The 144,179-nt window shown below is 39.0% G+C and overlaps 2 protein-coding genes and 2 long non-coding RNA genes across 15 annotated transcripts; all 4 read right to left on the minus strand.

The window, feature by feature from the left end:
* Window positions 1-19,382: 19,382 nt before the first annotated feature.
* Window positions 19,383-73,701, minus strand: CCDC14 (coiled-coil domain containing 14). Of its 4 annotated transcripts, none has more exons than XR_005793320.1 (14): window positions 73,403-73,599; window positions 63,351-63,406; window positions 62,960-63,032; window positions 62,418-62,487; window positions 62,205-62,324; window positions 54,422-54,658; window positions 54,217-54,311; window positions 52,574-53,072; window positions 50,026-50,167; window positions 37,772-37,854; window positions 27,908-28,126; window positions 27,700-27,832; window positions 19,878-21,028; window positions 19,383-19,701 (listed from the first exon to the last, which is right to left on the minus strand). XR_005793320.1 is itself a non-coding variant. In XM_040484725.1 (14 exons), exons 1-14 carry the CDS (start codon window positions 73,430-73,432, stop codon window positions 20,095-20,097), a joined length of 2,433 nt encoding a protein of 810 aa, XP_040340659.1. In that variant the 5' UTR covers window positions 73,433-73,575; the 3' UTR covers window positions 19,383-20,094. The 4 variants fall into 4 exon arrangements, 3 of the variants coding, with proteins under 3 accessions (XP_040340659.1, XP_040340662.1, XP_040340660.1); XM_040484725.1 differs by having other exon boundaries at window positions 19,383-21,028; window positions 52,574-52,774; window positions 53,033-53,072; window positions 73,403-73,575; XM_040484728.1 differs by having other exon boundaries at window positions 19,383-21,028; window positions 73,403-73,701.
* On the minus strand, window positions 70,387-71,260 carry LOC121036348 (uncharacterized). Its single transcript, XR_005793321.1, has 2 exons — window positions 70,962-71,260; window positions 70,387-70,727 (listed from the first exon to the last, which is right to left on the minus strand). It is a non-coding gene; the product is annotated as an uncharacterized LOC121036348 (long non-coding RNA).
* An 8,837-nt stretch (window positions 73,702-82,538) lies between the features above and the next one.
* Window positions 82,539-110,067, minus strand: ROPN1 (rhophilin associated tail protein 1). Of its 9 annotated transcripts, none has more exons than XM_040484732.1 (7): window positions 109,896-110,064; window positions 103,766-103,886; window positions 94,516-94,643; window positions 90,726-90,843; window positions 89,262-89,423; window positions 83,236-83,411; window positions 82,539-82,745 (listed from the first exon to the last, which is right to left on the minus strand). In XM_040484732.1, exons 3-7 carry the CDS (start codon window positions 94,629-94,631, stop codon window positions 82,679-82,681), a joined length of 639 nt encoding a protein of 212 aa, XP_040340666.1. In that variant the 5' UTR covers window positions 94,632-94,643; window positions 103,766-103,886; window positions 109,896-110,064; the 3' UTR covers window positions 82,539-82,678. The 9 variants fall into 9 exon arrangements, with proteins under 9 accessions (XP_040340666.1, XP_040340664.1, XP_040340663.1 ...); XM_040484730.1 differs by having other exon boundaries at window positions 109,889-110,064; XM_040484729.1 differs by having other exon boundaries at window positions 109,846-110,064.
* Window positions 110,068-130,419: 20,352 nt separating this feature from the next.
* On the minus strand, window positions 130,420-139,201 carry LOC121036350 (uncharacterized). Its single transcript, XR_005793322.1, has 3 exons — window positions 139,081-139,201; window positions 136,620-136,755; window positions 130,420-131,009 (listed from the first exon to the last, which is right to left on the minus strand). It is a non-coding gene; the product is annotated as an uncharacterized LOC121036350 (long non-coding RNA).
* Window positions 139,202-144,179: the final 4,978 nt, after the last annotated feature.

The following is a 144,179-nucleotide window of genomic DNA, read 5'->3' on the forward strand; positions in this document are numbered from 1 at the left end:
TTTACTTAACCTTTTCTATATTTTCTATATTATACCCTTTCTTTCCTTTCGCACACGTGAAGAATTCTGGTTCTCAAGGATAATGGAATTAAAATATTTACTAATTTGAAATGTACTATTTACAGTGTTGTATAACCATTGCCACTATTTCCAGACCTTTTTCATCATCTCAGATAGAAACTCTGTACATATTAAGCAACAACTCCCCCATACCCCACCCCCTCCAGTCCCTGGTAACCTCCATTCTACTTTCTGTCTCTCAATTTGCCTATTCTAGATACCCCATATAGTTGGACTCATACAATATTTGTCCTTCTATGTGTGTTCATTTCATTTAAAATAATGCTTTCAAAAGCCATCCATGTTGTACTGTGCACCAAAGAGCTTCATTCCTTTTTATGGCTGAATAACACTCCATTGCACTTTACCTATTCACTCATCTATTGACAGACACTTAGGTTGATTCTACCTTTTGGCTATTGTGAACAATGCCATTATGAATATTGGCATACAAGTATCTGTTTGAGTCCTGTTTTCAACTCTGTTGAATATATATCTAGAAGTGGAATTGCTGGCTCACATGGTAAGTCTATTTATTTGAGGAACCACTAAAAGTTTTAGAGGAAACACCAAACTTTTTCCATAATGTTTGCACCTTTTATATTCTCACCAGCAATGCAGAAGGGTTCCAACTTCTCCTCATCCTCACCAATGTTAAGATTTCTTCTTTGATCCATGTGTTATATAGAAGTGTGTTATTTAATCCCCAAGTATTTTACGATTTTTCAGTTATCTTTCTGTTATTGGTTCCTATTCAATTCCACTGTGGTGTAAGAGCAGACATGTGATTTCTATTCTATTTGTTAAATGTGTTTTATGGTCCAGAATATGGTCTTTCAGTGAATGTTCCACGTGAGCTTGAGAAGATTGTTTATTCTGCTGTTACTAGATAAAGTAGTCAATAGATGTCAATGATATCCCGTTGATTGATGGTGTTGTTGAATTCAACTATGTCCTTACTGATTTTCTGACTGCTGATTTGTCCATTTCTGATAGACAGTGATGATGGCTCCTACTATTAGTAGTGGATTCATCTATTTCTCCTTGCAGTTCTGTCATTCTTTGCTTCATGTATTTTGTTGCTCTGTTGTTAGGCACATACATACATGTTAAGGATTATTATGTCTTCTTGGAGAATTGAATCCTTCATCATTACATGATGCCCTCTTTATCTCCAATGACTTTCTTTGCTCTGAAGTCTGCTCTTTCTGAAATTAATATAACTACAACTGCGTTTGTAAATTGGTGTTAGCATAGGGTATCTTTCTCCAACCACATATTTTGTATTTATAAGTGTTTTTATATTTAAAGTGTGCTTGTTGCAGACAACATATAGTTGGGTCTTGTTTTTTATCTACTGTGGAAATTTCTGTGTTTTAATTTGGCACATTTAGACCATTAATATTCAAAGTGATTGTTGATATAGCTGGATTAATAGCTACCATATTTGCTACTGTTTTCTACTTGTTCCCTGTGTCCTTTTCTCTCATATTCACTGTGAAAGCCACGTTGAGCTACGGGAGGTAAAACTTACAAAAGTGTGGTTCCTTCTTCCCTCCATATCTGGGATCCTCTGAAGGATTTTGATAGGGATTACATGGATTACTTTGGTAGTGTCATCTTAATACGAAGTCTTGCAACCATGAACATAGGATGTCTTCCTATTTATTTACATCTTCTTTAATTTCTTTCAGCAATGTCTTATAGTTTACAATGTACAAGTCTCACCTTCTTGGTTAAATTTATTCCCAAGTACTTTATGCTTTTTGATGCTATCAAAAATGGAATTATTAATTTCTTTTTCAGATTGTTCATTGCTAGTGTATAGAAATACAATTGATTTTTTTGCTTGTTGATTTAGTATCTTGCCCTATTATGTCAATTTTATTCCACCTCTAAAAATTTCTTCTTAGAAAGAGTCCTGTCTTAAAAGGGAGACTTAGCTGGTCATTTTTAAGAGTTAATGAGAGCTAAACTGCACCAGTCCCTCCAAATTCTGGCTACTGACTGGAGATGAAGAGGTTTTGCCCAAAGTTCTAGGAAATATCTCACTTAGTCTGAAAAAAATTCCATGGTCCAAACACACAAACCCAGCACATACTTCTGGTTTGTCAAGATGAAATAAATCTGCCTCGGAGAGAAACTTGTTTTTTGTTCCTTAAATATCCTGAAATGATGCACGTTAGCTCCTTTGCCCAAAAGCAAGAAACTAGTTGTAGAATACATTCCTTTCCTTGGTGGAGAAGGGGTGTCTTTTTATCTATACTGCCTTCCCAGGAAGTTTAATCTGCAAACCCTGGCCTCCATCTGTCTGTGCATATCCTCTACACTTCCTTCCTATCTCTGGATCCCTTCATTGGCCTGACCCCCTTTGCTACTGGGCCCTTGTTAGGAAAGCCAAAGGAGAAGGAAAGGGAAAGAAGAGAACATAAAATGTCACCATTTATTAATCTTTCATAAGTATAAAATAATAAATGACTCACCTTAGTTTCTGAATTTATTAAATCCACCTAGATCAGCATTCGTGGATTAAGGCTAAAGACTTGCTGGCTCTCAATTCTGTCTGCATGTTGTATTCACCTGTGGAGATTTTTAAAACTACTTATGTCTGGGTTCCTCCTCCAGAAATTGATTCAGTTGGTGTGAGGTGTGGCCTGGAATTTTTTTTTTTTTTAATTCCCTGTAATTCTGATATGAGACCAGAGTTGAGAACTACTTATAGCTTAGGTAAAATCCAAAACAGAAAGAATCGTTTAGAAATCAACCAACTGTGCTTCTGTTTGCTCTTCAGTTCTTAAGGCTAATTATTTGTTTGAAGATCAGTGCTTTGACCAGAGGAATGAACATATGAAAATATTGACATACTGAACTCCATAATGTGCTTGTGGATTTGTTCCTGTAAATATTTTTTTTTAATTTTTTTTTCAACGTTTATTTATTTTTGGGACAGAGAGAGACAGAGCATGAACGGGGGAGGGGCAGAGAGAGAGGGAGACACAGAATTGGAAACAGGCTCCAGGCTCTGAGCCATCAGCCCAGAGCCCGACGCGGGGCTCGAACTCACGGACCGCGAGATCGTGACCTGGCTGAAGTCGGACGCTTAACCGACTGCGCCACCCAGGTGCCCCTGTTCCTGTAAATATTTACTGTAAATTGATTTTCCATTACAGTTGACCCTTGAACAACAAGAGTTTGAACTGCGTGGGTACACGTACATGTAGATTTTTTTTTATATAGTACAATACTGTAAATGCATTTTCTCTTCTTTGTTAAAGACATTTTCCCCCCTCTGGCTTACTTTATTGTAACAATACAGTATACAATACATATAACATACAAAATATGTGTTAATAAATTGTTTATGTTATTGGTAAGGCTTCCAGTCAACAGTAGGCTATTAGTAGTTAAGTTTTGGGGGAGTCAAAAGTTATACATGGATTTTTGACTGCATATGGGGCTGGTTCCTCTAACCCCTCAGATTTTTCAAGGGTCAACGGCCTTTAAATCTTATTATTTCATGCATTATCATTATATAATTGAAAAGGTTAGTCTTTGGGGGAAAATATTTGACTACAAAACCAGAAATTAAAATATAATTCCTAAGTCCAGAAAAATGTTTAAATTAATTTTTTAACCATAAAAGTCACAATTCTATTTGGTAGGAAAAGAAATAAAGGAGAGAACAGTTTAGTAGGTAGAAAGTAAAAGGTAGAAAGTAAAAGGGGACTGCACACTGCAATCCCCACAAGTATCCTGTAGTGAGTATTTCTTGGGTATCTTTCAGGAAAGGGCTATTTTATTAGGTCACTTCTTACAATAACAACTCTAAAATTTAGTCTGTGATGTTGTGGCTAGTATGTTAGAAACAAATTTAATCCAAGTCAATGATATCAAACTGCAGAACCCCAGAATTCCAAAGGTGACTGGAGTGGATGGATTGGAGACTCAGGCAAGGTTCTCAAGTACTCATCCACTCCTTGTCCAGAGCAACTCTGCTTTTCTTCACTTTACATATTATGTTTTCATGTGTGACTTTGCAGAACACTTAAATCTTCTGTTTTATATAGTCAGAAAGAATAACAACAGTTTAAATAAACAGACAAATATGAACTCAAGTGATCACGTCCTATTATTTCACATTCTACCTATCGTTCTCCCTCATATTTTACTGCTAAACCTATAGGTTCTCTGTTTGCTCCCCTTCCCAACCAAACACACTGTAGAGGTTTATCTTAGAAACCACAGAAGGAAGTGCTATAAAAATACAGCACAGCAAAGACCACATTTAAGGACCAAATGAGCACATGAAAATCATGGCTGAGAAATCCATCTATTATGTAAAGCAAATTTGGGGCATCTCTATGTAATGCCCTTGATTTACAAATTTGGTAAACTCAGTTTTCTGCATCATGAGAATCTACAACCAGATGATATTATCTACTAAAATTCCTGTGTTTTACAGAAAGGGAAATGGAGGTTAGAGGTAAGTTGTACGTGTCTGTCTCAAATTCTTTGTGTGGAGGGAATATAGTATAGTAGTAAGATGTGAGTCAGCCACTTGGTTTGCATTGAAGCTTTGCCATTAACTAGTTGTGTGATCTTTGACAAGTAACTTAAATTCTTCTGAGTCTTAATTTTCTAACTGTTAAAAATGAGAGAAGTGAAATAAACCATGACTGCTTTATAAGGTTGTTTTGAAGGCTGAATGAGAAGATACACTGCAAAGCATACCAGCAAAGTCCTTGATACCTAATAATTGTTCCACAGATGGTAACTATTATTCTGCAGAGTATCAATTAGTTATTCAATCCTGCCATGCCAAATTCAATACTCTGGCCTCTGATGGGCAGAAATTTTCCATTATTTGTGAATATACAAAGTGAATAAATGGGTATATTTATTGTATTACTTACCTGTGGAAAATTTTTAAAAGGTAGTCATTGCAAAACAAAACAACAAAACTGTATCATAACAACAAAATGGAATTTCTAAGAGGAAAAGAAAATAACAGAAGAAATCCTGCTTTAGGAAATTTTTGCTCTGGATTTACCCCTGCATATTTTATAATGGCTTCCTATAAGTCCATGTACCCACTGGAAAAACTGGTCAATTAAGTCAAGAACCCTCACATAAACAGAAGCCTGACATTAAGAGGTTGGCTAAAACAATAATGTTCCAGATTCCTCTTCTTTGTAGGTCTTCCAGGACTCATCTGGTCATTCTTCCTACCACCAGCAAGACCATACCTAAATGGTCTTAGGTGCATATAGTCCTTTCCTTTCTGATAATATGAGAAGCAGACTTCAGTTATGAGTTCCAGTGACTGGACATTCTGTCTGGAAAGTTTTTTCTTATGTCTATGTAATCATTAATGCTGCTAATAAAATCCACTCAAATCATGATAGTGACAGCAATTCTAAATACTTATAGATTTAACAAGATAGACTCAGGATCTATACTGAAAAAAACTGGAAAAAGAACGTAACTATTAAAACAAAAAACCAGGATTTGAATACATTGAAAGTTATATTATGTTCCTAGAAGGAGAGAAAATATAAAACTGTTAATACTAATAAATTTATTTTTTAAGTTTATTTTGAGAGAGGGAGCACGTGAGCAGGGGAGGGGCAGAGTGAGAGAGAGGCAGAGAGAGAGAATCCCAAGCAGCCTCCATGCTGCCAGCGCAGAGCCTGATGCGGGGCTTTATCTCACAAATTGTGAGATCATGACCTGAGCTGAAGTCAAGAGTCAGATGTTTAACCGATTGAGCCACCCGGGCACCCCTCTAGTAAATTTAATATATACATTTTATGTAGTTCCGATTATAATTCTAACAGTGTTTTTCTTGGAATTTGGTAAAATGATTCTAAAATTCACATGGGAAATGAATGCCAAAGAAGAGCTAATACAACTAAAAAATGTAAGAAAAGAGAGTGTGTATGGGGAAGGGCTTACTAAGATATCAGTTGTATGATAAACTTTACATATTCAAATCAATATGGCATTTGTGGAACAGAATAAATAATTGCTAATTACATGACAGTGGTTATTAGAAATGTGCCAAAGTGGTAGTTCAATGGGGAAAAGATGAAGTATTAAAAAAAAAGTATAGGCACAACTGGCTACCCATCTGAAAGAAAATAAAAATGGACTATATTCAAAAGTAAATTACAATGGATTAAAGATTTAAATATAAAGGAAAAATAATTTTAAAACTTGAAAAAAAATCTAAGAGATTACATGAACAATCTATGGTTTGGGGACACTTTCCTTACTAAGAACCAAGAAACTATAAAATAAAAGGCATATTTGACCACATACAAATAACTTTTTTCTTTCTGGTATAGCAAAAGGTACTAAAACAAAGTTAATAGCAATCAAGATATTAGGGAAAATGTTTGTGCAACTGTATTCTTGCAAAGGATTCCTTTCTATACAAAGCACCCTTAAAACCTGATAAGATAAAACCAACAACTAAATAAAAAATTGTGCAAAAGACACAAACAATTCACTAGTGAGTAAAGTCAAAAGCCCAATAAACATGAATATGCCCAAATTCACTAGAAATTAAAGAAATAAAAATGAAAGCAACATAAAACGATTGTTACCCATCAAACTGGCACACATAAAAATAGCCATAGCAAAGCTTCCACTGATCAATTTAAGTATCAGTAAGAATCATAATTGCAATGAATTGAAACACATGAAATAAGTTTAATCCATGAATTTATAATGATACTAAAAAACATGTCGCCAATTGAAGAATGCCTGGAAACCAATTCATTATTTTGAAAACTGGTAAAAACCTGGAAAGAACCTAGCATTTTTCTTGTCTAATGCATATAAACTGTCTCATTGGGCAACCAAAAAGCAGAGTTGAGAAAGTTTTTGCATCCTAAATGAAAAAGGACAGAGTTGGACTATCATTTTGCAACCCTAATGTATCTTGACACAGAGCATCAATGGTTGCTAACATCAAAAAGGGAGAGATAATCAGATATCATGTGACTTTGATGGAGGAACAGACACCATCTATGAATTATTCTTGCCATAAAGGTCAAACCTGAATCTGACCAAACCTTTACATTCCACTAACAATTCACAGGAAATAACTAGGACAAGGAATACACTCCATTAGAACATAGGGGTGCAATCTGCAAAATTCAGACTGTGGGAAACTTTACAGCACTGATACCCTGGTTCTTCCAACAAATAAATTGTAAGGAACAAATGATGGAGGAGGGAACTATAAATTAAAAAGGACATAAAGACTTTAATTAATTGCAATTTGTGGGTCTTATTTGAATTTCTGCCCAAACAAAATGTAAACACCATTTGAATATTTTAAAAATCATTAATTTTTAAAGGTATGATAATATTATACTTATTTTATGTTTTAGAAATACATTTTTACTTATACTTATGGCTGGAATAATATGGTATCTAGGCTTTGCTTTAGCATATATGAAACAGGATAAATGGATGAGACAGGATTGGCCATGGATAGATGGTGGTTGAGACTGACTGATGGGAACATGAGAATTTATTATACTATTTGCCTACTCTATGCATATTTGAAATTCTCCATGATAAAGAGTAAACACACACACACATACACATACACAAAGCCATAGTGCCTATTGCTGTTTGCTGGTAGTGTGATGAAGGCAATTCTCACATGTTGCTGGCAGGAATGTAAAGTGGTACAGCCTTTTTAGAAGGCAATTTGGCAAGATCTATTTTGAAAGACACGTATCTCTGGTGACCCAGAGATTCTACTTCTGGGATGCTATTCCTTAGAAATAGAAATAGAGAATAGAAACACATGAGGCTGCATGACAAGTATGTTTGCTGTGAGAATGTTCCTGGGGGACCTCAAACTGGAAACAAAGTGAATCACAGAAGATTTGGGGACTGGCCCACTCTCCCTCCAATTAACACTTTTCTTTTTCTTTTTTCTTCTTCTTCTTTTTTTTAATGTTTATTTATTTTTGAAAGAGAGAGAGAGAAAGAAAGAGAGAGAGAGAGACAGAGAAAGAGAGAGAGTCTGAAACAGGCTCCAGGCTCTAAGTTGTCAGCACAGAGCCCAACACAGGGCTCAAACTTAGGAACGGTGAGATCATGACCTGAGATGAAATCAGATGCTTAACCAACTGAGCCACCCAGTTGCCCCCAGTTAACACTTTTCTCGTGTGTCTATTTTGCAGAGACTGGAAAGCTAAAGACATATTTCCCAGACTCTTTTGAAGCTAGGGGTTTAGATTGGGATTTAATTTTGCCAATCATTAGTGCCAGTGCAGATCTGACTGACACAGTCTAGGTCTGGAGTCAAAAGTTCTGGTGGCAGCTACCTGATCCCCAGGTTACAGCTAAAGTGGAATGATTCTGGAACCAGCAACTGGGACAGCATCTTCCTGACTTTGATGGATACAGATGTCCCCTTGGGCGATAGGTTCTGTGGGACTGCTATGGGAGCCGTTCCTGAAAGCCCAGCCTAGAGTTTGCCTCTTGGGTCCCTCTAATAATTTTTTTTAAGTCCTGAGTCACCCACATTAAATCTTTTCTATTTAAGATAACTAATTTCTTTATTTTACAATGAGTCAAACTGTTGAATAAATTATAGTATTATATTTCCATATCATGGAATATTAAGCAGCCATTGAAAAGAATAAAGCTTTTTCTTATAAGAAAAAGAAATTCTTATAAGAAAAAGAATAAAGTATGGATGCATACTGAATGACTTTCTGGTCATCTAGAGGGATTTTCATAGGTACTTCTAAGTGTGAGAAAATAAAAATAGAGAAAAATGAGTATAACATGACCCATTTTTGTAAAATAATGATCAAGTCCCTGAAATCCCCATGAATCCATGTAAGATTTTATGAGCATGGAGAAAATACTGGGTTATGAATGTAGGTTACAGGTATATAGCTAGAGAATAGAAAAGGTGCTAATATGGGAAGAGGAAGTGGAGAGGGAAGGTACTGATGAAAAAAATAGCAAGCACAATATGATCATATATATATGTGTGTGTGTGTGTGTGTGTGTGTGTGTGTGTGTGTGTATACATTTATTTGTCTATGTATATTGCATGCATAAAGAATGCTTGAATGGAAAACCAACATGTCTCAGGATGTCAGGATGATGAAATTTTAGGTGGGATTTACTTTCTTCATATATTTATATAAAGATCAAATTTTTACAATGACCATTTGGTTTTTGGTTTTTTGGGGTTTCTTGGTATGATCAGAAAAAATAAAAGTATTTTCACTGTGGAAAAAAAAAGTCCAAAAAAAGTGATTTACAATAGTAGTAAAAGCTATAAGGTACCTACAAATAAATCCCACAAAATTTTAACAAGATCTTTATGGGGCAAATAAATGGAGCATTATACAATATTAATGGATTAAAGTTCTCGATATAATAAAGATGGCAATTCTCCAAATTAACCTATAAATTCAGAGCAATTCCAATAAAATCTCAAGAGGATTTTTCATAGAACTTGACAAACTGATCCCTGAATTCACACAGAAGAGTAAAGGGCCCAGAATAGCCAAGACAATTTGCAAGATGAATGAGAAAGGATCACCCTATCAGATTTCAAGACACTATAAATCTGCAATAATTAGAAATGTCCTATTGCACAGAGGCAGATAATGCCTCAGTGAAACAGACTTGAGGGAGTAGCAAGGGACCCACAGATATTGCAGAACATGGTGAGTGACAGAGGTGATATTACACATTATTGGGAAGGACAAGATGACAAACAAACATAGGTTGCTGGCCTCCTTTCACAATTCACCCTAGAAATGCTACGGAAGTGATGGGTGGGTTAATGAACAAGAGAATATCATATTAAAACATTGAGAAACATTCAGGAAGAGAGGAAGTGGCTTTGTTCCAGCATATATTTGGACAATGGGACCTTAGAATAGAAGAAGGCAAGGCAGAGGACAGGTTGTAGAAGAACAATTTTATTGTATTTTCTTCCCTCCCCCACACTGTTCTGGCTGTGTCACTGCTCACCTTGTCACTTCTGTGGAACAGAAAGAAGAGTAATGCTAGCACAGCACTACTGGATTAAAGAATAATACTATGGCACAGCTGCAGTCTTGCCGGTGGACAGTGGCTAACACCAGGTGTGGATCAATGTTTTGACCCTGGAACAATCCTTACTCCTATCCCAATAGTAAGGAAGGAAATCTTGAAAAAGAGCAGAGCTGAGGGAGAAGATACAGGAAAAGCCAGGTCACGAGGGTAGGTGAATAGGGAGTGATCAAATCCAGACTGAAATAACAGAAGTCATCAGTCTAAGGAATATTTCCTGCCACACATTGTATAAACTCATCACGAGAGGTCTTAGAGTATGGACTTCAGTCTCTTCTCCCAGGTATGAACTGCCTGTCTAGATAGCTAGTATTCCCAAAGTAATATGAAATTATAGGGGGAAAGAATGATACAAATGAGGTGCACATGCTTAATGGTCCATGCTAAAGGGAACAGAATCAATAGATCAAAGATTTACAATATACATAATAAATGTATTGAACAAGATAAGAGTATTAGAAATATGAAGCATGAACAACATAACAAGTGAAATTAAGAATTCAATAAATGAATTTATCAGCAAAATATAGATGAAGAAAAAATTACTAAGATGAAAGACCAGATCAGGAAACTTTCCACATAAAAGTTAAGAATAGACAAAAAGATGGCAAAAATAAGAGAAAAGTTAAGAGACATGAAGGTTTGAAGTAAAAACTTAATACAGATCACAGCAGGAGACAGGAAAACAAATTATAAGGAAATACCAGAAGAAGTACTGAGAATTTTCCAGAATTAGAAAAAGGTGTAAAATTATTGATTTAAAGAGTTCATAGAGCACTAATAGGAGACACTTAAAAACACACAGACACAGGGGCACCTGGGTAGCTGGGTTAAGCTTCCGACTTCAGCTCAGGTCATGATCTCATAGTTCGTAGATTTAAGCCCCGAGTCAGGCTCTGTGCTGACAGCTCAGAGCCTGGAGCCTGCTTCAGATTCTGTCTCTCTCTCTCTCTCCCCACACCCACCCCCTTCTCTCTGCCCCTCCCCCGCTCACGCAAGTGTGCTTGCTCTCTCAAAAATAAATAAACATTTTTAAAAAATTAAAAAACCCACACAGACACAAACACAATACTGTCATATTCATTAGAGTGAAACTGAAGATCAAATCCAGAGAAAATTCTAAAGGCTTCCAGAGAGACAAATTATATCACCTTCAAAGCAATAAGGATCTATGACAGGCTTCTTGCTAGCCACACTGGGAGCCAGAAGACAACGGTGTAGTGTAATATGCAAAGTGCTGAAGGAAAACAAATTTGAACCTAGGATTTTATAACAAAACTATCATGTTTTAATTTTATTGATTTTCCCTTCATTTCTGAGATGGCTTAATTTTTGTCTTTCATTTCTTTCCTAAGCTCTGCTAGCATCTCCTTCATCAGCTATTGTCTCATCTTGTCCTTAAACTCTTGCTTCTCTGCTCAATGCTCTTGATTTGAGTAGTTATTTACTATATAATATAATAGCTTATATAATACTATATAATACTATATAATATAATAAGTTAATAGCTATTAAGTCAGTTTTAAAAATTCATGGTCAAATATTTAGTCACAAATTGTATCTATTCTATGGCAACATTTTTCTAGTGGTTTTTAGTTTATAATTTGATTTTCCTATTTCTTTCATTTTCTTCTCTCAAAATATTTTAGTATAGATTCTCTGCTGGTCCTTTTTGATGACTCATTTTTTGAAGCATATAAGGAAGTTTTCCCTGGATCAGCTATCTGCAGAATGCTTGTGTGTAAGAAGGGTTAGAATTTTCCTTAATGTTCAGAGTTGTGTGCAGTAATTTGTTAAGTGTTTCTATTCTACATCGTTAATAGGCATCTGTGTGTTTTCCCCTAACATAAAGCCTATGAATCTTCTTCTTGTGTCATAAACTAAGGATTTAAAATTTCTCTCTTTTGGGTGAGTTGTTCATCGCTGAGAAGTGTGCTTTACTAGCTCTTTCTTCTTCTATTTGGAGTCATAGCATCTTCCCTCTATTCCCTCTCATATGAACCCTGCTTGAAGACTATTACTTTTGGCAACCCTTCTAATCTGTGGCCTGGTTTTAGATCTGTCTCCTGTTTTCCTCCACAAATGGTATTTGTACTCCTCTTGTTCATTTTGATTTCTACAAAAGAAGGGAAAAGGACAACTTTACACTACCATCTTCACATTGAAATCCAATGAAAACTATTGTTTAAATGTGAGGGTGAAATTAAGATATTCAGTCATTAGAAAGTCACCACACAAAGATACTCTTTGAAAGTGACATCATCCAGAAGAAAAATAAATATAGGACAGCATGCAAAGCTAAACTTCTATATGACACCAACATGGTTTGAGTGTCTATCAGAGCTACATGCCTACTTGCTTGGAAATTCCTTTGGTATTGGGAGCCCTCTCCTTGGAAAATACAGCATTTTGAGCTGGAGAGTCTTCAAGATCCCATCTCCTCATTTGGCAGTTTCTGGGGCCCAAGGTTCCTCAGAGGCACACTTTGTGTGCACTTTGTGCTCAGTGTGTAGAACACAGTAGAGATATAATAAGTTATAAATAAATGAAGGTCACATAGAATATGAAGAGTCACTTGATCATCTGACTCATGATGCAGAATTCTTGCTCTTCTAATGCATTGTTATTAAAATGACCTTATCCACTGAAATATCCATGTTATCCAGTGAAATATCACTGCTAAGTGTCTTATATTCATCAATGATCTCTCCTGACCTTTCCTCAATCTTTGGCCAAAGATACAAAACTACAATTTAAATTCTCATATGCTTTCTGGGTAAGTTAGGGGTTGAAGGAGTTGCTTTATGCATTAGTCATCCATTATTACAGATATCTGATCAGATGGATTTTAATACAGTTGGGATGGAGAGAGGGAAGAGATGATGACAGAGGGCTCAGTTCTCTGTTGAAAAAATGATCATTAGCATTGTGGTGTGGGAAGAATGGAGAGGTGGCATATAGGTCACTGTAGTGAAGACCTACTTACTCACATATTTATGTATTAACTTGTTCTAGTAGTGTCTCATCTTCCACCAATCTCCCTACCCTAAGACAGCAAGTCTGATGATACTGACCTAAAAAAAAAAAAGATTAATTTTCTCTCCATCCAGTTAGTCTCTGGATTTGAAACTTTATTTTCCCTTTACTTCTTTCTTATCATCAAACCACAAACAAACGACTACCCTCTGAGAAGGTCTGTTCTGCTTGTTTTGGAGCTGCTTAGTTTGAAATATTTGATTCTCCTAGCCTACCCCATTCTAGGCCTAGAGCTCACAGCCAAGTACAGAATAATCTGGAAAGGATGGTGGGGTAAATATGTACCTTGGCTGTGTGTTCCCTACTGAGCAGTGGACATTTCTTGCTGTAGATCTTAACAAATGTGTACTCCTACAGCTCCAAAGGGCACCAAAATTTCCTCCTGGATAGTTTGTGATGCCTCTGCATGTCTTTTTGAAGTGTTCAGGGAGAAATGAACACTTTAATCCTTTAGGCTGAGTAGATGGTAGTACTGGGGTCCTGGAACTGTCAGAATTCACTGTGAATGCCAGTGTTGATAGGAGAAAAACTCATGTAACTTTCTCCACCTACTTTAAAAACAAGTTTAAATAGTGACTTCTGATGAAATTAGCCAAGTGATTGGTTGGAGGATTGTCTTACTAGTATTATGCCAAATGCAAAACAGAGATTTTAAAAACACTGTGTGCCTTTCAGAAAGCAAAAGTAAAACCTTAAGTATCTAGTACAGTATATACACAGGTACATAGATCAACTATATATAGTGATCATTATCATCTATTTAGTGTTCATAATTCACAAAGTGGTTTTTACTTAATCCTTATGATAAATTCCAGGAGGAATTTTTATTTATTTATTTATTTATTTATTTATTCATTCATTCATTCATTCATTCATTCATTCCATATTAGACCATACTAGTAGAGAAAGAATGCCATATAGCTAGATTCTGGTGACAGATTTGGGGCCCTGGGACTCAAATGGTCATGACAGTTAGCTGATACCAGGGAAATTTTGACAAAAGTAGACTGAAAATCACAATATCTGTTCAAGGATTTAGTTGTGTGGCTTTGAGCAAGGGTCTTTAAAATATTTTTTTGGTTTCAGTTTCCATATTTCTAAAAATGAGATTGGAATAGAGAATCATAAGGTCCCTTTTATCTATAAAAGTCACTGTAAAAAATAAAGCAAAAATTATCCACAATCTTTTTTATACCAGGAGTATTTCAAACTTCTAAGTATAGAATGCTAATATAAATGGTGATGTTCAAAAATTAGTCCTGTGATAGAATTATTAATAGAGAGAACAGTAATATCAGAATTTTTGAATCATAGGTGACAAATAATGACCTCCTTTCTATAAATCTTCTCTAGAGTTGACAGGGCCATCCCATTGATAGGGAAATGGCCTTTTCACTTCATCTGAAGTTCTACATACCCTGAGCATAACCTCCACAGCTGACTAATTGAAAGATGTCTAGTCAAAATGCTAGAATACAATATTAAAAAGAACGTCAAATCATGGAATGACCAAAGAACTTTTAGTCAAATCCTCACATTTTATAACTGGAGAACAAAGTTCATACAGAGAAACAGTAACAGAACCTGAATCTAGGTCTCCTGATGCCCAGTCTGCCTCTTTTCATGGTCCTTTACGGCCTCTATGAACAGTCCTGGCTTCAAGGACAGGTGAGTTTGTGGTAAATGTGAACTGTGGGGCAGCTGAGACCACTTGGTTGGTCAGAACCTCAGCTTTGAAGAACTGCTCACCAGCTGGACAGGAGCTGGGTCCCCCTGACCTGTCCTAATACGATGCTACTCAACACCAAGAACGACCATGTGAATACTATTTGGAAATGAACTATAGCCCTAATATGATCTGTAGTAGAATATAATGGCTAAAACAACTTTAACAAGATTTTAGGAAGTGATAATCTAATTGCATTCTGCTTGATAACATCACATCTGGAGTTCATCTGCTCATTGCTGGATTTAAGTTTTAAGACATTGACAAACTAGAGGACATCAAGACAAGGCAAGCAGGATGGTGAGGGCTCTCTAAATGTTGTTGTAAATCAGGTTATACAGTGCCCTCCAGCTTTCAAAGTGCTTTGCCTACATTTATCCCTCCCACAAGGTGGTAAAGTAGGCTGGTAGGATAAATTATCCCTGCAATGGTGACAGAGTTAAATAAACATTTCACCCTATCTCCCCCTCTAAATATTAAAAAAATCTGTGGCTTCTCCACAGCACAGGTAGTGTGCAGATGTTTGCTAAACAAATGAATTTTGCTTCAGAAGTGAATAAAGGGAATAAAGAATAAAAAATACAGGGAGGTTAATGCCAGGGGCTTAGATGTGTGTAATAAAGTTATCAACTGTTACATGAACTTGCCGATATCAAGAGAAAATCAAGTGAAGCCGAGATGACCATTTGTCAGGGATTTAGTTAAGTCCAACAATTGTTATGAACTGCCTACTATATGACAGGCACCAAGTGCCATGAGGGGTGTCAAAAATGAATAAATCCTGGTCCCTACCCTTGAGAAGCATGCAGGGTAGGAAAGGTTGATATGTAAACTGATACATGCATCATTGGAGGCATATACAAGGTACAGTCGTAGTACCAGGGGTTTGAAGAATGAGGAAGAATTTGTCAGGAGGAGCCTGGACAAAAGGGTGGTCCAGGCAAAAGGAATATATGTGGTGTGCTTGGGATCTTACCAGTAGCAGGTATCCCTGTAGAAAAGATTCCTTCTTTGGGTGTAAGTGTGATATAGAGGACTTTTAAAGTTCTTTCAAAAACCCATCTTTAAGCCCCTCAGAAGTCCTTAACATCTTGCTCTCTCTGATTATAATTCTCAGGGAGGTCCTACTCAGGCCAACTGCTTTATTTATTTATTTATTTTTTTAATTTAAAAAAAAAAAAAAAATTTTTTTTTTCAACGTTTATCCACTCCTGGGACAGAGAGAGACAGAGCATGAACGGGCGAGGGGCAGAGAGAGAGGGAGACACAGAATCGGAAACAGGCTCCAGGCTCTGAGCCATCAGCCCAGAGCCCGACGCGGGGCTCGAACCCATGGACCGCGAGATCGTGACCTGGCTGAAGTCGGACGCTCAACCGACTGCGCCACCCAGGCGCCCCAGGCCAACTGCTTTAAATAAGAGTGCCAAATTCTCTACAAATGTTGTACTAAAACGTCAAAATATGAGGCACATTCAAGCAATTGTGAGCAGGAGGAAACCAAAAATTAACAGATCTAAAAAATGATTAAGGGAGTGTTAGCTCACAAATCAAATCCAGCTTTATCTGGTGGTATGCTTAAATTCTAGATTCCTAAACAGAAGTCTTGAGAAGGGGTTTCTTACCCTAATAATGGAAAATTAAACCAATTCTATAATCTTTGTCCCCTTCCCATTTTTCTTCCAGCACTTATAACTTCTGTTCCTTTGCTTGTGCCCCACTGTAATGTAACCTCCTTGAGGGCAGAGAATATGTCTCATTTGTTGTATTCTCAGAGCCCAGAATAGTCACTGGCAAATATTAGAGCTTTCATTTCATGTATTCATTTAATGAAGGAATCCTTAGCTGAAGAGATCACACCCCACGATGTGAGCAGTAAATACTAAGTTGTGATTTGGCTGATGCCCTTTCTCTCTAATTACACTTTGCAATTCTGCCCTCCTCTCCATGTGGTTGAAGCAGGCCTTTATAACTTTTAAGGCACTTGACATAAATGCCACCATTAGTGAAAAGAAAAGATTTTTGCAAGACTTGCTAAACTCCAAGAGCGGCAGGAATAAAGGAAGAATGTGTACAAAGTACTTCTTTGGCTTCTTTGGCCCTTAGGATCTCTACACTTGGTCAGACAGAATCAGATGCTCTTCAGTGGTATTCACAAATACTAAATCCATGTTGACATTTGCACATTATCTCCACAGATCCAAGACAGGACAGAACAGTGACAAAATGTTGGAGGATGGTTCTTTCCCATTCTACACTGAGTTCATCTTCTCAGAGGCTGGGAGAAACCTCACTAATCTGCTTTTCATATTCTGGGACATATGAAAAGGCTGTGTGAGGGGGTACTGGGATTTGGGGCCAGACTGACCCTTCTGAGACTTACACTGACTTCTCATGTGAAGATTTCTAAAGAGGACTACTGAGAACAGGCATGCTGTCTCTCCCTTTTATCCCACTCTCCATTATCAGTATTGTTATCAAGACTTAATTTAGAACTTGACCAAGAATTTTATTTTTCACTTGAGACATTGCTCAGTGGACTCAAACTGATCAAACCGGAAAATTTGGGAGTCATCTTTGATTTCTCTTTCATTTTCTATCAAATCACCAAGCCAACTGAAAATTTTTCAATTTCTCTCTCCTTTTTCACTTTTATTGCCACTTTTATTTCTGTTTGTTGATTTGTCTGGACTACTGCCACAGCTTTCTAGGTGGATTCCAGCCTCCCCTTCCTCTAATCTTTGTGTATGACCACTCAATGCAATTTTGAGAACACCCAGTTTTATCTGGTGATCCTCAATTAACAACAACATAAAAACCACCACCACCAAATATTCCCAAATACCCAATGACTTCATGGTTAGTGATCATTCCTCAGCCTGGAGCTCAAGACATTCTAGTCTGACCCTAACTATTCTAATTGTGCTATCATCATCTACTGTTACCATTATCATATACATTTGACCCTTGAACACAGGTTTGAACTATGCAGGTCACCTTATACGTGGATTTTTTTTTCCGATAAATATAGCACTGTGAATGTATTTTCTCTTTCTTGTGATTTTAACATTTTTTCTAGCTTATTCTAAAGATGCAGTATATTAATACATGATAACATACAAAAAATATGTTAATCGATTGCTTATGTTATCAGTAAGGCTTCTGGCTAACAGCAGGCTATAAGTAGTAGAGTTTTTGAGGAGTCTAAGTTATACATGGATTTTTGACTGCAGAGGGGGGTTGGTGCCCCTAACCCTTGTGTTGTTCAAGAGTTAACTGTAGTAATCTTAGTCCCTCTATTTTATAGTCAGGTTGGTATACCTATCATGTTTTTAATATACTACTCAACTCCATGTTTTGATGGTACTTTATGGGTAAACATTTTGAGGATACCCACATGATTATTCAGATCCTGTATGTTCTTAAACATCCAAGTGAAGTTTCTTTTCTTCTAGGCCTTCCTCGACCATTTGTTGGCTTCCTTGTATTCTCAACTTCTATGAAGCTCACTGTCTATCTCATCCTTTTTGCTAGAATCTTATTCCACCTTGAAATTTAACCCAATTTTTCATGTTTCTGTGCCATATATGTGTCTTATATTAAGTAAAGAGTAAGCTTCTGGTAAGGCTTCTAGAGGATTTTCCAGTCTCTTCTTTTTCAATCACATTGCTAACCCTAATTAAGTGAAACTTATGGAAGCATTTAATAATTTTCTTTGCACATAAGAATGCCCATCCTGTTTTAAGGGGAAAATTCGATGCTCTTCTTGTATTATCATATAATAATCTTAAGAATTTACTTCTGCATATGAATAACAATTGAATATTTGGGCGTGGGCAGATGACACAATTTTCCTCCTTCCTGTATTTTATGTTTCTGAACTGTACTTCTGAACTTATATGTTAAAGAGTTGTGGCCTATTGCCTCCAAATACATCAATTGATTAATTTATGAATACTGGAAGAAAAGTTAAAAATAGTCATGGACAATCCTATGAAAATAACTGAAGATTCATTTAATATTTTTAGACTTAAATCTCTATAAAATCTGGACATGCCAAAGAGATTATATCTGGGTCCACCAGAAGATGCAGCACCAACACTTAAAAACTAATAGGGAGAGATCCTGCAGTCAGCAGAACACTTTAATGCTAAAGCCTGCCCAAGCACTCTGCAGAAAGGTACCAGGCAGTGGACCTGTAGGAAGTATTAGTGATAGGACAACCCTCAGCCTTCTAATTGCTCAAATGTGCTGCTCACACAGATGGTGGTGATACTGAATAGTTAAGAACTGCTAGTAGAGAGAAGCAGAAACTAACTTAATTCATATTATTTACAAATAGAGAATGTTCTCAGCTAATGGGCTGAAAAAGAGTTATTAGTGCAGAAACGCAGAATTATAACCAGTAAAAGATTTAAAAACTCCTTTATGTTCAAATATAATAAGGACAAAAAAACCCAAATAAACATTTCTCATTTATTTAAAAACACAAATTTCCCAAGCTATGACTTATCTATTAGCATTTATCAGTCTGACTTTATTTTTAAAAGGTCTTAAACACCTAGTAAGAATCAAACAAATAAAAGTGCCAAAGTTTTAAGAAACCATACGCTAACTGAGGATGTTATCTATATTTTCTTGGCCCAATCAATGTTTTTTAAGAGGTGGCGATATTGGCATTTTTCTCTTAAAAGAAATGTTTATACGTAACACTAGCCTGTAGCACAGAGCATCCCACAGAAAAACACGATGCCATTAAAAAACAAACAGGAATCCTGAAAGAGAAAAGAAAGCCTAGTTTGAATACAATAAATTGTACCCAGAGACTCCCTTCCCATTATTCTTTAGGACAACCAGAGAATCCTGACCTGGACCCTTAGCCCAGCTGGGTAAGAAAAGACCTCAAACTGCTAAGTACTAAAAATATTACTTGTGATACTTTCCCAATTACCTGTAATTGTCTTCTCTTAACAAATGTCAATTTCTTAAGATGACTTGTTTGTATAAGCTCCAGACTGTCAATATATTCTAACAATAAATTTATTATTCATACAATTAATTATAATACATAATTAATATCCATTTCGCTAGAGAAATTTAAAATATACATTCAATTGTAGCCAAGTTCTAGTCTTAAAAAGAGGTACTCAATCCCTTTTCTTCTGAGTTCATTTCTCCAGAAGACCAGTCCTTAAGGACTTCTGGAGTCGAGCGATATTGGCATCCAGCGCTGCAAGGCCATTTCGGAAGTCTTGTTCATCTCGAGAAGTGAACGTTGAAAAAGAGGAGATGCTCCAGTCAGACGTCAAGTCAGAATTAAAAAAGCTACCATCGGAGACAGCACTACTTTTCACTTGAATGCTGCCGCTCTGACAAGTAGAGGGGCCATGACACGCCGCCAGTTCTGGTGGCTCCTGAGGGGCGGCAGGTATCTTACAGATGGCTTCCTTTATTTTCTTGAGGAGCTGCTTGTCTTCCATATCAGGTGTTCTGGAAAGTTTCTCAGGGGTATCTTCTGCTTCCTTTTTGGAAGAGGAACCAACTCCGGGTGCACACGATTTATTTTCTTTTTCAGAGACAAGTCCACTGTTGCTGACCAGCTGCGGTGAAGCCACAGTGATCTGTGGCTGGGGGGATAATCTCTTAGATAATGGTGATTTCTTTTTAGAAGTGCTTCTAGCAAATGGAATGTAAATTGTATTATCCAAATTACACTCATCGTCTATTAAAGTTGTGATTTCACTCTCATCAGAATCCTGTTTTGAAAGGGTAGGAATGTTCCCAGGGGCTGATACTTCCTCCTTGTTCCTTGTGTTACCATGCTGAGGGCTTTTGGAGGGCAGAACATTTTCGTAAGGTCTACCTGGTTCTATGTTCTCCTCATTGTTAACTGTAGAAAGTGGCTGTGAATGTATGAAAGCGTGATCTGTTTCTAACTTACTTAGGTAGCTCATTATGGAAGTGTGAGCTGGGATTGGGTCACACTTGGGTTGTTTTTCATAAATGTTCAAAAGTGATTTGGTAAGATTATTTCCAGACTTGCAGCGAGCACTGTCCATACTAAGATCTGAGAGAAGCTTTGCCATACTGCTCTGTAAAGTTCTGTTAAGAAGAATTCAGTACACTAATTATTCTTTTTACTGGTTTCTTTCATTTATTTGTTTATACAGCTTCTTTAAAAGAAAGGATCTGAGGCAAGCACCTGGTTCATAACATTGAAAAAAAGTAACTAAAAGCAAAATTCAAGGAATGAACTCTGGAATGAGTACATTACAATAAAATCAATCAAAGATCTCAGTCTGTATCAAATCTAATATTATGATATTTAGAAATAGAGGCTCAGTATTTTTTTCTCTTAGGGTATAAAATGCTTTATTTTTGAGCAACATTGTAAAATGGTGTGAATTCTGTTAGTAATTAAGCTATTTCTCTCCATTCAAAAGATATATGCAAAGGACACTGGAACAATACTGGGAAAAAAGGATAGTTAGAGATAAATTCTGGTATAATTAGGTATGACCAGCAGCTAGGTACCAGAAGTGTGGCATACGAAAAACCACTCAGGGTCACATACTATCATCGCTAGCTGTGATCTTGGGTAAGTCACTCAACCTTTCTGAATCTCAAGTTCCTCAATTGCAAAGTGAAGGTATCTACTTCAGAATTACAACGAACATCAAATAAGATAAAATATGAGGGTAATGTGCTTATTATCATTAGCACAGCTTCAGGCTATATGGGTGTTCATTTGATGGCAGCTTTTATTAGCAGACCTATTAAAGCCATTTTCTATCAACCTTTTGGACTTTTTGAATTGAACCATATATATTTTCTTACGTATCGATAAGAAAAGAAATACATCAATTTTTTAAAAGATACAAAGGACATTAACAGGAAATTTTCAAAGATTAAAAGTAGCCAGTAAGCATATCTTAAAAGTTCAACTTTTAAGTAGAGAAATTCAAATTTTGAAAATGTGATTATTTTGGAGGAGGCCTATCAAATTAACATAGTAAAATAAGAATAATACCCACTGTCAGAGAAGCTTGAAGAAGCAGGTACTATCAGTGGGACACGTACACTGGTATAACCCTTCCCGAGAGCAAACTGGCAATCCATCAGAAGACTTAAATATTTGTATATCTCACATTTTTGGATCCACTAATTTGCACTTCTAGGAACTCATCCTATATATATATACCAAGAGGCTGTACCCAAGATATACTTGCAAAGATATAATTTATAATAGAAAATAGGTGGATTTAGTATCTTTATCTTCAAATAGAGTAGAATGATTTAGGTAAATTATGCTCTAATTGTACCATAGCTATTTATAGTTGTGTTGTAAGGAATATTTGTTGGGTCCATTATATAAGGTTAAATTTAAAAGAGCAGTCCATAAATAACATAGATACAATACTATTTTTTTTGTAAAAACAGTCACACACGGCCAAATAAAATACTAAGAGGAAATCTATATTAAACAGCAGTGATTATATCTCTGGATATAGAATGAGTGGGTTTTTTCCTACAGAAGGAAAAATAAATTTTTTTCTAACCTGGCTTACTTACTACACTGTCATCTTAAACATACTTTGAGTTCTGACTGCTCTTCAAATGGTTATGGTTCTTACCACTTTTCCTCATGCCTTTTCAAAAAGCCAATGAGCTATTACTAAAAGAAAAAAATATGTTGTATGAACATATCTTTAAAAAAATTCTGAAATGATCCACTAATTAATTTGATCAGACTATATACTGGAACTTTCATTTTTATTTGTTTTTAGAAAAGGAATACTTATGTTGAGGTTTCTTTCCAGACTTAAATAAAAGTGTTATCTTCACTGTGAACAAAATCAGTGATGAAGAAAGGGAGAAAGGGACAATGACATTAATAAGAGTTTAATCTCTGGAAATTAATAGCAATCATTAAGCATCCGATTTATAAACAAAATGTGACTCACCATTATCTCTGAAACTAAAAGAAAAATCTCTGTAAGTAAAGAAATGACAGTATGTCAAAAATTTAAAGGAAGCAATACGAGCACCTGAATCGCTACAAAGTAGATATATTTCTGTTTCTATTATATGGGAGACACTATTTAAATACACTGATTTTTAATGCTTAGAAAATGGACACATTTTTACAAGAAATGCAAGGTTCTCAGCTACTTATAAAAATATACTAATTTAAATAACTATCAGCACTAAGAGTGCTCTTAGAAGCTATTAGAATATTTACTACTTATTTACTGAAAATCTATTAATTTCCTCACATTTTAATGGTTTTGTAACATGTGTTGTAGTGAATTTTTGAAAAAGTGATAAGGGTATATTTCAAAATTATTCAAGGTTTCAGAAAGGAGAGAGAGCGACGGTTTAGGGTGTTTGTTTAAAACTCCTATGCGTACCTTCTAGTCCCACTATCCTTCCACAACATTCTGAAAAAGGCATTTAGAAATTTTTTGCAATCTTTAAGAGGTTACTTAAAACATGTGCAAAAAAGCATCCATCCTTCTTACTGCAGTGTACGACTACAGGGAAGATGGAAGGGAGCTGAACGTGAAGATTTAGCTGTGCTGTCAGATGGTGCCGCTTTACCCTCTGGCAAAAGTAAAACTAAAGTGGTCACAGTAGCCCAGCTATAGTATTGGAGATGTTCCTAATTAACTGAATTGCACAGGGTATCACCAAACACAGTGTAAATCACCAACGTGGGTGAATTTTGATATAATTAAGCTCAACTACCAACTTTTTGTTTTGTTTTGACAAAACAAAAACTACCATCCATGGGTATACTTGGCATTTTGAAGTTCTTACTGAATCTTCAGAAAATGTAGGGGTAGTACTAAACTCTGTAAGACATTGTGCTAATTTAAGCTTGCCCACCATGTTTCTATAATCATTTAAAGAGACCCGCTAATCTAACAGGTGAGCTAGTAGTCAAGACACAGGATTTATGCCCAGCGTGAGAAGAAAACGTCCTTGACAACAATGGAAAAAACTGACAGAAAAATTCTTGGAGTCTTAAGAGTGTAAAACATTTACACCTAATATTTCAGACACAGTCTTCTAAAAGCAGATAATATACAAGAAGTAATAACCTTTTTCATTTCCTATGCTTCTATGTTAGGGTGAGTGTTAAGAAAAGGCTCTACTAGCAAACAAATCCTTTTTCATTCCTAGTGAAAAGGCAGACTGTGTTATTTTGAAAGAATGAGCAGGTACAAAGTTAGAAGAATCTCTCAAAAACACATCATCTTCTCAGAGAGAAGCTGTCCTTTCCAAAAGAGAAAGCAAGGCTCAAGAGGGAAACTAACATCTTGGCTCAAGTCCCAGCTTGGGCCCCAACTAGCTGTGAAAGGCAGGCAAGTCCTTTCATTTCTTTGCGCTTCCATTTATGCTAATTTCTCTAATAATTAAACTATTACTTACTCTGAAAATTGCCCTTACATCTTTTTTATCAATTTTCTCCACAAATGGACCACTATGTTAAATAGTATTCAGTCAGGGCGCCTGGGTAGCTCAGTCAGTTAAGCGTCCGACTTCGGCTCAGGTCATGATCTCACAGTTCTCGTGGGTTCAAGCCCCATATCGGCTCTGTGCTGACAGCTTGGAGCCTGGAGCCTGCTTCTGATTCTGTGTCTCCCTCTCTCTCTGCCCCTTCCCCACTTGTGCCCTTCCCCACTTGTGCTCTGTCTCTCGAAAATAAATAAATGTAAAAATTAAAAAAAATTAAATAGTAGTCAAGTTAAAAAAAATTTTTTTAATGTTTATTTTTGAGAGAGAGAGAGAGAGAGAGAGGCAGGCAGAGAGAGAGGGAGACACAGAATCCAAAGCAGGCTCCAGGCTCCAAGCTGTCAGCACACAGCCCGACGCGGGGCTCGAACTCCTGAACTGAGAGATCATGACCTGAGCTGAGGTGGGATGCTTTACCGACTGAGCCACCCAGGGGCCTCTTCAGTCAAGTTTATTCTTAAAAAAGGCTGTATATGGGGCGCCTGGGTGGCTCAGTCGGTTGAGTGTCCGACTTCGGCTCAGGTCATGATCTTGAGGTCTGTGAGTTCGAGCCCCGCATCAGGCTCTGTGCTGTCAGCTCAAAGCCTGGAGCCTGCTTCGGATTCTGTGTCTCCCTCTCTCTCTGCCCCTCCCCCGCTCATGCTCTGTCTCTCTCTCAGTCAAAAATAAATAAAACATTAAAAAAATTTTTTTTAATTAAAAAAAAAGGCTGTATCTTCCTATATACATCATCAAAGCACTAGAATAAGCTTTTAGCTTGATGACATGGATATTTAGCAACTAAAATAGTTACATATTTTTGTATTTACACATATATATTTGGAATATAATATACAATAAGTGTTTGATGAATAAATGAATAAGTAAATGAATCCATCCATTCATCCCTACATCTCTCAGGTAAAACAAAACAAAACAAAACAAAACAAAACAAAACAAAACAAAACAAAACAAAACAAACATCTGGTTGTTGAACAAAGGTTCACTCAGACTAGCAGTTACGAGGAAGTGTTACCAGGAATAAACTATTTTAGCTAAGGACATACCATGTGCAAGAGAGAAAACCTGGCTAGGGATTAAGAGATGTGAGTTCTAGTCCTTGCTTATTAACTTTCTATTAATATTTAACTTGTATGGTCCCAGTTTCCCCATCTATGAAAATGCATTTATTAAAATCTTTCCATCATAGATGAGGAGACAAAATGATAGATATGAGAGAGAGAAGACTTTGGGGAAAAAAAATCAAAGTATACTATTAATAAAAGATAAACCAGTTTCTGATTTCATGCTCATAAAGGAGCTAGATTTAGTAGTATGAAAAAAAAACATTTTGAGAAGAAAAACAATTTCTCAGGCAACTAAATCCTCTGCTGCACTTTCTGCGAGAGGCTGAACACCACACCCCTTAATGAGGAGATGCTCCCAGGGACACCTAAGCAACTGCTCATGGAACCTGACCATGCTGAGTGGCTATCCTATTTTTCTCTTCCAAATGGATTATATGCCATAGGTATGTTTTAAAAAACATTTATTGAGGGGCATCTGGGTGGTTCAGTCAGTTAAGCGTCCGACTCTTGGTTTTGGCTCAGGTCATGATCTCACAGTTCCTGAGTTTGAGCCCTGAGTCGGGCCTTGTGCTGACAGCGCGGAGCCTACTTGGGATTTCTCTCTCTCTCCCTCCCCAGCTTGATCTCTCTCTCTCTCTCTCTCTCTCAAAAAAATAAATAAATAAATAAAAATAAACATTACAAAAATTAAAAATAAATTTTGTTATATAATTTACTATAAAATTCACCCCTTTAAAGTGTGCAACTGAGTTTTTAATATATTCATACAGTTATATAATCATTACCTCTTTCCAATTTCAGAACATTTTCATTACCCTAAAAAGAAACTCTGTATCCATCAGCACTCACTCCTCCTTCTTCCCCTTTTCTCTCAGCCCTTGGCAACCATCAATCTATTTTTTGTCTCCATGGGTTTGCCTATTCTGAACACTTCATATTAAGTGGAATAATACAATATGTGGTCTTTTGTGACTGGCTTCTTTTACCATAAATACTTGGTAATAACAGAGTTTTCATCCCAAAAGTAGTCCTCAAAAAAGAGGAGATGCTTTTCTTTGGAGACTTTATAAAGGCTTTCATAAGGGGGACATTCTCTCACTTTTACTTTGAATAAGAGTGGTATAAGCCAACATTTTAGAAACTCTGACTAGAGCCTAATTAATTATAACACTACATGGATACACAAGTGTCTTGTTTTTCCCTATTGTTCAATAAATATTTGAATGAAATATGAATGTGGAAAAAAAACAGTATTTCTATGTTCATATAGCTTATATAGAATCATTTCAAATATATTTATAAAATTAAATAGATTAAGTATTATAGATACATTACTATTTTCATCTATTTTCCTAAGTGTGTCATTCAAAATGGATCTTCTCATTTGAAATATGAAGATTATTTTATATTCAAAATTATTTTATATCTGAACTATGAACTTCCAGTATCATTCAAGTGTATGGTCAGATCTAATGATATTCAGGCCTAAAATAACAGACTTCTCTAGGATTTAAGTAAGTAGTTGGAAATCCAATTCTTAACAAATGTCTCAAGAGAAAATTGTACTTTTAAAGTACATATCAGGTAAAAATTGAGTGCAGTGGTATTATTGATTTGAGAAAAGACATATTTGGGAACAAAGGGCTCTTAGGGGTTGCTGCTGACTCCCTCACTTCACTGATGAAATAACTGAGGCTCACAGAGGCTACATGACTTTCCCAAGATCATCTGGCATGAGGGCTTACTGTGCTCAGTGCTTCATGTGAGTTATTTCTTAGTGTTCCCATCAACCCTAATCATGCTCCACGTTAAAGCTGAGGTTTATAGAGGTTAAATAACTTGGTTAAAGCCATACAGCTAGCATAGGGTAGAAATGGGATTCCATTCAGGTCTCTCTGGCGTCAGAACCAGAGGGCTCTTAACAATTTGCTAAGTGAGTCTTCAGCTTATGTACATATAATAAGCTGAAGCTCTTTACAAGAGCCCTTTTCTTGGAATCACATGGTTTAGAAAAGCATTGAGCCAGGTTTGGCATTTCTAAACCTAATTGGAGCAGAAGAAAACATCATTAGAAATTAGCAAAAACATCGACAAGAGAGAAAGGGGAAAGAGAGCAGACCTAAAATCATTTTTGAAGTCATAAGTAATCTGACAAGAGGCATGTTATTCAAATGAAATCAATATTACCTTGTTAATTCTCTCAGTCGGGTCACCTCAGCGTCACGCTGACGTAATGTTATTCCCAATATTTGATTTTCCTTTTCAGCAGCTTCTAACTTAAACCGGGAGCTTTTCACATTGACTAAGGCTTCCTCCAACTCTGAAACCACAATAAAATTTCAGTTTCCTTTTCCTTTTTAAAAAATGTGACCACAACTATAGTTCAAATACATACCAATTTTTATTCTTGTTGTCTCAATGTCAAATTGCTGTTTATTTTCAAGTAAAGTTTGCTCTTTCTCTTTAAATATACCAGCAAATTTTTTGTTTTCATCTTTCTGATTTTCAATTACTTTTAAAAGTTCTTCATTTTTATTCTGTAGTAATTCCTGGCTCTTCAGTGACTCCTGTAATTGGTTTTGCAGGGACTTGTTCAATGACTGAAGAGAAAACACTGCAAGACAAAACAGATCAAATCAACGTTTCCCTAATTTTAAAAGCACAAACCTGAAAAAGATCTGTGTATAAAAAGGAAAAGATCTGGAACTTATTGATTTGTTTAACCATTGTATGTTTGAGCAGTTCCACGTAAATATTAAATATATTTCTAAAATTTGATGCAGAGATCATACCTTTCTTCTCCAACTGATATTTTGGGCATTAAGATTTTTTTTTTTTTACCTTTGTTAATGAAAGAATAATACATGCACAAAGTAAAAAGAATTCAAACACGACGAAATACCAATTACCAAATTATTCTCAGTGAAGAATCTCCCTTCCCACCCCACCTCCACTCTCCTCCCAAAGGCAACCACAATTAACTTTGGTATCTTTCTGGAAAAACACTTGTGCATATAACATATATATTTAAACAGAGATGAATAACACTTTTTCTCCCATAAGATTAATATGTAATTAGCATATAGATCTATCACATTCTTTTTAATGTCTGTAAAAGTATATGGCACCATTCATTTAATAAATACAGTCTTGAGTGAAGACTTACTATGTGTGAGGCACGGAATTAGAACTTGGACATACAGTAATGAATAGCAGAGACATAGCTGGTGCTCTCAAAGAGCTGATAACAAACAAGTAATCATAAATAGCGATAAATGCTTTCAAGAAAACAATAAGGCAAATGGTCAGAGACTAAAAAGATATAAGCTATTTAGAATGGCAACTACCAATCTCCTCATTTCCCTGTTTGCCCCTCTCTCCCACATATCTCCACCCCCACTGTTTATTCATAGTGGAATCAGAGTGACTTTTTCCAAGATTACTCTGGTAAAGATGAACACTTTTATGAAGTGTGTGTTCTGTTGGGTACTCGTATTTTTCTTATTGCTTTGTAAGAGCTATTTATATATTAAGAAAATTAAGCCTTTGTTATATCATGTATTATGAAAAAATTGTCTCCATTTTATTAATGCACTTTGAATGTGTTTACAATTTTGCCATGCAGAAAATGACAAAAAATTCTGAGAACAAATCTTTTCAGTCTTTTCCTTTGTGTCATCTGAGTTTTGTCAAGTTTAGGAAAAGATCCCAAGAATAAAAAAAACAAACAAATTGTTCTAATCTTTTCCTTGTTAATAGTAGTTTTTTTCTTTTTCCTAATATTTTAAGCTTTAGGATCCATAAGCACAATTTGGCAATATCTGTCAAAATTCGACTGACTCATTAATTCTACAGCTATTATCTACAAAATGCTCACACATGTGCACAAAGACACACGTACAAGATTTTCACTGTACCACTGTTTGCACTGGGAAAATACCTAGATAGCTACCATCAGAGGACTTCAAATGCATAATGCTAGAAGCAACATAAGCAGAATATTCAAATAGTTCTTAAACAGAATCTATGTATTTTGATACAGAAAAATGCGCACTACAGGTTTTACTGGAAGGGGGAGCTAAGATGGCAGCATAGCAGGAGGACCCTAGGCCTGCCTTATCCCTCGAACATAGCTGAGTAACTATCAAATCATTCTGAATACACAAGAAATTGACCTGAGGACTGACAGAACAAACTGTACAACTGGAGGGAGAAAAGAGGCCACATGGAGGAAGGTAAGAAGTGCAGAGACATGGTTTGGGGGAGAAACAGATCACGGGTGCTATGGAAGCAAAGGAGCCCTTACATACAAGGAGAACACTTTCACAAAGCCATTGGCTGGGAAAACGAGACGGGCTGATTTTCAGGAGTTTTTGCAATCAGTGGGGCACAAAGACTGGAGTTTTAGAGGTCTACCAGCTTGGCTGGGAAGAGAGACCTGAGGGGGCTGCCCTACTCCTGGAAAGAAGGCAGGCAAGCAACCCCGGGGCAAATGGCATGATCTGGGGATCGCCTAAGGCGCATTGGGAGAGACCGTTCCTACTTCTTGGAGCACATCTGTGAGAGGTGACGTTGCTTCTCCCGGGACAAAAGAGCTGGTGGGTGCCATTTCTCTCCCTTGCCCTCAGCATAGGTACAGACACCTGCTGAGGGAAGCTAACCTGGATACCGGCTGTTTAGCCTGCTCCAAATCCCATGCCCCTGAGCTCCAGCACAACTGCCCTTCTCAGTCAAATCTGCATCACCCCCAGCAAGGCAAGACTCTCACCCTGAAGACCAGTGCAGGCCCCCCTCCACAGCACTTCCTTGAAGTTTGGAATTTTAAAAGTCAGCAGGTTTGGCTGGGATAGAGACCAAAGTGCACTGTGCTGCCCCAGACAGGCAAGCAAACTACAGACAAGCAGTGTGAAAACAGTGATCTGAAAAACACCTGAGAGGTACAAGGGGAAATCACTCACTCTTCTGGGAGTGCTTCTCTGAGAGCACCAAGCACCGAGTACCCTCTCCAGGACAAAGGAGCTGGCTGGAGCCATTTCCTTCCTCTACCCATAGGCATAAACCAACTTCAAAAAAAAAAAAAAAAAAAAAGCACAGCACCAACACTGGCTCCTTAATCTGCTTACACGAAGACCTGTCCTCCTGTGCTCTGTGTGTACTGCTTTTCTCAGGCAAGTTTAAGGACCAGTGCAGTAGGCCCTTCCCCAAGAACACCAGCACAAACCCTGCACACATCAGGTCTACTGACCATAGAGTTCTGCAAAGCATCAGTTCTAGTGGAAGTAGAATCAAGTCTCATTTGGGGCGCCTGGGTGGCGCAGTCGGTTAAGCGTCCGACTTCAGCCAGGTCACGATCTCGCGGTCCGTGAGTTCGAGCCCCGCGTCGGGCTCTGGGCTGATGGCTCAGAGCCTGGAGCCTGTTTCCAATTCTGTGTCTCCCTCTCTCTCTGACCCTCCCCCGTTAATGCTCTGTCTCTCTCTGTCCCAAAAATAAATAAACGTTGAAAAAAAAAAAAAAAAGAATCAAGTCTCATTTAAGAAGGAGGCCAGACACCTAGATAAAACTGACCACACTCTAGCCAAGGTCCAAGCACTGCCCACTGCAGGTAAGGAGAACCTCTGCAGAGGACTGACCTAAGGGATAGAGCAGCCAAAACACATTAGTGGAGTGCATGTAGCACACACCAGAGGCACTCCCTGAAGCACCAGGCCCTACATACTATATACCCTCTTCATAAAGTCATTACTCTCAGGAGCAGGAAACACAACAGGCTTTTCTAACACACAGAAGAAGACAGAGACCTAGACAAAATGCCAAGATGGAGGAATTCATCCCAAAAGAAATAACAAGAAATGGTCATGGCTAGAAATCTAATTGAAACAGATATAAGTAATAAGACTGATGGAGATTTTAAAATAACAGTCATAAGGATACTCCCTGGGCTTGAGAACAGCATGGAAGATATCAGGGAAACCCTTACTACAGAAATAAGAGTTAAAAAACAATCAGACAGATATGAAAAATGCAATAACTGAGATTCGAAACAACCTGGATGTAATGACCACAAGGATGGAAGGATGAATAAGTGATACAGCAGATAGAATTATGGAAAATAATTGGGCTGCCTGGGTGGCTCAGTCAGTTAAGCATCCGACTCTTGATCTGGGCTCAGGTCACGATCTCATGGTTCGTGAGTTTGAGCCCCACATCAGGCTCCATGCTGTCAGCTTGGGATTCTGTCTCTTCCTTTCTCTGCCCCTCTCCTGCTTGCACACCCACGTTCTCCCTCAAAACAAATAAACAAAAACTTAAAAAAAAAAAGAATTATGGAAAACAATGAAGCTGAACAAAAGAACGAAGAATGATGAATCATGAGAGTAGACTTGGGGAACTCAGTGACTCCATTAAATGTAGTAACATTTGCATCGTAGGAGTCCCAGAAGAAAAAGAGAGAGAAAAGGGGAAAGAAAGTTTATTTGAGGAAATAACAGCTGAAAACTTCCCTAATCTGAGGAAGGAAACAGACATCCAAATCCAGGAGTTAGAGAGAACTGCTAACAAAATCAACAAAAGTAGGCCAACACCAAGACATATTATATTTAAATTTGCAAAATATAGTGATAAAGAAAAAAATCTAAAACCAGTAGGACAAAAAAGTCCCTAACTTACAAGGGAAGACCCATAAGGTTAGCTGTAGATCTCGCCACAGATCACTCCCTTGGCAAGCCAGAAGGGAGTGGCATGATACATTCTACATGCTGAATGGGAAAAATCTGAAGCCAAGAATACTCTATCCAGCAAGGTTGTCATTCAGAACAGAATGAGTTTCCCAGACAAACAAAAACTAAAGGAGTTCATGAACACTAAACCAGTCCTGCAAAAATATTGAAGGGGCTTCTTTGAGTGGGAAGGACAGATCAAAAGTGGCAAAGACTAGAAAGGAACAGAAAATCTCTAGAAACAATGATAAAACAGGCAATAAAATGGCACTAAATACATATCTATCAATAATTACTCTGAATGTAAATGGACTAAATGTTCTAATCAAGACATAGAGTGTCAGAATGGACTAAAAAAAAAAAAAAAAGACACATCTATATGCTGCCTACAAGAGACTCATTTTAGACCTAAAGACACCTGCAGATTGAAAGTGAGGGGATGGAGAAAGATCTATCATGCAAATGGACATTAAAATAAGCTGGAGTAGCAATACTTCTACCAGACCAACTAGATTTTAAAACAAAGACTGTAACAAGAGATGAAGAAGGGCACTATATCATGATAAAGGGGACTATCCAACAATATCTAACAATTATAAATATTTATGCCCCCAAATTGAGAGAACCCAAACATATAAAACAATTAATAACAAACATAAAGGAACTCATTGATAGTAATACAATAATAGTAAGGGACTTTAACACCCCACTTACACCAATGACAGATCATCTAAGAAGAAAATCAACAAGGAAACAATGGCTTTGAAAGACACCAGACCAGACTGATTTAACAGATATATTCAGAATATTTCATCCTAAAGCAGCAGAATACACATTCTTTTTGAGTGCACATGGGTCAGTCTCCAGAATAGATCACATACTAGGTCACAAATCAGGCTTCAACAAGTACAAAAAGATTGAGATCATACCATGCATATTTTCTGACCACAATGCTATGAAACTTGAAGTCAACCACAAGAAAAAATTTGGGAAGACCACAAATATAAGGAGGTTAAACAAATGCTACTAAAGAATGAATGGGTCAAGCAGGAAATTAAAGAAGAAATAAAAAAATACATGGAAACAAATGAAAATGAAAACATGATGGTCTAAAACCTTTGGGATGCAGCAAAAGTGGTCATAAGAGGGAAGTATATAGCAATACAGGCCTACCTCAAGACGGAAGAAAATTCTCAAATAAACAACCTAACCTTACACCTAAAGGAGCTAAAAACAACAACAACAACAAAAAATGAATCCTAAGGCCAGCAAAAGAAGGGAAATAATAAAGAATAGAGTAGAAATAAGTGATAAAGAAACTGGAAAAACAAAACCCAAAACCAGAACAAATCAATGAAACCAGGAGCTGGTTCTTTGAAAAAATTAATAAACTTGGTAAATCCCTAGCCAGACTTATCAAAACAAAAGAGAAAGGACCCAAATAAACAAAATCATAAATGAGAGAAGAGAAATAACAACAAATATCACAGAAATACAAATAATTATAAAAGAATATTATGAAAAACTATATGCCAACAAATTAAGACAATCTGGAAGAAATGATAAGTTCCTAGAAACATATAAACTACCAAAACTGAAACAGGAAGAAATAGAAAACTAGAACAGACAGATACCAGCAAAGAAACTGGATCAGTAATAAAAAATCTTCCATGGAGCGCCTGGGTGGCGCAGTCGGTTAAGCGTCTGACTTCAGCCAGGTCACGATCTCGCGGTCCGGGAGTTCGAGCCCCGCGTCAGGCTCTGGGCTGATGGCTCAGAGCCTGGAGCCTGTTTCCGATTCTGTGTCTCCCTCTTTCTCTGCCCCTCCCCCATTCTTGCTCTGTCTCTCTCTGTCCCAAAAATAAATAAACGTTGAAAAAAAAAATTTAAAAAAAAAATAAAAAATCTTCCAAAAAGCAAAAGTCCAGGGCAAGAGGGCTTCACAGGCAAATTCTAGCAAACATTTAAAGTTATAAATTTAATAGTTATAATATAAATATATATAATATAACTATAAATATAAATTTAAATTTATAAAAAGACTTAATACCTATTCTTCTTAAACTATTCTAAAAAATAGAAAAGGAAAGAAAACTTCCAAACTCATTCTATGGGGCCAGCATTACCCTGATTCCAAAACCAGACAAAGACTCCACTAAAACAAAGAACTACAGGCCAGTATCCCTGATGAAGATGGCTGCAAAAATTCTCAACACATTGCTAGCAAATCAAATCCAACAGTACATTAAAAGAATCATTCACCATCATCAAGTGGGATTTATTCCTGGGATGCAATAATGGCTCAATATTTGCAAATCAACCAATGTGATATATCACATTAAGAAGAGAAAGGATAAGAACCATATGATCCTCTCAATAGATGCAGAGAAAGCATTAGACAAAGTACAATATCCATTCATAATAAAAACTCTCAACAAAGTATAGATGGAGGGAACATACCTCAACATAATAAAGGCCATATACAAAAGAACCCACAGCTGATATCATCCTCAATGGGGAAAAACTGCAAGCTTTTCCTCTATATAGTCAGGAACAAGACAGGAACAAGTCCACTCTCACCCTGTTATTTAACATAATACTAGAAGTCCTAGCCTCAGCAATCAGACAACACGAAAAAATAAAGGCATCCAAATCAGCAAGGAAGAAGTCAAACTCTCACTATTTGTAGATGACGTTGATATACTCTATGTGGAAAACCCAAAAGACCACCAAAAAAATTGCTAGAACTGATACATGAATTCAGTAAAGTCTCAGGATACAAAATCAATGTACGGTAATCTGTTGTACTTCTATACACCAACAATGAAACAGCCAAAAGAGAAATCAAGGACTCGATCCCATTTATAATTGCACCAAAAACCGTAAGATACCTAGGAATAAACCTAACCAAAGAGGTTAAAGATTTGTATTCTGAAAACTATAAAACACTAATGAAGGAAATTCAAGACAACACAAAGCAATGGAAAAACATTCCATGTTCATGGATTGGAAGAATAAATATTGTTAAAATGTCTATACTACCCAAAGCAATCTACACATTTAATGCAATGCCTATCAAAATACCACCAGCATTTTTCACAGAGCTAGAACAAAAAATCCTAAAATTTGTATGGAACCACAAAAGACCCCGAATAGCCAAAGCAAAGCAAATGCAAAGCAAAGCAAAGAGGAGGCATCACAACTTCAGACTTGAAGTTATATTACAAAGCTGTAGTGATCACAACAGTATGATACTGGCAGAAAAACAACACAAAGATCGATGGAACAGAATAAAAAACCCAGGAATAAACCCACAACTGTACGGTCAACTAATCTTCAACAAAGCAAGAAAGAATATCCAATGAAAAAAAGTCTCTTCAACAAATGGCGTTGGCAAAACTGGACAGCAACATGCAAAAGAATGGAACTGGACTGCTTTCTTACATCATACACAAAAATAAATTCAAAACAGATGAAAGACCAAATGTGAGACAGGAAACCATCAAAATCCTAGAGGAGAACATAGGCAGTAACCTCTTTAACATCAGCCATGGCAACTTCTTACTATATATGTCTTCTGAGGCAAGTGAAACAAAAGCAAAAATAAACTATTGGGACTACTTCAAAATAAAAAGCTTCTGTACAGTGAAGGAACAATCAACAAAACTAAAAAGCAACTTACACAGTGGGAGAAGATATCTGCAAATGACATATTGGTTAAAGGATTAGTATCCAAAATACATAAAGAACTCACAAAATTGAACACCCAAAAAACAAATAATCCACTTAAAAAATGGGCAGAAGAAATGAGTAGACATTTTTCCAAAGATGACATACAGATGGCTAACAGAAAAGATGCTCAACATCACTCATCATCAGGAAAATACAAATCAAAACTATAATGAGAGGGGTGCCTGGTCAGTTAAGCTTCTGACTGTTGATTTCAGCTCAGGTTGTTCTCTCAATGTTTTGGGAGTTTGAGCCCCACATGGGGCCCCATGCTGAGAGTGCAGAGTCTGTTTGGGATTCTCTCTCTCCCTCTTTCTCTGCCCCTCCCCTGCTCACACATGCACACTCTCTTTCTCTCTCTCAAAATAGATTTAAAAAACCCAATGAGGTATCACCTCACACCTGTCAGAATGGCTAAAATGAACCACACAGGAAACAGGTGTTGGTGAGGTTGCAGAGAAAGGGGAACACTCTTACACTGTTGGTGGGAATGCAAACAGGTGCAGCCTATCTGGAAAACAGTATGGAGGTTCTTCAACGAGTTAAAAATAAAGCCAAGAGTGCCTGGGTGGCTCAGTTCGTTAAGCACCCACTTCGGCTCAGGTCATGATCTCATGGTTCATGGGTTTGAACCCCACATCAGGCTCTGTGCTGACAGTTCGGAGCCTGGAGCCTGCTTCCGATTCTGTGTCTCCCTCTTTCTTTGCCCCTCCCCCACTTGCACTCTGTTTCTCTTTCTCTCAAAAATAAAAATAAACATTAAAAAAATATAAATAAATAAAATAACACTATCCTATGATCCAGCAACTGCACTACTATGTATTAACCCAAAAGATACAAAAATACCGATTCAAAGAGATACATGCACTCTGTTGTTTACAGCAGCCTTATCAACAACAGCCAAATTATGGAAAAAGCCCAAATGGCCATCTACTGATGAATGGATAAAGAAGATGCGGTGTGTGTGTATGTATACACAATGGAATATTACTCAGCCATAAAAAAGAATACAATCTTGCATTTGCAATGACGTGGATGGAGCCAGAGAGTATCAATGATAAACAAAGTAAATCGGTCAGAGAGAGAAAATACCATATGATTTCACTCATATGTGGAATTTAATAAACAAAACAGATGAACATAGGAAAAAAAGGGAGGCAAACCAGGAAACAGACTCTTAACAATAGAGAACAAACTAAGGGTTACTGGAGGAGAGGCAGGTGGGAGAATGGGTTAAATTGGTGATGGGTATTCAGGAGGGCACTTGTTGTGATGAGCACTGGGTATTGTATGTAAGTGATGAATCACTAAATTTTATATCTGAAACTAACAATACACTGTATACTAACAAACTGGAATTTAAATAAAAACCTGAACAAGAAAGGAAAAAAAAGAAAAATGCTCCCTACATGTTAAGTGAATAAATGCAAGCTACAGAAGAGCATATCGAGTGTAATCTCATTTTTAAAAAAGAAAAAATAAAATACATATATAGTTCTATTAGTGCCTGGCATACAGTAGGAACTCAGTATTTATGAAACACATTAATTCTATATGAACAGAAGACATGTGAAAGGAAGTACAGCCTTTTAAAAAAGAAATAGGGGTGTATTATTGGGACATAATAGCACAGATCTTTTATTTTTGTTTCTGTGCTATTTTAATTTTTAATAAGGGTATTATTCCTATTTTTTCAAATGTAGATTAAAAGAAAGTCCTCTTATGACAAAATAATTAAGAAAGCTCAATTCTTTATCAGTATTTCCAGAACCACAAAGAATTTATCATCAGTTCTTAAAGTTCTTTTACCTACATTCAAGGTTGCATTCCAGAGAACCAGGTGCCTTTTGAGTTTTTTCTTGTTCTCTAAGTTGTCGGTTTAAAATTCTCAGTTGCCTAAACGAAATAATAAAGAAACATGATTCCCAAACTCATTTAACAGTGTACATCTAACAGCCTGTTAAAAAGGATAACACCTCCCCTCTCCTAACCATCAGTTTCTTCTCTGTAATTGAGAGTCTGTTTTTTGATTTGTCTCTTTTTCTCTCTTTGCTCATTTGTTTCTTAAATTCCACATGAGTGAGATCATATGGTATTTGTCTTCCTCTGACTGACGTATTTCGCTCAGGGGTGGGGATTAAAGAGTACACTGATGTTGAAAAAAAAGATTAAAACAATAAAAAATAAAGAAGAGCATGAAAGACGGTACCCACTTAGGATAGCAGAAGTCCATCTCATCCCCAGAACAAAAGATAAAAACCAAATAAACAAAACAACAAAACCACATCACTGCTACTATGTATAGAGCTTTTTTTTTTTTTTTAATGTGACATTTTTGAAAAGATTGCCTGGGACAACATTAAACTCTCCCCTCACAAGAAAAAGGCTGACTTTTCTCTTATTCTTCTTTTTTCCTTTTTTTGTTCTCTCAATGATTTCTTTGTCTTTTTTTTTTTTTTCCGTTTCCTATCTCCTCTTGCTATTTTCTTCTTCTGTCTTCCTTCTCTGTATTTTCATTACTGTAGTAACAATGTACTCTTTAAAAGATCTAACTATGAACTAGAACACCTACAGGGGCTGACTGTTATCAGACATGTATTTGCTTGGTCTGTCATACATTGAAAAAATTGGGAAATGCAAATCTATGTTTCTAATAATTTCTTTATTAGATGGAAAATGTAATGGCCTTATTTTAAAAGACAGAATGCTAAGAAGCAGCAACTTTGCCCTACAGTGAACTTCACAATGTGTAGTCCCCTCACAAATAGGAACATACAAGAGGAACTACAAAAATGTTTACTTCTAGGAAGTTAATGCTGAAAAAAAGTTGTCTCTATTATCTTTCCAAAATTAATTACCTGAACATATTCTGTATTAAAATATTTATTTTTGTTACTGAATCCAAAATTATAGTGCTCTACCTCACATCACTTGCATGTATTAATTCCAGATAGATGAAAGAGGTATACAGAAAACATACAAACAAACAAGAGCAACTATACAAGCTTTAGGTAGAAAACTACATAATCTTGAAGTGGGGAAGGCATTTCTAAGCAAGATTCGAAACCCAGCAACCATCAAGGAAAAGAATAAAAGATTTCACAGTATCAAAATTTAAAATTTGTTCTAGAATTAACATTCTGGAAGACAATACCTGCCACATATATTAAAGACAAAAGATCCATAACACTTAAAGAGCTCCTGCAAATCGGTAAGAAAGGCAATAAAAACGGGCAATTCACATAAGAAATAGAAATGGCTTATAAGCATATGAAAAATGCTCAGCGTCAATATGAAGAAATGCAAATTTAAAACAGGAGATATTTTATAGCCACAGGATTGACAAAAATGAGAAGAAATAACATTATTTGTTGGTGAGGCAAATTAATTCTCTCGACTGGTGAGAGCCTACTGATATAACCAATTGAACGGCAATTTGACAGTATCCAATGTGATACTGTGAAAATGTATTATCTTTAATGTGAAATGTTAATGTGAAATGTGAAATGTTTATTATCTTTAACAAAATAATTCTAACTCTAAGTTATCTAGCCTAGAAATATAATTGAGCCTTGAATAACATGTGTTTCAACTGTGCAGGTCTACTTATCCACAGATTTTTGATAAACACAGTGCAATACTGTTAATGTATTTTTTCTTCCTTATGATTTTCTTAATATTTTCTTTTTTCTAGCTTACTTTATTGCAAAAATATAGTACATAATACATATAACATACAAAATCTATGTTAGTCAACAATACATTCAATGTTATTGATAAGGCTTCTGGTCAATAGTAGGTTATTAGAAGTTAAGTTTTGGGGGAATCAAAAGTTACACACAGATTTTTTACTTTGTAGGGTGTAAGGACCCCTAACTCTTGCATTGCTCAAGGGTCAACGGTAGTACATGTGCAAAAACATCTACAATCTTTAGATATATACAAAGATGTTCACAATAGCAATATTTAATAGCGAGAAGTTAGAAATAACTTAAAATGCCACATAAATTATGGTACATCCATAATAAGAAATACTAATACACAGGTGTTGTTTTTAAAAAAAAGATATCTACATGTACTGACATGGAAATATCTTCCAGACACATTATAAAATGAAAAAAAGCAAGCTACAGAAGAACAGCAGTATAATACAATCCCATGTTTGTTTCAATACAATTCTACTTTTCTGAAATTTCCCCTTTATAACAAAGAGTGAGAATCTAGAAAAGGCAACAGAGACTGGCAATCTGCAACTCCAACTAGAATGCTGCTTTCGGTATTTTCTAGGAAAACAGAAGGTACTGAGGTCCTCTTACACACCAAGTATGTGACAGAAGGTTTGCTTGACAATCTTTTTGTACATCCATGGTCAATTTCTTCTCTTCTTCCCCTATATGGCCAACCTAAACTCTCATCCCTCACCGTAAGCCTGTCATTCCTATCCTCCAACTCTCAGTAGGATACTTTCCTGTTTTCACTAAAAATAATATGGCTTGGGGACAAACTGTTATCCTTCTGCCCAGGGTGTACAAATGTATCCATATATATACACTAATCCTCACCTCTTTCTTCTAGTCTTAGAGAAGGGGGACCTCATCAACTTCCTCGATCCCATTTCTTCCTCTACCTTAAAGGACTCTGCTCCTATTCCACGCCTTTTCTCTTCTGCACCTACAGCTTCTCACTCTTTACTGGCTCATGTGCCTCAGCTGAGATTAACAAAACAGCCCCCATATTTAAGAAGATATTCCCTCCAACCCAAGTGTACAATTACCTATTCTCCTTCCCTCTCATTCTCAGCTTTCAAAGCCAGACTTTTTTTTTTTTCAGTATATGAAGTTTATTGTCATATTGGTTTCCATACAACACCCAGTGCTCATCCCAAAAGGTGCCCTCCTCAATACCCATCACCCACCCTCCCCACCCTCCCACCCCCCATCAACCCTCAGTTTGTTCTCAGTTTTTAAGAGTCTCTTATGCTTTGGCTCTCTCCCAATCTAACCTCTTTTTTTTTTGTCCTTCCCCTCCTCCATGAGTTTCTGTTAAGTTTCTCAGGATCCACATAAGAGTGAAACCATATGGTATCTGTCTTTCTCTGTAAAAGCCAGACTTTTAAAACATAATTGATCTAGGGGCACCTGGAATGGCTCACTCGGTTGGGTGTCCGACTTCGGCTCAGGTCATGATCTCACAGTTCGTGAGTTCAAGCCCTACATCGGGCTCTGTGCTAACAGCTCAGAGCCTGGAGCCTGCTTCGGATTCTGTCTCCATCTCTCTCCTCCCCTCTCCCGCTCACACTCTGTCTCTCTCAAAAATAAACAAACATTAAAAAAATAAAACATGATTATTCTATAAAAAATGATATGACAAAAAATAATCTTTTTAAAATAGTTGCACATGTTTTTAGCAAATATTATCTATTATATTTTCATATACTTGATTTAAACAAAGGAAAAGAACTGCTGACATTTAGGCAAATATTTCTTTTTTCAGTGTACTCATTGTTTTTAAATATAGCTTTATTGGGGCGCCTGGGTGGCACAGTCGGTTAAGCGTCCGACTTCAGCCAGGTCACGATCTCGCGGTCCGTGAGTTCGAGCCCCGCGTCAGGTTCTGGGCTGATGGCTCAGAGCCTGGAGCCTGTTTCTGATTCTGTGTCTCCCTCTCTCTCTGCCCCTCCCCCGTTCATGCTCAGTCTCTCTCTGTCCCAAAAATAAATAAACGTTGAAAAAAAATAAATATAGCTTTATTAAAATAAAACATATTAAACTGCACATATGTGAAGTATATAATTTGATTATACTAACATATGATGTGGTGGAACCATCACCACAATTACTATATTCATCACACCCCAAAATTTCCACATGCTCCATTTCATAATATCCCCTTCCCAAACAACCACTAATTTATAAATTAGTTTGCATTTTCTAGAATTTTATACTATATATTTATATAGTATACAATTATATTAGTTTTTTTTTGTTTTTTGATTTTTTTTTTTTTTGAGAGAGAGAAAGAACATGAGCAGGGGAGGAACAGAGAAACAGGGAGAGAGAGGATCTCAAGCAGGCTCCATGCCCAGCATGGAGCCCCATGTGGGGCTTGATCCCATGACTGTGAGATCATGACCTGAACTGACATCGAGTTGGATGCTTAACCAACTAAGCCACCCAGGCACCCCTACAATTATATTGTAAATGGAATCATATGATACATACTTATCCCGCCTTCTTTCATTCAGCATAATGATTTTGAGACTCATCCATGCTGTTGCACATATCAATAGTTCTTTCCTTTCCACTATTGAATGGTATTCTATTGTGTGAACATACCACCATCTGTTTATCCATTCACCTGCTAACAGACATTTAGCTTGTTTCCTTATGGACATTCACAAGTAAGCGTTTATGTGGACATATGCTTTTACTTCTCTGAATACATACCTAAGAACGAAATGACTGGATCATATGGTTTATGTTTAATTTCTAAGAAACTACCAAACTATTTTCCAAAGTATTTGCACCATTTTATATTCCCACCAGTAAATTATGCAAGTGCCAGTTCCTCCACATCCTTACTCACATCTGGTATAGTCTTTTGAATTTTTAGCCATTCTAATGGATATGTAGTGTTATCTCTTCATGGTTTTAGTTTGCATTTTCCTAATGATTAATGATGAGATACTTTCATATGTGTATTTGATATCCATCTATCTTCTTTGATGTAGTGTCCATTATAATACTTTGCCAGTTTTTTGAGTTGTAACAGTTCTTCATATGTCCTATAAGTCCTTCATTAAACATATTGCAAATATTCTCTGTTGTTTGCCTCTTTACTTTTAGTAATAGTGTCTTTTGAAGAGCAAATTTTATATTTTGATGAAGTCCAACTTATAAATTTTTTCTACTTATACTTTTCATTATATTTAAGAAATCTTTTCCAACCCAGAATGACTAAGATTTTTTTATCTTTTCTATAAGTTCTATATATTTTAGTTATACATTTAGACTTGTGATTTATTTCAAGTTAATTTTTATATGTGGTGGAAGGTAAAATTTGAAGTCGTTTTTTTTCTTTCCTTTTTTTTTGTTTTTGTTTTTGTTTTGTATATGGCTCTCGAATTCCAGCACTGTTTATTGAAAAGGTTATTCTTTCTTTCCCCCTTGAATTTCCCCAGCATCTTTGTCAAGAATTGGTTATCTTTGTGTGTTAGTTTATTTCTGGACTCCATTCTGTTTCAATTATACATGTCTCTCCTTACAGCAATGCCACACTGTCTTGATAACTATAACTTTATGTCTTGAAATAGTATAGTACCAATTTTATTCTCCTTTCCTTAAGTTGTTTTGGTTTGGTTATTTTAGATTCTTTGAATTTCCATATAAATTTTCGAATCACCTTTCTACAGAAAAACCTCTTGGGATTTTGACCACAACAATTACATAGAATCTATAGATCAATTTGGGGAGAACTAACATCTTAACAATAATAAATCTTTTAATCTATGCATCTGGTTTATTTCTCACTTATATAGGTCTTCTTTAATTTCTCTCAGCAATGTTTTATAACGTTCAGTATACAAGTCTCACACGTTTTTAATCAAACTTACCCCTAAATTGATCATATTTTTTGACAATACTATTAAAAGTACTGTTTTTAAATTTCATTTCAAATTGTTCATTGCCAGTATATAGAAATATAATTGCCTACAGTATATTGATCTCATATCCTACAACCTTGCTAGGCTCATTTATTAATTTTAGTTGCTTTTTTGTAGGTTCTGTAGTATTTTCTACAAAGACTATCATGTCATCTGTGAATAATACAGCCTGTACTTTAAAAGGCTTTTATAGGGGCGCCTGGGTAGCCCAGTTGGGTAAGTGTTGGACTTGAGGATCCTTGAGTCAGGTCAGGATATCACAGCTCATGAGTTTGAGCCTCGCATCAGACTCTGTTGTGGACAGCTCAGATCCTGGAGTCTACTTCGAATTCTGTTTCCATCTCTCTCTGCCCCTCCCCCACTCATGCTTTGTCTTTGTCTCTCTCTCTCTCTCTCTCTCAAAAATAAACATTACAAAAACATTAAAAAAATAAAATAAAGGACTTTTATTTCCTTTTTTTGCCTTATTTTACTAGTTAGAACCTCTAGCACAATTCTAAGCAGAAATAATAATCACTACTTGTTGGATATCATTTAGACATTTTTTAGGCCTATAGAAAGAGGAAAAAATTAGCCAAACAGAATTTTTAAATAATAGGATAATATTACAAATACTATCTTATAGGGTGCCTGGGTGGCTCAGTCAGTTAAGTGGCTGACTTCGGTCCAGGTCAGGATCTCACGGTTTGTGAGTTCAAGCCCCGTGTCGGGCTCTGTGTTGACAGCTCAGAGCCTGGAGCCTGCTTCAGATTCTGTGTCTCCCTCTCTCTCTCTGTCCCTTTCCTACTTGCACTCTGTCTCTCTTCTCTCTCAAAAATATATAAACATTAAAAAAATACTATTTTAAAATATTCTGTATTGAATTTAGGATTACATGATTTTATCTGAAGGAAAAAGTAACAAGTGAAATTAGAACTAATGAACTTTAGACAAATATTTCTCTACCTCAGGAAATATTATTCCTAGATAACTTTAAATAAAGGAAATAGGATATAAAAACATTAATTTTGGAATCTATATTGTGAAGATTACTAACACATTCTACTCTGTAACGTTAATTCCCATAGTTGTCTTAGTTCTATGTATAGATTCAATGTTCATCTCTAATCCACTCCTTTATTTGAATTCATTTCTTGGTTGACTGGAATTTGCCATTCAATAATTTTTTTGTTCGTTTTAAAGGAGTCCAAGACTGCTGCATTTTCTAAGTTCTTGCACTCCTGAGATTATGACTGCTGACTTTACATGGAAAGGACTGCTGGGTCACATATGGGATTCTTGGGGCATCCTTACTTCCCCTTAGCTCTTTGTAAATAATGTTCTAAGATCTTCAGGCAATGAATATTCTTGTGAAAAGGCTGAGGCCAGCCTGATATTTTTCTTTTTATATATTTGCTTTTATTTTGAGTGTCTATAAAAGTTAATTTTATTTTATCCATATGATATAGTGACTTTATTAGCTTATGTGTTGGTGTGGATCATTATAATAGATTTCCTGGGATCCTGAATGCCCTGCTGATCCACTGACACAGATCTTTAGATTACTGAATTTCCCATTATTTACTTATCTTTAAAAAAAATTTTTTTATAAATGTTTATTTTTGACAGAGAGAGAGAGAGAGAGAGAGAGAGAGAGAGAGAGAGAGAGACAGAGCATGAGTGGGGGAGGGGCAAAGAGATACGGAGACCCAGAATTTGAAACAGGTTCCAGGTTCTGAGCTGTCAGCACAGAGCCTGACGCGGGGCCCTAACTCACGGATTGCAAGATCGTGACCTGAGCCAAAGTCCGACGCTCAACCGACTGAGCCATCCAGGCACCCTTACATATCTTTTATCTTTAATCCATTTGTTCTGTTCTCTTTATCAGAAACACTAATTATGCCAAATTTTGCATTCTTTGTTTCTCTTCCATATGTATCTTCTTTACAATAATTTTTAATTATTCTCTATTTTGTTTTGTTTCTTCAAGCTTATCCACCATTTCTTCAGTCATTTAACAAACATTTATCAGAATGTTAGGCACAATTCTCAGCACTAGAAATACAGCAGCAAATAAAAGGAACAAACATTCAGCCTTCTCAAATTCACATGGAAAAGAGAACAGACATTACCAGAGGCTAAGGGGAAGGAAGAAAGGCAATTACTGTTTAATGGGTACAAAGTTTATGTTGGGGATGAAAAAATTGGGGGAAACAGATAGTGGTTGTGGGAACACAGCATTGTGAATGTATTTAATGACCCTGAAATGTACACTTACAAAATGGTTAAAAAGACAAATATTATGTCATATATATTTTACCACAAAATTATATATATGTTTGCTTACCACAAAATCATATATATTATCAATTATATATATAGGTATATATCAATTATATATATATATGTATATATCAATACTTTTTTTGAAAAAGGGTTTGGGAAGAAGAATAAGTGAAGGCTGGTTGGAGCCACTGAACTATGAATTTAGTAGTAATTGAAACCAAAAGATTTGGGGGGAAAAGAGCAAAACCTAAAAAAACAACAAAAATGAGCGTTCATATTACTTAGGTTCTAATGGAATATAAAAAATATCCTAATGGAATATAAGATCCCTGACTTCATATTTGTTTATTTTGTTTTCATTTTTGTGAGATTTTTTGCTTCATTTTCCTGACCTCATCTAATTCACTTTTCTTCTCCTTTTCCTGTCTTTTCTCCTTTAAACATTCTTTCTTTTCCCGCCTTTAAGAAGGATTCTATTATCCTTAATTTCCTTAAAACTATGGAATACTGTTTCAAGTTTTCTTGGGTTTTCTTTGAGCAATTCATCTGGTGATGTTTATTCTCGACCCTCTTTTATCTCTTTTGTCAGTCTGTTTAGTCTGAATGCTATGCAAAGATCTTTCCTATAAAGTCTTCCTTCCCATGGCTTTTGTGACATCCCTCTCCCAGCTTTCCTGCCGTATCCTGACTTGCTCCTTCTTGGGTTTCTCTCAGTCTCCTGCTCCTGTATTCTTTCCCTAAAAAGCTGTTATTCCCACCAGTTCACCCTTGCCTACGTTTGCACTCTATACCTTCCTGATGAATTTACCACTTACACGCTGATAACAAATCACTTGTTCTTTTTTTTTTTTTAATTAATCTATTTAAATTTAAGTTAGTTAACATACAGTGTAGTATAAGTTTCAGGAGTTGAACCCAGTGATTCATCACTTACAATGTAACACCCAGTGCTCATCCCAAGGAGTGGCCCCCCCCCTTAAGCCCATCACGCATTTAGCCCATTTCCCCAATCACTTCCCCTCCAGCAACCTTCAGTTTGTTCTTTGTATTTAAGAGTCTCAAGGTTTGCCTCCCTCGGTGTTTTTATCTTATTTTTCTTTCCCTTCCCTATGTTATCTGTTATGTTTCTCAAATTCTACATGAGTGAAATTATATTGTATCTGTCTTTCCCTGACTAATTTTGCTTAGCATCAAACACTCTAGCTCCATCCTAGGTCACATCACTTCACAAATCACTTAGGGTTTTTGTTCATTTTTTTAAATAAATCACTTGTTCTTAATCACCGTTTTCTCCAGTGCCTACAACAGTGCCAAATCTATAACTCAACAAAAATGTGTTCAGGGAGTAACTCCCAAGTCTGCATTTCTATCCTGGATCTTGTTCCTGTGCTCTACTTATTACCGTATAGATCTCCAGATGGTCTAAATGACAAACTCTGCATATCTAAATCTTAACTCACAGGCTTTCCCCTATCTTTGAACTCAAAAGTAACATGAATAAACAAATAAACAATATATTCTTCCTCCAGTGGCTTCCATCTGAGAGAATTATGTACCATCTGTCAAATGACTAAGCCCAAAGACCAAATGCCACCCATGTCTCCTCCCACTCACTTCTATTTCATTTTTGTTGTTGTTGTTGTTCTATTGTGAGTACATAGTGGTCTCAGACTTGAGTCTAAAGTCAGGAAGTGGTCATGAATTCTAACCTACCCTATAAATATTAAGGAACTCTCTAGCTCAATGGTTCTTAACTGGAAGTAGTACCCCTGCAAAACCTCATGCAGGAAATCTGGGAATGTGCCAGGGCTTTCGGGGGTCACAATGAACTGGGCACTATAGACATTTCATGGGAAGGGACGAGGAAGGCTAAATGTTGAGGATTTTATCAGAAGTTCCAAATAAAAATTGTGCAGCCCAAATTGCCATGCCCAAATACCATAGAATCATTGCACCTGGCTATTTTTTTTAAGCCACAAGATGGCAATAAACTCCAAGAGAAGTCCTGAAAGATCACTTTTCTGGCTAAATAGAAACATGTAGTTTCTAAATGTCCGGACAGAAAAAAAAAATGTTTTTGATTGAAAATGCTGAAAAACACTTTTTAATAAACCTATGTATAATGGAAATTACAGATGACTCTTTCCAAATAAAGTTACCAAAGAGGCACAAAACTTCCTATACCTCTGCTGGAAACCTCATTCCACTAAAAAGACAAACAAATTCTTTATTTTTCAATAATTTCATTTTTAGAAGGTCAAGTAAACAGTGGGAATAGTATGCTATATAATCTTTGTCCTCTAAGGACACAGAACCAAAAAGATCTGGTGCCATGTCTGAAGAAAGTGGTTGAACATCAAACTAATACCTTTTTAAAAAATTAAACACAAGCAGTGACCAATAAAGTAGTATGTCTCATTTTCCTGAGTGGCTTGTAAATTAGCTCCTAAAACAATTCTAAAATGTTCTAAAGAAGGAAAATAAATAAGAACTCCTGATACTTCCCATCAGCACATGTTAAAACAGACAATAGTCTGAGACTAAGTTCTGGTATGTTTATTTAAGAAAAAAAAAATTACTTGACAGTCATACCTTTAAAAACATGTTTCTTTCAAACAGCTTACAGTACAGTTTTGTTCCACAAAATACACTTAAATATTGAAGTACTGAAGTATAAGTAAGTTAGATTCTACTTCCTAGCAAAAGCAATGCAGAAGTGTACAAATTAAGATAATTTGGCTTCTAAAAGCAAACTGCCTGGTTTGAATCTTCTTATATACATGACATTGGATAAATTATATAACCTCTCTGTGCATTGGTTTCCTCATGTGTAAATGAGAATAACACAACAGAGCCATTCTGAGAATTTAAAGAGATGACATATATAAAGGACATAACCTGGCACATCAGAAACATTCAATAAATGTTAGTAGTACTCCTGGCTATTACCATTACTATTATTCATACTTGTTTTTTATTTTGAAAAATTAATGCTATCGCTTAGGTCAGAACTGAAGACGTTATTATTAAAATTTAAAACCAGCAACCTCGTCTTATATCATAGTATCTTAGAGACTAACGACCATTAGAGAAATAATCCTAAGCAAGTAAATCTCACTAGGTGTCATGCCTTTGCAGGCTCCAGATCTATAAATTTAAGCTGCTCTCCCAACTAGGAATCCTATTTTACTGCTTTCTGATTTCTTAAAAATGTTTGTGCAGGTCCTTGCAGGTCCTACCCAATACAATGTCTACAGCTCATACAACTCTTAATACCTTCTCAGGATGCTGCAGAAGCATTGAAAATGGATTCTAATTCTCTGCAAAGTATAAACCCTGGAGTAGTGGCCTTGGTGGTCATCGCTGAAACACGCAAAGTTAGGATATTGCTAATATGCAAATGGTTTCCAACATAAGTTATGATAGCCAAAAGACAAAATATCTAAGAATTTAAGTGAGTTTTTTCTGTGACTGAGTGTGGTGGAGCTACTGGTGCTCACCCCCATCAGGTTCTCCTTTCCTTCTGGGGTGCACGGGCAGTATGGGAAAATGTTATGTCCCAGACCTTTATATTAGGCACGACCATATGTGTCATTGCCCCATTTTAGCCCACAAAATAGAAGTGGAAGTGAGACTGTCGCTTCTGGGCTGGGAGGTACAGAGACGGTGTGCCAGATCCATGTTCTCTTTTCCCTGAAAAACATTATCTTAGGAGACAGTGGCCTCAGAAAATAGAGGGAATCTAAATCCTGCGTCCTAGGATGACGGCCCATGCTGGTCTCGGCATAAGGGAGAAAGAAACTTTCACCGTGCTATACCACTGAGATTCTTAAGTTTCATATTGCAGCAGAGCCTAGACTAGCCTGACAAATACCTTGAGGAACTTCATTTTTCCTCTGTACCCTATGACCAAGTGACGATGGAGGTAAAGGAGGTGGGAGGAAAGACATACCAGTGAGCAGAAGCAACAGAAGTTAGAGAACGCTGGCAATGTTTAGAAATGGAGAGGTAAAAGTAGAAACACAATAAAATACTAAATCTATTTTTCACACAGAGTCCTAGATATCTCATTTCGCACCTTTGTTCTGGCCATGGGACATCTCTGCAAATGACAAAAATATGCAAAGAACAATGCTTACCTGCGTAACTGGGCATTTTCACTTCTTAGTGGTTGCATAGCCAGTGCTATTTCAACTTGAATATTTGTGTTTCCACTTATTGCTGGAAGCAGAGATATACACATCTCCAATTCTCTAATCAATCTCTGAATTTCTGAATCCTCTATGTACGGGCAAAGAAATAATAAAAACAATACCATTAATTGCTTTTGGATAAGATTATTTATGTATATTACTAAAAAAGAAAATTTCCCAGATAAGTACATACTTGCTATAAACAAAAAACTTGATTACTTATAAATTTGATATATAAATTTTATTTTCCTCTTTTCTGCCTGAATTTGCTTACTCAAAAGAATTCTAAAGAAATTCAGTAAACTAAAGATTAATCTTCAATCACAGAATTATTAGTGTTTTGGTTTTTTTTCCAGTTAAAGAGTCTAGTAAGAAGATAACTATGTCTCCCAGTTCATATTCATATTCCCAAAGGACTACTGGATTCCTTATCATTGCTGAAAGGATTCCTAGAATTGATTACAGTATTAACGTTTACAACACAACCTTTGATCCTGGCATAAGCAAATAATTCTCTTTAGGTGATTCAATTTGGCAAAATATTGAGGGAGGATCTTCTCTGATAAGGCTTTAGTATTTAATATTATAAAGTAGATTTAAAACAACCAGTCACACCTTATTTGGTGTTGCATCAAAAGCAGTACCATTTCTGCTATTAATTGTGGAGAGTGCATGGTTTTAGAGGTGGCAAACAGACAGGTAGGTGGATTTTGGATCTTTTGTCCTTTTATATTTGCCCCTTCATTTCCATTCAAATTTTCTGTCGACTGAAAACATTTAATAATTATAGCATTAACTCTCTTATACCCTAAAGAAGTAGAAAGTATATTTTAAATTATAAAATGTGACTCAATCCCACGGGTGTTTTAATGTTTTATTATTTATTCTTGAGAGACAGAGAGAGACAGAGCATGAGTGGAGGAGGGGCAGCGAGAGGGAGACCCAGAATCCGCAGCAGGTTCCAAGATCTGAGCTGTCAGCACAGGGCCCAACTCGGGGCTTGAACTCACAAACTGTGAGATCATGACCTGAGCTGAAGTCGGACACTTAACCACTGAGCCACCCAGGCGCCCCAATCCCACGGGTATTTTAGCCCCCTAATGTAAAGTATATGTACATAGTAAACATCTGAGCACATAGTAAACAATTACTGAGAAGTTCCCTACCAATCCTTTGTAGAATGGTTTTGATCATAAGCATTAGAGGCAGAGACCTGAGCTCTGCCATTTTCTAGCAATAGAGTTTTAGTCAAACTTCTTAACTCTTGAGCCTAGATTTCTTCTCCATAGTTACCTGGAGATAACAACAATACCAAATAGGATTGCTGTGAGCATTAAATGAGATAATGCATATAAAATAGCACAGTGCCAGGCACATGTAAGTATCCAATAAATGATACCTAACATTATTACTCTTATTATTACTGTTATCATGATTCAGTATTTGGTCAAGAGAATAGTGATAAATTGAAAGTCTGAAAACACAGAGATTTTAATATATTGAGCCTTCAAATTAATAGTGCTATGTTCTCCCTATAAGACATTTTAAGATTTGGAATTTCTTTTTGTCTGAAAATATTAGGTATTCAGTCAGTGCTTCCACAATCAATTACTGTGTTTTCTAAGATGCCAAAACTGTAACTCACTCCAACTGAAAGCCATTATTTAGCATATACACACAATGAAAACAAATGAATACAACTTGGCTCAAATATCTCATAATTCCATCTGAGACATTTGTCTTGATTTAATTAAAAAACCCACAAGTAAATTGAAAAGGGCATTAAAAAGTTTGGATTACTCCTCCGAGTCAGATTTGTTAAACCTTTGCAACAGTTGGTTATTAAAGAAATTATAGGAAGAAAATCTCTGCATCTTTTTAAAATAGGAAAAATTACCAGTCTATGCTAGGGAGTTAATCATCTTTAGGGGTCTTCTAACCCCTAAAAGTTTATGGCTATAAATTCTCTTTGATTGAATCTTTCCAAGGTCCTTCGGAATCAAGTAGAATGAATACATGCTTGCAAGTAAAAGACTGTTTTGATTCTTTCTTGTACATTTCAAACCCATAGGAAACATGAGGGATTAAAATCTAAACAATAAAATAGGCAGAACTCACTTCCTTATTAGCTCAAGACATATTCCTATGGAAAATATCACAAACTCTGTTTATTTTTCTAAATTTAAATGATGACTAAATAATAGGATACTGCTATTTAGCATTACCACCACAGAAATTCATTTTTTTTTTTTTTTAATTTTTTTTTTCAACATTTATTTATTTTTGGGACAGAGAGAGAGCATGAACGGGGAAGGGGCAGAGAGAGAGGGAGACACAGAATCGGAAACAGGCTCCAGGCTCTGAGCCATCAGCCCAGAGCCTGACGTGGGGCTCGAACTCACGGACCGTGAGATCGTGACCTGGCTGAAGTCGGACGCTTAACCGACTGCACCACCCAGGCGCCCTGAAATTCATTTTAAAAGTGCTCATATACCTTGCTCTGCTACCAGGGCCTTGAGCTCTCCCAACAAATACTTTATAGTTCTGACTTTTTCAGCACTCTGGTTCACATTTTTTGTTTTCTGCACATCCTTTATTCTTGAATCTTGCACGTGTATGTTTAAATCCTTTCTTTCCCTTGGGACTTCTCCAAGGTGTTCTTTGGTACATCTATCTTCATTACTGGACAGGAAAGCTGGTGGAAACAGAGTGGGGCTCTGGTGTGTCTGACTGTGCTGACGAGAATGCAATAGATTCATATATGTTTGAAAACATTTTAGTAGGTCTGGTTCCTTAGGAACTTCGTGTTGTGGCAGAATCCCACTGACAAGACCCAGCTGCTGGAATGGTGGAAGAGGTGGCCTGTCACTTTTGGGCAGGCTGCGTGGAACTCCAAGACCAGTACTGAAGGAATTCTGTAGAACGTTTGTACAGTTCATAGAAGCAGTTTTACCTTGTGATGCAAACTGGTTGTCACCATCAGTCTGAACTTCCTAAAGACAGAAAAAAAACAAGGTAAGCCTTCAAAAATGTGAGCACTGACTTGTAGGCATTAACTATAATCAACTCAAACCAGAAATATTAGAAAATGACTTCTGCAGAATGGAGTTATAGATTACCAGTGAGGAAGCCAGATTTTGCCTCAGCACAATATTCTAGTTTTTTCAAGCTTATTAATTAGTTCCCCCTGCGATATGGGAACATTATAAAGCCATGACTACAATAAATTGTTTACAAATATCACATATGGTTTAAAGGCATCAAAAATCAGTCCACCTTGCGACTGAAACAAACTTCCACTTTGGGAAATTGCATTGCAAGAAAATAAGCTCAAACATACAAAAAGCTTTTGCACAAACATGTTTACAGAACTGTTATGGTAGTAAAAAGCTATTACTTAAATGTCTAACCATAGGGGAGCAATTACATAGAGCACAGTATATCCACTAACTAGAGTATTCATTCACTTATTAAAAATTTACAAAAGGTATATATTAATACAGAAACACGTTCACAGGAAAATGCTAAATAAAAAAAGTAGTATATAAAACTTATAAAATTTAATTATGACCATATTCTTAAAAGTAAACTTAAGGGGCGCCTGGGTGGCACAGTCGGTTAAGCGTCCGACTTCAGCCAGGTCACGATCTCGCGGTCCGAGAGTTCGAGCCCCGCGTCAGGCTCTGGGCTGATGGCTCGGAGCCTGGAGCCTGTTTCCGATTCTGTGTCTCCCTCTCTCTCTGCCCCTCCCCTGTTCATGCTTTGTCTCTCTCTGTCCCAAAAATAAATAAACGTTGGAAAAAAAAAAAATTAAAAAAAAAAAAAAAAGTAAACTTAAATAAAAACCAGAAAACAAAATCAGAGAATTAAGTGATTAGAAAGTGCTCTATCAATATGTTAACAGCAATTGTGCTTAAGTGGTAGGTATGGGTGATTTCTTTTTTCTACTGATCTCTTTCCCTCCCCCTCCCACATTGTCCTTAATGAATGGGTAAAATATTTCTAGAAAAAAGTAATTTGAATAATTAATATTTACATCCTAGGGCATTACTACAATCAGTAAATTCAAATTTCTCTCTTAAGGTGACAATTTCTAAAGGCAAATAATTATTTGTAGAATGTATAAAATGTACCCACAGAATGAACCATAGGAGGGCAGGATGGAGGCTGAAGTAACTGGACTGGGGTGGAGGTTGATAAGCCATAACTAGAATGTGGAGTTGCCTGAGACTCTAAAAGGTAAGAGGGGGAAAAGTTATCACATCTCATACTGCTTTTACAAAAAGTAGGAAACTTAATTAGAGTTTATATTCATGCATTTTAAAACATCATTCATACTAACCAGAACCAGACATGGTATGGTAGGGTATAGCAGGAATTCCATCAGGGTTGTTCTTTGAAGCCAAGTTATTCATCAGTGACATTTGGGTCTGCACATGCTCACAGAGGGCTTGGTAGATTATCGGTGAATACATTCTATAATGATCTTGAAATGACCAATTCTGTGGTATATCTGATGAGTCTCTCTCACTTCCAGCAGAAGTTTCATTAGGTACATATTTCTTATTATCTGAAGATACTAATGTGGAAGAAGGAAAAAAAAATTCTTGAAATAGGATTCTTCAAAAACTTTTATCATAAAATACAAGGGAAGAAAAAGACTCTCAGAAATAGCTCAATTCACCATATACTTTACAGAAGGGCTTTACCACTATCACCCCCTAAAGAAAATTACCTCAAATTCTCTTTTAAAAGTAGTTAATGAATTGTGTAAGCTCTCCAGTCAAAAATTATCTACACTACATCTTTAAAGTCTCTATTAAATGGTATTTGTGAAATCTCTCCTTCAATTATAAGACCCCTCTTTAAGGGTGTTATTTTAAAAATCCAGTAAAACTCTTTCACCTTGCTCCTTGTCCAGTTCATGCTCTCAGGGGAAAACGGAATAGGAGAGACAGAATAGTCTGTAAAAATTTGAATGCTTGAATCATTTTTTTTTTTTAAAATCAGAGCTCCAAGACCAAGAATAAAAGTGTACTTAATCTACACAATGGGCCCTCAAAGAAAATCTTAACCTGGCATTTAAAGTTTCCAAAGCCTGACCACAACCAACTTTTCCCACCAACTTTTTCCAACTCAAATTTTCATTCCAGTCAAGTCAATTTAGACACCCAAAAAGCTTCTCTCACCTTCCTATAACATTACTTGTGATGAACCATTCTTCCAACTCAATTCTACCCACGCACCAAGGCTCATCTGAAGGCTTCCCTCTTCCATGAAGCCTTTTCCAATCATTCTACTCCAATGACCGCTCTTCACCATCCCAGAGCACATAGTGTCTATATGAGTTATATGTCACCTGCACATTACACTATATTGCTTATCTTTCATTCTCTTGTCTATCTGACTAAACTGTAAGCTTCTTTAGGCAGGGCTGTATCTTGTGCTTCATTATTTGCCCCCATAGAGTCTCATTATTAGTCTACCTACAAAGTAGTACAAGGGAGAAACCTGGAATTAATAAACGAATACATGAAAAGCAATGTTTTCTACATAGCACTACTCTAGAGATCTAAAGAGAAAAGTATCAAGATCTATTTCCCTAATGAGATCCCCTTAGCAAACTTTTTCTATAAGATTATTAACAGAAATGGGGCGCCTGGGTGGCGCAGTCGGTTGAGCGTCCGACTTCAGCCAGGTCACGATCTCGCGGTCCGTGAGTTCGAGCCCCGCGTCAGGCTCTGGGCTGATGGCTCGGAGCCTGGAGCCTGTTTCCGATTCTCTGTCTCCCTCTCTTTCTGCCCCTCCCCCGTTCATGCTCTGTCTCTCTCTGTCCCAAAAATAAATAAACGTTGAAAAAAAAAAATTAAAAAAAAAAAAAAGATTATTAACAGAAATGAGAGTGTTCTTGGTAGATCATTGGTTATCAGGGTGCAAAATAAATTCAGAAAATATCTAGCTTTTGGTAGTAGCTAAATATATATTCTAGATACAGCAAATGTATTCCCAGGTGTGAGTGTTCATGGTTACCAAAAGATCTGTACAAGGATATTCACAACAGCTTTATTTGCAGTAGCCAAAAATGTTAACATCCAAATAGCCATGAATAGTAGAAATGGATAAACTGTGGTATACTCGTACAATGGAACACTATGCAGCAATGGAAAAGAACAAATTACTCATTTTTCAACTGCCTCTATGAATCTGACAGACATAATGTATGAAAGATGTCAGACACAGACTACATAGTATACAAGTATGTTTATATGAAGTTCAAATATAGGTAAAATTCTCCAATGCAGAATAGGTAAAATTCTCCAGTGCAGATAGAAGTCAGAAAACTAGTTACTTAAGGATGAGGGTAGGTGGTGAGGATAATGATGGGGCAGAAGCATGGTAGGGTGCTAAAAATGTTCTATATCTTCATCTGGGTGGAAGCTACATAAGTGTATACATACGTAAAAATTTGTCAATTTGTGCAACTGATTTATGCAAGTTACTCATTGTTTAAAAAGTGAAGTTTTAAAAAATGGTATGGAATTCTCCAAATATATATAGCTTACTAAAAATAAAAACATTGCCAAAGCATAGAACTTACATGTAAAAGCAAAAAGTTAAAGGCAGATTAACTAATATAACCAATGAAGATTGAAAAAAAATCTAAAGAAAAAAACTACTAAATTATTATTTGACTATGAAAATGGATGAGATAGTAGATGCTTCTATTTAGACTTGGGGTATGCTTCCTTTTGAGATGATCTATTCCTGTGAACATATTTCCCAGACTTGAGTACAAGTTCTAACAGTTACTAGCTGAGTAACTTTTGGCAAATTACTTAACCTCTCTTGGCCTCTTCTTCCTCATCATAAAAATGATAATAATAAAAGTATCACCTACTTTAGCACACAGTAAGAACTTAATGTTAGATCTATTACCAAATTGCTACAAAGTCTTAACTCAGACAAGTAAATATTTCATATTCACAAATATTCCCATCCGATATCAACACTATACCTCTAAACATGTGCCCTCTGAGGTGATTAAAACGAAAAAGAAGTTATTCTCCATTATCTGAATAGATGAGCAACAAACTGGTTAATGAACATTTCTGCAAAAAAATTATTTATTGGAAATACAATTTTATAATAAATCAAGTGGAAAAGTATCTCTAAAATATTTTTAGCTTTGAAACCTAAAATGGTGGAGGATGAGATCACAGGCAGCCCATGGCCATACTGCACACTGGTCTTCCTTTCCTCCTGATTCCTGGTCTCTCTTCTGCACTTGAATTTTCTTTGGTCCCATAAGACAGAATTGCCTGGTTTGATGAATTCTAGATTTTACAGTTAGGGGTCCCAAGCATTGGCTCTCATTCACCTTCTTTTCAAGGAGTAGTTTTCACAATCTCTGATAAAGCTGAGCTACACTATTATGCCTCTGCATCTGCTAGAAGATGTCATCATCCAACATAAATTAATAAACTTCAAACATATCTCTTAAAAAATCAAAGCCTTAGAATTAAAATAACTCAATTTATTCCTTTATTAACTTAGTCTATATAAAACTCTACTGATAATGCTACAGATTTGTATTTAAGAGGCAAATCTTAAAGCAAATTATTCAAGACAAGGTAAAAACCATAAATTCATATAAAAGATTGCATTTAGGGGCACCTGGGTGGCTCTGTTGGTTAAGTGGTCAACTTTTGATTTCAGCTCAAGTCATGATATCATGGTTTGTGAGTTTAAGCCCCCTTTGGGCTCCTTGCTGACAATGTGGATCCAGCTTGGGATACTCTCTCTTTCCCTCTCTCTCTGCCCCTCCCCTGCCCCCCCCCCCCCCAAAAAAAAAACTTAAAATTTTTTTAAATAAATAAATAAAAGACTGCAATTAAATTACTACTAATTTTAAAATTAAAAAAAAAAAACAGCCAAACCATCACCAACAAAATGAGCCTGTTAATACACAAACACAAATAAGATATATTTTCTTGCTCTTGTTCATTACACCAAACCACCCTACATGAAAATATTACCTAACACATTAGGATGATGGTATGTCTAATTGGTGTCAGTTGATAACTAGAACTCATGAAAGGAATGTACTCATTATTCAGTCCACAAAACTTCTTTAATCCTTGAATACTAGCTTCTATACAAGCACTACTGCTTGGATGTACAAGCATTGTCCAGTGGTAAGATACTTTCTGCCACTCATATAGAACAAATAACCACTACAGATAAGAGCTGCTGGATGCCTATTATAATTTGAAATATGTAAAAGAACACCTAGCCTTGAAGGGGGCAATCAATGCTCTCCCTGTAGCAGTTTATTTCCCCAAGGTGAGGGCAGCAATAGAGGTATGTTACTGAAAGCAGAGCCATGTGCCCATAGCATTCAACAGCTATCAAATGTAAAAAGTTGCTTATTAAAAAAATGTTTTTTCTTTAAATGTCAGGAGCACTCTCAAGAAGCTCCATGCATTTATGGAACTGCCTTTCTGCCTCCTTACTCCCAGTCTGCATAAGGTGGGTGAGCTTGACCCCACAGACACTCAATGATCAGGCAGGTTCCAGACAGAAAATACGTAAGATCACACCCCAGGAGACGGTTAACATAAAATAGTAAGATAATGTATCTTAAAACTGAAATAATACATAAGATACTAGTTAACATGCTGTAATAAATTCCTTAAAATTCTAGAGTCTGAGGATCTAGAAAGCCAGGTATCTCTCATCTGCTCCTCCAAATCCATCCTCTACTTGTCTCCACACTGCTCTTCCTGGGATGCTAATCCATATGGATTACACTGTTAAGAGACAGTCCTCATGGGCCTCTTGTGGTCCTACGTGTCTTGCTCAGTATACTAATAAAGTAAGGCCTTGACCTAAGCTCTTTATCTGGGCCATTTCTCAGGGTTGTGTTTGTAGTGAATAAACTCAAAGGATAAGGTAATGTTTCCCTGAGACAAGTGCTTACTACCAACACAATGGATTTCCCAAGCTCAGTGTTCCTCAGCTGAAAGAAACCTACAGGATGAGCAGCATCCATCTGGGTCCATCACATTACCCCCACAGGAATTGAGAGTGAGGGGGAAATACGCTAACATACATGTTGCTTACTTTATTTACTGTGTGAGTAATAAAGTCCTTTGCCTCTGACCCAGGAATCTTGTGTCTCCTGCCAGCATCCATGACACAGTAAGGCTAACTTATTAGCCTGTAAGAATAAAAATCAAGTCCCAGACTTGATATACATCAAAACGGGTCCAATTGGGCCTGACCCACTGGGAGTCTTGCAAGTACCAAAGAAAGAAGAAGCATGAAGTCAGAGTATTTATTCCCAAACCCCTCTCTTTGAAGAAACTTGGGTCAGCTTTGTTCCTTAAATGAAGCTCACCGCTCTTCTCATGGCAGTCTACTCTAAATAACAGTGTCTGGGTCCTAGTAACCTCTCCCTAACCTCATCTCTTAAGGCCTCTGCTGCTGCTGCTTGCACTGGGCTAGCATCATCCCTTGTGGTTTCCCTATACCCCACTCACTCCTTTGTAATGAGTTGCTCTGTAAATAAACCCTCCTTGAATCATCTTAGAGTGTTGCCGTTTCTTTTCTGTTGCAACTCTGACTAGTAAGCAGTTAAACTGGGATCCAGAAAGTTGCTACCATGGCAGCATTGTCAGCCACATACATTCCAAATGAGAGTTCCCTAAAGAGGAATACCCTGGACAAGAAAAAAGCCTGCCTTGAGAAAAAAAAAGAGGAGATTGGAGGAATGAGCAATTGGTGCTACCATTCCTTTATTTGTCCATTGGGCCCCAGTAAATAGACCTTGGCTTTAAGAATTTGGACCAGGGGTTAGCACACTTTTCCTTAAAAGGCTAGAGAATAAATATTTCAGGCTTAGCAGACCAGATGGTCTCTGTCACAACACTCAACTCTATTGTTGCAGCACAAAAGTAGTCATAGAAAATACATAAATGAACTAGCATGGCTGCACTCCAATAAACCTTTATTTACAAAATAAATAACAAAACATTACTTATAAATAAACCAGGCTATACTATGCTTGTCCCTAGTTTAGATCAGTGTTGCCCAATAGAAGTATAATGTAAACCATGTATGCAATTAAAAATTTTCCAGTAGCTATATTAAAAAAGTAAAAATAGGTAAAATTTCAACATTTTATTTAAATCAATATATCTGAAACATTAACATTTCAACATGTAATTAATGTAAAATTTTTAGATATTTTTGTATTAAATCTTTTAAACCTAGTGTGTACTTTACACAAAGCACATCTCAACTTGGATGCAAAATTTTCATCAGAAATATCTGATCTGAATTTAGATTTAATAAAATTGATAGTTGAAAAAGTAGATTCATATATCCAAGTTATTCCAAACATGCTTAAAAGTTTTCTAATAACTGGGTCAAGTATCTGTTTTCAAATTTAAGTTAATTAAAGTAAATAACATTTGCAATTCAGCTCCTTGGTTGTACTAGCCATACTTCAAGTGCTCAATGGCCACATGCACCTAAATACCTTCTTGAACAGTGCAAGTCAAGATAATATGAAGCTAAAAATGACTACCCTCCAAGATGGATTAGTAAGTTGTTCAGTTCTCTGCCTTATTCTCCAACTCATGACATTCTGAACATCAACCTCTACTCCTATAAATGCTCTACTCTCATTTTCTCAGCCTGTTTGCCTGGATCCAGATCTCTTAATATTCAGGGCTGTTGCTGTGGATAACTTTCTAGACTTTACCTCTTGCCTATGCTGATTCTAATCATGCACTGCTGCGCTGATATTTTTGGCCTGCCTGAACCACAGAACTAGCTAGTCTCATTCTTGTCTATCTGAATTCCCATTGTGGATATTTTCATCTCCATTTTGGGCTCTCTTGTTCTACAGGCCTCCAGGGGGCAACATAATCAAAACTTGTTTGTTCTAAACTGTTTGCTGAATTATTACACTTTATAAAGTCAGCAAAGTCAACAGGGAGGATGTAAAATATTCTTGGCTACATTCACCATCAAGCAGTGGAAGGCTGTCTTTCCTTACTTACCTACCCAACTTGGAATTTTACCTTCTTAGGTACCATGTATTCTAACTGTGCAGCTCAACAAGTTGAGTTGCTAAACCTACTTAGGATATATACACATAAAATGATTTTAAATCAATTAGTATCTGTAAGTATGCACATGAAACAAAACCAATTTGTGGTTATCTATAGAAAGAAGTGGTAAGGAGAACAAAGATAACTCTATATACCTCCCAAATGTCATTCTGAGTTTGAACCTTTTCTTCTACAAAACCCAGTCAGTCACTTTTTCTACTTTTCTTCTTGGGAAAGTGATAGTAAACAAAGCAACTACCCAGTAATTAGAAGCTGAATAGAGAAAGAGAAGCATAAGCACACACATACACCTTAATAACCACATATTATTAAAATTAAAGACCAACTGCAGGGGCGCCTGGCAGTCGGTTAAGCGTCCGACTTCAGCCAGGTCACGATCTCGCGGTCCGTGAGTTCGAGCCCCGCGTCGGGCTCTGGGCTGATGGCTCAGAGCCTGGAGCCTGTTTCCGATTCTGTGTCTCCCTCTATCTCTCTGCCCCTCCCCTGTTCATGCTCTGTCTCTCTCTGTCCCAAAAATAAATAAAACGTTGAAAAAAAAATTTAAAAAAAGAAAGACCAACTGCATAATCCCAATAGTTTATCAAACCCTCATAATTAAAGATTATATATATATTAAAGATTTTATTTATTCTTTAACCTCTGTATCCAACATGGGGGTCAAACACTCAACCCCACAATCAAGAGTCTCATATTCCACTGACTGAGCCAGCCAGGTACCCCAAAGCTTATATGTAAACAAAATAAGGGACACCTGGGTGGCTCAGTCAGTTAAGTATCTGATTCTTGATTTGGGCTTGGGTCATAATCTCAGTTTGTGGGATCAAGTCCTGAGTTGGGCTCTGCACTGAAAGTGTGGAGCCTGCTTGGGATTCTCTCCTTCTGCCCCTCCCCGACTTGTGTGCGCTCATGTGCACGTTCTCTGTCTCAAAATAAATAAAGACACATCAAAAACAAAAACAAAAACAAAAAAGAGAAAATACTTACAAATTTCTTTCCGGACTCCTGAAGGAACATGTTTTTCATGCCCTTTCTTTTTGGATCCAAATCTTTTGCCTTCTAAAGATCTGGGATTATATCTATTTTCTGAATATGCTATTTCTGAACCTATTAATAATTAAAACAAAACTTCATTTGTATTAAGAGAATTATTAATTTAGAAAAGGTGGTTAGCAAAGGGCATTTAAAAAATTTAAAAACCTGAATCTTCATTTCTTAAAATGTCCCGCAGCAAAGAAGCACAACCATCAAGCCCTTGCACAGTTTCAGTCTGTAAGGAGAAACTCATTTAGAAATTCATATATAAAATTTTAGCACAGAAAACAACAAATTATATAATTTAAAAAAAAATTTTAGAAGCAATTTATTATTGGTAGAAAACATGTTTTAAAGCAAAAAGCCTTCATATGTCCTTAAGGCAATTAATACTTAACCTCTGCACTTTTATTCCTACTTTTTAGCTTTTACCTGAATAATTAAGATACTACGTATTGTAGGGGCATCTGGGTGGCTCAGTCAGTCAATCCTCTGACTCTTGATTTTGGCTCAGGTCACGAACTCATAGTTGGTGAGATGGAGCCCCACATCAGGCTCTACACTGATAGCACGGAGTCTCCTTGAGATTCTCTCTTTCCCTCTCTCTCTGTCCCTCTCCCACTCTTGCTCTTTCTCTTCCTCCCTCAAAAATAAATAAACATTTTAAAAAAGATAGTATATATTTTATCTATTCAGTTTAATCTTACCTGACTTTCTGAGTCAGAATGGATAGGATAGCCAGAATCTGCATTAAAACGTGATATCTTTCTTAAATGTGTCCTAGAAAACAAGTTCATTAATATTTTCACATACTACAAAATTTGTTTCTAAAATATAAGCAGTCATTTTCTTCCCAGTAAAGGTTGAATAAGGAAGCTTGTCCATAAGATGGGATTTATATAAGATTTTATAATGATTATAAAGATTATTAAACACTAAGATGATCTACATGGGTAGATATGGAAGGTTCCTCCCCACAGTCTGTGAAGGTAGATACCTATCTAGTTTTCTGGGATAGGCAAAATTTAGTCCAGCGCAAAGACTCAAGAAAAACTCTCTTGACATTTTCTCAAGTGGTGAACTTCTTTAAGTACTTACCCTTTCTTTCCATTTGTTAATTTAGCAGGCCCAGTGTGTTTCACTGAAGATATCACCTATGGTATAATGCAATAAATTATAGTAAATATACACATGTTTTTCTATTATATTCTCAGTAGGTTGTCTTGACAAAACCTGAAATGTTGTTTCCTTTCTTTTTGTGATAAAAATATAACATGAAATTTGCCAGTGTAGCCACTTTTTATTGCACAGTTCTGTGGCATTAAATATATTCAGTGACATTAAATATATTCACACTGCTGTACCTAACATCCATCTCCAGAACCTTCTCATCTTGCCAAAATGAAATTCTGTATCCATTACACATTAACTTCCCATCACTCCTTCCCTCAGCCCCTGGCAACCACGCTTCTACTTAGAGTCTCTATGAATTTAACTACTCTAGGAAGCTCATATAAGTGGAATCATACAGTGTTTGTCCTTTTGTGACTGGCTTATTTCACTTAATCTAATGTCTTGTAGTAAGTGTCAAAATTCCCTTCCTTTTTAAGGATGAATAATATTCCATTTGATGTATATATCATGTTATTAATTTTTTAAAGGTGATATATCATACAAATCCACAATTACAATTGAAATCAATAAATTATTTGCTCTAAGTAAAATGTCAAGCAAACAAGACATATTTGTTCCTTAAGTTTAAGCTGAAAATAAGGTTGAGATACTATTTTAACCAGAAGTACCTACTACAGTAAATTTGGACTAAACTCAATCTCTGAACATGTTCTCTATTCCCCAGTCTTCAAAACATGTAAGTTAAAGATAGAGCGCACAGTTCATAACTCTGATTCTACTTATCCTTATTTATTTATGTGTTTATGTATGTATGTATGTATGTATGTATTTATTTAGAAAATGTATTGTCAAGTTGGCTACCATACAGAGTATACAGTGTGCTCTTGGTTTTGGGGATAGATTCCCGTGATTCATTGCTTATATACAATACCCAGTGCTCATCCCAACAAGTGCCCTCCTCAATGCCCATCTCCATTTTCCCCTCTCTCCCACCCCACCCCCACATCAACCTTCAGTTTGTTCTCTGTATTTAAGAGTCTCTTATGTTTGCCTCCCTCCCTCTCTGTTTATAACTATTTTTTCCCCTTCCCTTCCCCCATGGTCTTCAGTTAAGTTTCTCAAGTTGCACCTATGAGTGAAAACATATTATATCTGTCTCTCTCTGACTGACTTATTTCACTTAGCGTAACACCCTCCAGTTCCATCCACGTTGCTACAAATGGCAGGATTTCATTCTTTCTCATTGCCAGGTAGTATCCCATTGTATACATAAACCACATCTTCTTTATCCATTCATCAGTTGATGGACATTTAGACTCTTTCCATAATTTGGCTATTATTGAAAAGCACTGCTATAAACATTGGGATACATGTGTCCCTATGCATCAGCATTCCTGTATCTTTGGATAAATTCCTAGTAGTGCTATTGCTGGGTTGTAGGGTAGTTCTATTTTTAATTTTTTGAAGAGCCTCCACACTGTTTTCCAGAGCGGCTGCACCAGTTTGCATTCCCACCAACAGTGCAAGAGGGTTTCCATTTCTCCACATTCCCGCCAGCATCTGTAGTCTCCTGAGTTGTTCATTTTAGCCACTCTGACCAGTGTAAGCTGGTATCTCAGTGTGGTTTTGATTTGTATTTCCCTGATGATGAGTGACACTGAGCATCTTTTCATGTGTCTATTGGTCATCTGGATGTCTTCTTCAGAAAAGTGTCTATTCATGTCTTCTGCCCATTTCTTCATTGGGTTATTTGTTTTTTGGGTGTTGAGTTTGGTAAGTTCCATATAGATTTTGGATACTAACCCTTTATCTAATTTGTCATTTGCAAATATCTTTTCTCATTCTGTTGGTTACCTTTTAGTTTTGTTGTTTCCTCTGCAGTGCAGAAGCTTTTTATCTTGATGAGGTCCCAACAAGGGACCTAGGTTTTTCATGCATTTTGAGTTCGTTTTTGTGTATGGTGTAAGAAAGTGGTCTAGTTTCATTCTTCTGTATGTTGCTGTCCAGTTCTCCCAGCACCATTTGCTAAAAAGACTTTTTTCCATTGAATACTCTTTCCTGCTTTGTCAAAAATTAGTTGGCCATACATTTGTGGGTCCAACCCTGGGTTCTCTATTCTATTCCATTGGTGTATGTGTCCATTGGTGTATGGTGCCAATACCATACAGTCTTAATGATTACAGCTTTGTAGTAGAGGCTAAAGTCTGGGATTGTGATGCCTTCCACTTTGGTTTTCTTTCTCAATATTATTTGGCTATTCGGGGTCTTTTGTTGTTCCATACAAATTTTAGGATTGTTTGTTCTAGCTTTGAGAAAAATGCTGGCACAATTTTGATTGGGATTGCATTAAATGTGTAGATTGCTTTGGGTAGTATTGACATTTTAACAATAATTATTCTTCCAACCCATGAGCATGGAATATTTTTCCATTTCTTTGTGTCTTCTTCAATTTCCTTCATAAGTTTTCTATAGTTTTCAGCATACATATCTTTTACATATTTGATTAGGCTTATTCCTAGGTATTTTATGGTTCTTGGGGCAATTGTAAATGGGATCCATTTCTTGATTTCTCTTTCTGTTGCTTCATTATTGGTGTACAGAAGTGCAACCAATTTCTGTACATTGATTTTGTATCCTGCAACTTTGCTGAATTCATGTATTAGCTCTAGCAGCTTTTTGGTGGTCTTTCAGGTTTTCCATGTTTAACTTCTTCTTTGCCAATGTGGATGCCTTTTATTTCATTTTGTTGTTTGACTGCTGAGGCGAGGACTTCCAACAGTGTGTTAAACAATAGTTATCCACATTATTTAGAATGCCTGACAAGACCAGCCCATGGCAACTCTACCATTCTTCTTTACCTACAGCTCATTCCCTCACTTTTTCTTTTCAAACTCATATAACAATATTGTTTTTGAAAAAACAATTTTATTTTAAAAGTAAAATAAGTGGGCTAATTTTTGTGTAGAAAAAAAAATGCACTTGCTTTAACATGCATCCATGTTATCTTGAAAGTTAGGCAACAAACAGTTCTTTGTGTTTGCCTCTGGGGAGGGAAACTGAGAATCTAGAGGACAGAGCAAGGGAGATTTTCCAAGGTATGCCTCTTTATATCTTAATAACTTATATCAATAAATATAATCTCTATTTAAAATGTAATTTTTAGGGGTGCCTAGGTGGCTCAGTCGGTTAAGCATCTGACTTCAGTTCAGGTCATGATTTCACAGTCGTGAATCTGAGCCACAAGTTGGGCTCTGTGCTGACAGCTCAGAGCCCGGAGACTGCTTCGAATTTTGTGTCTCCCTCTCTCTGCCCTTCCCCAGCTTGCACGCGTGCTCTCTCTCTCAAAAATAAACATTCAAAAAATTTTTAATTAAAATACAATTTTTAAAAGACATAATGGGGTGCCTGGGTGGCTCAGTCGGTTGAACGTCCAACTTCAGCTCAGGTCATAATCTCATGGTCAGTGGATTCAAGCCCTGCACTGGGCTCTGTACTGACAGCTCAGAGCCTGGAGGCTGCTTCAGATTCTGTCTCTCCCCCTCTCTCTACTCCTCCCCCACTCACGCTCTATTTCTCAAAATTGAATAAATGTTAAAAAAAAAATTTTTTTTAAGACATGAGTTAAATTCCCTACTCACCCCCTCATTTCACCCTTCACAAGTAGTCACTGTTGGCAGTTACATTAAAGGTTTTTCTTTACATGTTGACATATTTCATCCCAAGATAGCTTTGAGCAGTAACTATCAAACTAATCTGGAGTTATATGCTACTGAGAATACATTTTAAAAATTGGGTTAATGGGGGGCGCCTGGGTGGCGCAGTCGGTTAAGCGTCCGACTTCAGCCAGGTCACGATCTCGCGGTCCGTGAGTTCCAGCCCCGCGTCGGGCTCTGGGCTGATGGCTCAGAGCCTGGAGCCTGTTTCCGATTCTGTGTCTCCCTCTCTCTCTGCCCCTCCTCCGTTCATGCTCTGTCTCTCTCTGTCCCAAAAATAAATAAACGTTAAAAAAAAAATTAAAAAAAAAATTGGGTTAATGGAGTTATATTTCTTCTTGAGATAACTTGGGATATGATAGAGTCATGAAGCCAGTAAAGAGAACCAACTTTATAGGAAATAAGATCCTACATAGTACTGCTCCACTGGTCCCTGCATGACACCTTCAGGGTCCTTCCCTTTTATATATACATATGTTGGTGTCCTGGCCAAAACTGTAATAAAATTCCAAACCATGGTATTCCAATACACTGGACCAAGTCCAAAAACAGCTACCGCAATTAATTATCTTTCAAAATTAAAAACAAAAAGTATACAGAGGTAAATGTATGGCATAATTGTAAGATTACACGTGATCTTTCTCCAAAAAACATGCATGAGCTTATATAACAGAAAGTCAGGTAATGAAAATTACCCAGGATAAAAGCACCCTAAAAAAGTAACTATCATGTTGGCACATTTTCATCAAAACTCTCTTTTGTAATTTTCATTCTGAAATAACAGTACAAAGAATTTCTATATACACTTTACCCAGATTCCCCAACTGTTGACATTTTACTACATCTGCCATGTTCTCTCAAAATATATGCAAAAACAAAATATATACAATAAAAACATAGAGAAATACTAAGTATTAGTGGTTTTCCTGAACTATTTCAGCCTAAGTTACAGATATGATACCCCTTTATATTAAATATGTACGCCTAAATATTTTCTAAGAACGAGGTCACTTATATAATTATCAAAATCAGGAAATTAATATTGACACTGTATTATAAACTACAGATTTTATTCACATTTTGCCAATTATTCCAATAACGTCCTTTATTAAAAAAAATATTCTGGTCCATACCCAATGCAGGATCATATGTTGCATTTAATTGTCATACCTCATTAGTCTCCTTTAATCTGGAACAGTTCCTTGGATTATCGCTCATTGTCTTCCATAACCTTCACATATTTAAAGAGTACAAGCCACTTACATTGTAGAATGTCCCTCTTGACATTTAGACTTGTCTGATGTTCCCCCATGATTAGATTCAAGTTGTGCATTTTTGGCAGGAATACCACAAAAGGGAAATTTTGTCCTTCTTAATGTAAGTAGGCATATGGTACCAGTTTGTCCCATTACTGGTAATGTAAATTTTGATCATTTAAGATGGCATCTGCCAGGTTTTTCACTGTTAGTATTAAGGTTAGTATTTTTAACATTGTATTAAGTAATTAATGGGGAGATACTTTGAGGTTATGCAGACTTCTATTCATCAGATTCACCCAGTAGTTGTAGCATCCCTTGATGATTGCCTTAATCCCAACTGTTTGTGAAATGGTGATTTGTGTAACTTCCATCTTCCTTCTATAGTTATTAGTTGGCATTCAACTGTAGGTAAGCACTTTTCCTTTGTTGTTTGTTAGTATGGATCAGTGATTCCTGTTATGCCATGGGTTATGATCCATCATCATCATTATTTAAAATACTTTGATGCTCCAATTGTCCCAGATTCTATCAGTGGTAGAATCTTCAAAGAGATATCAGCTATCTCTTCAAACTAGCTCCTGTATCATTTCAACATGGCCCCATTATTTTTTGAGCAATTCCTTACTTTCTGCAACAAGGTGCTCTGGGCTCATCTTTTGTTGTTGTTTTCATTGTAGTAAGAATACATAACACGAAATCTACTTTCTTAAATTTTTAAGTGCACAATACTATACAGGTGATTACTTGTATGATATTGTACAGCAGATCTCTAGAACTTATTTATCTTGTATAACTGAAACTTTATACCCAGTGGATAGCAACTCCCCGATTCTCCCTCCCTCCAGACCAGCCCCTGGCATCTACCATTCCGCTCTCTGCTTCTGAGTGTGACTATCTTAGGTCCCTTATGGAAGTGGAATAATGCACTGTCTGTCCTTTTAACTGGCTTATTTCACTTAGCATAATATCCTCAAGGTTCATCCATGTTGCACATGGGAGGATTTTTAAGGCTGAAAAATATTCTATTGTGTGTATACAGCATATTTTCTTTACCCATTTAACTATCAATAGACATTTAGATTGCTTCCACATCTTGACTAATAATGTGAATAATGCTGCAATGAACAGAGAAGTGCAAATATCTCTTTGAGATCATGTTTTCAATTCTTTTGGAAAAAAAATCTGGAGTAGAACTTCTGGACCATACAACAGCTCTATTTTTAATTTTTTGAGAACCATCATACTGTTTTCCATAGCAGCTGCACCATTTTTCATTTCTGCAAAAAGTGTACAAGTATTCCAATTTCTCCACATTCTCACCAATGAGAATAGCCATCTAAAGAGGTGTAAAGTGTTATCTCACCGTGGTTTTGATTTGCATTTCCCTAATGACTAGTAACGTTGAGCACCTTTTCATGTGCTTTTTCATGTGCCTTTTATGTATCTTCTTTGGAGAAATGTCTATTCAGGCCCTTTGCTCATTTTTTAATCAGATTATTTGGTTTTTTGCTATTAGGTTGTAGGAGTTCCTTATATATTTTAGGCGTTAACCCTTTAGTAGGCAGAGGGTTTACAAATCTTTTTTTCCCATTCCATAAGTTGCCTTTTCACTCTGTTGTTTCCTTTACTCTGCAGATGCTTTTTATTTTGATGTATCCAGGCTCATCTTATAATTTTCCTGTTCCAGCTGTGGAGTTGACCATTCCTCCTAGAAGTCATGGTTCCTTTTAGCGAATGATATTTAGAAACCAGATCTAGACACTAGATTTTGCTACTGGGTCTTCCAATCTTTTCCCATATGGATTTTCTTAGTCATAATGACTAGCTAGTTGCAAAAAAGTAAATCTTATGATTTTATTTTTAAATATTTTTCCATATTAACATAACTTCACAAAATTTTTTAATGGTTGTATAATATTTTCTTGAGTGGAAGTAATATAACACATCCTTAGTTTGCTTCTATTTTTCACAATTGAAAAACAAGCCTGAAATAAACATTTCCATGTACAGAAAAAAGCGTTTTCATACTCAGGATTAAAAGCTTATTTATTTGGTGAAAGGCTATAATTCGTTTAATAGCTCTTGATACCATTTACAAAAACACTCTCAAAAAGGAGTGCCCCAAACCACAATGCATGAGACCATAATTTTTCTTTATCTCACATTTACTTCTACTGGGTATTATCATTAAACTTTTTTTCTTTGCTATTTGAGAAAAATATATGCATTTCTTACAAGTTGTATCTCCTACTAACAGGTGCAAAGTAAGATTACATTTGTAGAATAATTTAATCCACACCCTATGATTTATCATTTCTGTGAGCTAGGAACCTAAATTACAGAAAGGAGGCTTGTTCAAAGTCATACACCTGGGGCGCCTGGGTGGCGCAGTCGGTTAAGCGTCCGACTTCAGCCAGGTCACGATCTCGCGGTCTGTGAGTTCGAGCCCCGCATCAGGCTCTGGGCTGATGGCTCGGAGCCTGGAGCCTGTTTCCGATTCTGTGTCTCCCTCTCTCTCTGCCCCTCCCCCATTCATGCTCTGTCTCTCTCTGTCCCAAAAATAAATAAAAAACGTTGAAAAAAAAATTTTCAAAGTCATACACCTAATTATAGTATAATGTTTAAAAGAAGGGACTCTGGGACCAACTATGTGGGTCTGAATCCTGCTCCACTGCTAACCAGTTTTGTAACTGTAGGAAAATTATTCGAAGTCTTCATCCCTCAATTTCCTCATCTATAAAATGGAGATGATAATAGTATTTACTTCATAAGGCTATTATGAATATTAAATGAATTAGAAGTACTGTGGAAAAACACTTAAGAGTAACATCTACCACACAAGTGCTACCTCAGTGTTAGCTATTCTTTTTTTTTTTTTTAATTTTTTAAAATGTTTATTTACTTTTGAGAGAAAGAATGAGAGAGACAGAGGTGTGAGCATGGGAGGAACAGAGAGAGGGAGACACAGAATCTGAAGCAGGCTCCAGGCTCTAAGCGGTCAGCACAGAGCCCGATGGGGGGCTTGAACCCACAGACTGAGAGATCATGACCTAAGCTGAAGTCGGAGGCCCAACTGACTGAGCCACCCAGGCGCCCCATTTTTCTTTTTTTTTTAACGTTTATTTATTTTTGAGAGACAGAGAGAGATACAGCATGAGCAGGGGAGGGGCAGAGAGAGAGAGACACACAGAATTCGAAGCAGTCTCCAGACTCAGCTGTCAGCACAGAGCCGATGTGGGGCTTGAACTCACAGACCACGAGTTCATGACCTGAGCCAAAGTCAGACACTTAACTACTGAGCCACCCAGGCACCCCAGTGTTAGCTATTCTTACCATTAAGATGGTTGTAAACTGTTTTTAAGGGGACCAAATTTTGTTGCACATTTATGCCAAGAGTGAGATAGATGTTTTACCAGGTTCTCTCAAGTAATTCTCCCCAATTCTTTGAGGCAGGATTTTATACCTATTTACAACTACTTTATGGCTAAGGGAAAGGAGGCTCAGAGAAGTAGAAAGCACTTTGCTTAATATCACTACCATAGTAATGGCAGAATTGGAATGTGAATCTTGAAGGTGACCATGATTACAAAAACCACGTTTTCCCCCTTGCTGACTGCACGTATTCTGAGTTCATTCAATGTAAGAGAAAGATCTATAAGGGTGAGGATGCTCAGGAAGTACTCATGAAGAAAGTCTGAGCCAGGTATTTTTTTAAAAAGCATTAAGATTAATATTAATGGGGAAGACAGTATCATAGGTGAGTTGATATCAAGTGAGAGAATGAGAGACGTGGATATATTAAAGAGGATAAGATCACTCCAGGTAGTGAGTCTGTGTGAGAAATAGTTGATTCATTACCTAGAAATCTACTATATGCTATGTGCTATCCCAGGCCTTGAGGATATAGAGATAAATTGTGCAGTAAGGGAGGTATATAGATTAGGAAGGCCCCTAGTATGAAAAGCAGTTTAATAATGGTCAGCACAGGGGCGCCTGGGTGGCGCAGTCGGTTAAGCGTCCGACTTCAGCCAGGTCACGATCTCGCGGTCCGTGAGTTCCAGCCCCGCGTCGGGCTCTGGGCTGATGGCTCAGAGCCTGGAGCCTGTTTCCGATTCTGTGTCTCCCTCTCTCTCTGCCCCTCCCCCGTTCATGCTCTGTCTCTCTCTGTCCCAAAAATAAATAAACGTTGAAAAAAAAATAATGGTCAGCACAAAGCACAAAAGGGGGAAGCAAGGAGCACCCAAACAATGGGAAAGTGAGAGGGGTAGGGAAGGCTCTTGAGTGGCTCCTGAGCTGAGGGAAAAGATAGAAAGTGGAGGTACCAGGAACAGAGGTGCATTCCAGGCAGTACAGAAAGGGAAGTGCAAAGACATGGAAGCATGAGAGGGCATGGGGCATCCAGGACACTGAAGAACATATCAGTGAACAGTTCTGGATACACTTGGAGTGGGGACGGGTCTGGTAAGGAATGCACTAGGGGAATCAAAAAATAGCTGTGTTGACAGGCCAAAGAACTGAGATTTTACCTTGAAAGAGGATTTGTGTAGATTTTAAAGCAGAAAATAAATCATTTAGTGACAACGAGGGGGTGCTTTTGGAATGGGTAAGGCTGTCGGTGGGGGCACTAACTGGGAGACTTTAGTTTTTACAAGTAGTTGTAAAATACCAGTAATTGTGACGGAAGACCAGCTAATAGCAACACTTGGTGGAAAAACCAAGAAACTGTATTTGATGCAACAATATACTGAGCGTTGGAGAGGTTAAGTCACCCTACCCACGACGGAGGCTGGCCTCGAACCGGCGCCCTACACCAAAGCCAACGCTCTGGAAGACTACAATTAAAACAGAACATACATCTATGGACAGTGCGGCTGTGTTAGGATGTTAACATTGGGTGAGCCCCCAACTCCCCTCTCCCAGCATTTTGAACGCCGCCACATTGTCTTTGCTTTTATTTTTTTCAGAGTTTTGCACTTTTCGTGGCCCTTGCCCCCTCAGTCCCTCTATACCCCCATAGTGGACGCTTCAGGTCCGCAGCCCTCACCTGGCCCGATCGAGATCCGGACCTGACCATCTCTCGCAGCCTCAGAAAAGCCCAGACGGAGGGAAGTAAAGCCAAATGATAAAAGAAATTAACCGCCGTGGACTCCCGGATCTCCTTGGCCCGCCCCCCGAGCTTCCGCTTCCGGGAAGGAGCCCGCCGAATGTCGCGCCTCATAGTCTCGTGAGTGCTGCCGGGTCGTCTCCGGTACTCCCAGTGCAGCACCCTGAGCTTGCGCAATAGACCCCTCCTGGCGCCTTGCTCGTCACACACTGGCAGAGAAAGCGGGAGAAGTCCACCGAACGCCGCAGGCCGGGCGGGGCGGGGCGGGCCGGGGCGGGGCGGGGAGGGTCCGGGGGGGCGAGGTTGGCGGGAGGGGGCGGGGTCAGCCGGGAGGGGCGGGGCCGAAAGGAGCCGGGCTCCTGAACGCTTGAAAGAACTTCTGAAGAACCGCTACCCTGAATGAGCCGAGGGAAGGGGCGACAAGGACTCTCAAGGGCCAGAGGAAGGGACTGAGGGAGAGGACCAACAGGTTTCAAAAAGAATTGGCTCGGCTCGGTGTTTTGTGTGCCATTTTGAATGATTTTGGTTTTGATAGTCAATAAAAGTCAATCCTTGGTCTGGTTAGCTTTGTGTAATTCTGATTGCAATTTCAGAATTATTCACTGTGGCCCTTGATCTCAGAATGGTGCTCATTAGTTGGGATTTTGTTTTACTTCCATGCATAGTTCGCTCTTCAGTCGAGGTAATTACTGTTAATGAAGAATGACTCCGTATTCTTACATTAGCATGCTTCACGATTTTTAATGGAAATTAGTCTTTGGTGTTTAAGACATTGAGTTTGGGGTTAATGTTTTAAATCATATGGGGAGAAATTAAATAAGCCAACTGATTACATTTTTTAATAAGAAGGGCTAGATTTTGAAAATCTTAATTACAATTAAAATAAAAACTCGGAAACTAAAATCATACTGATTTGGGGAAACTGGGTATTTAATAAATTTAGCTTTGTATTGAATTAGACTTGAAAACCTCTCCCGTCTTCATCCTTCTATAAGTGTTTAACATATTTACTTGAGATTACAGGGTTTTTTCCTTAAGCTGACTTGATTTTTTTAGAAGCTTACATGGATTTTTCTTAATACATGCTTATTTTAGAAAACATAGATAAGAAATAAAAAATCACCCATAATCCCAAAGAGTACCACTGTTAGCAGTTTGGTACATTCCCTTCTAGACTTTTCCCAACTGTGTATATATGTATAAATACATTACAACAATAGGATATGATGCATATTACTGTGAGTGTTTTAATATCTCATCAACATCGCTTCTCAGTAATTTACAATTACAAAATGGCTGCCTGGTGTACCATTTTTCTACTGTTTGGAATTTTATGCTTCTCCCCTCCTTTTTGTTTGTCTGTGTTTTTTTGAGTTTTTCTTTTTTTCTCCCTTTTTAAATTTTTGAGGTAATCGCTTCCAGGGTTTTTTGTTTTTATTTTCTCAAATGTTTTTTTATTGTGGCAAAATACACAAATAATAAAATATACCATCTTAATCATCTTTAAGCACACAATTCAGTGGTACTAAATGCATTTATAATATTGTACAACCATCACCACCATCATCTCCAGAACTTTTTTCATCTTGTGAAAGTGAAATTCTATATGCATTAAACAACACCCCATTCTACTCTCCCCAAAAGCCCCTGGAAACCACCATTGTACTTTCTGTCTCTATGATTTTGACTAAGTACCTCATATAAACAAGATTATACAGTATTGATCCTTTTGTAACTGGCTTATTTCACTTATCTTTAAAAGTTTGTCCATGTTATAGCATATATCAAAATTCCGTTCCTTTTTAAGGCTAAATAATATTTCATTGTGCGTATATAACACGTTTTGTTTAGTTATCTGTTGATGGACACTTGGGTTGCTTCCATATTTTAGCTATCATACGTATTGTTGCTCTGAACATGTGTGTACCAATATCTCTGCTGGACCCTGCTTTCAATTTTGGGGAGTATATATTCAGAATTGCTGGATCATATGGTAATTCTATTTTTAACTTTTTGAGGAACTGCTATACTGTTTTCTATATGGCTGTACCATTTTATATCCCCGCCAACAGTGATAAGGGTTCTAATTTCTCCACATTCTCCCCACCACTTGTTTTCCATTTATTTTGTTGTTTATTTTTTGGTTTTGGTAGTAGCCACCCTAATGAGGGTGAGGAGGTATTTCATTGTAATTTTGATTTGCATTTCCATAATGATTAGTAATGTTGAACATCTTTTCTTGTGATTATTGGTTATTTGTGTATCTTCTTTGGACAAATATCTGTTCAAGTCCTTTGCCCATTTTCTCTTATTCTGTGGGTTGCCTTTTTACTCTCTTGATACTGTCTTTTGATGTACAAACTTTATTTTCATGAAGTTTTCAATTCATCCATTTTTCTTTTGTTGCCTGTGTCTTTAGTGTCATATCCAAGATATCCATGGCAAAGCCAATATCATGAAATTTGCCTTATGTTTTTTCTAAGATTTCTATAGTTTAAAGTCTTATTTGTAGGTCTTTGATCTAGTTTTAGTTAATTTTTGTGTACAGTATCAGCTAAGGGTCCAACTTCATTCTTACATGTAGCTATCCACTTTTCCTGGCATCCTTTGTTCAGAAAAGTACGCGTTTTTCATTGAATTGTCTTTTGACAATGTATGTAAGGGGTTATTTCTGGACTATCTACTCATTGGTCTGTATATCTGCCATTACCCCTGTACCACGCTGTTTTTTTATTTCTGCTAAAACTGTCGCTGGGATTATGATAGGGATTAAGCTGTAAATCTCTTTGGGTAATACTGACATCTTAACAATATTAGGTATTTCAATCCATGAACATAGGATGTGTTTGCATTTTTTAAATTTCTTTGAACATAATTTTAAAGTTTTTATTGTACAAGTCTTTTACCTCCTTGATTAAGTTAATTCCTGGATATTTTATTCTTTTTGGAAGACAATTGTAAATGTAATTGTGTTCTTAACTTCCTTTTCAGATTGTTCATTAGTTGTATATAAGTGCAACCAATTTTTGTGTGTTGACTTTGTATTCTGTTACTTTATTGAATTCATTTATTAGTTCTAACAGTTCTTTGGTAGAAACTTTAGGGTGTCCTACATGTAAGATCACATACTCTGTGGACAAAGATTATTTTACTTCTTCCTTTCCAATTTGAATGTGTTTTATTTCTTTTTCTTGCTCAATTGGTCTGGCTTGAACTTCCAGTACTATGTTGAATAGAAGTGGTGAAAATGGGCATTCTTGTCATGTTCCTGATCTTAGAGGAAAATCTTTCAGTCTTACCATTAAATATGATGTTCACTGTGAGGTTTTCATATATGGCTTTTATTATGTTGAAGTAGTTTCCTTCTATTTCTATTTTGTTGAATGTATTTATCATAAAAGGATGTTGAGTTTTGTCAAATGCTTTTCAGCATCAGTTGAGATGATCATGTGTTTTTCCCCCTCCATTCTATTAATGTGATAAATTATATTGATCATTTTTCATGTGTTGAGCCATCCTTGCATCCCAGGAATAAATCCCACTTGATCATGGTGTAAAATACTTTTTTTAATATGGTGATGAAATCAGTTTGCAAGTATTTTGTTGAGGATTTTTACATCAGTATTCATAAGGGATATTGGTCTGTAGTTTTCTTATAGTGTCTTTGGCTTTCGTATGAGAATAATGCTGGTTTTATGAAATGTGTTTTGAAGGGTTCCCTCCTCTTCAGTTTTTTTGAAAAGCTTAAGAATGATTAATATTAATTCCTATTTAAGTGTTTGGTAATATTCACTAAGGAAGCCCTCAGGTCCAGGACTTTTCATTATTAGGAGATTAAAAAAATAATTTTTAATGTTTATTATTTTTGAGAGAGAGACAGACAGAGAGCAAGCAGGGGAGGGGCAGAGAGAGAGGGAGACACAGAATCCGAAGCAGGCACCATGTTCCAAGCGGTCAGCACAGAGCTGGACACAGGGCTTGAACTCACAGACCACAAGATCATGACCTGAGCTGAAGTTGGCTGCTCAACCAACTGAGCCACTCAGGCGCCCCTGTCAGGAGATTTTTGATTGCAGCTTCAATCTCTTTATTACAGGTCTATTCAGATTTTCAATTTCTTCATGATTGGTAGTCTTGGTAGGTTTGATTTCTGGAATTTGTCCCATTTAGTGTAGGTTATCCACTATGTTCAAAGTACTCTCTTATTTCTGTAGACTCAGTAGTAATGTCACTACTTCATTTCTGATATTAGTAATTTCAGTCTTTTCTCTTTTTTTCTTAGTCCATCTAGCTAATGTTTTGTCGATTTTGTTGATCTTTTGAAAAATCAACTTTTGGGGGCGCCTGGGTAGCGCAGTCGGTTAAGCGTCCGACTTCAGCCAGGTCACGATCTCGCGGTCCGTGAGTTTGAGCCCCGCGTCAGGCTCTGGGCTGATGGCCCAGAGCCTGGAGCCTGTTTCCGATTCTGTGTCTCCCTCTCTCTCTGCCCCTCCCCCGTTCATGCTCTGTCTCTCTCTGTCCCAAAAATAAATAAACGTTGAAAAAAAAAATTTAAAAAGAAAAATCAACTTTTGGTTTCATGGATTTTTTCTAATGTTTTTCTGTTCTCTATCTCTGCTTTAATCATTATTCTTACCTTCAGCTAGCTTCAGGTTCAGGGTTTTTTTGTTTTTCTTTTTTGGCTCCTTAAGTTGTAAAGTTAGGCAGTTGATTTGTGGTCTTTCTTGTTTTTTAATGTAAGCATTTGTAAATTTTTCCCTTAGCACTACTTTTACTGTATCCTGTAAGTTTTGCCATGTTCTGTTTTTTTCATTGAGCTCAAAGTACTTTCTAATTTCTCTTGTGATTTCTTTTTTGATCCATTGGTTAAGAGTATGTTGTTTAATTTCCAAAAATTTGTGACCTTCTCAGTTTTATTTTTGATATCTAACTTCATCCTGTTATAATTGGAGAAGAGACTTTGCATGATAATCTATCTTTTTAAATCTATTGAGACCTAATTTGTGGTCTAACATCTGGTCTATTCAGAAAATGTCCCATGTGCATTTGAAAAGAATGTGTATGCTGTTGTTGGATGGAATGTTCAATGTATGTCTGTTAGATTTACTTGGTTTATTGTATTACTTAAGTCCTGTATTTCCTTATCTTCTGTCTAGCTGTTGTATCCATTATTGAAAGGGTGGTATTCATGTCTCCAACTATTATTATATGGCTGTTTATTTCTCCTTTCATTCTGTCAGTTTTGCTTTATCTATTTTGATGGTCTGTTATTAGGATTATTCAGGACTCAGCCCTTTGAGCCTGTTGTGGAACTTTAGGTCCCTCTAGTGTCATGGTTAGTGACTCTGCTTAGCCTAGGCAGTGTTATAATTTACAGCATTGGATCAATGGCTTTTCCAATTGGCTCACTTTTGAAGTGTGAAAGTGTCTGTTCATGTCAACCCAATTTCAGTTTATAGAAAACAAGCAAAGTTGCAAAATATATGAAAATCTAAAAACACAGTTATGATTTATAGCCAGGATATAAGAATCAAAAAGTAAGAGGCTGTGGACTGGATTATAAATTACATGTTGGAAGTATGAGCTTGGTTCTGCTTAGAAAAATCTGAGACTACCCTGTTGCTTTTCCTCAAGCCATTTAGTGCCTTGTGGAATTATTTGTTACCCAAAGGTTCTTAACCTTTTTTGATCATATACAATTTTGAAAATTTGCTAAAAGCTTTGTATTTTTCCCCAGAAAAATGCTAATGTGCACATTTCATATATATATATATATACATATATATATATAGTACTCATATATATATATAGTACTCATATATATATATATAATGTGCACATTTCATCTATATATATAGTTATCAGAAACATTCAGGAGCCTCTCCAAGGATTTTAGGTTAAGAATCCTATTCATACCTAATTCAAAATCAACTTTCCACATGTGAGTGTCCAGCTCCTTCTGTTGTAGGACCCTGGTGATCTTGGATGTTGGTTAACTAGGGATGGTGAGGTGTCTGATTAAACAGTGTCAAGGGGAAAGAGGGCATGAAGCACAGAGAAAATGGAATTGAGCCATAATCTTTGCATTTCCCACTGAAGCTTTAAATGTATCTGCAGTCTTCACTTTAATCAAAATAGCTTAATTTAGGAAGGAAAGAGCCCACTTCTTTTTCTTTATAAAATCCTGATTTTATTGCTTCCTGAATGTTTTTCTTTTTAAGGAGAAATATAAACCATATGTTATAGGGGTCTCAGTTTGACAGCTTGGCTGAGGTCATTCTAGGATTCAGTTATTTCTGGTTATAATAGGAAGGTTAATGGAAAGGATCTGACAAGGGTCTGTTGGCATCAAGGACCAAGAAAACCCCCTTGGAATGATCTCATCACAAGGAAGAAACCATTGGTTTGGGACCATGTGCCAGGTTTGAGGGTCAAGCGTGATTTTAACACACACTGTCAGTCACTTACTGCCCTGCTGCCCCTACGGACTTGTGCCTAACCCAAGGAGAGAAACAATAGCGATTAAAATGCTAAAAATTTTTCTTTACTGAAATCTCTGTAAGGTATTGCAGCAGTTGTTGGTGGTACCCCATGCAAATGCCTTCAAAAGCTGCTTATTGTAAACACCTAGGACTTCCCACGTGAGAGCATTTTTTTTTTTCTGCAGCAAAAGGAGCGAGCTCAGGCCTTAAGCCAGGCAAGTAAGTTAATGCCCCTGGAAACAGCCCTCAATGACAGAGAACTGGGTGAGGAAGCAGCCTGTAGCCGACGATGAAGAGCTTCCTCGTCCCTCAGATTGGGATAATTCTTACATGTGTTCCACCCTGTCTCCCAGAGTCCTCCAGCACAACTGGACTTTAGGGATAACTGCCTGGTAACACACTGTCTATTGGCTTTCTTTCCTTCACTATATTACTTTTCCTACTCCCTTTCCACTGTTCCTGAAATCGCCTCCCAAATAAGCTATTTGCACTTAAATTCTTTTTATTTATTTTTTATTTTTTTTATTTGCACTTAAATTCTTATCTCAGAGGCTGTTTCTGGGGAGATACTACTAACAGCATTGAGCAAACAAGACAGCACAAGGTTGGAGTCAGAAAGGCCTGGATGCAAATTCCTTCTCACCAGTGGCAGTGAACAACTTAATTTCTCTAAGGCTGTTTCTTCATCTATAGAATGGGGAGAATAGTACTGACTTTACAAGGTCAGGCTGTAAAGAAAATTTATATAAAGTGTTGTGCATAGTGGCTACCCATAGTAAGTGCTGAATACATGTTGGCAATTATCACTGATATAGTATTTATAATATTGTTACTACAGCACAGCACAGGCCGAGGCCAGCTGTTTTTCACCTTAGGGGTGACTGCTGAAGTAGGTTGATTTGGCTGACGTGCTATAAAGGCTGTCTCTGATGAGCATCTGTGGCTTAGCGGTATCAGTGGCTTAGAGGAAGCATCGCCGCAGTGAGCCAGGGCAGGAGAGGAGGAAAATGGCAGACATTAAGTTTAGAAGATGAACTAGCGGCACTGCCGACTGTGCTCAGTTTCAGTGGATGGCTACAGTACCATCAGTGACTTCATACATGGGTCCAGTATTCACTTTGATGGCTGGGGTCACATTGCCTCACTCTTGAGGGATTATGCTCAGGGCTCCTGAGGTTTAGTTTCTAATTTCAGTCTGTTTTCTCAGACATACAAGGCCCCTTCTGCTTTCGTCTACGACCTTAACTTGTCTTAGGTCCTTTTAAATTGGGGCTATTCCCTCTGCTCCCCTTCACTCCCCACTCCCAGGCAAGATCCTATTTGAACTCTTTGGTCACAGTGAAAGAGAAATGGAGAGACTGAGGCAGGTTAGAGGACTTCACACTCATTCCCTAATCCCAGTTCATCAGGGTGCCAGGTCTCACCTGCAGGGCTTCAGCCTTTTCCAGCAGCCTCGGGTCCAGGAGTGGATAGACATGATAGGCCGCTTTGGCTAAGATGGCAGACAGCAGGGACAAATTGCTTGTTGCCCACCCCCTGCAGGTGCAGCTGGATGACCGTGGGGGGGGAATGTGTTTCAGCTCTTTATTCTTTTACTCTAAGCCAAAATAAAAGACCTGCGGTGACGTCCCTTCACAATCTTCTCTTATTTATCTTTACTTATTTTACTTTTACTAAATAGACACATTTCTCCCCAATTCAGTAGGAAGATATGTGTATATGAAAAGGCATGCTAACCTGATTGTTACACAAAAACAACTTTTTTTTTTTTTCAAAAACAACTTTTATGAGAGAAGAGTATTGCAGAAGGAAGGAATCCAGCAATCTTGGCACACCTGGCCTTAAGAACAATGACCCTGTAGCCTGTTCATCTCGTCTGCTTCCTGCAAGAAAGAAAAATCTTTCAGTGACCATGTCAGAGGTCTTAAACTCATGCAGGGCAATTCCCAAGAGGGACCCATTATGTCTGTATCTGGTATCAGAGAAATCTGCTGACGTTGACACTTTAATACTGACCTCTGCAACATGTTATAGTACATCTCAGGGTGACTTACATTAAAGTGATTTAAGTTCACGAGGGCAGAATTCAGATATGATTTATTTGTATATGCCCAGAAGCCAGCATATTTCCTAGCGGGGTTGCCAGGTTTAGCAAGAATACAAAACAAAACAAAGCAAAAATACTGAAAAGTTATCTGTTTATCCAAAATTCACACTAAACTGGGTGTCCTGTATTTTGTCTGTCAGTCCTATTCCTCACATAAAGGTAATCTCAATAAATATTGGAGAGAGTGAGTGAGTGAATGAATGACGAGCATCACACCCACAAATGGAGAACTAAACTGGTAAAAATGTGGGTTGACCATGTAAAAGATACTTATCTAAGTTATGCCTAATAGTCACAAAACATCAAAACTGTGTCTGGTTAACGTTCTACCTTTGAAAATCTGCCAGCCTGGCTTTGACTTGAGATACATTTTCTATCCACGCTTTGTTAGCCACTTTCATTCAGTGTCCATATGGGAAGAATACTAATCTGCTGTTAATGTAGGTGTTTTGTTCCAACAATTTTACATCTTAATTCCACACATTTCTGGTTTCGCATGTTTGCTTAATTGTTTATTAGTGTGTACCAGTTGTACAAGAAAATTGACATTGGATGGCCCGTGGGATTCAGTCATTCTGAAGCTCAATCATCTCTGTATCTTCCTTTAAAATTGCCAAAACTGTGCTTTTACTCCAGCCGAACCCTGGGGTTTTGGGTAAAGTCGTTGACCTTGATTAAACCATCAGGACCAATTCTGTTTGGGAAAAATGTATATCTGGGGTTAGTTCGTTTAACAATCAATCTTAAGAAAGACAATATATTAACTCTCTCACTCCAAGTGAATTCTGCTGTGGCTTCTGCCCTTATCACCCTCTTTTTCTCTGACCTCTTGGCCCCCTGCTCCTCCTCCTCCTCCACTCCTACCCTACTCGTCAAAGCTGAGTGTGAGCCAGAATCATCTGGGGGGCTTGCTAAGACACAGATGCCTGGGCCCTGCCCCTGAGTTTGTGACTGGGTATTTTAGGCAACAGCCTGAGAAGTAGCATTTCCAACCCCTCACCAGAATCACTGTCCTATGCCATTCTTTTTGCCCTTTCCCCTTTGCTTTTGGGTCCTTATTTCTTGTTCTTCACAACATTTCTCTGTTCCCAGGGCAGTATAATGTAGTAACTTCCCTATATCCTGGCCTGCTATGTTTGTTTTACGGGTATTCTTTCCCCTTCCATGTGTAACAGTTTACTTACACTTCCTGTTCAATGTAGTTCAGCATTCGGCTGACGTGTGAGGCAGAGATCTCCCCATCCACTTCGGCAATATATGTGTACAGAAACTGGAAGGTGCTAAATGGGATCCGGGGAGGTCCACAGTCATGGTCAGATGATAACACTTCGCACACTATCTTGAGAGTTTTGGCAATGGTCTATAAAGCCATAAGATAAAATGAGAAAAAAAGTCACTATTCCAAATTAAATTCCTAAGATGAGTTTAGGAGCCAGAAAGAAAACAAAAATATTGCTCTCATAAAATGAAATGGGAATGATGTAATACTCTGGAAAGCTTAAATATTTTTTACCCCCAAATGTCATTTAATTCGATCTAAAAAATATTGATATCCTGGGTGTCTTTCTTTTTTTCCTTTCCTTTCTTTGTTGGAGGGATTCTCTCGAGGGACTAAGTTTATGAACTGCTCAATACTTTACGATATTTATTACTTTAATCAGAATAACCTCACAATTTTTATATTATAAAAAATTAAAATTATTCTTATTGCTCTCCAATCTTACCTCTAAAGAGCTGAGGTAATTAGTCTAGTTTATATGCTCCAGCAGTCTGTGGAACAATGCCACAGTAGGGGCAAGGAGGGAGGAGAAGGTGAGTCCCTGGGAAGATAGGAGTCCCAGATACAGGAAAAGTGACACTGAACATTAAAACCACGTCTTCCAAAACACGTAGATCCATCTAATCAGAACACCTAGTATTTTTTTTTTTTTTTTTACATTTATTTATTTTTGAGAGACAGAGAGAGACAGCATGAGCAGGGGAGGCGGAGAGAGAGAGGGAAACACAGAATTAGAAGCAGGCTCCAGGCTCCAAGCTGTCAGCACAGAGCCCGATGCGGGGCTCAAACCACGAACTCTGAGATCATGACCTGAGCCGAAGTCGGATGCTCAACCGACTGAGCCACCTAGGCGCCCCAGAACACCTAGTATTTTATTTTATTTATTTTTTATTTTTTGAGAAAGAGTGAGAGAGAGTGTGCATGCATGCAAGCAGGGTAGAGATAGAAGGAGAGGAAGGGAGAGAATCCCAAGCAGGCTCTACACTCTGCATGATGCCTGACACAGGGCTCGATCCCACAACCCTGGGATCATGACCTGCGCCATAATCAAGAGTGGAGCATTTAACTGACTGAGCCACCCAGGTGCCCCAAAACACCTAGTATTTTATATGACATAGCATTCACCTTGTTGTTGCTGGGGAAAAATTAAGTAGATGATGGATTCCAGAGGGTTTATGGTATAGAAGCAAACACTGCTTACAATGAAACTTGAACATTTAAAAGATCATGTTCAGAAATGAGGTTTTACCTGTGTCTTTAAATAAACCTACTGTTTATATAAATTTCACAAGTGAAAAAGTTGTGAAATTACGGGATAAAGGAAAGAAGTGATTCGAAGAAAGGATTGTTTAGTTCTGAATTAGCAAAGATAGGTCAGCATATATGTCTTAATGGTTTACCAAAACAGATGATGTGCAGATTATCCGTAAATACCTTCCAGGGATCAGTGAAAAATGAGTCTGGAGTGGTGAACTGGGTGTGCCTGGGTGAAAGAAAAGGCAGCTGCACTATCTCCCCAAAGGCTGGCCAGCACAGTTCTTTCTTTGCAATTGCTATTAGCTGTTCTGTTCACTTCCTCCCCCTGAATATAATGGAAGTCTCAATAATGGTTCTTTAACTGGTGTGTGTTACCCAGGGGTGTAAATGGGTATGTCAGGAGGTATATGGGGATGCTGAGTAAACTTGGCCATCTTCCTAACAGTGACAAGTGATTTAAACATTTTTTGCATTAACTATTAATTTTAATTGATTTAATATTTACATTTTGTTTCTCTGCATTTACAAACATTGCCATTTTATGAAACAGAAGCATCAATGCACATGAATTTTAAAATGATAAGCCACATTATGTCAAAGAAATTTTGGTTTGCAGTAGGCCACTTTCATTGACTCTCCCCTGCCCTCGGGAGTCCTCACCTGGAAATCCTGTGAAGTGCTTGTATGTGGCAGAGGGGCAGGCACTTCCAGGAAGGAGGGTGAGAGGCAGGCAGACAAAAGGCTGGGTAAGAGGCTGTCAGGGAGAGGGAGGGGCAGGTACGTGACATGACGTCAAAGGGGTTTGGGGACTCTATGATCTCCATTCAGGGCTCATCCTCTCTGCTTCTCTTTAAATAAATAAAATAAAAAAAGAATCCCCTACTGCCTTTGTTCTGCAGACTCATCCAGGTGGGGGTGCTGTTAAGGGCTGAACTGTGTTCATCCAAAATTCATATATTGAAGCCCTAACCCCAGGACCTCAGAATGTGACTATATTTGGAGATGGGGCCTTTAAAGAGGTAATTAAGGTAAAATTAAGTCATCAGAGTGGGCCCTAACCCAATAGGACTGCTGTCCTTATAAGAAGAGGAGATTAGGACATAGAGACACCAGATATATGCATACCCAGAGGGACAGCCATATGAAGAAACAGGGAGACAAGGGCTATTGACAAGCCACGGGGAGTGGCCTCAGACACCTTGATCTCAGACTTCCAGCCTCCAGGACTGTGAGACAATAAATTCCTGGTGTTTAAGCTGCCCAGTCTGTGGCAGCTCTACAAGCTAATGCAGGCGCTTTCTACTCTAAATAGTATCTTTTGCTAGTCACTCAAACACAAACCTTTAAGCTCTATCGTCTTCATAAGATTTTAAAATATTTTAAAAGATTTAATACATGGATGAATGGGTAAAGAATTCTCTGGACAAGAGCTTTTTGGAAAACTTAAATAAATCTAACATAAACAGGGATCTGCCTTCTGTTGCACAAGATTTTTTTGGTCATGTGGGGCTCTACTTCATAAAGAGAGCCTTTATAAGCATCTTCTGAGACTCATTTTCAAACCCAGAGGTGAAAGGCTCAGAAAGTGAATCATTTGCTAACAAAACATGTCCTTCCTTCCAGTGAACACAATTACATGATCTTCCTTTTCTATAACCAGTCTCAGTGGAACACGAGGTAATATATGCTAGTCTAACGGAAGGAGTGCTGAGAGAGAAGAGGAATACAAGTCTGCGTGCCACAGTCTTTTGAATCATGAGTGTAGAGCCAGAGAGCTCAAGAAAGTACCTGCTATCTAAAATTCCTACCAGTAGACTGTAAGGAGGGAAGTGGTTTTTCTAAATGGCACCAAGATCATGGCTGGCTGGTGAATTGGCAAAGGAAGGAGGAAATTCCTGGGCTTGCCTCTAAGGATTTATGACTTAACTAGAATGCAAAGCCTCCACCAGACTGATGGCTCCTACCTCCACTTTTAAGCTCCTAGCAATAGTCCAGCATGAAAAAAATGGGTAAAATGGGCCTATTCCTGGATTCACAGAGCACCTTTTATTTACAGATTAGCCCTTTAGACTGACTTCACCTCTAGGTGTTCTATGATCTTGGGATGAGGAGGGGCACAGATACCTCAGGACCTCTCAGTATTGGAGGAGCCCACTGTTATCCAAAGCCAGGCCTGAGGGTATCTCAGTGGAAGCAGAGAAGGGGGAATAGAATCACAGAATGTTAGAGATGAAAGAACTTCATGGAACATCTAATTCAACCTCCTCATTTTAGAAGGAGGTAGAAAGATACAATTCCCCTCATGGTTTCCCCTCCCCAGCTTGGAGGCAGACATATCAAAGTAAACCTAAGCAGCTGCGCTGTGAGCTAAGCAGAGGGAGGAATGGAATTTAGCTTTCCATAGTTACTCTTGGTTCCTGTGAGGTATGTGGACAAGGAAAGGACTCACACACCTCACCAAGGGATGTGGGAACCCCTTTCTTTGGTGGCTTTGCAGTCCTGAAGTCACTCTTTCCCTATTATGCACTCTGCTGCCATCTTGAAGAGTGGGGTGGTGTGAAGAAATCTGAGAGCTGGGCCTTTACCTCAAAGCTGTTTCAGTTACTGCATCAGACTAATATTCCTGGACTAGATCGAATCTACTTATTTTCTTACTTAACCCTTTGTGGGTAGGGTAGACCAGGAAAATCAGAATTAACTACAGACAGGGGTTCCCAGGTGGCTCAGTTGGTTAAGCGGCCAACTCTTGGTTTTGGCTCAAGTCATGATCCCTCAGTTCATGAGATCCAGTCCCGAACTGGGCTGTACAGTGACAGTATGGGGCCTGCTTGGGATTCTCTCTCTGCCTCTCCCCCCTCTCTGTCTCTCTCTCTCAAAATACATAAACATTGAAAAAATAACAAACTACAGATAAAATACAGTATGTTCCCCTCTCCTCACCCCAAACACTTCTGCAAGTAGTATGAATACATTTGTGACCCTATGAGAATTTAATAAAATGTGTCAATTTTTAATTTTCCCTTCTGGATTTCCCCCAATCTTTGGGGTTATTTCCACAGAAGTGTGATAGTGATGACAGGCAAAACATCTACTCTGGCTGCATTTTCCTCTCCTCTTTGGAGGAGAGCAATTAATTCATTATATAATGTTATTATTAGGACAATGAGACAAAAAACCATGAATGAATGGCCTCTCCTCACCTTGTCTCTGAAGAAATGGTTATAATGATGGGGCACCTAGGTTGCTCAGTCGGTTAAGTGTCCAACTTCAGTTCAGGTCGTGATCTCGCAGTCTGTGGGTTTGAGCCCCAGGTCAGGCTCTGTGCTGACAGCTCAGAGCCTGGAGCCTGCTTCAGATTCTGTGTCTCCCTCTCTCTCTACTCCTCCCCCACTCACACTCTGTCTCTCAGTCTCTCTCAAAAATACACATTAAAAAAAATTATAAAAAAGAAATTATTGTAATGAAAGTTGCAGGGGAAACCCATAGGAAAAGTTGAACTATGTAGTATTTCTCATAACTTTTGTCAGAAACAAAAATGTCAGATACATATCCCAAGCATATTCAAGAACAAAGAATAAGATGGTGTTTAGATTTGTTGACTGATTCAAACTACCTCTGTGTCCCATTTGCTTTTGGTGGAGGCAATGATTTTCTCATTAACTTTCAAACTTGCATGTATTCCAGGGATGTTTAAAAAAACATGTTTCTGATTTGTTTTGTTTATTTTTATTATTTTTTTTTAACATTTATTCGTTTTTGAGAGACAGAGATAGAGTGCAAATGGGGGAGGAGCAGAGAAAAAGGGAGACACAGAATCTGAAGCAGGCTCCAGGCTCTGAGCTGTCAGCACAGAGCCTGATGCAGGGCTGGAACACATGAACCACGAGATCATGACCTGAGCCAAAGTCAGACGCTTAACCAAGTGAGCCACCGAGGTGCCCCCAGATTCATTTTCATTTAAGCTATTATAACAGTGTTTAACAAGAGTGAGTCCACATCTAAGAGGATACCTAAAAAAAAAAATATATATATATATATGTATATATATATATATATGAACTGTGTGCAGTATCTTTTTCTTTAAAAAAGAAACATTCCTTTTCCAATTGTAAATCAAGTCAAATTTGGAAAAGGCATGAATTTGTATGAGCATCCTGCATCCATGATGATGTCAAGACTATAAGTCTGGAAATAGCCTCATATCTCCTTTCCTGCTCTCTCATCTCTGATTTTTATATACAGTTAAGCTTATCAAATAGTAGTTTCTATAAGGCTGTACATCTTTTTAAAAGTCTCTATTGGTATATCCTCTAGGTATCTGAAACCCAAGTGTAAGCAAATCTACAGCTGGCTCTTGGTTATCTTTAGGAATATGGGTGGAGTGGTGACAGAAATAAATCTGAGTGCAATGTCTGAAATTCACAAATAATCCAAAATCCACATTCGAATAACCTCTCCCCAGGGTCTGATGACAGTTTTCCCCTCTCTCCTCCTTCCCCCTGCTTCTGGCTGATGAGCAGAGGAAAGACCTAACTCAGAGAGGAGGAGAAGTAGACAAAAGAGGCATACTCATCCTCAGCCCAGGAGACTGACCTTGTGTGCAGAGCCACTGCTCTTCCAGGCTCAGACAGAGCTTTTCCCGTAAGGAACAAAAAAGCAGTAAAGCTCACTTACAACTCCAAGAGAACTGCAAGCAAGGGCTAAAAACTTCAGCCACTCAATCTCCTCCGTGAAGCGGCCCACGTTCATCACACTGTTAAACAGATCTGTTGGGAGACTCAGCACCTTCCATATCTGGGCCAGCTCATCTACATGGATGATCAGTCTGCCAGCAACCTGCAGGCCAGGGCACGGACACAAGACAGAGAATGAGGGATAGGATGAGAGGATGCCCCGAGGGACAATGCACAGCAAAGCCCATGTTCTCCCAGCACACAGCAAAGGGTTTGGTAGGGGGTGGTGGTCAGGGGTGGACCCTGGCAGTTCTCTTTGTAGGGTAGAGAAACATTCAGTGGAGTGGAAAGCATGCTGAGGTATAATTCAATCATTTTAACTCTAGATGTGAAAATCATAGGGAAATAATACACTTATTACATTTTCGTTTTTTTCTGATGCTTTTATTGTCTGCCGTTTCATCCCTAGTTTGTCCCTAGTTTGGCAGATAGGATAGACTGAAAATGAAACACCAAGGGGCAGAAGACTTGTCTGAGACCACTGATCAGTGAGGAAATAAAAACTAGATATTAAGTCTCTTGCTCCTAGGGTCTATGGACATCTTTGCACTAGACTTCCCATGCAACCCTCACACTTTCCCAAGAATATTATGGGGTCTGTGGTCTGGATGCCTAATATTACTTGGTCCCAGGCATGTCAGATCTCTGTCACATCTGTTGCATAAGGAGCTTGATGGTTAAGAGGAGGAAGGGAACAAATGGCCAGTTGTTGGCCAACGATGTAAGAAGCCTACAGATGCCCCAACAAAGTACTACTGCACCTTCCCTGCCCCTCTCACTCTAGTGAAATGCTAAGCCTCTGGGAGCAAGGCAGTTGGCTGTCAGTCCTGAATCACCGCAATCATCTCTGTCCTGGATTTTAAAGTGGAGTTTGGTGGTGCTAAACATTATTGCCTGAGAACTGGCCAAGCTGCAGCTTTGTCAAGTCAGACCTTCCTCATCCACTCACTGGGAAGTTCCCAGAATTATGTGGCTGTGAAGAGAGCCAGGATTTTCTCCAAAAGCTAGGTTATGTCTGCAGCTGAGATAACTGGGGAACTAAATCACGCTCCTCTCCAAACTGTGACCGGCATCATATTATGATCTTGATGAGTAAGGCAGACATTGTCAAGGGACTCTGGATCTGCACTCCTCTGGGGTGAAGGGATTAGTATTGAATTGAGCCCCTGGACATTCTGCCAGCTTCAGGGAAACCTGGGATGACTCCACTGATAACTCAGCTTACGGTCTATTTCATTATCATTCCTATTTCCCCAAGAGAAGATTTACTTCCAAGGCATCTTTAGTGAATTTCATGATACTGAGTGGCCAGCTGGCTGGACAGAGGATGGTGAGCTTTTGTTTTTTATCCACCTGGACTAAGCATTGCCCATCCTCCCCCTTGATGCTGGGGTGCAGCCCTTACCCGAGAATGCAGGATCTTTAGCAGCTCAGGTGTAAGCTCTGCCCAGTTAGACAAAGCCATTCGCTCAGACCGCTCTCTCACTGGAGGAATCTCTCCACGAGACATAGCCCCAAAATAACTACAAGAAAAAAGTTAGGTGGGTGGGGAGAACATCCTATATGCCAGTGGCCTCTGGCTGCTTTGAGAATCCCCTTCCCCTTTTCTTGAGGGGAGGGGATGGAGAAAGAGCATTTGTTAGGGGCTTCTATATGCCAGACACTTTGTTTCGTTACATCAATGTACAGGAAAAGCCTGAATATGTTACTTTCCCCTCAAGGTATAAAGAACACTTAGGAAGTAAAAAGATTTGCTTCTCTCTAAGGATGAGGAATGATCAATAAAAATTTTGGTATGGAATTCCCTGAAGCATCTTGAGCCTGGGTTTTTTCCCCAGTCACCCCTCCTAAGTGTTTTATATACACATGTGTGTGCACGCACACACATATACATACACACACACACACACACACACACACACACATATAATAGGAGATATATATGTGTTCTATACAATAGATATGCATATAATATATATGTAATATAACAGTAATTTGTTTCTCTCTCCTATCATATACATTACACATACTACATATAATTATATATGATATGTATATACACATATGCACATATACATACATATGTACATAGACTATACGTATTATACACATTATATATATATGTATATATAACACCACACACACACACACACACACACACATATATATATAATAGAGAAGAAAGGTCACTGTTACTTTAAATCCACCTCTCTCTTTTATGGAGGAAGAATCCTAGTTACCTAGAGGACTGTCTTTCAAACATAAAATCTTTATTTTCAATAAAATGGCTATTGACATACTAAAAGGTGATATTAGGTAGGGGGTAGGGATATGCGCTCTTGGAAAAAAGCTGGAAGAGCACTAAAGTGACCTGTATAAGAAAGAGGAGGAGAGGAAGCCGCTCTAGGGGTGATCCAGGAAAGGTCTCCAGCTGGAGGTGGTGAGACTTGGGCTTAAAGGAGGAAGGGAGAGAAGGTTGGCAGGGCACTAAGGGAGGCTCAGGTGAGAAGACAAGCCACAGAGGGTCGAGACCACCTTATGTGGGGTGTGTGAAGTAAAACTGTTCTCTACCTTCCTTCAAAAATTTTCATAAAAACTTGCCTGCTCATAGATGTTTTGTGGCGTGGACTTTGTTTTGATGCAAGGTGAAAAAAATGCTGAGTCCTATTTCAAAACTGGCTTCAGATAAAAAGGGCTGCCTGCAGCAGGCATGGACATAAGCAGTTGACACACGGGTCACCAATGCTGTCGGGAAGGGACTGTCTCCTTCAAAAGCCTTGTTAGTAATTATCCCTGGATCACATGCCTCTGCCTCTCTCTGGTTTAGTTTTCATGAATAAATATTTTCACTATTTTTTCCCCAAATCCGGGTAGTATAAAAAGAATGCAGAGGGAATTTTGTAGAAGCCCATTTTAGGGTCAAGCCATACAATGATGGGGATGAACCACTGCCTGTCCCTATGCCACAGACCAATGTAGAGCTAAAGCTACAAGGCCTAAAACAATACCTTCCAGGTACCCCTCAGACGTCAGCAGCAGAGAGGGCAGAAGAAATACTGTCTGGACGCCTTTTACAGTGTGCAGTGTTGGGGTACACGTGGGTTCAGACTGACAACAGGAGTGGACTAGAGAAACTTGGGTGGCATAAATGGGAGAGACAGAAACATGGCACCTCATTTGACAGAAGTGACTGTGCAGCTAGAGAGTGAGACTCAGCAGCAGTGTCTTTGGACTTTCTGGTCAAGTTATTTAGAGAATGTGAAAATGAGGCTGTACTCCCGGATTTAGTACCCTGTGGGTCATTTAGCTTCATTTGCAACCAGGAGTTGCAGGGTTATTCGCATCTATGACCAATTCGTGTGGTCACACATACCATGAGACAAGTTTATGTCCTGCTGATGTCCAGGAGATGATTTCTTCACTGAGAGCACCTATGTAGGGAGATGCTTGCTTGTGATGAATTAAGCACAAAATTAAGACATATTTTGTCTTGGAAATACTTTATGGGGTTCCTAAAGTGCCATGGGCTTGTAAGTCACATAAAACCATCTGATAAGTGCTTTTCAGGTCTGAATAGATGGAGAGTGCTCTCAGGTCACGCTCTCCTTTTTCACTGCAGTTAAACTACAAACTGATTCTTCACGGATACTTAAAAAATTTATAGCACACGATACAAAATGGGAGCAAGCTGGCTACAACAGTGGAATGTTTTCTCCCATAAATGTCAGGGACAATCGCAAGAAATGTCATTTTCCTTGTTACAAAGCAGCAGCATAATAAAATGGGGCTTTAAACTATTGGATGGTATAAAACAAAGTCTGTCTGAGTATGCCAAAAGAAATTAGTCTTCTGATGCCAAAGTTCAGTCTGAGAGAGAATATATAAAATTTAGAATGGAAAACAAAACAGTGTTCGTTACTAGCAAAGCAACCCCATTATGTTCCCTTTTACGAGCACCACTGGCTTATTTTCCTTCCATCTGTGAAAGCTTCATCCTGACCCAAACCCTGAGCGGGAGTGCACCGACTCAGAGACTGAGGCTCCACTCAGATAACGCTGTGCGCCTTCTCGAGGTGCCCACATCTTCCCACCTGCTCAGTACGCCTCATGCTGAAGACTTTCTCCCTTCCCCCAGCCGACCGGCGAGGCTCCACAAGCCTCTCTGACGCCCCTTTTCCCCCTGAAACGCTGCTGAGGAGGTCAGCATTAAGCAGTAAAACTAGCCTGAAAATGGTCCAGGAGGTCTGGTAAGCGCCCACCCCCTGCCTCAAGCCCCAGATCCCCAGTTTCGAGAGGGCATGTCTGTCTAAGAAGCAATTCCATAGCTGAGAGGCTTTCTGCGCAAAGCTGTTGCAATCCGGGCCAGCGGCTGGCTACCGCGGCGTGAGCTCCTTCCACCCAGCAGCCTCCGGGGGTCGCTCCCGAAAACGGGCCCTGAGCTAGAGGCACGGTGTTTTCGGCCAGGCCCGCGCTCCTCCGGCCCTCGGGCACCCCGTTTTGCCTCCTTGCTCCTCAGTGCAGCGTGCACTGGGTGGACATCTTCATGTTGAGGGAACAAATTAGCTCCGACAAACACTAAAGAAAATAACGATTTCCCCGAAGACAAGGTACAGAATGTCTGGCTGGGGCAAGAACGGGGCTGAACGGCCGCAGAGGAACGGGTCTCAAGAAAGCGCAACCGCAGAGGTGAACCAGCGTGGACTGAGCGCGCGCTGCCCGGCCCGCGGCCACATCGCCTCGCTCCCCGAGGCGCGTTGCTGCTCTCTAGTGGTGAGACCAGAGACCCGGCCCTGGTTTAGACGAGGGACTGACTGCAGGCGCGGCTGCTGCCGGGCTTCAGGCGCCTGTGTCCTCTGGGACGGGGGAGGGGTGCAGGGACCGCCCTGGGACGTGTGCCGCCGAGCTGTGGGACTCTACTCCTGCTGATCGCCCCAGGACACTTGGCCGAGTGCTCTGGCGGCCTGTCGCTCAGTCTGGGTCGCTTAGGGGAGGGCAACCCACCCCGGCCCGGTGTGTTTTCTTGCGGTGTGGATTTTAAATCATCAAAGCAATTCGAGAGCTGAACATCACAAAGATTATGCTAATCAGTCCTGATTCCCAGTCTGCAGTCCTGACACCCTCCTCAGTTTTCCGGACGACCACCCCTCCTCCACCTCCAATGGGAACCTGGGGCTGAGGTGAGAAGGAGTACGTACTCAGCCGCCCACTGGATGAGATCCTGTGGCTGGGTCCGAATGGCGGCTTTGGTGAATTGCTTCAGCAATTCCGGCAGCTCCGGGGGGATGCATATTTGCTTATCTGTCTGAGGCATTGATTGGATGACCTAATGGCAGGGGAAAGATAAATAAATTAATTGAGAATCTTTGAATCATAAAATGACAGGAATCCTGGACCAGAGGTCACCCAGCTTCTGTTTGATCTCCATCCTGGGGAGTTCATTACCCCACAAGGTATATACATTCCATTGTTACACAACTCCGAAGTTAGAAAATGGGTTACTAACCGCTGCTTTGTGTTCTTGTAAATAATTACGTCCTCTACTTAAAAACCGCACAATTCGTCTTCATTTAAAAAGTAAAGATCAGCAAGAAGTAAGCAAAAATATCCCCTAATGATGTTACCCCAAAATATTGGACATCTTCCAGAATGTTTTCAATATAAATACATGTATGTTTGTATAAATAAAAATGGGGTCGTGCATAACAGCATATCATGAACATCTTCCATGTCACACACACACAACTCTTATGGCAGGATAAGTTGTAGCAAAATTTACTCTGTGAATATTATTTGATACTAGGCTATTTCCAAATAAAAATAATCATTAAACAGCTCTCTGGTGAACATCTCTCCCTACATCTGCATGTATTTATCTTTTCTAATTGTAAAAGACAAAACTTGTACATTTCATTCAAAAAGTTCCAGGACAAATTGAAACAAAACATAAAAATCCATAGATGGTACACAAACAGCAGATTAAAAGATTTTGTCTGCTGTTAGCAGAGAAAAAGAGACAAGATAATCCAAAAAGTCCCACATTGGGTGCCTGGCTGGCTCAGTTGGAGGAACTTGCAACTCATGATCTCAGGGCCGTGAGTGTGAGCCCCACACTGGGTGTAAAGATTACTTACATAAGTAAACCTTTAAAAAGAAAAAGCAAAACAAAGCCCCCCGCCCCTTCAAAACACATACATGTTGGACAAATCCCAGAAAACACACCTTTCAGATTGCCTTGCTGACATGGAAGAAAGCAAGGGATATCCTCAAGTGCCAAATAAAATGAGTAAAGCAGAAACCAAACTGGTAAGCAAATGAAGAAGGTAAGATGCAAATGTAGATGCCCAAAACTTGAAACTCTCAGACAAATGACCAGGCAAGTTGCAAACAAATCAGGTCTTAGGCCCACAAAAAGTGAACAACTGAAGCAAAGGACTCTCTTACGCCCACCCCACAAACCTGATACCCTCCCAAGTTCACACACCCTCAACATAAACGGTGGAAATACTCTGCCGGGTGGGGGGGGGGGGGGGGGGGGGGGGGGACACTGAAATGTGTCTCCATTGTTGCTTCTTGTTGGGGGCAAGCTAGTCTCCCACCAGTTTGTTGCCACAAACTAGGTCTTAGTGTAATAGGTCAACTTATAAGATAGCAGAAAGCTTATTGTATATAAGTTCGGCTTAACCTCACCTTTCATGAATAATTGAGATAAAAGCTTATGTAGTTCCCTATTAGGGTTATGGGAAATTACTAACCACCCTATCTCGCTTCTGTAACTTCACCGGCTTGCTAAATAGATAACTTAGGTTGCAAAACGCTCCCCCACCCCTTCTACCAAGATCTGGCCTAGGCAAAACCAACATGTAAAAAGTCACGAACTCACTGCCCCACGGTATCTTAGGTGTCTAACTATGATTGTTCATTTTAAACCCTCTTAGGACAAAGAACTTTAAATTGATAGGTTCCCGCCAAAACTAATGTCTGTGTGTCACAATATAATTGGTTACCATGAAATGTTGTAAATTGTAATTGGTTAGCTAAATAATGACGTATTCTGACTTGCTAAAATCCATATAAGCTCGCTGCTACCTTTGTTCAGGGCCATTCTCTGCACTTTTCTCTTAAGATCAGGAGATCAAGTTTGGCCCGGCTGTGAATAAAATCTTGCCTCACTTCTATTCGGCGTCTGGTGGTTTTTTCAACAGCGCCCTGTTTCATTAGTTGTAGATTTATACCTCCGACCCTGTTGGGAAGTCCCAAGACAAGAAACTAAAGTGGCTTCAGGTTGGTAGTACTCCATTATCATTCATTGTATGTTCTTTCATTTGGAAGAGTAGAAAGATTTGATTAATTTTAGACTTTGCAAAAACTCAAGTATGCATAGCAACATTTCAAGAGTAATTACTATGAAAATAATATAAACACCAAACTAGTAGAAAGGAGAAAAGGAATTAAAAACAATAGCAACAATGGGGCGCCTGGGTGGCTTAGTAGGTTGAGCATCAGACTTCGGCTCAGGTCATGACCTCACAGTTTGTGAGTTCCAGCCCCGCATCAGGCTCTGCACTGACAGTTCAGAGCCTGGAGCCTGCTTCGGATTCTGTGTCTCCCTCTCTCTCTGCCCCTCCCCCACTTGTACTCTGTCTCTGTCTGTCTCTCTCTCGAGAATAAACATTAAAAAAATTAAAAAAAAAAAAAAACAATAGCAACAAAACAACTTGATCGACCCACAAGAAGCCAAGAAAGGAGTGGGGAAAGCATAGGAAAAATGGGTAAACAACATGATAGAAAAGAACCCATATACAGTATATCCATAATCAAAACAAAAAGAAATGGTCTTAAGTGTGGCCATTAAAATTATCAGACCAGACTTTTCAAAAATCCAAATTTGGGCACATCTGAAAAGACATAAAGACACAAAACAACTGAAGGTGAGAGGCTACATGGATAAATAGGCAAATAAAACCAAAAGAAATGTTCATACCAGACAGGAAACTTAAAGGCAAAATGCATTATGAGGAACAAGGAGGGTCAGCTCATAATGATAAAAGCTTCAATTCAGTGAGAAGATAGCACAGTTCTCAGTGAGTATTGCTACAGATACCATCAGGGGTGAATGCTGGATGGAAAGGAAATCTGTTGTTTAGGGTTACATATATATGTCATAATATTACAACAAATAGCAAGGGATGACAAACACAGATTCCAACTTTCAGTTTCCTCTTTTGGGGAGGGAGAGAAGGTCGTCAGGGAGATGCAACAGAGATACCAACACCATTAGTGATAGTCTATATTTGAAATTGGATGGTGGCTGCATAGATGTTTGTTTCATTAGCTTTAATCCTATATTTATCATGCATTTTATTTTATATGTATGAAATATTCCGTAATTTAAAAGTTACCATTACATTTGTTTCTGATAACTTTTCAATCCATTTTATCTAAGAAAGGGCAGTGCCTTATTTTCTCATATTGTCTGAATATATGTATAAAATTGTGGTTAGGCACACATGACAAAATTTACCGCTGTAACCATTTTTGAGTGTATGGTTCAGAGGCATGAAATGCATTCACACTGTTGTGCAACCATCACCACCATCCATCTCCAGGATTCCAAAACTCTGTACCCATTATACAATAATTCTCCATTTCCCTCTCCCCTTAACACCTGGCAACCACCATTCTGCTTTCTTTATTTATGAATTTGACTACCCTAGGTACTTCATATAAGTAGAATCACACAATATTTGTTCTTTTGTATTTGGCTTGTTTCACTTAGCATAATGACCTCAAGTTACATCCATGTTGTAGAGTGTTATTATTCCATTGTGCGTGTGTGTGTGTGTGTGTGTGTGTGTGTGTGTGTTCAACCTGTTGTTGAACATTTGGGTTGTTTTTGTCTTTTGGCTATTGTGAGTAATGCTTTGATGAACTAGGTATACAAACACCTGTTCAAGTCCCTGCTTTCAATTCTTTTGGTATATACCCAGAAGTGGGGTCGCTGGATCAGATGGAAATTCAATTTTTTATTTTCTCAGGCAGTGCCATACTGTTCCTTCAAAGAGGCTGTACTTTTGCCTATTTGTATTTATTTTGACAGGATATTTTAGTTGTGCAATTATTTGATTTCTATTCTAAGGTTAAAATGGCATCATGTAAATGAAAAGATGGTCGAACCTTAATTAACCAGGCTTCCATGATAACAGTAAGAATGACAGCCCTTGGTCATTACAGAGTAAATTTAAGCAAAGCCTTTACCCCATTGCCTCTTCTAAGAATATTCCGAGATCTCTCTCCATTTTTGGCCAATCTCTGGTGAGTTCTCCATATCTACAGTCTTTTCGGAATGCTTACTCCTTTTATAACCTCTTGCAATTCTTTCTGCTCTCACCACCCCATTTTTCCCTTAAAAGTCATCAGTTATACCTATTAACTTCTGGTCTATGCCAGATACTATGTTAAGTATTCTGCATACATATTCTCACTTAATCCTCAAAATATCCCTATGAGGTAGATTATATTATCACTATTCCACAGATGATGAAACTAAGGAGAAATAAAACTTTTGAAAGGACATGTAGCTCTTAACAGACAGAAGCAGGATTTGAACACACACAGTCTGATGTGGGAGATGCCTGTTAAACATGACTGTCCTTTCCTTCTTGAGGTTTTCTCTTCCTTTGATGGCATATACCATTCTTGTCTTTCTATTTTCGTCAGCACTCCTCCTCTGTCCCCATAACTTTTTTCCTCCTTCCTGGTGACAGACGAGTTTTCAATCTTCCCAAAACTCAGTCTTCAGCACCCTGAGCTCCTGTCTTTCTGTCCTTCTTGGAGAGCTCACATCCTCTTCTGGCTCCATCTACCACAAAATGGCATTGATTATACTTGTCTGTCCATCCCTGACCTCACTTCCTACTATCTCCAGGACACATCTCTACTAAAATTCACTCTCCATCTCCCAACTAAGTCCCATTCCTAAATTCGTTTCTGAACATCATGCCACTATTTTCTCAGTCATTTGACCTCCAAGCCCTGGGGAGAAGCTTCATCAACCCACAAGAAGGCAAGAATGGAATGGAGAAAGCATAGGAAAAATGGAGAAAGGATAAACGACATGATAGCAAAGAATCCATATACAGTATATCTGTAATCACAATAAAAAGAAATGGTCTTAAGTGTAGCCATTAAAATACAGAAATTATCAGACCAGATTTTTCAAAAATCTCTCACTAAATCCCATTGATGCTTCCTTTGAAATATGTCTCCAAATCTTCCCTTCCTATTTCTACTCCTTTTATTCAGGTTCAGCCCCTCACCACCCACTGTGCACTTCCTAACTGGCATCCCTATGTCTCAGGTCATTCTCTGGTCTAGTCTGTGTGCCCAGCATGTCCACATCTATATTCTACGCTGCTGTTAATAGGTCAGAGAGCCCTGCTCACAAAATGGCAATCATATCCTGACTTTCAAGGTTCTCTATGATTTATACACAATTTTAAACTAGAATTTTTCTAGCAATGTTTACCAACACAAATTTCCAACACATAGTCTACTCTGGCCTATTTCCAAGAGATTATATATCTGAAGGTTAGCACTTGTTCATCCATTGTTAGTAGAACTCTATCTTGCTTTTCTATTTTCCTCAGTATTTTGGTAATTCTGGCTGGCTTACTTGAAGTGCTCTCTTTTTTTCCATCTATTCAAACTCTACACACCCCTAAGATTCATCTTGCGTCCTACTATGCCATAGGCCTTCCTAGAAAACTTGAGAATCATCAGATATTATTGTAATACACATTTTACCATTTCACCCCATTCTATCTTTTACAGATCTCTATAGCTGAGTTTTCTACAAGTGGCCAAAGCAGAATGGGCTACAGGTGTCTCCAGGAGAGATCGATGGTTGTAAACTTTTTATAGTGATACAAAATTTACAACCATTTTACAACCATTCACCTACTTACAACGGTTGAAATTATATGTGGATACTGTTTGGCTCAGTCAGTACACTTCCATATTCCAGTAATTATTGTTTTTGTGCTTAAGGTTTTATGTGCAGCACCTGCCAGGGGAGATGATTGTGTAGGGTTTTCCACTTTAACCATCATGTTAGAACCATCTCCATAAGTCTGATAAACATTGCTTAATTGTAATGTATTTGTTATTAGTGATAATCGTTTGTGCATATGTTTCAAATACTTAGGTCTTCCTTTGATTTAATTTGCTCTTATTTTTCACATTTTTTTCCCCAACAAAGAAGGCACATATGCCTCATCATTATCATCATCACTTATTCATTTTTTGAAATTTTGACTTGATTTGTATAGTTATTTATTCTTGGCTTTTGATGTAAAATATTCAAAATCTGATAATGAAATTTTATAATGACATTTGTTATAGAAATAAAAAAACAATATTTCTAAAAACAAATAATAATGGAAAATAATTGGTTTAGTTGAGGGGTTTGAACCTTTTTAATATCTTACAAAAAATAGTTTTCAAACTATTCTAACTCCATTTGATTTTAAGTAATCGTTTATATTTTTAGAAATCTAACACTCTGATTATTAAATAATAGTATTTTCAAAATTCCCACTTTACTTATCAAATGCTCAGTTTTCAAAAATTTTGTGATTTATTTAAAAATACTTATAAGAAAATGGACCTTATTTTCTTTACAAATTGATTTGTTATGGTCAAAAGACTTGTAGTCACCTTAATACTTGAAATATATTTTTTATTTTCCTACCATAAAGTAAAATTTAAAATTAAATATGAATCATTTTTATTTATACCTATTACTATTTTTTTAAATTTTATTTTAGAGAGAGAGAGCATGAGCAGGGGAGAGGGGCAGAGGAAGAGAGAGAGACTCTTAAGCTGGCTCCACACCCAGTGCAGAGCCCAACACGGGGCTGGATTCCACGACCCTGGGATCATGACCTGAGCCAAAATCAAGAGTGTGATGCACAACTGACTGAGCCACTCAGGAGCCCCTAATATCTATTATTTTTAGTGTTATTTAAAATTTAGATTTGTTTTACCCTGATCATTTTTTGTCTATCTAAGTATCTTATTTGCATGGAAAAGTTATCAAATGAAGAAAATGGTGCCAGACAAATTATGCCAGGGACTTAGCAGAAAATACATTACACAGACAATTTCTTAAGAGACCAATTCTTAAAGTCTCTGGTCTCAGGACCCCTTAAAAGTTACTGAGGACCCAAAGAGCTTTTGTTAATATGGGTTTTATCTACCAATATTTATCATTTTAGAAATTAAAACAAAAAATTTAAATATTAGTTTTAAAATAAAAATAAACCCTTTACATATCAACATAAGTAACATTTTAATGAAAAATAACTATACCTTCCACAAACAAAAAACCCCATAGTGAGAAGAGTGGCATTGTTTTACATTTTTTGCAAATCTCTTCATGTCTGGCTTAATGGACGATAGCCAGATTCTCATATCTGCTTTGTACTCAATCTGTTATAGTATCACACATCATGTAGCTTCTGGAAAACACTGTACGCTCTTAAGAAAAAGAGTGAAGAAAGCATATCGTGTTTTAATATTATTACAAAAAGTTTTAATTTCATGGACTCCTACTCCCCAAAGTCTCCAGGCTCCTCTGAAGTCCCTGAAATCACACTTCGAAAACCACTATTTTTAGGAAACTTTACAACAGTATTTACAATAGTAGTTTACATCAGATTGGATCCAAGATGCTAAGTAAAAGTTCCCATAATTAAGAAATAAAGCCAACATGTCTCTCACAGTTGTAGAATTACTCATTTTACCAACCTGCCTGGGAAATGACCACATGTTTGGGATCAAACGAAGCCAAGAAAAGATATAAATGCTATTCTGGAATAATACTATTAGAAGATTCATTGATGACATTCTGTACAAGACTAATGAATCAAAGCATTTCCTTGCAGAGTGGTGAATCTGCAGTTGTTAAGTAACTGCATTCAGTTAATAGCACTAGTTAGAATCCCTGGAGAGGAATGCTTGGAAAAGTATTGTTTTGCCAAAAAGTACCAAAACTACTCAGGGCGATGTACATGGAGTAGTAACTAAGTACTTTAAAACAAATCAGATGTTCTAGATTATGCAAGCACAGCCGTTCCTATACTGGTGGGAAATCTGTGATGACAGGAAGGTGGGAAGGCTTTACACTCTATCTGCTCTCCATGTTCTCCGTGCCTGTGATGCAAGTAAGACATTATTTTGTTCACAATGAGCTCTTGTCTATACTTCCCCTGTAAATGTGAATTCCACATTAAAGTATGTTACTAATAAAATCCGAGCCATTCTGGTTCCGTCTGTTTTCAGCTTATGTGAAGAAACTGCTGTTTCCTACCAAGGTAACTATCAAAGGAAAAGCTTTTTCTCTGGAGATTAGGAGCTAAAAGAAAAATTGAAAAAAAAAAAAAGTCAATGATCTTTGCTGCAGAGTTGTTGAAGAGAGATTATTGTCTTCAGAAAACTGGCCTGCTTGACATTTTTGAGCACCAGAATGAATTTAATCAAAATCTCAAGGAGTGTCTGAAAATAAGTATACTAACAATCCTTGCAGATTGAAAGGAAATGTGAAGTTACATGATACTGATACTCTAGCTTCAATCCTAAAGAGACTAGCAGCAAAACATCTGTTAAGTGTCACATTATTTGGAAATACATGATATGAAAAAGTTCAAGTGCATTAGAAATCTATTCATGTTATCATGAGAATTTCAATGAAAAAAAGAAAGAAGTTAAACAATCCAGGTTCTGGTTAAGAGTGAGAAAGGAGTTTCTGTCAACTGCAGAAAAATCAATAAATACCCTTCTACTATTTGCTAAAAGCCATATGTGAGGCAAACTTTTCCACTGATGTTAACTGTAAGAATTCGAAGAAAACATCATTAAAAGATTTTTGTCAGGAACCTCATGTATTCATTTCAACACAAAACTTGATATAAAGCAAACTCATGATAAGAAAACAAACTTGACTTCTCTTTATAAAGTTTTCAAATGTTTATTTGGGAGTTTTATTCAAATTAAGCAGTTATATCTTCACTGTTACTTTGTATTTTACTTTTTATTATAGTTATGTAATAAAAATGCACTGAATTTTTGTATAAGCTCCATAAAAACCTCCCAGTACCCTCCAGTTTACCTCAGTGTGTGCCTTCCATTTATTTCTTTGTGTGCCGTCACTTGAAAAAGGTTGAGGAAGTGCAAGCACTTCTGTAGAAAAACTTTTAAGTTTTCTTTCAATGTTTAAGTTTCAATGTTTTAAGATTATGTGTTACAGAAGAAATTCTGGTAACTATTGCGATTGATTTCTAGTAAAACCTGAGATTTCTATAACTTAAAAAGAATGTCCATTAGAAAACAAACTGTAAAAATAGTGGTTGTTAAAGGAAAAATTAGCTTCTAGTTTAAAATACTCACCTAGAGTATTAGAAGCCAGCAAGAAAGTTTGGCACAAATTAGCAAAGTGGATAGATTTCTTTTGATTGCAGGGAAATAGAATTCACAGAATATTCCATGGGCCAAAGACACCTGGGACTTTCTAAAGAAAACAGGAGCCAAGGGAAGAAAGTAGGAACATCTGGTTAATCACTGGCAGAACCTCTCTTACTGAGGGAGCATTCTAAGGCAGTGTAACCTTACACTAGTTTTATAAATAGGAGCTGGGATTCCCTCATGAGAATTGACGTTGCTTGCTGGGTTGTTAGAGGAGGGGTCTTTAAGATTTCTGACGCTTATAAAACACCATAGCACGAACAAGTTTTAAGATGGCCATGTGATTCTAAGATTGAGATCAGCTGAGTGCATTTGAAAGAACAGAAAAGTTCTAATCTATTACTAATCTATTCTTATTTTATAAAGCAGTAACAGCATAATAATCTTTACAATATCAGCGAGTGCATTACACTCCAACCATGCCTCACTTCTACTCTGGAACTGCTTCACTCCTGCTTCCACCTTGCTTGATTTGTGCGTTCTCCATCACTATAATTCTATTTTTTGTTTAATTTCCAGTGGACGACTTTCCCCTCAAGGCTGCATCCCACCCAACTATTACTGTCCCTACTCTCAGTACATGAAGTCATTACCTACCTGAGTGAGATGTCAGAATGAATTCACACAGCCATCCTTTGCCTACCTCAGTGTATCTAAACACATTTTCATGCTTCTTTGCATACCCAGTACTTTTTAAATTATATACCAGACATGTAAAAACTAAAGTTTCTAGTCTGTTGTGCCACTGGTGTTTGACTAACAAAAGCCTTGTCAGTTTCACTTTCCCCCCCAGGATAGTCTCTCTGCAAAGGGTCAAGCACAATCCTCAGTCCACAGCCAGAGTTGGCAAATAGCTCCAGGGGAAAAAATGGCTTGTGATCTTCAGCTCACCTTGGAAGGGCTCCACACCCTCCTGGAATTTTAATCAATCTAGTCCTCATTGCTTCTAAAGCCCTCTGCTGTCTTTACAATGTTTTCAAAACTATTTTCTCTAGATTTTTTAAAGTTGTCGCAGTTGGAATCTTGAGCTGCTGCACCCTCCTGTATTCTAGCTGGAGGTCAGGCTGATTTTTGTGGCTGCAACCAGAGCTCTACCCCAATGCTTCCCAAATCTCCAATTGTAGACTCTCAACCACGCTGCAGTCCTATCTACCAGCTACCCTTTCCTATCAGTTCCTCTTTCCCATAAAAGCACCTGAAACATACTTCTTTTACTTTCTCAGTTGCCTTGTCTAATACATCATGGCCATTTTTAAAAAATGTTTATTTTTGAGAGAGAAAGAGGGAGAGAACTAGTGGGGGAGGGGCAGAGAGGCAGGGGACAACAGAGAATCCGAAGGAGGCTCGTGCTGTCAGTGCAGAGCCTTACATGGGGCTCTAACTCAGGAACCACGAGATCATGACCTAAGCTGAAGTCAGACGCTTAACCAACTAAACCACCCAGGTGCCCCCATTATGGCCATTTTTGATTTATCCTCCTTCTCTTTCATTCCCTACTTCAGTCCCTGACGAGTTTTAGAAAACTGTCAAGAAAACAAAAAGGAGCACCTTTAAAAAAAAGGAAGGAGTTCAATTTGACTTACACTAATTTCCGTTTACAGATGAGAGAACTGACGTACAAAAAGGTGGAGTGCATTGGCGCAAGGTAACAGTTTTATGTTGGAGCTGAAGCAAGAATCTGGGGTTACGTCACTGCTCTTTCCATACTATACTCCCTCCCTCTCTCTAAATAACGCACTTACACATTATGGATTTTCTCTAGGACAAACCTAGTCTCAAATATTATGTCCTGCTGTCCCCCTAAATCACTGAAATATCCAAGATATTCCCATTTGTATCATGAAAAGTACATTTTTAGAATGTTGAAGTGGAACAAAAATTATTTGTCAGAGTATGTCCTAATTTTTTTGTCCTGGTGATATGGTAATTGTCTAACTACATTACACCCAGTTGCAAAGAATGAAAGGATGCCCAGCATAAGAAGGGCCTAAGAGCAGTCATTGCTCATTCGTGACCTCATTTAATCTTTACAACACCCTATTTGTAGGTAATTTCTAATATTATAATCATTTTCCCAATGGCAGGAAACTCAGGCTGTTTTCCCACATAAAATGTCTTAACCACTCATCACATCACTCTCAAAAATCTTTAGTGGATCTTCATTTCTTTTCTTGTCAAAATGATGCCATGTCTGACTTCCAAGTTCTCCACAATTCAACTTATTCATATTAATTAGCTTTGCCTCTCCAACTTTATTTCACAGAAATCTGAATCTTTTTCCATCCTGGGCTTGATCCACGGTCAAGCCAATTTAGCATTTGGATGCCAACAGCAATATTGCTAAGAGCTGTCCTACCCGACCTTGTCCTTTTTTTTGAGCAGTAGTTTTTGGCTTTGTTATCAGCAAATTTATCAAAATTGCTTATATATCATGCTAATACCACCTCTTGGAAGTTATGAGTTCCACATATTTATCATTTAACAGGTGAACAGGTATCTCTTTTGATTTATCTTAAACTAGCCACGCTAATATTTTAAATCCCTCAGGTTCATATCACGGTCCACAAGCCCAGGACACCCTTTACAGACTGCTACATTAACTGTGCTCTCTACAGTTGCATGACACATCTTCTAATTTGGGGATCAGTGTACAAAACTGGGGTCACTTTAACACTGTCTGTCATAAGTTTATCAGCCTTCATTTTTTCAGAATGAAGTTGTCAGAATACCCCCAACATCACGTTCATACTTTTCCTTGTCTTCCCTACCTCCCATTTCATTATAGCATTACTATGATTTAGAAACTCAAAATACGTGACAACTCTGAGGGAATGCACCACAGTTTTCCATATAAGATAGGGATCTATTTTTTTTCTGTTTCTTTTGTTATTCATGATGATGTTCAACATTGCACTTGTCTTTTCCAACAGAAAAACACTGTCCTTCACAGCAGGGTGAGGTATAACACCCACAGAGCAGAGAAAGCTCTAGTGAAGAGGCATTCTTGGCTATTAGACAGGAGACCAGGATTCTTGTCCTAGGCCTGTATTTGACTGATTATGTGATCCTGAGCTAATAATCCAATAAAAATTTATGGATCAGGACTAGTGCTGAATACTGTGATACAGAAATAAATGAGTCATACACCCTACCCTCAGAGAGCTCATGAGTAGTAGAAGAGAGTGATAGGAAAATAAGTGACTAAAATAGGGTATGATAAGTGTTAAAAAGTCTGCACTAGATATAGGAAAACAGAATCTTCTAGGTAAGACATCTAACATTTACAGGTAGGAGAAAGTCATCAGAAAATTCTTCCCAAAGAGTGATGGTATTTGAACAGAGACTTCGGAAGCCTGGTTTGTTCATTGTTGTATTGTCAATTCCCACAATAGTGCCAGGTATAGATACTCAGTAAGCATCTATTTACTGATAAGAGCAAGGAAGGATTTTTTTTTTTTAATGGCTAGGACTCCTTAGACAAAGGTATGGAAGTATCAGAGAATGTAGTGAATTAAGGGAACTGTGAGTAATTATGGAGGATTAGGGTGGGCAGAGGTGGAGTGGTTGGGTCTAGGCCTGGAACTATAGACCAAGTCCAGAATATAAGAGGCCTGGTAAGCTTTGCTAAGGCTTTAGAACTTTATCTTGAAGGCAATAGAGAGACACTAGAGGATTTAAGCACTAGGGTCACACAATCAGATTTGGGTGTTAGTTTGATATGCCTGTTACCAATTTATTGCCTCTCAGCTCCAAATTCACCCTGCATTGCCTTCTCAGCAAAAATTGAACCAGGTTCTTTAAATATTTCTCCTTTGTTATCTGCCGTGTCAAACTCTATTGGTAGAGTTTGATACTGGAGGGATACTGGAGGAAGAAAGGGTTTCTCTTGCAGGTTCCATATGCTCCACTTGCTAGGTGTCAGGAGCATGAAGTTTCTCCAGTGATGCAATCCTGTAGTGCACAGCTTCTCCAGCCTCTGGTTCCTACAGGATGTAATCTCATGCATGTCTGACTGCCACAATGCATGGCAGCTAGCAGGGCCCAATGCCTAGCAGCTTCCCCTGGCACCTCTCTTGGGAAGCTTTGTAGTAGAGTGCTCCCACTAAGTTTGGGCAGAGAACAATATCACCCATGGTCATATTCTTTTCGTAAATGACTTCTTCAGTGTCCTAGACTGTGGATTTTTGCCTGCCTGGCACCTCAGCAATTTTTCTACCATTCAGTGAGTTGTGGCCACACTCTTTGACAAGCTCTTGGGAGGTCAGCTCTTTCTTGGGCAATCTATCTCGAGGGTAGTGGTTGCTCCTTATATTTGTGATTACTATATACTTCAGATCTCTCCTTACATCTTAACTAGCCAATCTTCCATTAGTCCAATCCCATTATAGCTAAAAACTCTTTAATGTTGAATGCTGTTAAATTTGTATATGATTTCTTACTCTTTCTTGGACTCTGAAACACATATTGAAGGATCAACAGCTGTGTAAATGGGCTAAAGGAAGTGGAGTGAAGCTCCAGGCAGGGAGGTTGGTTAAAAGAATATGGTGGCACATTTAGCAACAACTCTTGAGATCATCATTGCCTTTTAGCAGTTACAATGGGGAGGGATAAGAGAGGCAGAAGTTAAGGACTTGGGAACCAGTGTAGGAGGAGGAGGAGAGAAGAGTATAGGGTGACCCCACTTTTCAAGTGTGCGTGACTGGGTAGATGGTAGTAGAAATGGAGGACACTGAAGGAGGGGCAGGTCAAATTCTTCCATGTTTCATTTGACTCTCAGGAGTTCCATGTACTTTTGAGCCACAGAGACTTAGAATCATAGTCTCCTCAGGTTGAAGAGGCACCAAAGCCCAACTTTTCTGCCTTTGAGCAATAGAGACCATTTGTTCACATCAGATAAGTGAAGAAAGGTCCATTCTATCTTAATATTCCATGATTCTAAAGTTTTACAAAGTTCTTTTCCACTCCTAAAGCTCTCAGTATGGTAGACCTTCCTCAATTATTTATTCCAGGCCCCACAACTCTAAAATTCAATGGGTTTCCTTTTTTTCTGAAGCATACATGCCACCCAGTGTGGAATGGCAGGTCAACACATATGTGCTGGGTGCTGAAGAATATAGGACTTGTCAAACGTGGAATATAGATTTGTTTCTGGAATTGCTCATTTGGTTTTATTGGTGTGGGCTAAGTAGAGCTTCAGTTCTATTAATGAAAGGCCACAGTTACGTGAATGAAAGGCTCCAGACACCAGAATCTCAGAGGCAGTTTCTCTGAACAGCTCTTGGAAACAAGGACCAGGCAATCGTATACACTAGTCAGGGTTTGGAATAGAAGGTAGTGGGTTTGGGACACATGGTTCCCCTTGCTCGGAATTAACTCCTCACTTTTTCACAGGTTCTTAGATCTCAGGTCAGTTCCATTACACCTTCTCAGAGCACCACTTACCTGCCTCTCTCCTGGGCAGCACTTGTCTCAGCTCTAATTACATTATTTGTGCGATTTTTAATGAACACCTGCCACCCCCATTAGACTATGTACTTGAAGGTAGGGACAGTTTCTGCTCACTATAGGAATAGCCTAGCCTAGAATATAGTCACTGATCAATAGACATTAGGAAAATGAATGATTGATAGCAGTTTTTATAGTGCTACTCATGTCCACTAATCCTCATGACAATCCCCCCACAGGTAGGAAAAAAAAAAGTGGTTTGGCTAGTCAGTGGGGGTCTCTGATCCTAGATTCCGTTCGGTTTTCAAATCACCATCGTCTGTGTGAGAAATCATAAAATAGTAGCCCTGGGTACAAAATATACACGTAGCTTGGGTACAGAGCAGCAATCTCCCAAGATCATATTCTCTTAAAGATCACAGCCCCGTCCTCTTGCTCGGTGAACAAGGAGGGATTCAGAATCCAGGTGAGCCCAAGGGCAGGACTCTTCCCTCAGACCCGCACAGCCCTCGGGGCGCTTGGGGCACTTCCCTCCCTCTTCTTCCCCTAGGGGTTGCTACCTGAGGCTAGCTCTCAAACAGGCTGTCGGGGACGAGGCCTCACCTCGCACCTGGCCTCAGGCGGAAGGAGATGTGAGGACAGATGGAGTCCCACACACCCTGGGCGGGGGCTGGGGAAAGCCGCAGAACTTGGGCGGGGAAAGGCGGTACCAGCTTTGGCCTCAAGGGACAGGAGAGGTGGGGCGGGACCAGGCTTTGTTAGCGCTTCGCCTTCCCCTGGCAACCCTGACGCCGCGCTGCGTTGCCTGGCAACCACGGGGGGGAGGGGCCCTGGCGTGACGTCACAGAGCTGACCTCCCGCCGCCCTCCCGCCTCCCTCCGGCGGCGCCCCGCCCCCGCGCCCGCCACCATCCAGCAAAGTCTGGGTGGCGGAAGTTCAGAACCTGCAGGGCCCGGAGAGTTGAGAACTGCTTAGGGTTAGCTTGTGGTGGGACGACCAGATGGCTTGGCTGTTTAAGATTAGGGCTGGGGGCGTTAGGGAAGCTAGAGGAATGTGTGGCAATTTACAGTGGGCTTTGTATATTAAAGAGCGGAAGTGGAGGAGTTTAAAATGATGTTTTACCTTGTGGAAAGTGGACAGGTGAAGCCCTTGGGAATAATAGTTGCGAGCACTTCTTGCAGTGCTTGTTTTGTGTGCCAAAACGATCCCTAAATGCATGACACATATTAATCCTTACAATCTCCCCACAAGGCAAGTACTGTTATTACCTCCCATTTTCACAGGTGAGGAAACAGCACAGAGCGGTCAAGTAACTTGCCCAAGATCACAGAAAGTGATAGTTAGGATTTGAACCATGTTGCCTGGTTCCAGATTCCTCATTCTTAATCTCTATAATGCTAAGAGAGGGAGCCCTTGTTAGTATGTAAATGAGCAGAGCTCGAGATGCCGGAGGCAACAGGGAAAGAAGAAAAATATTCACCGTGTAGCATGGCATTAAAGTCTCACAGTAACTCTGAAGGTACGTACTTACCTTTGTTTTAGAAATAAGAAATAAGTTCAAAACTTCGAGTAACTGGCCTGTGGTCAAACAGCTGATGATAGGGACAAATTTGATTCCATGTCTTCTGATTTCAAGATTTTTTTTTTTTTTAAGCTCCCAAGGAGACAAGAAAAGACCCATCTTTCTCTGCTTTACCTCTTGTCCCTTCACACTCGTTTTTAAAGATGTCCGTTGCATCATCCAGTCTTTTCAGTCCTTTTACACGGCTAGAGTGCACTAGTCTAAATCATTGAGTTAGTTCATCCAGGGCCTTCACAGCTTTCTCCAGTTGTGAGATGAAAGCCTGTTGTCTCTCCTTAAAGCAATTTCAAGCATCAGTGAGTAAGCGCGGGGGCTGGGTGTTTGGATTATGTATGCAGAAGGCTTCTCAGAACCTGCTGTCATCCATTTGTAAAGGGCCCAGTCTTTTGGCATTTGTCAAAGTTTTGCAGATCCCTGCATACCCTGAGAGTCCTGGATGATCTGAGGATGGCCACTTGCCCATGGGTGATTGGGGATCAAAGAAACCTGACGACCGCCTTCCTGAGCTCTCTGTGGAGGGGCCACCAGGAATTGACACCTGCCCCTCGGGGTGTGCCTTAGGACGAGAGGGGGAGGCTTGAGGTTTGAGGACTTGCAGGAGAAAAAGGGTGCTACGGCCAATGGGGTCTGTTCTGTGTGCACATGAGTGAAGAAGATGTGCTTGTCTCTTCCTGCTTTCATGTGGAGGACGTGATACAGAGAGGAATGACTAATATGATCCTCATGTCAAAGAAGGGGTGTTTCTGGTAAAGCAGTAGCCAGCTAGAGATGGAAGATGAAAAATGGACTTTTAGTGTGCAGGTTCAGTGTAAGAAAGGAATTTCATGAGACGGACCAAGGTGGTCTGATGTCTGTCAGCAGAAGGTAGGTTGAGGGGCAGAGAAGAGGTCTTCCTTGATCTATCAGTCAATAAATACAACAGATTATAGTGAAGAGATATGACTTTACAAGGAAATGATAACTGCAAAATTCAGGGAACTTGTTTTCTTCTGAGAGGCAGAGGGCTCGAGAGGGGAGGAGCACACATATAGATGTGATTGGTGGTGGTCCAGCTGTTGGTGTGGATGGTGGTTTTGTGGGTGTTCGTTGTGTTTCAGAATTTACATATTCTCTTTTATATATGTCAGCTATTACATACAATCTAAGTAAACTCATCAAATGGGCCACACTATTTCTATTTTCTTGTGTAACGGAGAATTGACTATACACATTTTGTCATTATCCCTTTGCTCCCATCAACATACAGACACGCTCTAATTTCTCCCATCATAGTCCGTGCAGCTCTGCCCCACTGCTCTACTCCTTTACTGCACAGCTCATTAAAAGAGTTGTCTGTACTTGCTGCCTCTAATTTCTCTCCGTCCAGTCTCTCTTGATGCTAATTGAATTGGGCTTTCACCCTCATCACTCCATCAAAACTATTCTTGTCAAGATCCCAAATGACATGATGCTAAATTGAAGGTTCTTAGCCTCAACTCAACCTGTCAGCAACATTTGACCCTGATGACCAGTCTCTCATCCTTGAAACTCTTGCCTTGGCTTCCAGAACATTACACTCTCTTGCTTTTTCTCCTTCTTTACTGCCTCTTCCTTCTCATCACTTTTGCTAGTTGCTGTGGACTCAAATGTTTTTGTCCCCCTCTTCCAAATTCTTTTTTTTTTTATTTTTTTTTAACGTTTATTTATTTTTGAGACAGAGAGAGACAGAGCATGAAGGGTGGAGGGGCAGAGAGAGAAGGAGACACAGAATCGGAAGCAGGCTCCAGGCTCTGAGCCATCAGCCCAGAGCCTGACGCGGGGCTCGAACTCACAGACCGCAAGATCGTGACCTGAGCTGAAGTCGGACGCTCAACCGACTGCGGCACCCAGGCGCCCCACTTTTTTTTTTTTTTTTAATGTTTATGTATTTTTGAGAGAAAGAGGGAGAAACAGAACGTGAGTGGGGTAGGGGCAGAGAGCGAGGGAGACACAGAATCCAAAGCAGACTCCAGGCTCTGAGCTGTCAGCACAGAGCCCCCTCTCCCAAATTCTTATGTTGGAGCCCTAAACCCCAGTGAGATGGTATTTGGTGGTAGGACCTTTGGGAGTTAATTAGGTTTAGATGGGGTCATTAGGGTGGAGTCCCTACGATGTGCTTAGTGTCCTTATGAGAGAGAGACCATTGCTTGCTCTCTGTGACATGTGAGGATACAGCAAGAAGGTGGCTATCTGCAAACCTTGATTAGGGCCTCCCAGGAACCACATCTGCCAGCACTTTGATCTTGGACTTCCAGCCTCTAGAACTGGGAGAAATAAATGTCTGTTGTTTTAAGTGCCCCCAGTCTGTGGTATTTTGTTATGGAAGCCTGGACTCAGACACTGGTTCTTTCTTTTCTCTGTGATACCTTAATGTCAGAGGCTCCCAGGATTTACCCTCATACTTCTTGATCCACATATACTCCCTTTTAATCTCAGCTGATCTCGTGTTTTAGATACTAAATTTATATCTCCAGTCCCAATGCTTCCCCAAACTCCACACTGGAATATCCCACTGTCTACATGATAGCACCAATGGGTGTCCAATAGGCTCCTCAAACTTAACATGTCCCAAACTGCACTCCTGATATCCTTTTCCAAACCCTTTCCCTTCCAGCTCCTCTTTTACTTTACTGTCACTCCACACTATACTTTTAGATTTTTGTTTTATTAACTGGCCTCTCTTCTTTCACTGGAATGTATGGATTTTTGTTTTATTCACTGTGTGTTGCTGGGGCCTAGAACAGGGCTGCCTATGTAATGAGCACCATAAATGTTTGTTTGCTGAATAAAATTCTCCTTTTTTTCTTCTCCTTCCACCTTTCTTCCATATCCTTCCTGTTTTGAAGAGGCCCTCCTGAGAAGCGATACATCAGTGCCCATTCAGCTTCGCTAGCTCAGTATCTGAAGGGCTAAAGTTATACTTGGCCAAGGAAGGGACAGATCTGGCACCAGGAGTAGGAATCCTGAGCAGACGATCAGTGCCATGACGATCTCAGTTCAGAAAATAAGTTCTGCCTGTTCTGTGTGGCTTCTATTGTGTTTCAATTTCTCAGGTCTGAAGTTTGCCCTCTCATAGGAGGAGATGAGTTATGGCCCTATATGCTGTGGGCTGCTTGGGTCCTGGTGAAGCTGGGTCTGAGAAACAGCAAGGGTCACACCGTCTCAGCCTGCCCAGTCCCTGCATACTTGTGGGGCTCAGCTGTGGGTTGTGGTTGTCGGTCTCTTCATGGAGCCAACCCACCCTATGGACACAGTCTCTCTTCATATATGCCTTAGTTTTCTTTTGCTGCATAACAAATTACCACAAATGTAGTACCTAAAAACAACACACATTTATGAACTCAATGTTTCCAGGACAGGACCCTCTGCTAAGGGTCTCATCAGGCTAAAATATAAGGGCTGGTTGGGGCTCTGAGCTTATATGAAGCTCAGGGTCGTTTTTCATGATCACTGATTATAGGCAGAATTCAATTCCTTGTTGTTATAGGAATGAAGTCCATATTTGCTTGCTCACTGTTGGCCAGGAATCACTCTCAGCTCCTAGAAGCCTCCGTCTGGTCCCAGTGATGTGGTCTTTTCACGGCAGTTCACAACATGGCTGCTTTCTCTTTATCTGTTTTAAAGGCTCACCTGATTAGGTCAGGCTCACCCAGGACAATATCCTTTTTGAGGAACCCAAAGTCAACTAATTAGGGACCTTAATTACATCTGAAAATTCCTTTTTGCCCCATAATGTTAATCATGAATGTTAATCATCATCCTGTCACATATACAGGTTCCACCCACAATCAAAGGGATGAGATTACACAAGGCATGTACAGCAGGGCCTGGAATCTTGGGGAGCATCTCAGAATTCTGCCTACCACAAATACATCTTTGTGAGAGGGAAAAAAAATACCCCAAGAAGATCCACCATTTTTCTTCACTTAGAAGGACGGAGACAGACAAGCAGGCTACCTTTGTGGATCTGGATCCTCAGGTCTTCCTACTACATTTGTGTGCAACCTCTCCTTCAGAACTCTAGGGGGATGACACTTCCTATAACTGCTCCCTCCCTGATGAAGAGCTGTTTATTCCACATAAGTGAAAATGTCCACCTAATCAAAGTCTCCTTCTTTCAGGATTTGAGTGATTTTAAAAAATAGAGGACTGTTAACTACGTGTGCGTGGGGGGTGGACAAGGCTCCTCTCCTGCCTTGACACTTGTGGCTCCCGTGACATCTTTGATTCTCTTCAGGACTGCTCCTAGCCCAGTGGCACCTTTGTATATATTATAAAAGGTAGTTTCTTGTGGTAGACATAGTCCCTGGGGCATATGGACTGGTGAGAGGGTCTGGGGCTGGGCTTCACGACTTCCCCCCTCAGAAAACTGCCTGGTTTTCTTGCCTCTGGCACTTTCTATTTCTATCTCACATTATTCTTCTAAATATGCACATCACCCTGCCCACCCACCCCCCGCCCCCCCCCCCCCCCGAAGGAGAGGAAAAAAAAAAAGAGTAAGAGAGAGAGAAAACTTCAGTGCTTGGCTTCTCTACCTTCCTCCGGGAGAACTTCTATCCATAGGAGGTTTAGAAGCCTGTCTCTCTGTGGATGACTCAAATTCACACCTCCAGTCCCAGTCTCCCTCCTCAAGTCAGTCTCTTATCTAAATATCCCAGGCTTCCTTCAAACAAATTCACAGAAGACACATCATCCTTCCCCAAGGCCAGCCCCACACATTCCTACCTCTTCAGTTAGAGATGTCATTCTCCCTGTGATCCAATCTACAAACTGAAATCACCCTCCACCAGTCCCTCTACCCCTCCTCATGCAGCCTGCTTCCTCCTCCTTCATAGAGACTGCGACGTTGGTTCTTGTCAGTGTCACCGTGCCACACTGGACTAAGCCCTTAGTGTCACCCGTCTGCACTGTATTTCAACAGTTATCTGCCTTCTTTGGTCTCTTTCCTTTCCTCTCCCAGTGGTTCTCAATCGGGGGCAATTTTGTGCCCCCCAAAAGATATCTGTCATTGTTTGAAGATACCTCAGTTACCACCGCCAGGAGTGCATGCTAGCATCTAATGGGTAGTGGCCAGGGATGTTGCTAAACACCCTACAGTACACAGAACAGTCCCCAAAAAGAATCATCCATCCCCAGATGTCAATAGTGCTGAGATCAAGAAACCTTGCTTAGTGTCTTTTCCTCCAAGCTTCCTGAATGTTATAGCCTGACTTTTCTGTACAAAAAAAAAAAAAAAAAAGCACTTTGTGTACATTACCTCCTGACAGAAAAAAAAAATTCCTTAGTTCTTATATATATATGCTTGTCTTTCTCTGCCTCAGATGCCCTCCCCCTTCATTTTTTTAAATAAGTTTTTTAACATCTATTTATTTTTGAGAGAGAGACACAGGGTGAGTCGGGGAGGGGCAGAGAGAGAGGGAGACACAGAATCCAAAGCCGTCAGCACAGAGCCTAATGTGGAGCTTGAACCCACAGATGGTGAGATCATGACCTGAGCTGAAGTCAGACACTTAACCGACTGAGCCGCCCAGGCGCCCCTATCCTCCTCCTTCATTTTTATGCCAAGAAACCTCGTCTTTCTCTTAAGGCTCGTAGCAAGGTGTCTAGCCCGGGTGCTGAGCTAGTCCATTTGTCCCTCTGGATCCACTCTCTGCTCTTCTCTCTCCTTATCTGTGCCCTAGGACTGTGTCTTCTGGCTCCCTTTCCCTCTAGTTTCTGGGTAGGCTTGGCTTATGGGAGGTATCAGCAGGGGATCGCAGGCTGGGTCTTTACTCCCCAATCCCAGCCTGAGTGTCCTGCCCCTCTACAGTCTCAGCTTGCGTGGGGCATCCCCTCTTCCATCGCACCAACTCTTGTGGGGCTCCAGTGACACCAACCTTGCCTTGCCTCAGGCCAAGAGTGGCGATGGCTCCCCACTGTTGCTAGTCCAGGAGTTCACCACTGTGATTAGTTGTCTTAAGTCTCCCCACATCTCAGTCAGTATTTCCTTAGTTAAACTCTCTCTAGTTAAATCCTTTGAGTGTGCCATCTGCTTCCTGCTGGATCCTCAGGGCCTTGGCAGTCACTTGAGGATTCGCCTTTCTCTTGGTTCCCACACAGAACTTATAGTCGGGACTGCTCCCATGTCATTCATTGTATACACCATTTAAACATCTATTTCCCAAACACATTGCAAACTCTTGTGGGTGGAGGCTGTTTAATATATCATGTACAAGCCCTTGGCACAGAGCCATGCTCAATGAACATTTACCAAGGAAAATTGTGATAAAATGTATTGAAAAAAATCACCTGATTTCATGAACAAAGTGTTCTGAATTTAAATTACTTATTTTCTTTTGTACCATTGGTATTTGGGGTGATTTGAACTCAACTTTTACACAACATTTTAAAACCAACGGAGGCATGGGGTTTAAGACTTGAGAGTGGCTCTTCAGCTGCTGTGTGTGCTTCCTTCTTGGTTCCTGGTGGCATTCTGTGTGTTTGTGGCTGCTGAATAAGGGACTTGGAGTAAAATCGGGGCTTTCTGTATTGGCTCCCTCCCTTGAAACCAACATTCTCTCCCTTCAGATCTCTTTGATGTGCTCATTCTATTGCTGGTCTGCAGGGACCAAATGTTCTACTTCCTCCCTGAGCCTAAGACTTGGCGCTGCATTGTGCCCAAACATGTGCTTCATAAATGCCTTTTTGTCCCATAATTCACTTCGAGTTTTTATTTAAATATTTAATGATGCAAAAATTGGTGTAAGTGCCTCCCTAGGGAATCTTGGGAAAGTACAGGGATGTAATCAAATGGTTTGCAAATTGTACTTACTTATTTATAACTCTAATTTGAAAAGAAGGACCAGGGTTATTAAAGAGGATGTTCGCATTTCACAGACACCTTACCCTAAGGAATGAGGGATAATCATTCTTAAGAAAAAGGGGAAATGCCAAGTCATTTCTTAGAGTTATTGCTTCTTATCTTTCCTGTGTTGTAATGGTTGTTTGTGTGGGCAATTAAAAAAGCTATTTCTTCTTCTGTCTGCTAAATAGATCTTCATCTGCCTAATTCTGCTGTGGGGTTTCAGTTTGACCGAATGGTTAGTTATTTTCATGCCAAAAATCCACACCCAAGTTCTGTTTCTTTTGTACCAGAAAGATGACAAAGATGAATAGAGAGGAGTGGTAGGCATGCTTGTCCACAGTCCACCTTTATTTCATGGAAGGGCTTGGAAAATATGGGGCTGATATGGTCTGAGCAGGGGTGTATTATGACTTTCATGGGCCTTAGGCACTTTTGCCTTCATGGGCAAAAAATATGAAAGCTTATATTGTACAACCATGTTGGCAAATATAAGATAAGGACAAATATGTTATCTATTAAAACGTTATGGATGTATAAAAGCACTATGGTCCCTAGGTACCGTGTCTCTTATGCCTAATGAATGTTAGCCCTATAAATGGGCCATGGGAAAAGAAGGTAGCTTGACTCCCCTTTTTCAAGAACTAAAGATACCTAGATGCCAGTCTGTTCTCAACAGTGCCTAAATCGGGAGATTTTGATCACAAATAAGGTGAATGAATCATCTTCCTTTGACAGGCATGGGGTCTTTGGAGGGGTGAGGAGAGGTGAATCATGCAGCTCAGCCACCTCCCAGATATAGGCTGGTTATCTCTCCATCTTGTCCAAGGACGGTGTGACATCTATAAAGGTTAGAGATGGTGTTAACAGTCTCTACTACGGAGGGTCCAGGGTGACTGTCCCATTTCACAGATGGAGAGCCTAAGGCATGATAAGATGAGCTTGAGTGGCCTCTTCACTGTAGCTGATTCAGATTCCAATGCCTTGCTGCTTTCTTGGCAGCCGAAAGAGGAAACACTTAAAATAATTTTTTTCTGACTATAAGAGTCATACTGGTTTATTAAGAAATTTGGAAAATAAAAGAAATCAAGAGAAGATTAAAAAACCAAACTCTTTTAATCCTACCTCTTAGACCAACTACTGCCCACTGCCCCATGAAATTGTATAAATAGGTGAACCAAACCCTTGGGATAGGACTACTCAAGTTGCCAGGAGCCAACCCAGCAGTGCTGGTCATTGCTGCCAATTCTGCCTGGTGTCATCCTCAATTGTAAGATGGCTAGATTTTACTGCACCCCTTACCGCCCGCCCCCAAGGCTTATAAGCTACAATGTTAACTAAAGGAGATAGATTATAAAATTTATATATAATATGATCTCAATAATATAGGACCATGCATAAAAAATTGAGCAAGTCAATATAATTATGTCAACAGAGGGACTAGTCCATAGAGGCTCCTGTATGGGTGAGGAACAGCTTTCTGGGGGGATGGCAGCTTTTTAGCACCACATACACTCACCTCACAGGCAATTTCCTGTGCATGGGAAATTTCCTATGCAATTTTCAAGCAGTTTCCTATGAATAACATTGCTGCCGTTTCTACTCCCAGAAGAGTTCACTAGGGACAGTGACACCTCCATGCATAAACCCCAAACTTTTAGAGGTAGCTGTCCTCCCTGATGTCCTTTTCCCTGTGCCCACCCATGAAGCAGCAGTTTCAGCAGGCTCCCATTTGTATTCCAAGGCTGGCGATGGGGTTTCCTAGCTATCCTCTTGGGAACATGAATCTATTCTGTACATAAAAGCAAGGATGCAATTAAAGCTATGCATCAGAGAGCAATCAAGGGAACTAACAACTTCACATTACTGTGAAAAGGATGCCATTGAGTGAGGACAGTTTCTGCGACAGCTTCTCTTACCACAAATGCAGAAGAACGGCTCCTGGTGCCTCTGCAGACCCTCAGAGGCAAAGTCTTACCAGCAGGCAGGAATCTGGCTCATCCCAGAGAGATGGGGACCTGCAGGCAAAATATTTTGTCTTTCTTGTTGGTCTGGTCCAGTGTCTTATGTTTCCCTTAGTTCTAACCTAGATCCTGCCTGCTGAGCTTTCATCCTGTGTCTGTTTTCCTTGATGAAGACAGAGAACATAGGCCTGTGTGTCCCCATCTGATAATCTTCTAAAGCTTGATGGTGGATTTCCTCTAAAGTGTCTATATCAAGCCCAGAATGTTAGAATGTCATGCTAAGAAACTAAGCTGGAATGATATATCTGATAATTTAATTAAAATATTTGAGTAGCTACTATGTGCCAAACAGAAAAGAAATAGGCAGGGGGACACAGATTGAACCAGAGGTCATTAGCATGTGCTACCTTGGATGCTGTGTTCAAAGGCCCCAAATCCTCTTTAGGTTTTTGAAGTGAGCTTTGAAGGCAGATAGATTTGGGGTGAATCCACTTACTCTTTCTAGGGCAGTTTTGTTACCTACAAATGGGGATCCAAATCTTATTTCAGAGATTGTAGAATAAATGAAATAATTTAAGCAAAGCACCATTCCTAATAGTGGAAGACACCTTGTAAATGTTGCTCCTTCCTTTAGGTTTTATAATGATTCAGTGATGGGGACATCAGAGACGTTGGGTGTAATAAGAAACTGTTTTTTTTTTTTTAATGTGAATTTTTATATGTAATGTTGACTTTGCGGATCAGCTATAATTCTAAATTGGCTTCCCACAAACTCAGTTATGACCTGTTATTAACATGCCAACATTTATTCACCCAACAAATATTTCTTAAATATCTTTTATGGTGTAGCCAATGTATGTTAGGGAATAGCACCTACCTTTAATATAAGCTTGGTCTAGACATAATCAGGAAGGGAAATCTGCCAGGAAGAAAATCCTATATGGAAGGAGTTTCCAGGACAGCGGAAGATGGGCTCAGAGAAACACAGCTGCCATCAGAGACATTTCTCAAATGCTGGCAAAAAAACTCCTAACCAATGCCTGACTGTAGAAGAATCCTGGGAGCCTGGACTTGTCTCTTATTCTTGAATTGCATTTATTCTGGGAGCCAAGCAGAGTGCTGTGTCAATCTGCTAAGAGGGAGGCAGAATTATAAATAGGATATGTGCTGGAAATAGGAAATAAGATGAAAGATGGCATTTGGGGCTTTCACGGCTCATCCCCCCACTCCCTTAAGCAGAGGGAGAAAAGCCATCCAGTTCTGCTGGGGGCAAAAAATTCAGGAGCCATCCTTCCAAGAGAAGTGGAAGGGAGAGAGGAAGTGGAAAGTATGGTGGTGAAAGCAGGGATGGGGAAGAACCCAGTGAGGTGCCAGCAGAGGGGTGGGAAGGTGAGCCAGCCCCCAGGCAGATGAGATGACATCAAAGAGAAAAACTCAGTGCTAAAACAGTGTGTGAAGATTTTACCCAGATGGACAGAAACCTGAAATAGCAAGATAGTAATCACACATGGCCAGAGAGAGGGATTAGGTAGGAAAAGAACTAAAAAGCTTAAGCCATAAAGATGGAATTAGGTGACAAGGTGAATATGACTGTGGGAAAGAAGACCAGGCCTGATCAGTAGGATTCCAGGTAGCTCCATTTACCCTTCTCCCTCAGCTCTTAAGCTGGATTTCTTCAAAGGCATTAGTGAATCTATAATCCGAGTGGGGAAAGGGTATCCCAGCTATGGTTAAGGGAGACTGGAGTGGAAAAAAGTCTTGGAGTTGGAGGCAGTTCTAGTCTTGCTGTTGCCATCAACCAGACATATGGCCTCAAACAATTTACCTGACCTCTGTGAGCTGGGTTTGAATATAGACTCTGCTATGAACTGTTTGATCTTGAATGATTTTCCTCTCTTATAAACTTCCTTTTCTTTTTCCATATAGTGATATATAGTAGATTGTGTCTTAAAGCTGCTGCCATGTATAAAATTGGATGAATACTTAGGGTGGGAGAGAATAGTAACCCTTAATCTATTCTATAATAGGGAAAAGCTCTCAAAGACAACATCCAGCTTAGGTGCTAGAAGAATGGATAGCCTTAAGTCCTATTCTAGCCAGAGTGTGCCCCCTTTTGATATTACAGACAGTCATGCCTTTTACCATCTCTCTCTTGCACAGATGCCAAGTCTGGATCTGTGCTGCTTGAATCAGGGAGGCCCAGCAATGTTAGACCATACAAGAGAGTTTCTAGCAACTATCCATCCAAGATAAGGTGAGAAGGACGTCTATAGATAACACGAAATGGAGGGTCCTCACAGAGCCATTGAGGGAAACAGTAAAGAAGCACTCTGCCAAGAAGATGAGACATACCTAGTTATCTTGCAAATAGAAGGTATGGAACTGTAGGTATGGTTCCGTTTCATTGCCCTAAGTGATCTCTTTCTGAGGTCAAAACAAGGATTTGGAGAAGTCATGGGTCAGAGTATACTCAAGTACATTAATATTCACAAGGGTGCTATGAAGTGGTTTTGCCCAAACTCATTAATCAAGAACGGCCACGTGTATATATAGAAACTTGCCTCCTTTAACCTTACAAATTACATTAACAATTCACTTGATAATATGACACACATAATGTGTCCTCCCATTGGTCCATGTGCTCTATTAAGGTTTCATGGGCCCTATAAAGATTATCTACATTATCTATAGGGATTCTCTTGCTTCTGCTCTGCCCTCCTGCCCATCTCACCCCTTCAGTCCCCAAAGGACCTAGTATATAAATCAAATCCTCATTAGAGAGATAAGGTTGAATCTTATCAGGCCATTTATTACCTTGTCTGGTAGGGGAATCCTCAAATAGTTCAAACCTTAGAAATTTTCAATAATAGGTATCAGTCTGGGGACTGGCTCTCTCGGTCACTGCCAGGGGACATAAGCCTTGGATGTTGGCCTACAAATCCTGGCCTAGGAGACAGGAGACTCATTATTATATTAAAGATTGTAAAATGTACCCCCCCCCCCATTGGGATGAATGTGAGTTTGGGTCAGAAACCATCCTTGTGGGAAACCATTATCAGTAGGCAGAGTTTCCCCTCTGCTACAGGTGTTTGATCATAGTGACAAAGTGCGGTGTTATGGTTAACATGTTGAGTACCATTACCTCTTGGGAGGCAGACCTTCATAAGGATGAAGGTAGAGTCAGACTCAATATTGTTTGGGATTAGAACTTCTTTTGAGTTAGGGCCTTGTTCCTCCACCTGCTATCCTGGATGGGCAGTGTCAGCATGGCCTGGGGGCTTGTCGGAGAAGCAGAATCTCAGGCCTCATGCCAGGCCTACTGGATCAAAATTGCAAGTGACAAGATTCCCAGGTAATTTGTATGCCCGTTAAAGTTTAAGAGCTGGGTTAGGGTGCTCCTTTAAAACAAATATAAATGTCTCTTCTAGAAGGTTACTACTGGCCAGTCATTTAATGTAATGAGGACAGTTTAATCAGATTACTTCTCATTTATTCCTTAGCTAAAATAAGCCAGGGTGGGAATTTTGTTTGAAAGAGAAGGAAAAACTACCAAACTCCCAATCCCTAACCCCTACTGTAACCTTAGCTCTCACCACAGAGATCTGGCACATAGTAGGACTCAGGAGATTTTATTTGGCCAAATAACTGATTCATTCACAAGAAGAAAGAATATGTGGTTTTGTGGTTTCACTGTTTGCCATATGTAGTAGGCAGAATACTGGATCTCAAAATGTCAATGTCCTAATCCCTCAAACCTGTGAATCTGTTACCTTATGTGCAAAGGGGGATTAATCAGCTGATCTTAAGATAGGAAGATTATCCTGGATTACCCAGGTAAACCCCATGTAATTACAATGGTTCTGAAAACTGGAAGAGGGAGACCGGAGAGAAGGTCAGAGTCAGGGAAGGAATGTGAGAAGACTTGCCTTTGGTGGCTTTGAAGACAGAGGAAGGGAGCCATGAGTCAAGGGCTGTGGGCGATCTCTAGAAGCAGGAAAAAGCAAGGAAGCAGATTCTTCCATGGAGCCTCCAGAAAGGAAGGCAGTCCTTCTGACACTTTGTTTTTTGCCCAGGGACACCTGTGTTGGATTATTGGACTTCTTACCAACAGAGAACTGTCTGACACTGAGTTTATGTTGTTTTAAGCCACTAAATTTGTGGCACTTTGTAGCATCAATAGGAAAGTGACACACTACACTAGAAAAGTTTGTTCATTTTGAATATGAAAACAAACACAAAAGCAGCATGTGTATGTGTGTGTATATATGTATATGTGTGTGTATTTGTGTGTGTATGTTTGTGTATTTGTGTGTGTATGTGTGTATATGTGTAATGTATATGTGTATGTATGTGTCTATGTGTATGTGTTTGTATGTATGTACCAATCATCTGTCTATGTCTAACTTTTTTCTTTTTAAAAATTTTTAAGTTTATTTATTTATTTTTAGAGAGAGAGAAAGTTGGGGATGGGCAGAGAGAGGAGAGAGAATCCCAAGTAGGCTCCCACTGTCAGTGCAGAACCTGATACTGGCCTCGATATCATGAACAATGAGATCATGGCCTGAGCTAAAATCAAGAATCAGTCACTTAACCAACTGAACCACCCAGGTGCCCCCTAATTCTCTTCTTTCTTATATACTTTGGAAGTCAGATGCACATGCTTGCATTAATCCTCTTCTCATTTCACAGAATATCATCATCTATCCATGGAAGGGTTCTCTCTTTTCATAAGAAAATGTTTATTTTATTGTTTTTTTCCCCTTCATCCACCATTCCTAATCCCATGCCCTCCTCCCATAGGCATCCACTTGAATATATTTAATATAGTCTTTCCAATCCATCTGACAGATGTTTATTTAGCTATAAGAGCACACTTACAAAAATACACAAGGCTGTTTTATGTGGGTGTGTAATATATAAATGGAATTGTTCTATAAATCTCATTCTGTCTTTTTTTCTCTCAACTCTGTTCTTGAGATCAATCCAGATTGCTATATGGAAATCTAGTTCATTATCCTGGTGTGTACATATTGTACATTTTACTTGTACATTTCTTAAAGATGGACACCTAGGTTACCCCCAACAGTGTGACAGTAAACTTCCTTAGATACATCTTCTTGTGTTCCTAGGAAGAATTTCCCTAGGTGGGTACCCATAGGTCAGCTTGCTGGATTTTAAGGTACTTGATTGCCCTTCAGAATCTGCACTAGCAGTGAGTGAAGGTCTGGTTTCCCCCATGTCCTTGCCAATGCTTGGTAATCTCTAACCCAAAAAGCACAAATAGCTGTGGGCAAAAACTAGCTGCGAAAGGAAGTATAGATGATTTGGTGGAAACCATGCTGTGAATGCACAATGGGCAGGGATAAATTAGAAAATAATTCTTGGAAGAGGAGAGAGTCTTGCAAGAAGTGACATGTGGCTAGGAAGGGGAAAGCCTTTCAGGCAGAGAGGATGTGTTCAGGGCACACAGGGCTCGGACTGATCACCCGTGAGTGGTCCTTAAGGTCAGAGGAGATCTCCCTTCTTCTGAACGGTCAGTCCACTCTGTTTGCAGACTCCTACTCACCTTCCCACCCAAGGAAACAGGTCTTCTCTGAACTTCCCTGAGGATATGAGGGCTCTCAGGTTCTAACTCCCTCTCTTTAACTCTTCTCTTTGTCACTTTGTAAATTTATACAGTTTGACAAAATGTATAAAATTGATGCGTTTTGACAGATACGTAGCCCTGGGACATCACCAGCACAATCAACGTATAGAACATTTCCATCATCTCCCAAACCTTCCTTGTACATGTTTGCAGTCCACCTTTCCCTCTGCCCCTAGCCCCATGGATCCACTGATCTGCCTTTTGTTACTATAGGGAAGTTTGCATTTTCCAGAATTCTGTGTAAATTGGATTTACAGTAAATACTCTTTTGTGTCTGGCTCTTTTCCCCCCCACTGAGTATAATTATTTTGAGATTCATTCATCTTAGTGGCATATCAATAATTTGTGGGGTTTTTTTTTTTGTTTTTTTTTTTTTTGTTTGTTTTGTTTTTTGCTGAATGGTATTCCCTCGTGTGAATGTATGACATTTTCTTTATTCACTTGTTGAGAAATATTTAAACTATTTTCTATTTGGGGCTGTGATGATTAAAGCTGCTGTGAATATTCACGTATAAACTTTTGTGTTTGTTTTAACTCTTTGGGATAAATAGGAGTTCAATGGCTGGATCAAATGACAGGTATGTTTCACATTTTAAAAACCGACACTCTCTTTTTCAAAGGGGTTGTACAATTTTCACTCTTAACAGCACTGTAGGAGAGTTCCAGCTGGTCCACATTCTTGCCAACAGTTTATACAGTCAGTCTTTTTAAATTTTTACCATTTGAATGGTATTTCATTGTGGTTTTAACTAGTACAATGACCAGTGCACAATACCAAGTAATGATGTTAAGGATTTCTTTGGTGCTTGTTGGCCATTCATATATCTTCCTTGGTGAACTGTCACTTTGAATTTTTGCACCTAGTAAAATTGTTTTGTTTGTATTTTTATTATTGAGTTGTAAGAGTTCTTTATTTATTCTGGATATAAGTCCTTTGGCAGATTTGTGTATTGCAAATAATTTCTCCCATTCTGTGGCATAACTTTTCATTTTTTTTTTTAACAATGTCTTTCAAAGAGCAACATTTAAAAATTTTGGCTACGGGGCTCCTGGGTGTCTCAGTTGGTTAATTGTCTGACCTCGGCTCAGGCCATGATCTTGTACTCTGTGAGTTCGAGCCCCGCATTGGGCTCTGTGCCAGCAGCTGAGAGCTCAGAGCCTAGGGCCTGCTTAGGATTCTGTGTCTCTCTCTCTTCTACCCCTCCCTGACTTGTGTGCTCTCTCTCGCGCGTGCGCACTCTCTCAAAAATAAACATTAAAAATGTTTTTTGGAATAAACTCAAAATGGTTGAAGGACCTAAATGTGAGACAGGAAACCATCAAAATCCTAGAGGAGAAAGCAGGAAAAAACTTCTCTGACCTCAGCCACAGCAATTTCTTACTTGAAATTTCCAAAGGCAAGGGAATTAAAAGCAAAATTGAACTATTGGGACCTCATCAAGATAAAAAGCTTCTGCACTGCAAAGGAAATAATCAACAAAAATAAAAGGCAACTGATGGAATGGGAAAATATATTTGCAAATGACATATTGGATAAAGGGCTAGTATCCAAAATCTATAAAGAACTCACCAAACTCCACACCTGAAAAACAAATAACCCAGTGAAGAAATGGGCAGAAGACATGAATAGACACTTTTCTAAAGAAGACATCCAGATGGCCAACAGGCGTATTAAAAGATGCTCAATGTCACTCCTCATCAGGGAAATACAAATCAAAACCATACTGAGATACCACCTCACGCCGGTCAGAGCGGCTAAAATGAACAAATCAGGAGACTATAGATGCTGGCGAGGATGTGGAGAAATGGGTGGGAATGCAAACTGGTGCCACCACTCTGGGAAACAGTGTGGAAGTTCCTCAAAAAATTAAAAATCGATCTACCCTATGACCCAGCAATAGCACTGCTAGGAATTTACCCAAGGGATACAGGAGTGCTGATGCATAGGGGCACTTGTACCCCAATGTTTATAGCAGCACTTTTGACAAGAGCCAAATTATGGAAAGAGCCTAAATGTCCATCAACTGACGAATGGATAAAGAAGATGTGGTTTATATATACAATGGAATACTACTTGGCAATGAGAAAGAATGAAATCTGGCCATTTGTAGCAATGTGGATGGAACTGAAGAGTATTATGCTAAGTGAAATAAGTCAGGCAGAGAAAGACAGATACTATATGTTTTCACTCATATCTGGATCCTGAGAAACTCAACACAAGACCAGGGGGGAGGAGAAGGGGGAAGAAAAAAGTTACAGAGAGGGAAGGAGACAAACCGTAAGAGACTCTTAAATACTAAGAATAAACTGAGGGTTGATGGGGGGGGGAGGGGAAAGTGGGTGATGGGCATTGAGGAGGGCACCTGTTGGGATGAGCACTGGGTGTTGTATGGAAGCCAATTTGACAATAAATTTCATATAAAAAAAAGAAAATTACAACAGGGTAAAAATAAATAAACATTTAAAAAATGTTTTTTGGTTAGATAAAATTTATCAACTCACTTTTCTATTGTTCATGTTTTCTGTATACTAAGACATCTTTGCCTACCCTAAGGTTGCAAAAATTTTTCTCCTATGTTTCATTCTAGAAATTGTGTTTTAGATTTTATATCACTTGTGCATAAACTTAACTTCCTCCTTTGATCTCTGAGATCCTTGGATCCATTAGGTTTTCCTAGAAGGGTCAGTATCTCTTTTTATCTATAATGGGAATAAACTTTAAGACCTAGCTGAAGTCTCATAAATACCTCATCATCCATTTGGGCTCACAGGTATAACAAAAGATAGAAGAAAAATTTTAATTTCCAGTGAGTGGTTCTCTCACTTAAGTACCACACATGTAGAATATGACTAGTTGTCTGTTATGGAACCCAAAGGAGATTCATATCTCCCCAAAGAAAAGCGAGCAGGTATGACAGGGGCTGATTTAGCTAAAGGAAGAGGGTTCAAGTACCTGGGGAAAAAGGGGGAAATCAGGAGGGAGCATAGTGTCTCTCCTGGGTATTTATGATGAGCCACTTTCTAGCAACTCAAGAAGTATCTGATGAATATGATCTCACAATTGATGTTGTGAACAGAGGAACATAAATAGAGGTGCTACAGTGGTACCAATGGGGGAAAGTGTTCTATGCAGTTACAAAAGGCCCTTTTCCCCACTTCACATAGACTCAGTAAGGTTTTAACCCGGGAAGACTCTGGGTAGTATATGGCCACTGGTTCTGTGGGAGTTTGTGGCTCTAGGAGCTCCTAGAACCACCAGCATTGGCCCAGACACAGACATCAGTGTGGTCACAGAAAAAATACGTGGGGAGGGAGATGAAAAACAAGAGAACACCTTTTGAGTGCACAAGAGATTTCCCTTGGGAACTCTAAAAAATGTAGGAGTAGAGGGTTATTGCCAGTAACAAGACAGATTCTCATGTACCACCTCTAAGGGAAGGCAGCTTCCTTCTACCTTGGCTTTTGAGAGTCACTGCTTGTAATGAGAAATATTAGTGATGTGGAGCCAGAAAAAAAGTCTGAGAGACACTGAATCATAGGAAAGAGAAGGTATTTTCTTGGCCTGGCACTATGGACTCAAGCTCATAAGAGACACAGAAGCAGACCCATATCCCTCAGGCCTTACCATTTCAGTGTGTTCCTTCTTCCTACTGCCAGTATCTGCATCTTGGTGCTTGAGGACTTCATATGGAAACCTGGAAGGTCACTAGGCCTGAGGTACATGGCAGTTCAGACATTCTGAGAGATTAACTGTCCCCTGTCCCCTAGAGCATCTTTCAACCAATAAGTGATGGGAGATGATGTGTAACTATCCCAGCAACCTCATCCCTTGGGTGGGATAATTCCGAGGTATGTGTTTTGCATTGTTCCCCAGCAGGATTAAGCTGTGGTTGTCCACTGTATAGTTGGCTTAATAATTCACTTTTTATTGGCTGTCTTCCCCACCCTGACTCATTTCCTCACGCTCTTGCTGGTATTTCCTTGGATTAAATCCCAAATAAACGACTTGCTCTCAAATCTTTGTTTCAAGGTCAGCTTCTGGAGGATCCCAAACTAAGACAATTCTCCATGATAAGTTAGCATCATGGCACACACATTGCCAGAGAGCTGCTAAATGAGAGATACCATTCCTCTTATTCCTCTCTTCTCATCTAAGGGAGTGGGGCCGGCACCCAGAGACCTATGGGTGTGTTGTATGTACTGTCATCTGTGCAGGCCTGGTATTGTGCAAACATGTTCACAGGCATTGGGGAATCTCTCATTGTGATCTTCTCAATTTCCTCACTGTTAAGTGGAAGGTGATCACCATGGAAAGAGTGACTGAGATGCTGTACTGATGGGGGATGAGGCGAGCCATCTTTATTGACAGTGGCATCTCTTGAACTGTGTTCCCTGGTGTTTTGGGAGATGCTTAATAGGAGACCCAAAAATCAAGTTCCTGAGGTCACATGTTTAGGAATTGCTGAGTTAAGCAGAGACTATTTTATGGTAAGACTTCTCAGGATCTTTAATAAGACAAGGTGCATTGTGATCTCTGAGAGATGGTGTTTTCCAAATCTCTCTGACAATAGACCTTTTGAGGAAACATCTATTAATACCCCACTGAAAACATTTTGGGAAGTAATGGTAGAGAGACACGTATTTTCCTTCTTCCAAACTCATGTCTTTCAATCATGAGTGTTTTGAAATGAGTTCTGACTTCCATCCCAGTGGTTGAAATGTCTTATGTCTTCTCTCTTCCCTGTGAAGCTAGACTTTGGTGGGGCTGTTACTCCTTAGTATATATGTAAAGTACCATAATCATCATAAGACCCAGAAATTTCCTGGCTTTTGCAGTCTCCAGACTGTGTTCCTATACATTAATCCTCACAACATCCCAGGAGGTAGTCTTCTAGATCCTTATTTAATCTTTTATTTTTTTAATGTGTATTTATTTTTGAGAGAGAGAGAGAGAGAGAGAGAGAGAGAGAGAGAGAGAGAGAGAGAATGAGCGGGGGACAGGCAGAGAGAGAAGGAGACACAGAATTCAAAGCAGGCTCCAGGCTCTGAACTATTAGCACAGAGGCTGATATAGGGCTCGAACCCACAAACCGTGAGATTGTGACCTGAGCCAAAGTCAGATGCTTAACGGACAGAACCACCCAGGTGCCCCTAGATCCTTATTTAATAGTGAGGAGTCTAGAGTTCAGAGGTTTTCCCAGGATCTCTTGGTAGTATCTCAGTGCAGGAAAACTGGGATTTGAAGAAAGCAACACAAGCAAGGGACTGTGATTTTCTCTAGATGGTCTGAACTTTGGGTAAAGATTCAGTTAACAGAGCAGACTTTTCTAAGATTTCGGGGTTTGAAAAGGTCATTGGACCAGGTCCAGAGAGAGATGAAAGCACATCAATTCTCAGAGGATGACATTTGGGATTCCTCCAGGTGGTCTGTGGGCTGGGTCCATGACACCACCAAAGGAGGTGGCATCCTGAAGAAGACGGGGTTTCCAAAGCGAACCTTGGGTTTGAATTTTTGCTCCATCATTTAGCAGCAGTGTGGCTTTGGGCAAGGTACTTAAACAATCTGAATCTCAGTTTCCTCATCTCTGAAGCAGAGAGAATAATATTTTTCATGGGGCTGCTGTGAGGATGAAATCAGATGGTATACCCAAATTTCTTCACACAGAAGGTGCCTGGCATATAATAAAATGAAAAAGAAAAATCAGCTCTTACTAGTAGAATAGTATCCACAATTTTTACTTTCTGGCATGAATTAATCCATTTAACAAAAACCAGACATCATTTTTGTTGGTGCCTTACTAGAAATAGTGCTGTTTTCTAATGACTTCTGGCAGTAGTTTTAAAAAATTGTTGTTGTTTGTTTTGGGTTTTGTTTTGTGTAAAAATAGGACTAAGCGAGACAGGTCTTTGCAGTTTTTTTTCCCTCCAGTTACACAGCCCATCTACACTCCCTCACACTCCACCCTGCCCCCTGAAAAGAAGGAAAAAGAACAAATTGAGAACGTATGGAACCACAACTCAGAAACCTGAGCGTTTTCCATTTCAGCTTTTCTTGGAATAATTTGATGAAAAGCCTATGCTGTGGTTTTAAATGGCATTACGGTGCCCATCTTCTGTCCCTACCCCTAAGCTCCTGAACATGATTTATATTTCCCTATTTTAAGCTGGTGCAGATTTATGAGACTTTAAACACCATACTTGGAGTTATTGGAGGTTTAAAGGGATTAAGCAGGTCCAGCAGTACCTGGGGGGTGTACAGGTTGTTTGAAAGATTTATCAGTATTTCCATGTTAAAATCCACTTTTCAAGGATTCTCATAGCCTGGGTCTGAATCTGTGTATTTTGGACAGAGGAATGAATTTTTAGGATTTCTCTTAGGTGGAAAAAAAAAAAATCCATCCGTCTATTGTCTATTGCTTCCTGCTTTGTTGTATGGGTTGTGCCTCTGCCCTTTACCTCTTCATCTTTCAAGTCTAGCTTGCTCTGTCTTCTCTGGGGTTTCCTTTCTTCTCTCTGTCCCTGTCTTCTCTCAAGCAGTCTCTTGGTATTCCTCTATGTTCACGTGTTCACAAGCTCCGCCTCTGACCCATGAACCTAACAGCAGCTGGGAGGGAGTCTGATACTTCCCTGCTTGAGGGGGTCAGGGAAACCTGAAGGCAGGGGAGGGCTGCAGCGGGTGATAGATATATGGCTGTGTAGGTGGGAATGCCTTATGCCACAGGGGTGACAGATCCCCAGGTTTACACCAGAGGGTGCAATGACTCCGTTGCTGAGAGGGGCTGGCTGGAGTCTGGAGTTTCCAAATAAAGTGCCCATTCAAGGCAAAGAACACAAAATTCCTAGGCAGTTAGGTTTAAGACAAGCTGTATTGTGTGACATTGAAAATAGGTTCAGGGCACAAAGTGGGCACACGCTCTTTGTCATTTTCTACCAATGCTGTGAAAAGCCAACGTTCTTCTCATTGCCAAGTATTTTCTCATCAGCCTCCACTTACCTCTCAGATTTCTTCCACATCCTAGCTCTGCCCACCCTGTCAAATCACTGTGGGTGTAGGGAACATGAACTCATTTTAATATCAGCCTGAACCAGACATCACTTGGGAAGGAAATCAGAGAAGCTATTCCAAAGTCTAGTAAAAATAACTTTAGTGAGTACATACTCTATGATTCCATTTATATGAAAACCCTAGAAGAGACAAATCTAATCTATAGTGACAGAAAGCAGATTGGTGGTTGCCTGGGCGAAGGTAGGGGAAGATTAACTGAGATGGGACACATGAAAATGTTTTGGGATGCTGGAAATGTTCTTTGTCTTGATTATGGCAATGTTTGCACACCTTAAAACTCATTAAAGTGTACAGTTAGAACACGTATAAGTTATACCTTGATTTTTAAAAAAAAATTTAATGTTTATTTTTGAGAGGGAGAGAGAGACTGAGAAAGAGACAGAGTACAAGTGGAGGAGGGGCAGAGAGAGGGAGACACAGAATCCGAAGTAGGCTCCAGGCTCTGAGCTGTCAGCACAGAGCCCAATGCGGGGTTCCAACTCATGAACTGCGAGATCATGACTTGAGCCAAAGTCAGATACTTAACTGACTGAGCCACCTGGACTCCCCTATACCTTGGTTTTTAAAAATGTATCCTATGGGCATCCATACTCCTCACCCCTCTCTTATGATAGATAGGGGGAAGCTGAATACAAATCTTAGAAGATTCCCTAATCTGTGGCTGGTTGTTTACCCAGCCTATGCTATCTGTCTACACAGAGCATGGAGATAATCCAAAGCAGTAGATAAACACCTAATCAGTTTTAATTGACTTTGAAATTCTTTCTATGCCTTTACTTTCCCTGAGTACAACCTGACTGACAAGGGCAGAAGGGAGCAGGCAGCCAAGAAATGTGGTGGGGAAGCCAGGTTAAACAATTACCAGGGAGAGACAAGAACAGGGTGAATGACCACACAGATGATAAAGAACTGTTGACTTTGTAATATGAACTGCGCATTGTATGAAAGTGTAAAGGGATTGGTGAAGGGGAGCAGATGCTCATTAGAAATCAAACCAACCACACTGAACGGTCCTGGCATTTAGATTACAGGAGATCTTCACCAACTTCATCTTTTCCACATCTCTAATTACATCTTTGATATTGCTTAAGTCAGGCACAGTGCCCTATTCATTTTGACTCCAAATATCCACTTTAAAGTTGGCCAGGATCACCCAAAGGATGATGTAAATAAATCAAGGATGGAGTTAAGATTTAGGACATTGGAGTTTTGTCCCTGCTGTGTGACCTTCTGAAAAATTACTTAACTTATTTATTTGCTCACTGATTCATTTATTCAATAAAATTATGGAGCACCTGCTATTAATCAGGTGTTTTGCAAGACACTGGGGATACATGGCTCTAGGCATAACTTTCCTCATTTGTAAATGTTCATTCTGGGATCCCTGCACCATCCCCCCACTGTGTCCATGGATAGTATGGGTAGTGATGTAGTCAGGCTCTGAGACCCTCGGGGCTGTGCCTCAATGATAAAGCTGACTAGGAGGTATAACAAAAATCGGACTCCCTAACTTCTCTGATGTGTATCTTTCCAAAGGATAATTCTAGGCCACTTAAAGCATCTTTGGCATAAAAAGTTCCATGGAAATGAAATTAAGCATTTTAGCTTTGTTTGTTGAAAAAATGCCCTTAGGGGCGCCTGGGTGGCGCAGTCGGTTAAGCGCCCGACTTCAGCCAGGTCACGATCTCGCGGTCCGTGAGTTTGAGCCCCGCGTCAGGCTCTGGGCTGATGGCTCGGAGCCTGGAGCCTGTTTCCGATTCTGTGTCTCCCTCTCTCTCTGCCCCTCCCCCGTTCATGCTCTGTCTCTCTCTGTCCCAAAAATAAATAAACATTGAAAAAAAAATTAAAAAAAAAAAAAGAAAAAATGCCCTTAAAAAACCTTCTTAGGCAGTTTTTAAATTAATTCCTCACTGCTTCGAAGCACAAACTCATATATAGTTATAAACTAAGTTTATGTTTGAGCTCATGCAGAGCAGTAGACCAAGGCTTTTGTCTAGCCTTCCCCTGATTTGCCGCATCCCTTGTCCTACCCACCCCCTCCCCAAGCAAGATTTAGAAGTCAACAGACACAAAATTGCTTCTCTTCCTGAAGTTCTTCTCACACTTATCTTCAAGTATACAGATTCTGTTCCTTTTCAGGTCATCAAACCAACTTTCAGAAGAGTCTGACAGAGTAGGACTCAAATTCAACTGTAAAATATGTGACCCAGGGAAAGTTCCCTAAACTTTCTGTGCCTCATCTCGAAGTGGGAATAACAATATCTACTTTGCGTTGTTGTGCAGTTTAAATAGGATAATAGATATAAAAATATCTAGCATGTAAAATATCTAGCAATTGTAGAAAACCAATTTATGGTTGTTATTAAAGCCAAGCAGAAATGAAGTCTGGGGATTGAAGGAAAAAAAAATCCCCTGCAGAGATAGAAGTAGTCCATTGATTCTTGGAATGGAGGAACCAGGACTTTCAGCCTTATTGAGTGGGTGGTAACTATGGGGGATAGGACCATCAGGTTGTGAAGCTCATACCCCCAATCTGGAAGAAGGGTTTACTTTTTTATGAGGTAAATTAAGTCATCCATATGCCCTTGACTCAAGAATGGAAGAGTTTTTCTCTTTAACCCAGTATCCAGCTATAGGAGGAATGCATATGGAACAATGATGGAAAAAAAGTCATGCCCAGCTAGCTGTGATGGCCACATCAGCAGACACAACAGTCAGATTACTTCCATATTCTCTTAGGAAAGGTTCAGATCTCCTGGCCCTTTCCAAAGAGAGCACTGTTCCACCCAACAGGTCAAAATTAGTGTCACAAAGAGGGCTGAGAACCCAAAGATAGAGTATGCCTGCTGATCCAAGAACAACAGACAACTGGCTCAGGCTGTGATTAAAGTTGGTTGGAATTCACAGCCGTCAGAACAATGGCCACATTCATGAACTGAACTTCTGCTTACTCTCCTATTCCAAAGTTCTTCATCTTCCTTCCACATGGACAGCCAGCTGTGCTGGGAGATTTGTGTGTTAGCACCTGAAAGTGTTGGATGGACTTGATTACTGTGTAATAGAATCTAACATGAATGACTTGAAAGTATAAAGGATGAAAACCTATCTGTAATTACTGGGGACCCCACCCCCCCAGGCCCTTACCAAAGAAAAGCCCACTAGATTGTAGAGATCCTTATGAGCAGGGACTATATCTGTCTTCCTCACTGCTTTATATCCAATATCAAACACAGATCTTTGGGGGAATCTGACCATCTTGGTTTGCCTGGGACTCTGGTTTTAGCACTAAAAAATCCTGCATCTCAGGAAACCCCTATTTCACAGGCAAACTAGGATGACTGGTTATTCCAGGCTTGGCACATAGTAGATGTTTAAAAAAATTTAGTTAAACAAGAGAAATTAAATAAATAAGCAGTAGAAGTGTAGCTGGAATTATAATGCAATACATTGGATAGGAGTCTACCTTCAGCAGATGCTGGTTTGAAGTTGAGTTTGGTGAAACCAGCATACTATTTTGATTGTATATAGGTCCAGTCTTGCTTTAAATATCATCTCATTTCTGTCCCTCCTTTTACCTTTTTTTAATACATCTGGGCCATCAGTCAGCAATAGGCTGCACAGTTTCAAAACTGTCAAAACATGGTGAAAATATGACTAAGATTTCTAAAGTCTTTTCCCATTTGGCAACTTTCTCGCCCCATCTACATGGAAACCAGGTGTTTTAAACTGATCCATAATATACACTTGGGAAGGAAGGAGCATTTCTCCAATCAAAGTAAACAACCCTTTATTGAGTGACTGCTCTGGGCAATGTGCTGGGTGCTGCAGGGCATTCAGAATTAGTGACATAGGATCCTTGCCCTTAGCAGCTCTCAACCTAGCAGGGGTGTGTGTGAATAAACATATATATGTATTTATGACATGGAGCAGGCTTGACACATCCATGCTATTTTAATGATTTCAGTTGTGCCCTATGTGACTGTGAGAGAATGGGAGATCAATTTTGAGATGTCATAGAATGCCTTCCAAAAGGAGGTGGGATTTAGGGTGGGCTTTGAAGAAAGCAAAAGGACATCAAATACTGGCTATGCGGTGAGGAGAAAGCAACTTTCCAGGTGGAAGGAGTAGTATGGGTGTGACAAAGAGTTGCATTAGGCTATTCATCACCTGAACCTGTAGGGCTTTAACTAAATGGAGGCATAATATTCTCACATACCAAGAAGTCCAAGTCTTTGCAGGAGCTCCAAGGTGGCATCAGCGTTCTAGGCTCCTTTCCTCCTTCTGCTCCATGATCCTTAGCTTGTGGCTTTGTTGTCTTCTGCTCCCAAGATGGTTACTCTACTTCCAGCCTCCTGTTTGTGGACCATGCAGGAGAAAGAAGAAAAGAATGAAGGAACAAAAGGAGAAGAGAGAAAGGAGAAGCATGTGTGAGGGAAAGGCAGGGTCCATATGAAGAGGGAAAACATTTTCCCCAACTCCCAACCTGACTCTCAGAGTCGTGTCTCATAACAAGAAATGGGTTACATGGCGCCCCAGGTATAAAGGAGTTGGGGCAGGGAGCATTTTCGCTGGGCACATTGCTCTTCTGAATAATATGGCAATTCTCTTAGTAAGGAGGCATGACTTTGGGGGTAGATAACCAGCAGTGTCTGTGCCTTTGAGTAGAAAGCTAGGGATGGGGACAGGGCAGGGATTGCTGGGTAGAGAAAGAAAAGTAGAATCTTGTACAAGAGATGGAGTGTGAGTGTATGTGTAGGCAGGACAAGATAGAATGGGATGACTTTGGAGGGTATGGAAAGGAGTAATTTGAAGAAGATAAGATTGGAAAAATATACACCAAATGGAGGAGACATGGGGTTTTTATTTGGCTCTTTAATGTCTCTGCAGAAAGTCCAGCACAGCCTACATGATCCTGTTTCACATTCTGTGAGGTGGCTTTCATCCTTTACTCGCTGCCTTCGTCTTCCTCAGCCTCATGTTATCAAGCATCTTGGGTAGAGATATAAAAAACGCCACTTTCACACTTGTCCCCTCATGTCATATAAAAAGATGATAAGGGAAACATTTTTTTTTAATTTTATTTTTCAACATTTATTTATTTTTGGGACAGAGAGAGACAGAGCATGAACGGGGGAGGGGCAGAGAGAGAGGGAGACACAGAATCGGAAACAGGCTCCAGGCTCTGAGCTGTCAGCCCAGAGCCCGACGCGGGGCTCGAACTCACGGACCGCAAGATCGTGACCTGGCTGAAGTCGGACGCTTAACCGACTGCGCCACCCAGGCGCCCTTGATGATAAGGGAAACATTTAAACCATTTTCTTTCCCTAAATTCACCTGTTATCCATATTTTAATTTTATATTATTATTATTCCTGTATTCTATTGATAAACTCCTTTAATTCCCTTGGGCACCATACTATACCAACTTTTACACCATGAAACAGTTGTGAGTTGTGTACTGCTAAATACTAATTGGAAAAAAATGTATATACAGAAACATTATACTTAGAAATATACACACATATATTTCTGTATATAGATTTCTAATTAGTATTTAGCAGTACTAAAATTGTATCTCTCTCTTGCTCTCTCACACACACACTCATGCACACACACATACACACACACACACACACACACACACACACATTTCCCATCCATAACTGTCTTTTGAGAGTCAGATTTGTTCTTCAGCTTTGCAATTTCTTTTGTACCTTAATGTAATTTGCTTTGGTCACTCTCTAAGCTACAATTCTGAATAATTTTCCCATTGCTTGGCTCCAGCCCTTTTTTTCTTCCAGGATAATAGTTTCTGAAGATAACTTTAAGCATTAAGAACAGTTGAAGAACCACAAAGAGTTTACTAGTATTAGAGGAAATTATGACATTCTTTATTACTCTAAGTCAGGAGTCAGCAAAACTTTTATTGTAAAAGGCCAGATAGTAAATATTTCCAACTTTGCAGACCATATGGTGTCTGTCACAACTCCTCAGCTCTGCTGCTATAACACAAAAGCAGCCATACACACTAATTATATGAATGGGCATGGCTGTGTTGGAATAAAACTTTATTTATCAGACCCCTGTTTTAAGTGAACAGCAGAGATTCTCTCCCTTGCTCTCCATCTCTCTCCATCTCTTTCTCTCTCCTTTTTTGTTGTCTTCTTATCACCATCTTTCTTCCATTTTGTTTTTATTCCTTCTTCATCCCAACATGTTTCTTGCTTTCTTTTCCACATCTTGATTTCCTTCTTGTCACTTGCTACAAGACATATCCCCAAGGGATGCTTGGCAGATCCTCCTTAGCCTCTCGAGATGGCATCAGAGAGGAAACTTTACTCTTCCTTGAGTCCACTTGGTGACACAGAGAGGCTCCTGGGGCTGATTGGATTATATGTCTGGTGACTTCTTAAGCATATGTAACTCTTCTTGGCTAGCTTAAGATAGGCTTTAGTTTATTAGCTGCAGAATTCCTTCTGGCTTCCTTGGACCTGAATCTTTGAGATGACTAAAGAGGTCTTTCTCTTACAATGTCAGTGGAAATTGGCATGTATTTGAATGTTCTTTAATCTTTTTGAGTGCCCCTATCTTTTTAGGATAGGCAAGGTTGGCAGGTAACATGGGTGTACAGTCAATGACAACTTCCTTAGGATCTGGAGGAAATCCATGTTACTTTACCTGCTGCAGATTTCCTCATCCCGGCAGGCTTTTTGGCCATCACAGGCTTGCCCCGAAGACAGGATGAGAGGGAATTTGCTTCAGTTGGAGCAGGAAAGATTAAGAGTAGAGGTCAGGAAGAACGTTGGTTCTGTCACAACTGTATATTGAACAAGGCCAAGACCAGGGGATGTTTTGGCGTTCCCTTGGAATTGTTAAAAGAACAGGACAGATTACTTCCTATGCTTACTCTAAACAGAAAATAGTGTGACAAAGGAAGCAGCTTTGTGTTAGAAATTTCCTGTGCTGTATGGGCTGAGGGCTGGGAATCACGATTTGAGGCCCAAATATCTTCTACCAGCTTCCTCTATGCAGACCAACCCTCAGGATGCTGGCTGATCACTGCAACAGGGAGAGCCACCCACCCTTCCAGTTTCTGAGTGACTCTGATAGTTTTCCTGCTTCAGAATTTTCTAACTCCCTCTTATTCTTTCAGTTGTCTCTCAAGTCTGCACAGCTAGCTCCATTTTGAAAACCAGATAGAAACAAACATTTGGAAACTTGATCGTACTGTGGAACAACTGTCTGTCTGTCTGTCTGTCTGTCTGTCTGCCTTCGCTGCCCAAACTTCAGGGACAGATGATTCAGGTCTGCTGCTTCCATTCCCCTCAGGACACATTGGCCCCTGTCCTGTCTGCAGCCAGGTTCTGCCCTCTGCTTTCTCTCTCCAGGCCACTTGTAGCCTGCACTAACCAAATCCTGTCTCCATGCCCCAGTCCTTGCTGCCCCTCACTTCTCTGTGGCATCTGACATTTTGGATCTGTCTGCCTGCCGACACCGCTTGTCTCCTGTCTCCATGGCCAACATGCTCCTGTGACTTGTCTGTCTCTGTTTCTTTCATGTATTGGCTTTATTTCCACACCTTGCTTGGGAAAGCCAGTTGGCAAGCTATTGTAGAAATTCAAGATTATGGAGTCAAAGCCTGGTTTGGATGGTGTTGGTGGGAAAGGAGGCAATGGATGTCATTTCAAAGGAAAACTTTGGCATAATGAGAGCATGAAGGCAGGAAGTAGAGAGGGCAGAGGAGCCAGGCAAGTCTCCTAGGGTTCTAGTCTTTGACACTGGGATAATGAAGTCAGTAAAGTCAGGAAGAGGTGCTGGTTCCAAGGCAGATTTGATTTGAGTAGAAAGCAGGACATAGAAGTGGATAATACATCTAAAGAGGGAAAGTTAATGGAAATGGATAGAAAACCTTTTATCTCATTTGCTGTTGCCGCTTCAGCCAACTTCTGGCTCCTTAATCAATATTTCCAGCTCCCAAGCTGTCCCAGGCTCTACACTGACTGTTCTAATTGCTGGAAGGACACTACCACCTGGATGCCTATCATCCTTCAGACTCCTCAAGTGGGAGATGTGTTGTTATAGGGAAGCAGCCTGGAAAACTGGCCTAGGAGTCATGAGTTCTGCGGTTGGCTGTGTCACTTGGGGCAGGTCACTTTACTCTCCAGTTTATAGTTTTCTCATCAGTGAACTGAGGGGTAAAACTAAATAACATCTTTTAAAAATGTTTATTTATTTATTTTGAAAGAGAGAGGGAGGGAGAGAGAATGGGGTAGGGACAGAGAGAGAGGGGGAGAGAATCCCAAGCAGGCCTGATGTGGGTCTCAATCACACGAACCATGAGATCATGACCTGAGCTGAAATCAAGAGTAGGATGCTTAACTGGCTGAGCCACCCAGGCACCCCTAAAAGTAAGTAATATTTAATCACTTTTCTGTATTTCCCCAGTTTGGTTTCTCACCTAGATCGTTTTTTCTTCTGTTAGTGGTGCCGCCATTTTTTCAGTTGCCTAGTGCCCAGAGGTATCCTGAACTACTGTTTACCACCATTCCCTCTTTCCTGCCCACATCTTCTCCCCTCCACATATACGCTTTCAACACATGCTATTGCTCTGTCCTTCTTATTGACTTCCACAACCTTCTGCTTCAGTCTCACAGCCATACCCTCCTTGAATTATTTACCACCTGCTCTTAGACTGTTGCTATGGACTCTGGATTGCCCCCTCCATTCTCCTGGGCATGTCTACCTTCCTAAGCATTTCTTCCATCCTGTCCTATTCTGATCCATTCCTCCTTAAATCCTCAAAGAGGAGTGGAGAAAAGGCAGTGTCTGTCAAGACTGAGAGGTTTTTTTTTTTTTCCAAAATACTTGTACCTTAATATCTCTCCTCCTTCCTCCACCCTGACATTCTTGTGCTCCATGTAAGAAAGACTCCACAGGGGATGATTCTCCCTCTTTCTCCTCATTGTAAAGAATCATGTTATGAAGTTTTAAATATTTAAATATAATGTTAAAATTTTGAGACCATGAAAATCCCATATATTCCTCACATGATAACTGCTATTTCCTTGTAAGTACATGGAGCTTTACCACATTTCCCCCCACATTTTTAAATTAATTAATTAATTTTAAAAGTTTATTTATGTACTTTGAGAGGGAGAAAGAGAGAGCAAGCTGGGGAGGGGCAGAGAGAGGGAGAGAGAGAGAATCCCAAGCAGGCTCCACACTGCCAGCATGGAGCCTGATGTGGGGCTTGAACCCATGAACCATGAGACCATGACCTGATTTGAAGTTGGATGCTTAACCAACTGAGCCACCCAGGTGCCCCATCACATTCTTTTTAACAAAAATTATTTTTAAAAATAGCTTTATTGAGGCATGATTGATATTTGATAAATTGAATGTATTTAAACTGCACAACTTGATCAGTTTTGACATAAGCATACACCTACACAACAATTGACACAATCAAGAACTTACCCTTCACCTCCAAAAGTTTCATTGTTCCTCTTCATTGTCCCAACTTCCTGCTCCTCCCCTCCCAGTCTCTGCCCTGCTGGTCATCTCTAGACAACCACTGATCTGCTTTCTGCCAGCATAGATCACTTCGCATTTCCTAGAACTTTATATAAATGGAATAATTTAGTATGTGCTTTTTTTTTGGTCTGACTTCTTTCACTCAGCATAATTAGTTTGAATTTCATCCACATATTATTGGTATAGCAATAATTCATTTCTTTTTATTACCGAGTAGTAGTCCATCGTGTGTATATATGGTAATTCGTTTATCCTATCGCTTGTTAATGGATTTTTGGATTGCTTCCAGATTTTGGCTATTATAAATAAAGCAGTTATGAGCATTTGTGTACAAGTCTTTGCATGATATATGCTTTTGTTTCTCTTGGGTAAATACCAAGAATGATTGAGTCATACGGCAGGTGCATGTTTAACTATTTAATAAACTGTCAAACTGTTTTCTGAAGTGGTTGCATCCTTTTACATTCCACCAGAAGTGCAGGAGAGCTCCAGTTGTTTCACATTTTCACCAACACTGGAGATGAGCAAGTCTTTTTAATTTGAGACATTTTAATAGATTGTGGTATCTCATTGTGGTTTGGAAATTTGTATATCCCTAATGACGAATGATGTTGAATATTTTCTCAAGTGTTTATTTGCCATCCATGTATCTGCGAATATGGGTTTCTATTCAGATCTTTTGCCCAATTTTTAAAAATTGGGTTGTTTTCTTATTTAAAAAATTTGAGGGTTCTTTATGTATTCCAGAGATAGTCCTTCATCAGATATGTGATTTTCAAATATTTTCTCTGATGGCTTGTCTTTTCATTATCTTAATATCTTTTAAAGAGTAGAACTTCTTAATTTTGTTGAAATTTCATAATTACAAGTTTATAGTTTTTTCTTTTAGAGATTATGCCTTAGGTGTCATATCTGAGAAATCTTTGCCTACTCTAAGGTCACAAAGATTTTCTTCAATGTCTTCAAGAAATTTTATAGTGTTAGACTTTACATTTAGGTCTATGATCCATTTTGAGTTAATTTGTGTGAGATATTGATCTAAGTTTATTTTCTTTTTGCATATGGATATTATGTAGGCAGAATAATGCCTTTCCCCAAAGATGTCTATGTCCTGGCCCCCAGAACCTGTGGATATGTTATGTTACATTGCAAATGGGAATTAAGGTTTCATATGCAATTAAGATTGGTAATCAGATGACCTTAAAATAGGGAGATTATCTTAGATTTATCTGGGCGGGCCCTATGTAATCACAAGGGTCTTTAAGAGTGGGAGAGGGGGACTGAAAGAGAACCAGAGAAATGGCAGTGTAGAATGGAATTGGCCTATATTGTTGGTTTTGAAGATGGAAGAAGGGAGACATAAGCCAAAAAAAAAAAAAAAAAAAAAAAAAAAAGCCTTCTAGAAGATGGGAAAAGCAAGGAAACAGTTCTCCCCTAGAACCTCTAGAAAGAATAGGAATCCCTTTTAATACCTCAATTTTAGCCCAGTGAGACCTGTTATGGACCTTTGACTTCCACAACTATAAGATAATAAAATGTGTGTTGTTTTAAGCCACTAAGTTTGTGGTAATTTGCTATTTGAGTCATAGAAACTAATACAGGTTTTCAGTTTTTCAGGCACCATTGTAAAGACTATCCTTATTATACCAAATTTCCTTTGATCTTTGTTGAAAATCACTTGAACATAAATGTGTGGGTTTGTTTCTGGACTCCATTCTATTCCATTCATCTATTTTTCTATCTTAATGCCAAAATCACATTGTCTTGATAACTCTAACCTTATAGTGAGTCTTGAAGTTGGATAGGGTAAGTCCTCCTACTTTATTCTTTCTCAGATTTTTGACTTTTCTAGTTTATTTGGATTGAACCAGCTTGTCAATATCTACAGAAAAAATAAAAACAAAAAATGAAAAAACCCTACAAAACAATCCTCTGGGATCTTAGTTGGTATTGCATTGAATCCACAGATCAATTTGGAGAAAATTGATGTCTTAAGCATTTTGAGTCTTCTGACCCATGACACAGTATCTTTTCATTTATTTAAGTCTTCTTTAATTTCTTTCAGCAGTGTATTGTAGTTTGCAATGTGTGGGTCTTGCATATCTTTAATCAGAGTTAGCCTTCATCTTTATATTTTTCCAAGCAAATGTAAATAGTGATTTTTAAAATTTCAATTTCTAAACCTTCATTGCTAGCGTAGAGAAATACAATGTATTTTTATGTTGGTCTTACATCCTGAAATC

This window comes from Herpailurus yagouaroundi, unplaced genomic scaffold (genome assembly GCF_014898765.1).
Source record: "Herpailurus yagouaroundi ecotype Mexico unplaced genomic scaffold, PumYag 162, whole genome shotgun sequence".
Lineage (NCBI taxonomy): Eukaryota > Metazoa > Chordata > Mammalia > Carnivora > Felidae > Herpailurus > Herpailurus yagouaroundi.

What these genes read in the sequence shown, in the direction of transcription:
- ROPN1 (XM_040484735.1), bottom strand. Translation starts at nt 94,631, where the DNA reads ATGCCTCAGACAGATAAGCAAATATGCATCCCCCCGGAGCTGCCGGAA. An exon ending in CTCATCCAGTGGGCGGCTGA is followed by an intron (nt 90,844 to 94,515) that starts GTACGTACTCCT and finishes TTTTTCTTGTAG; the next exon opens with TTATTTTGGGGCTATGTCTC. An exon ending in AACTACATTGAACAGGAAGT is followed by an intron (nt 82,746 to 83,235) that starts GTAAGTAAACTG and finishes TTTCCCAAACAG; the next exon opens with AATTGGTCCTGATGGTTTAA.
- CCDC14 (XM_040484728.1), bottom strand. Translation starts at nt 73,576, where the DNA reads ATGAGGCGCGACATTCGGCGGGCTCCTTCCCGGAAGCGGAAGCTCGGG. An exon ending in CCGGATCTCGATCGGGCCAG is followed by an intron (nt 63,407 to 73,402) that starts GTGAGGGCTGCG and finishes ATTATACCATAG; the next exon opens with GTGATATCTTCAGTGAAACA. An exon ending in TTAACAAATGGAAAGAAAGG is followed by an intron (nt 63,033 to 63,350) that starts GTAAGTACTTAA and finishes CTTGTTTTCTAG; the next exon opens with GACACATTTAAGAAAGATAT.